The sequence below is a fragment of the Perissodus microlepis genome, chromosome 23, assembly GCF_051167445.1.
Source record: "Perissodus microlepis isolate ML-2025 ecotype Zambia chromosome 23, ASM5116744v1, whole genome shotgun sequence".
Lineage (NCBI taxonomy): Eukaryota > Metazoa > Chordata > Actinopteri > Cichliformes > Cichlidae > Perissodus > Perissodus microlepis.
This window is the reverse complement of record NC_140482.1, coordinates 28,506,691-28,640,852: the sequence shown is the minus strand read 5'-3', so window position 1 is coordinate 28,640,852 and position 134,162 is coordinate 28,506,691. Positions and strand designations below refer to the sequence as shown.

The following is a 134,162-nucleotide window of genomic DNA, read 5'->3' as shown; positions in this document are numbered from 1 at the left end:
AGGGAAACACTGATGATCACACAAGCTTTGTTCGGGGTGAGATGGCAATTAACATTTGTTAAGTTTAAATTTGTTAGTTTAACATATTTGTTAGTTAAACATATAAATAAAACTTAACTGTAGTTTGTTCCCCTTAAGTGCAAATAGTGTTAGGATAATTCTTTTTACAATTTATGTTTTTAAAATATAAATCCTGTTTAATTTTACTAGTGCGATTTACAGATTCGCCTAGGATCCGGTTTGATCCAAGAGGAGAATCAAAGCCCTTGGAGGGTTTCCTCAGAAGTGGCATAAGGTGTAACAAATCTACCAAATCAAATATGTGGAGCTTTCCGCTGTAGCGACCCCTTGTGAATAGCTGGGGAAAGGATTTCTTCATTTTGCCATGGTTGGGCCTCCATATATTCGCGTGAGCGTACAGAGGTCTTTATCGATATCCAGCCACGTGAGGGGTTAAGCTAATCCAAAGTCGGTTAACTGGCCTCTGATGTGTGTTATCCGGTCCCCGCTTCGGTTTTCTAACGGAATAATTGACCTGCTCGTGTCCGTGTGTGATTTAGTAGACTTGACAGCCACACACCTGTGACACCGCATCTCATTAACATATCAATGCGCAGTCACAGCCTACCTGCTAATTAAACCGGGAAACCGCCACTTATTGTTCATGAAGCGCTTGGTGAGATAATTTAAAATAACGGTGATTATTTCACTGATGATGAGCTGAAGTCACGCAGACCTTTTTTTTTTTTTTTTTAATCGCAGCTTTGTTGCCATAACAGCGTGAAGCCGTGGTGCTTTGCAGTGATTTTTTTTTCCTCCGGAGGTTTTGCTGCCTAACAGCGCCTCTTAGCTGTTCAATGTAAATCAACGTAAAGCTCCGCATCGAGACGCTTATTGCTCGATTTCGGACTTGCCTTGTATAGTCAACAACACGGTCTCCTGCCAAACAGCCACGGCTGCCACACGCACGCGTGAAATCTGACGTGATGCTCTTGCCACCGTCCCATTCAGCCGCTTGTTGGGATCCTCCCTTCAGACAGTCGTGCGTATGCGCTGGTAAAGAAACGACGGCATTGTCAGAGCGGTGTTTAAACAGAAACGACCAGTTAACAGAAATCAATCAATAGGTAACGTGATCCGGGCTGATTTCCTGCGGCAATGTAAAGATGGCGAGAGTGCTCCATAACTTGCTGATATTTTTAATCAGTCTTGCGCTGAAAATCAGAGTTTTGGGGTATTGGTCATTGATATACGGTTATTGTGCTCTTTGCGCCATCGTAGCCCTGCTGAAACTTTGGTGGAACATCGTTTTAAGGCCGACAACAACCTTCCAATGGGTGATTCGTGAAACTCCCCCGGCTTGTCTGAATGACACGTCCTTGGGAACCCACTGTTATGTTAGGATCAAGGTAAGAGACACGCACGCACTTGGACATGAAAGGTGTCTGTAAGGGTAACAGCCTTTGTGTGTGTATGTGTGTGTGTACGGTGCCAGGGTGTTCACGTGTAAAAAAAGAAAAAAAAAACGCCTCAACACCTTTCCGCCGTGTCGCGTCATGAAAATCCAAACGGGGCCCGATGTTTTAGCACAATCTCGAAGCGTCTGTTTGTTTTTGCGAAGCGCTTCTATTTATTTATTTGTGATGTTTTTGGTGGAGTCAAGGCTTGCTGGCGTGGAGCTCAGGTGGTGCTGAAAGAACAGCTCCTCCGCCTCACGTCTCTGCATGCAGCGTGCTGCCAGCCTCTAACTACCAACCTACAGTATGTGTTCAGGATTATGTAATTAAAATACCAAAGCATGTCCCGATGTGAGGGATGGAAGAATTATTCACATCCTAGACTTCGCAATGACTACCAACACAAGATGTACTTAAAGCATGACAAGTACAGCAGCATGTACCTGTCATTCTTATATTATGGGATTGTCATTAGTAACGTATTAATATAAGAAGGAATTCTGATCTACTTCATGATCTGTTGGAGAGTAGCAATGAGTTTAAAAATAAATGACAGTTTTTCTAAATGCATCTTAATTCAGGCTTGACTTCTACCAGATAGATGCACTGCAGTCAAAAGAAAATTTTCCACAAAAGTAGCAGAGAATGACAAATACCTTAAACAAGTACTAGAATACATGTACACTGTTTTAGCGCAAGAACACTCATCTGTGCCTGTTAAAGCATGCGCTTCTTAGTCATAAATCAAAGTTTTCCACGAGCAAATGAATCTGATCTGCAGCGAGCACAGTGCATGAAGGGTTTGGTTGAAAACAGAATAAATCTGCTGACGTGTAACCATACAAGAAAGAAAAAAGTACTGCAAGTATATGTCCATGGAAGCAGATTACTTTACAGAACCATAAAATTGCAAATACAATTTTATCAAATATTAAAATGAATTGGGATGAACAACTAAATAACCATCCATAATACCATTCATCCACTCCATCCATTGTTTCCACTTATCCAATTCAGGGTTGTGCCGGAGCCTATCCCAGCTGTCATAGGGCAGGAGGTAGGGTACACCCGGGACCTGTCACTAGTCCGTCAAAGGGCTGATACAGAGAGACAGACAACCTTTCACAGCCTCAGATCCTCCAAAGCACCTAATCCCCACTAAATAAAAACAGAGAAGCTTTTCTATCTGACACCTAATAACACCTCAAGGTGGGGATTGGGGGGGATTGTCTTTCTCTTTAAATAGCCCAATAATATTGCTTTCTTTGTATTTGATTTGTTTTATAATAGACTCTAGTCCAAGCAGTAGTATTTTGAAGTGCGCTGACACCCATTTCATTTCAACATGTGACATAAAATTCATCAACAGAATTATAAAACTATACGTATTAGAACAAAATCATTCAATATACAAGTACCTGTCTGATACTCTGTTTTCTTAATATAATGATTACTGCGGATGTTATTTTGCATCACCTGCAATTTGATCCTAAGTGTAGCCGCAAAGCCTCTAAACCAAGCAGAGCAAGCACAATAAAGTGACCCTGAAGTTTCTTGTTACAATGCTTCATTTTGCCAAATAGGAACTAAATCTGCCCCCCCCCCCCCACTGCCTAAAAACAGAAACACTTTTGGCTTCTTATTATCTCACTTGAACTATTGAACTTTATCAAGAACAATCAATTCAACTTTATCAGCTGACTTTGACTCTTGAATATGCCCAACCTAAATCCATCTTAGCAACATGTCTGTACAAGCAGGAGTTTGGTGATACCACAACCTGCATGTAGCTTACACAAGTGTAGTGCAGGAACCTGAAGCTTCAGGTGGGTTAAGGACTTTACAGTAAAGTAGGAGACTTTTTGTGTCAGCCCGCTAATGCGCAGCTTTCCTCTTTGCTTCTGTTTAATGCTGAAATCTATTCCAGCTGCTGTAGGGTGAGAGGAAGGTTACGCCCAGAGCAGGTCACCAGTTTATTGCAAATTTGTTGTTCTTTCTCAGAACCCCAAACAGTGATATATGAGAAAGAAAAGCAAAAAGCAAAATCCCCACATTTCTGAGGCACAGCTTTGATATGTTTCTTAAAAATATTAAAAAAATTCAAACCCTGTTAAATCTAATGAACTTCCAACTATTTAAACACAAGCATTTACATTAACTTTTTCTTCTTCTCTACTCTCACTTTTTCCATCAGGAACTCACTCTTTCTGCCATCAGATGGAAATATTGTAGGTGTCTTCTGCATAATTGTATTTATCTTTCATGAGCCTTTAGTTTGACATATTGGGGACACTGCTTGTCTTGTCTTTAAACTTTCAAAATGAAACATTTGCATATTAAAGCACTTTAGATTCTTCAGGAAGATTAAATGTGGATGTAAGAAATGTGGGCAGGTGTTGTCATAATTTTCTTTTGTGTTAAACTTACACATGTACATTTAAACGTCTACAAACATTTCCTGAAGGAGTCTTAAAGTTTGTTAGAGCACTTAGTATTCTGCAGAAACAAATTCACGAGAGTGTTTCAGGTCCAGTAAACATGATATTACAAGCTTGTGATACACTGATTCTTATTTAATGGCTCAAAAGAAAACGAGCTATTCCTGTCTTGTTTCCCCGTAGTAATTTTCCCTGCAGCTCCCCTCAGTAACAGTCACTTAGGAGCGCTGGCTTGTTCCGTTGTGTTCACTAAATGGCTTTGGATAAAAGTGACGGCTGAAGTGTTCATGTGCAAATGTGTCTTTGTGTGTCTTGTTTCTGCGCAGGAGTCTGGCCTCAGGTTCCACTATGTTGCTGCTGGTGAGAGAGGAAAGCCCCTCATGTTGTTTCTGCACGGCTTCCCTGAGTTCTGGTAGGTCAGAGACAAATCAGGGTCAGAGTAACAGTAAAAGCTTCTCTAAACCACACTGTAAGATGTTGTGTTGTGCAGTTGTATTTGGTATTTGCTGCATTGGTCATCTCTCTAAAAATTTCCACTATGAGGATTCCTCCCTTGCTCAGCAGCAGTGTTAAATCTCTGCGATCTGGCTGTGGGCCTGCAAAAACAAATCCAAGCCAGCAGAGAGGAGTCCTCATTCACAGACATGATTTGCCATCGGGGGAAAGGGGTCCAAAGCATTCAAGCTCTCTTCCTCCTGATATGAAATGAAAAATGATGTTGAGTGTTGCGTCTGGATCAGGGCCAAAGAGCTTGTCAAGAACTGTAAGCCCGTCCATATCTCTCGCATGCTATCTAAGCTGCGGACAGGACAGGGATTAATTAACGGTAGACGGGAGCTCTTTCTGCTTCACTTGACATATCCTTCAAAGGAACGATGAAACTGTACTGAGGTGCTTGGAAAGAGTGCTTTTTAAAATGTGCTAATTCCCTTTCAGAAATAAGAAAGATGAGACTTTGTGTTCAGAAGGGGGATGGAGGGCTGCAAGGGGCTTATTTTGCTTCAGCCCTCTTCTATATTCAAAGATCTAAAGGTTCAGAGCCGGGATCTTATCCTGACTCATCAGAATCACAGGCAGGGCTCTGCATTTTGCTTTTCCCCCGTTACTCGGCTGAGGAGGAAGAGGACAAGGAGGAGGGGGGCTGACAAGATCTTCAATTAGGAAGTCATCCCAGTCCACATCAGTGGGCGGATTAGAATCTAAAACAGCTTCTATTATCCAGAGGTGACCTTCACTCAGCTGGAAAGAAAGCTGAGTGCTAGTTTCTAAAAGAGAGTTTGCAAAGTTGGTTTGTAAGAATCGTAATTGCGGGGAAAGGCCTGTGAACACACTTGCGTAATGTGCTGTTTGGACTTAGAAACTCCAGATGTTTAACAGAAAGAGTCTGTGTCATAGACTCTGGGACTGGAGATAAAAAGACAAACAAGAGGCTTTCCATTTTGTTAACTTATCCTTCCTTGCATCTTCTCACCTTCTGTGGCCTGGAAATTATATTCCTTCAGCTATCAGTTCCTTAATTGCTCCTGAAGGAGAAAGAAAGCTTGTGGAGGAGCTAGGAGTGAGGAAGCACAGGTGTGTCCTAAGCAAAAGTCATTTATCAAGAGGCATGATGGATAAATGCCATACGTCACCATAGAAAACATAGAGTGTTTACTTTGTTGTGTTTCTCATGCTAATCCTGAGAAGAGATGCGAGTTCAGAAAACAAGGGAAGTTGCTAGCATTGTGAAAAACACACAGATTTACCCTGAAGAGAGAAAATAATTTATTACGCAAATCATCCATATGTCCATACCTTTATTGCTACTTATTCAGGTCTCTGTCAGACAGCAGTTTAATCAGAGATACTCAGATCTCGCTCTTCTTGGCCACCTCTTTCAGGGGGACACTGTCTTAAGCCAGCTAAGAGATATAATCTCTCTGCCCTGGGGTTTTCTCCTAGTGGGACATGCCTAAAACATCTCTAGGAATTAAGGAGGCATGCTAGTCAGGTGCCCGAAGCACCTCAACTGCCTTGTTTTGAAGTGCTATGTTGCTATCTAACTACATTAGGAGAAATGTAAGAACCCCATAAAGAGGAGAATGGGCTTTAAATCCACTGTAGTAGAAACTGAATGAATGTTTGAGCAAAAGCAAGACTGTAGAAGGGGTTCATAAAGTGTTTTGGGCACAAATTCCTTTCTTGTTCCTTAGCTGTGTAAATGACACATTATCTTCACGCTTTTAAAGACATTAAACACTGTCCCGTTAAAAGGTTTCTATGAAGGTTTGAAGTCTAATTTTAGATCAGTTTTGAAAGCTTTTGATAATTTGTTACATAACTGTGATTTTGTTTTTACCTACTTATGTATTATATGTAATATAAATGCCAATAAACTTAAATTAAAAAATCTCTATTTCCATGAGAAACAGGCATTAACCTGCATTGTCTTGTCAATAATATTCGTCAAATGTGTGTGTGCCTCAGGTTTTCCTGGCGTTACCAGCTGCGTGAGTTCAAGAGTGAATTTCGTGTGGTGGCCATCGATATGCGGGGCTACGGGGAGTCCGACCTGCCGCTCTCCACTGAGAGTTACCGCTTCGAATACCTGGTCACGGATGTCAAAGATATTGTGGAGTACTTAGGTGAGGAAACACGGGAGAACTGCGTGCCTGTAATCTCGGAATCAGTCCGAGGAGCGGAGAGTGTTTTGACAGCTACTTGGGTCAAAAATAAACTTGTTTATCAATGTTACGCCGTGGACAGCCTTCAGGCCTGCAGCACGGCAAGACAAACTTCCTGTGACTCATTCTAAGTGAACATGGGACACTGCAGATACAGAGCCCAAAGCCTGCTGACTGCGTGCTAACACTGGCAGGGAGCTAGCCTGAGGTGGTGTGCACATACCAGCTAATGATTATCTGGCCAGAATGACAGTTTTTGCTCTTTAACTGGCCAACGTATCTCAGTGTTTTTCCTGTCATTTCAGCACGGCTTACACACTCTATCAGGTAATCTGTCTCAGCCCTGAAATGTCGCTGAAGATTGTATTCAGTGGACATGAGCCCTTTCATTCTCCTTCACACCTGTCACCTCACATCTAAATGTGTTAACACGGCTGTTTCAGTGTCAATTACAAGGAAGCCGAAAAGGTCGTTCTTGATTTTCCTGCATAGTCTTTGAGGTGCTTTCTTCACTCTTTTCAGTATCAAAGAAAATTTCTGTTTTATTACAGCAATATTTTACTGTAGGAGTTCTGTAGATCTGGAAACGCAGACACACGGCTAAAATGAACCAAAACGTGGGCATGAAACCTGAGCGCTCAGTCGGTCGCACTCCTCCATGGTAGCCAAACACAAATGGAAGGCACACGAAAGGCAGAGGAACTGTTAGCAGCATTTTCATTTCAAATGCAGTTTGAACTTAAAATATAGGGCTTCAAATAATCTCTCTAAACTGCTGCCTACAACCTTTCTGGTTATCTGACGCTCTTGTTCTTGTCCATTTATGTTTCCTTGTAGCACTGTTGAAATTTCCAGGACTCAGCAAGTACCTAATAATCAAAGATGAATCAGTTAAATGTGACAGAAGAAGGCGTAAACATTGTTAAACACTGACGTAATTCTGCCTTTTAAACTTTTCTGAGGTAAACAAATGAGGTGTGATCATAAAATTTTGCAACCCAAACCATAAAAATTGCTGAGGAAAAGCTATTTCCTCAGCAGTGATACAACTTTACCAGCCCTACTTTCATTTTCAGATCACTTTCCTTTTTTAACACCTGGAGTTGGTGAACTTTGTGATCACATCATGTGTTACATTTACATTTTCATTACTTCAAAGTCATTCATAGGTAATATCTGGCTCTTCAGTTTAGTGTTATGTTTCACATTTTCTTTTATCCTTCAGGTAGTGACTGGATGATCAAGGATTGGAAAAGCAGTCAGGAAAATGGAAGGATTAAACAAAGCCTTCTGCAGCTGCCTGTTGCAGCTATAAATTGAATCAATTAGAGGTGAAACTCAACCACAACAGTCAAGCTGTGGCCTGTAACATCAAAACATTAAGCTGAGAGGTTGTGCATCTTTGAAATGCTGGAAAGAACTGCAATCAGTCTGTAACGCTCTGTGCACTGCACAAATTAAATTGAACCATTGATTTTTTTTTATATTGTAGCTTTTTAAAAAGCCACAAGTGTTCTATCACGATGTTTTGCATCTCGTTACATTGTTCTGGCTGTCCCGGTCAATTACCTAACAGGTTTTTGGGAGCTAAGCACTCAGTCATGCACATTGCTGAGCAAATCACTTAATGGTCATTTCAGTGGAAGAAGGAAAGCACTGATTGTTTGATAACCGCTCTTCTCTAATCTGTGATCAACTCGTAGAGCCAATGAGATCCACCCAGCTGCCTGCATTCACAGAACACATGTTATGCTAGTTATCATGTCGGTAGCAGATTTCAGCGTTTTCAGTAAACTGCTAACAGCCCAAAAGGCGGACAGCCGAAAGAGCCGTGGTGCTCTGTTATTTTCCAGATGTAGTTCCCCGTCTACGATTATAGACTGTTCCTCTGTAGCATAAGCAACATCAGTGGGGCCTGCTGGGGTGATTCATATTAGTAGGTGTAAATGGTGCGACCTCCGGTAAGGGGATTAGTTTGTAGCAACTGCAACAGTAATGTGATCAGACTGAAGCCTTGACTTTGGTCAGCATTTGGCTGAATGTCATGAAATCCATCCTTTGATGAGTGTAAATGTCCTCTGAGAAAGTCAACAGTGATTTTCAGGCAGTGGCATTTTTTTTTATTTATTTTTTTACACAATGGACTGTATCAGTGTAACAAAGTGGCTAGACCCTGTGGCATCACCCACTGTGTCGATTTGGGGCTTTTTATCCTCTTTTTTTTAACCGTAAGGGACCATTTACGAACCAAAGGGCCAGTTGCATGAATCGTATTTACCATTATGCAGCTATAGCACAAGCATAGCAGACAGCTATGAAATTACACTGATGTAATTTCGCTGGGTGAATTTTTGGTATATATATTCTTTTTTATTTTTCGGATTTGAATGAAGACATCTGACAAAATGACCATTGCATTTGCCAACAAGTGTTCTGTAGCTCAAAACGCACTCTGGTACTGGAAAAATGTCAGTCTTAGTTTTACTGGATCTCAGTGCAGCATTTGATACAGTTGACCACAACATATTACTCAAACGACTGGAGGACTGGGCAGGTCTCTCAGGAACTGTACTAAACTGGTTCAAAACATACTTAGAAAACAGGAAATACTTTGTATCAATAGGTAACTTCACATCTGAGCAGACAAGTATCACATGTGGAGTTCCCCAAGGTTCCATCTTGGGACCCCCTCTGTTTAACATTTACATGCTCCCACTGGCACAGATTATAAAGAACAACAAAATAAACTATCATAGCTATGCAGATGACACACAAATATATATCACAATGTCACCAGGAGACCGAGGCCCTGTACAGGCTCTTGGTAAATGCATTGAGGAAATTAATGACTGGTTGTGCCACAATTTTCTCCAGCTAAACAAAAACAAAACTGAAGTAATAGTCTTTGGCGCCAAAGAAAAACGATTACAGGTCACCAGAGAACATCTATACACCTAAAAACCACAAACCAGGCGAGAAATTTGGGTGTAGTGATGGATGCAGACCTAAACTTAGAAAAACACATTAAGACAATAACAAAATCAGCTTACTATCACCTCAAGAATATATCAAGGATAAAAGATCTGATGTCTCAACAGGACCTGGAAAAACTAGTCCATGCATTCATCTTTAGCAGGCTTGATTACTGTAACAGCATCTTTACAGGTCTACCTAAAAAATCAGTCAGACAACTACAGCTCATTCAGAACTCTGCTGCTCGAGTCCTCACTAAGACCAAAAAAGTGGACCACATCAGTCCAGCTCTGAGGTCTTTACACTGGCTGCCTGTCCGTCAGAGGATAGACTTTAAAGTTCTGATGCTGGTCTATAAAGCTCTGAATGGTTTAGGACCAAAATACATCAGTGACCTCCTGACCCAGTATGAACCTTCCAGATCCCTCAGGTCATCTGGATCCGGTCTTTTATCAGTTCCCAGAGTCAGAACCAGACACGGAGAAGCTGCATTCAGCTTTTATGCTCCTTATATCTGGAACAAACTCCCAGAAAGCCTCAGATCAGCTGAAACACTCAGTTTATTTAAATCCAGGTTGAAGACTCACCTGTTCTCAGCTGCATTTGAATAAAGCACCAAATCCACACTTTTAAGCTTAAATTTCAAAACTAACATTTTAACTACTGATTTTATCTATTGTTCTGATTTTATCTGCTTTGATTTTATATACTGTTTTGTTTGTTTGTTTGTTAATTAGTTAGTTTGTTTGTCTGCTTGTTTTAATCAATTTTAAATCATGCTTTTTATTTGTTTTTGTTTCTAATGTCTCTGTAAAGCACTTTGAATCACCTTGTTGTTGTGCTATACAAATAAACTTGCCTTGCCTTGCCTAAATATATTATGACTTAAACATAGTAAAATAATGCTGCAGACACATCCAGTTCAATCCAACAAGAGTTCAAAGTACCCCACTGACATCCTGAAATATGTAAGAAAGCAGTCGGTATACAGCTTCAACCAAAGCCATTAAATTCTCCCTGCTGCTGCTCACTATGTTGGCTTCACTTTTGAGCCACAGAGATTGTTGTTTAGTTTTAACGTTAGAATGGACTTCCAGCTTCCTTCATTCGTGTTTTATTTCTTCCAAGGTTACAACAGATGTTGCCTCGTTGGCCACGACTGGGGTGGGACCATAGCGTGGCTGTTTGCGATTCACTACCCCGAGATGGTGACAAAACTCATTGTTCTCAACTGTCCGCATCCGTCTGTGTTCACAGGTATGATTTCAGGACAGTGTGCTGGAAAATCAGTATTCTCCACGCTAATTAGAGAAGCTCTGGTTTGACTCTTGGGTTATTACTGTAATTATTAATGATAATTAGGAAGTGTTATTACTTCAGTTGCATGTTTGCATCCATCTGGCAAATCCTCCTCTGCATTAAGAGCAAGTTGATGAGACACTAATTAGAGGAGGCTAATATGAAGCTGGAACAGCTGGTTTAAATGGTGCAGACAGAGAGGCACTGAGTTATCATGTCCACAAGAAACCTGCCCTTTAATTATGTCGAGAAACTAAATGTTCCCTTTCTTCTCCTTTCCTCTCCTCCAGATTATACCCTGCGTCACCCGAGCCAGCTGCTGAAATCCAGTCATTACTTTTTCTTCCAGCTGCCCCGCTTCCCGGAGCTCATGCTCTCCATCAATGATTTCAAGGTGGTCTGTTGTGTGTGGACTTTCAATGTCAAGGTCGTGTGTGGATGTGCATGTGCAATAGTGTACCTCGCACATTATGAGCAGTGTCTATTTTTGGTGTTTACATCAGGTCAGACTGCAGGAAATGTGTGGATTACAGATTATTACAAAATAATATCTGGATTTTTTAAATATTGTTAGTAATTAATCATTTAATTTCTTATTTTCTCAATTTTATTATCTTCTTCTTCCCATTGTTTAAAAGTAATTGTACTTAATATTATCTTGTCTCCGTGTTAGAAGATTTACAAATACACACAGTTTGTATTTTATCTTCCAGTGATCAGATTCTAGTTGTTCTCTCGGTATTTCCGGTGCTTGATTATTCCCAGAGTTTGATGTGAGGTTGCCACTGTTCTCATGTCTGTTCATTAAATATTAAGCAACAGCTGGGAGCTTAGCTTACCTTAGTTAGCATGTAGACTGAAAATAAAGACTAACCTGACTCGGTTCATCAACAGCTAATTAACACATAGCGCGTAGAGCAGTGCCTCGGGTTATTTTTTGTAGCTACAATTTACAGACTACTAAACACCTCATACGCAGTTAATCAGTTGTTGTGAAAGCAAAGACACAGAGAAAATGCTGATGTGCTGAAACGAGGACAGCTTGCTGTGTCTGTGTGTGTATTGCTGTTAGTTTAAAACAATGATAAACACCTCAAACCAAGTCTTTCCTTTTTGTAACTGCCCAGATTTCCCTGCAGTTTTCACCACAGGCTGAGAATTTCTACAGTATACCATCATTGATTTGCACACCACACATGCAGGAAATAGAGAAAAGGTGAAAGGTTAGCCAAAATATGAGAAACACTCATCCAAACCACCTCAAATCTCCGCTTATTGTGAGTTTAATGTTACTGTAAAACTAAAAACTACTTTCTATTTAAATTCCTTGCTTTATAATTATTTAAGCATTTCTAAGACACTGGTGTTATATCACCTAGTATAATCAGTATGTCAGAGTTTTGCTAATTAAATGAAAGAATGCTGCCATATGCTCGCGCTGGTGCACAGCATGCAGTGTCGTCGAGCCAGCAGAGAGTCAGAGAGCCAGAGCTGTGACTGAAGGTCATCAGAGCTGATTTCACCACAGAAGTACCTTTTTTGACTCGCGTTACAGCGACATGGACGTCCTTCAGTGAATGCTGTCTAGATCAGAACGTACCGCCCATGCAAACCTCGCTCAGTGTTTGCTGCTGTGTCTCTGCTGCAGGCTCTGAAGGCTTTGTTCACCAGCCGCAGCACAGGGATCGGCAGGAAAGGCCGATGGCTCACCGCAGAGGATCTGGAAGCCTACCTGTACGCACTCTCACAACCGGGAGCTCTAACAGGAGCCCTCAACTATTACAGGAATGTCTTCAGGTGGGGAATTCACTCAGCCAAGGATGGATTATGTGAAAGGATCTCTATATAACAGTGATATGTCATATGTGTTAAGCAAAATCTGTATGATTTATAAGAGATCAAAGAATAATATTAAAGTTAAAAAGCTGTTAAAAACACACCAAACAAAAGTTTGCTCTCTTACATTAAAATAGGAATACTGAAGATCAGCAGTATGCACAGTTCAGGTCTAAACATTCAGAGAAAGCGCTCCACGATGAGCTGCAAGGACAGGCCCAGTGTTTTGGCACCACAGTCTCAGCTGTGACTGCCACGGTCATATCAGCTGCAAAATAAATGAGCAGTAAACTGCCAGACACAAAATAGCAGAAAATAGCTGTTTTAAATGTTTTTTACTTGTTGAGTTTTTGTTTATGCTTGAAAAGTAATTTTCAGATGTGTCAGTTTAAGAAACTTTATGTTCCACGCTCCAAAGATAAACGAGGTTTTTGTTGTGTAGTTTGCATTTAGTATAGTATATCTGGGACTCTCCACCATTTGACCTTAGAACTGAAGAAGCTTCTCGGATGAGAGGTGAAACGTCTTCAAGTAACTTAAAGAAGTCCAGACGCTTTTCTTTGCAAGATCCTTTGACTACGATGACCTGGATGACTGAGAACCTTCACAGACATATTTGCATTTAGTAGCACCATCTACTGTCAGAACTCTGGGGGAACAGAAAACTGAGCCTCTACTTCTGTCAGTGCTACAATACTGTCACATTCACATCTTTCCTACATGTTTACTGGCAAACAATGGTCCGCATAAACGAGATCAAAGAAAATCTCAGTGCATGCAATTTTGACATGTGACCTATACATGCATGGCTGAGCGTGCCATCTGCTCCCTTCTCAAGCAATGAGTTGTCTCAGAGTAGCTTTTGTATGCTTACGTAAAAGAAATCTCAGTGACCCATGCCCACTTAGTCTGTCTGTTAGTGGATAGCGTACCTAAATGTAGAGGGGACAAAAATAGGTGAATGCACAGTCAACATTCAGCCATCCTTTTAAATGTATATCTGCTTTCTGGTCTGAGACAGGATGGAGGCTGGAAGACATCTCGGCAGAAGCGTGCCGTACTGCATGTGATGTTTAACAACTGTGATACTACAGAACAGGATGTTAAATTAAGACCCAGGTGCTGCGGGTCCATCGGAAATCTGGTATAAAACTTTTCATGCTCAGCTGAGTGAGAAAAGCTGGAAAATGACAAAAATAGGAATCTGCACTGTGGGTTAGAGTTACAAAACCGGGCAAAGTAGTCTGGAGCGCAATCCCTAAATAACGCTCACAGGTGTGGTTAGTTTGATTTACGCAAGTTGTGCTGTTTCCTTAAAAACAAGTGCAGACATCCCATTTCAATGTCAAACACAAAAAAATAAGACATGAATCCCTCCATCCATCCATTCTCTTCCACTTATCCTTAACATGGTTGTGAGGAGCCCAGAGCCAATCCTAGCTACATTAAATATAGTTTAATGTTGCTGGGATAAATATAGTTTTGTGAAGTTTTTGTGCAGTCTGAGAGAGAAGTACTCTGTCAGGATAATAAGGTACTCTGAGGTCATGTGAGATACGATGAGGCCTGATTGTTCTGAACTTTGTATGTAAGGAGAAGGATTTTAAATTAAATTCTGGATTTAAACGGGAGCCTGTGAAGAGAATATGGGACAAATGTGATCAACTGAAGGCTTTTCATGTTTTCGTGTCCTTTCTTTCTGTAGCTCCCTCCCTCTGAGCCATAACCACGTCAGGTCTCCGGTGCTGCTGCTGTGGGGAGAGCGGGATGCCTTCTTGGAACAGGAAATGGCCGAGGCTTGCCGCCTCTACATCAGGAATCATTTCCGTCTTAACATCATTTCCGGGGCCAGTCACTGGCTGCAGCAGGACCAGCCCGATATCGTAAACACCCTCATATGGACCTTCCTCAAGGAGGGCGAGGGACGTAAAAGCTACAGGAACTAAATCCACAGCGAGGCCTCCTCCAGCACCTCTCCTCTCCCCACTCACTCCCTGGAAGCCTGGAATGTGCCTGTGACACCAAGCAACATAGTGATAATGCAATCATTCTTTAAATCTTTCACATGTTTCAGACATTTTTTAAAGAAGTCAGCTGTAAAGGAAGAAATCAAAGCACACTTCACCAGAGAGGACACCGAACAGTATGCGTGACACATATTCAAGATGTTTTTTGCACACGACATCCGCCTTAAAGTTTGTCGGTTTCAGCATTACAAATGTGTGGCAGAATCTCCTTTGTGACTTGTATTGTGTGGTGCCTTTTTAACTTTCGAGCTGTCGCAGTGTAACGATGTCCTGCGAGACTGGGGATGTGGCGTCGCCTGCTATACTTGTGTGTTTCAACGGGTCGCTCCACTCCACTTTGGGCACAGTCCTTTGGGAGGCGTAACCCTCCCACTCCCTTTATCAGGTAGTGTTGCTGAAAGGAGCTTTTTTTCCCTCAAAGATTAATGCTCAAATGTAGAGAATGTTATCTTCCTGTATAGAAATGTCAGTGATGGTTGACTATTGTACTATTTTGTATCTCTTCCTACACACTGCATTTTGAAATTCACTGAGCCAGGTCTACACCATTTGATTTTATAAATAAACTAAGTGTCAAACTGTCAGACTTCACTGCTTTTTAAAAAAAAGATAATAACGGATTTGAAGTTAAAAGCAGAAAACCTCCAGATGCCCCTCTGTGTGTCTGTTACTGTCTCAGATTAAAAATGAAACTACCAGAAATAGCAATGGATGCTCTGTTAAATATAGCACAGAGCTGAGTGGCACTGCATATTTATACCTCCACTGTGTGCAAACAGAAATGTTCATGCGGAAATAAGGTGAGATGTGTTCATCAGACAGATATTTACAACCCCGATTCCAAAAAAAGTTGGGACGCTGTATAAATGAAAGCAGAATGCAATGATCTGCAAATCTCGTAAACCCATATTTTTTTCGCAATATAACACAGAAAACATATTGTGTAAACTGAGACATTTTACTGTTCCATGACAAGGATTGGCTCATTTTGAATTTGATGACGGAAACATTTCCTTAAAATGTTGAGAGAAAGACAACAAAAGGCAGCGAGCGTAAGCGGTACTAAAAAGACAACTGAAGGAACAAACTGTAACATTACGGGCGATCGTGGCTCAAGAGTTGGTAGTTCGCCTTGTAATCGGAAGGTTGCCGGTTCGAGCCCCGGCTTGGACAGTCTCGGTCGTTGTGTCCTTGGGCAAGATACTTCACCTGTTGCCTACTGGTGGTGGTCAGAGGGCTCGGTGGTGCCAGTGTCCAGTGCGCCCCAGGGTGGCTGTGGCTACAATGTAGCTTGCCATCACCAATGTGTGTGTGAATGGGTGGATGACTGGATGTGTAAAGTGCTTGGGGGTCCTTAGGGACTAGTAAAGCGCTATACATATACAGGCCATTTACCATTTACCATTAACTCGTAGCAGGTCAGTCACATGACTGGGTATAAAATGAGCATCTTAGAGGGGAAGAGTGTCTCAGAAGTGCTTGGGTAGAGGTTGACTAACCTACAAAAAATTGTGGAACATTTTCAGAATAATATTCCTCAGCATAAACTTACAAAGACTGAATATCTCATCACTGACAGTACATAAAGTTTTCATAAGATTCGAAGTATCTGGAGTAGTCTCTGTGCACAAGGGACAAAAGTGAAAATCAGCATTAGACGCCCATGATCTTCGAGCTCTCAGAGAGCACTGCTTTAAAATCATGATTCTGTCATGGAACTCACTGCATGGGCTCAGGAACACTTCCAGAAATCACTGTCTGTGAGTACAGTTTACTGTGCCGTCCACAAATACAGGTTAAAACAGTTTTTTCTAGTCAGACGATTCTAAATTTGAAATTTTTGTTGGAAAACATCAAGGTGCCATCAGTCCTGTAAGGTATATACAAGTTTGAAAACAACATAGGCTCCCATTCACAGAATGTCTTTAAAGCAAAGTCTATGTATATTTCAGTAAGATGATGATAAGCTGGATACTTCGTAGTAGAAGAGTCGGGTGCTGAACTGGCCTACTTGCTTCCAACTCAGAACTTTTTGAACCTCATGAAATGAAAAATTGCAAATCATTGCATTTTGTTATGGTTTACTTTTTATACAGGTCTTATCGCTTTGCCAACACACACTCACTCACTGCTGTTCAGGTGAACAGCATGTTTCACACCACGGGACACAATATTTTTTTTCATGGTTTTTATATATATTTATATAAAAATCTCAATAATTGCAATTTAGGTTATAGACTTAGCAGATATGGCTGCAGTTTTTTACATTCTGAATCAAATGTTGCCCTCATGAATGACTTACGTTTTGAGAATACAATAAACATTATATATTCCTATATAACAAGTATCTACACAAATAATATGTAAAACAGCACTATAGTTATTAGAAGGTTTACCGTTTACTTTCATTCTCACATATATAGTGATTATACCGAGTCTATGCCCAGTGCTACATTATTCGTATTTATCAATTTTTCTCATGCACAGTACAGTGGCATCATAAACTGGAACCGGGATGGAACAATGACGTAAATGCTAGTAAGGCGAGCTAGTTCATTTGCTGCCTTCACTGACTCCGGTAACTCAGTAGAAAACAGGTTTATATTTTCAGGTTTCTATTAACTGGATATTATAATGTATGCATATTTGAAACAAAAACAAAAAAGCCTTTAGCTTTTTCAAAAGCAACAATTTTTATATGACACTGTGAACCACAATAAAATATGAAATATTTATCGGTGGGTTTTCACTCTAACTTTTCATAATTATGTTTTTTTGTCTGAATGTGTTGACCACCACCATTTGACCTTAGAACTGAAGAAGCTTCTCGGATGAGAGGTGAAACGTCTTCAAGCAACTTAAAGAAGTCCAGACGCTTTTCTCTGCAAGCTCCTTTGACTACGATGACCTGGATGACTGAGAACCTTCACAGACATAAATGTGTTGAACTCTTCATATTCCTGCCATATATGCCCGCTCCAGTACGCGACCCTCCTCCTTCTAGTTGTTTGATAATTCTAGGTTTTTCTCTTGCTAATGTCACTTTAGCATGCTTTCATTCTTTCTGTATTCCATGTCTCTCATCTCTAAAGTATTCACCCAAACAAACCAAACAGAAGAGGCTGTACGTGAATGCATCGTTTTCTTTAGCTAGGTAGCTTTTTGGTGTACTGCGCATGTTCCGAAGCTTCCGGCTTGTCCACTCCTTTTTCGTTTGACAAACCGCGTCGTAGTGGGTGGCGAACAGCGTGTAGCAGTGATGTCAACAACATTGGTCAGTGGGTCAGCATATTCATTTATTTTATCCTTAACGAGCAGTTACCGAGCCTCGTGCTCGCAGGCAGCTATCGACTGGAGTTAATTTGTGCAGGTGTATTTTTTGACGAGGGTAATTAAAGGTTAAAGAGGGTAACTTACTGTTAACGGTAGCTCCTCATAGCTAGCATGCTAGCAGCCAGAGGAAAATGAGATTGATTTGCTTACAGTACCAACTGGAGCCCACAGAGAACGAGGAAACACCTGAGCTAGAGCAGGTGAATTTGGGCTCCGTGTATTTAATTTTGTAAAAGGATTGCTTTATTGAGTATTAAACTTCACACAAACAGACACTGGTTAATATTTGCGGTGCTGGGTGTGTTTTCTGTTGGAAACACACGAAAGCAGGTATTTTACCATGGATAACATCATCATCCTTTTTAGTGGTACGGCTAAATAAATTCCTCGGTCACGTAACGTGGTGAATTTCTGTCGTTATTGCGGTCACCTCTTCCAGGTTTCATTGATTTCGCTAAACTAGGCTAACAGCGCCTCTTTGGATAGAAAAGGAAAGCGAATATGAGTCAGCGACTGTGGAGAAAGATGGTATTGCAGCATATGATTACGGGAAAAAAGGTGAATGCAGTAGCCTTTTGTTGTCCTGGACTATGTGACAGCACTTGTCAGGTGATCCTTGTTGGTGTAGTTGTCACAGTTTGTGATGATCTGCCTCACTTTGTCATAGTGTGCACACAGCATGCCACTGAAAGATGTGGTTCCCATTCCACCAGAACACCTTTGAGTTCACAAGCTGAAGTGTGTCTTCCCTCTTGTCTCACTTTTAGAGAACATAACACACCATGATCACCAGTGAGGCAGCGAGACTCGAATTCCAGGTCAAAGAGCGCAAACACAAGGATCAGCTGAAGAGATGTTTATCTTCTGCTTTGTCTGCAGACCTGAACAGGTAAGGTGTCTGACACTGACTCATAAAGCTCAGTGTTAAAGGCTGGGCTTTGACACATGTGCCACAAGTTTTCATCCAGCTGTCCAAGGCAGTTCCAAGCTGTCAAAGGATAAAAATTGACCAGTTCTTGTGTCCAGTAATGTGAACTTGTAGAAAGAGCTGATTAAATCAAACAAAAAAAGACCACTTTTAGCTTAATTAATTCAATATCAGATTTTGCAAAGAGAATCTTCAATTTAAGATTGAGAAAAACAGGGAAAGAAAATGTCACTGCGGTACTTCACTTTTCAGGTAAACTGCAAACCTATCCCAGCTGCCATAGCGCGAGAGGCTGGGTACACATTAGACAGTTCATCAGTCTGTCACTGGGCTATCACAGAGGCATTCAGCGATTCATACTAGGGCTGCCACAAACGATTATTTTGATAGTCGACTAGTCACCGATTATTTTTGCGATTAGTCGACTAATCAGATCATCATCCATTGGACGTAAAACGTACAGCTTATTGCACCAGCAGCATCTGCTCTTATGTAACCATCATTAGCTTACAGCTTTAAGTGTTTAAGGTGTGTGCTAACTAAAAATAAAGACAAGATGATAGTTTATTAAATTTTAATGAAATTTGCAGATTGTTTCGGTGAAGTTTAATAAACTCCTTGCTATCTAAAATATAACAGGACACCGGAGTAAATTCTCGAGCATCTCACACTGCTGATAATCAGCTGTCTGCTTGACGTTTATTCAGCTGTGTAAAAACTATAACTTTAATCTCAGCCAAACCGATTTACTCAGGAACAAATAAAATACTAAAAAAAGCCAAACAATAACATTTTAAGTTATCTAAGTGACTTATGTATATTTAACCTGAGTAGCGAAAGACGGCGGTGGGTTTGAAAACAATTTGCCGGGAGTCCGGTGTTCTCACGGCTCTAGTGAGCCTTGCCCCCGGCTAGCTATCGAGCTAGTGGGTAACAGACGTCTCCGAAAACGTCGGAGCGCTTTTGAAAATATGTGGTGTCCTGATAAACTGAGCAGATATTTGAGGTTTACACAGCTACATTCTCACCTGAAAATGTGTTAAACATTTATTTTGTGACCCAGAAAGAATAATAAGAGTAACATTAAAACTAACTAGCTGCCGCCATTGTTGGAAACTGAGCTGGGCTGTGCTATGAATTCTGGGACACAGCTTCTTCTTCGGGGTCTAACGGCAGCTGGCATCCTTGTACATGCAGTGCTGACATCTTCTGTTTCAGTCCGTTATTACACTCTTAAATCCTACTACTTATTCCTGCGTCTTTTGTGATCTTACAAAGCTTCAAACGACGCGTCGACTATTAAATCAGTCGTCGACGATTTTGATAGTCGACGTAATCGTGACTAGTCGACTAATCGTGGCAGCCCTAATTCATACTCAAGTTCACACCTGCATCCCGTTTATAATCACCAATTAATCTGATCCCACTGCCTGCCTTTGGACTGTGGGAGGAAGCTGGAGTATCTGGGGAGAGCTAGGGCTGTGCGATATGACCAAAATCTCATATCCCGATATAAGAATTCTATCGTCCAGATAACGATATAAATCACAAAAATGTAACATTTTCTGTCAATTCTGTGACTCTCGGGCAGCTCGACTGGCGAGAAGTGTTTCCAGCTGGGCATCATGTACCTGGAGTCCAGTGTTTTAACGATGCATGAAACTATACATTTTTAGACATAAGTTGTAACAGCCGCCGTTTTCTTTGTGAGTATTTAATACACAGCATGCTGCGGGGAAAAGCCTGTTCTAACGTTTGAGTCTAAGGTTTATTTTTTAGCACCTGACGTCTTTTTTTTTTTCTTTTTTTTTTTACTTCTCATCCGTAAATAATCTGCTCTTTCACGTGATTCAGTTTATTTTGAAAAGTCTCAACAGGATCTTGAGCTTTATTGTGAAAGGTTTATGTGGAACATAAACAAGCGGACACGCGATGCTGTTACCGTCATTGTTGCTAACCACACGCATAAAAACAGGTGCTTGTCCGTCAGTAGTGCGGTTATATTAAATATAAGAGAAAGAGAGAACTTTTAGAAATTAATATAGCCACTACAGTGACCATCAAAACGGTGAAAAAATATTGCCGTAAACAGTTTATTTTGCGACACCACGAAACAAACGATAGCGTAAAATGAAACGATAGACGTTTTTATATCATCATCCGATATATATCGTTATATCCAACAGCCCTAGGGAGAACCCATGCAGACATGAGGAAAACATGCAAACTCCACACAGAAGGGCCCTGTCCATATTCTAGATTTGAACCCAGGACCTTCCTTTAATGTGAAGCAACAGTGCTAACCACTATGCCACCTTTGTATGCTACTTAAAAAAATATTTCTAAGATTTAATTAAAAGCTTCTAAAAAAGCAGCAAAATGTGGTTATAGAAAGTAAAGCTGGAGTTAAAATCTAGTGTCTGCACCTTAATAACCCAGGCTAGATTTTCTGAATGTTCAGTAACACACACACACTTATAGCATTTAAACCGATTGCACAGCCTGTCAGACAACTTTATTGATTAAAGATTTGGTGTCACACTGAGATATTCATCACTATAACTGAGAAAAAAAACTTTTTAGCAGTAACTCCAGTGCTGTTCAAATGTTAAGAGTATAGAGTTGGTTTTCAGTCCTGTATTCATTCTTTCTTTGTGAAATAGTAACCCATGTCATCTGACATATTGTCAGTATTTCTTTGTCTGTTGGATGAAGGCGCCTGACATTTTCTTGTCTTTTTAAGAAGCTTCATTGGCATATACGTTACGTACATGTACTTATCGACCATTTTGACACAGTCTAATAAATTATGTTGTTTCACAGCCAGTGCTCTTTTGAATCAGGCCAAGTTTTCCTTTGGGGAAAAAAGATTGCTTTCCAAATGTCTCTTAAACGTGCTTGGCTCCATATTAGAGTTATAATAATAAGAAATGACAGAAGTGTATTATTGAAAACCATAATTATTCATGATGTGTTAAAAGAACACGAAAGAACACAGAAGTTTGAAAGTAACTATATTTAGTTGTTTATGTCTAAATGTAACTATATTTAGTCAAACTTGCATTTAAGAAATGCCGTGGGTGGAGCTTTTCCTCAGATAATAGGGTCAGTGGATCTGGAATATAAAACTTGGTGCAAGCAAAGTTGCACTAGGTTTCACAGATAAATGGAAACTCTGGGATGTGGATCTCCTTGGTGCACGGGCAGCATTTCTAATCAAAGGGTAATACAAGTGGACACAGCACCAGAGTTTGAAGTCATAGTGTCCAGTTGGCCATCAGCTGACTGGTTTCTGGGTCATTGGTTATTGAGGCTGGATGAGATGATAAGACCGCCTCAGGACTCTGCTTGTGTTGTTCTCAAGTGGAAAAATGGGCCATCAGATGAATCTTCAGAGCCTTGGGCCTTTTCTTCATTGTCTCCTTTCTGTGTTTGTTCTTAAAGATCAATGAAATATGAAACTGTCTCCCAACTTTTGTTGTTTTATTTATTTTGTTAAACACCGCTGTTAAAGTGTTGTGATGTGTTTCCCCAGGCTACTGCAGGAGGAGCTGGAGGCTGATGTTTCTCTGTATGCTGGCTCTGGCTCGATCCGAGCACACAGAGCTGTATTGTTGGCCAGAGCTCCTGATGTTCTTCAGGGACAGACGCACAAAGATCCCATCATCATCCATCTGCCAGACTATGAGCTGTCTGGGCTCAAAGATTTCCTTAGGTAGGTCATTTCCCTGAGTATACATGAAACCTTTGCTCTACATCTGCTTCCTAGCAGGGGTGTTATGAGACAGTAGTTGTTCCCTGATGTGTTATCTTTGCTGCTTCAGTGTCTGTCTGACAGGGGGCGCCAAGTGCTCCATATTTATTCTGAAGCGCTGGTAATCTTGATTCAGTGAGCTCTGCAAATGCTGCAGCTATTGAATAATAAATTACACTGCTCATTTTCAAGTTCTTGCTGAGACGCACAAATACCAAACTGAGTTTTAATCAAAGCCTTGCAGCGCAGGCTTTGATCCAATGAATGGAGTCTCATTAGCAAATTAAAATTAGGACAAGAAGCCTTCCTCTTACGACTGCACTGCCACAGAAATGAGAAGTCGCTTTAAAACTTCTTTCCCAGCAGCACTACTTATTCTATTACCTAGTTCTGGAAGACGTTCTTAATAGTTAGACATTGCACTCTAAATAAGGTCATATAGAAACTGCTGCTACTGAAAGGGTTCAGCTTTTTTTTCCTGCTGTATGTGGTAGGTGGGAAGCAAAAGAGTGATGTTTTGTGGATGGTGAAATTTAAATGAAACCTCACACAAAACCTTATTACTAAAATGAAAAAACTGCTCAGAAATCCTTATGAAAATGGTGCAGGAAAAAGTGATCTGTGCAGCAATGTCTCCAAATTTGTTCAAATTTTAATTAAACTTAAACTCATCCTGTGTGTCAGTGTCATTTACAGTGTAGCTAAGCATGCTAGTTAAACAAAGAACTCTAAATTTTATATATTAATTCAGGAGATTAAGGGAAAGAAAGAGGTGGGGAGAAGCAGTATTTCTGGATGTTTATTTCAATTAGAAGACTCGTCAGAAGTCTTTTAAAATGTTTCGGTTACTTAAACAAGAAACAAGGACACAGTGGCTGAAAAAACACAAAAGAAACGCAGAAAGAGAGAGAGAGATCACTATTCAACATGCTAAAAACATGAAAGAAAGAAAAATGTTTCCTAGGCCAACATTAAAATAAAGAATAACTCTTAATCACATCTATGATAAAAAATTATGCAACAACAACAACAGAAAGTTGACGCATACATAAACTGATAAAGTACAGAGGATATCTTGTAGTACTGAACTGCACCTCAGTCTTCTTATAGAGTGAGGATACGCAGCGAGGAGGGAGTCTCTCGTGATAGTCAGCTCCCTGTTTCTGCATCTGTTTGCACTAACTTAAAACAGTTAAAAACAAGTAAGGACAGTTGGTTGTTAGATTTGAGTAGTGGAGATTACTAAAGCCTCATTCATTACACCAGCAAAAATGATACATGTTTTCGATCTTTAAATGGCCACTGGGAGCAGCAGCAGTGAGCAAAAAACGAATATACTTTCAAGCATGTAGCTAAAAATTTGCATTTAGCTGGTAACACCTAGGCAAGGTTATTATAGTGAAATAAAACAAAATGAGGTGTGAAAAAACATTTTACTCACTGATATTATATTGTTTATACACTAAAATAAGTATATATAGGAATTAGGGCTGCCACGATTAGTCGACTAGTCACGATTACGTCGACTATCAAAATCGTCGACGACTAATTTAATAGTCGACGCATCGTTTGAAGCTTTGTAAGATCACAAAAGACGCAGGAATAAGTAGTAGGATTTAAGAGTGTAATAACGGACTGAAACAGAAGATGGCAGCACTGCATCTACAAGGATGCCAGCTGCCGTTAGACCCCGAAGAAGAAGAAGTAGCTGTGTCCCAGAATTCATAGCGCAGCCCAGCTCAGTTTCCAACAATGGCGGCAGCTAGTTAGTTTTAATGTTACTCTTATTATTCTTTCTGGGTCACAAAATAAACGTTTAACATATTTTCAGGCGAGAATGTAGCTGTGTAAACCTCAAATATCTGCTCAGTTTATCAAGACACCACATATTTTCAAAAGCGCTCCGACGTTTTCAGAGACGTCTGTTACCCACTAGCTCGATAGCTAGCCGGGGCAAGGCTCACTAGAGTCGTGAGAACACCGGACTCCCGGCTTCAAACCCACCTCCGTCTTTCGCTACTCAGGTTAAACATATATAAGTCACTTAGATAACTTAAATATTTTATTGTTTGGCTTTTTTTTAGTATTTTATTTGTTCCTGAGTAAATCGGTTTGGCTGAGATCAAAGTTATAGTTTTTACACAACTGAATAAACATCAGGCAGACAACTGATTATCAGCAGTGTGAGATGCTCCAGAATTTACTCCGGTGTCCCGTTATATGTTAGATATCAAGGAGCAGACGGCTGAGTTTATTAAACTTCACCTAAACAATCTGCAAATTTCATTAAAATTTAATAAACTATCATCTTGTCTTTATTTTTAGTTAGCACCTTAAACACTTAAAGCTGTAAGCTAATGATAGTTATATAAGAGCAGATGCTGCTGGTGCAATAAGCTGTAGTTTTACGTCCAATGGATGATGATCTGATTAGTCGACTAATCGCAAAATTAATCGGTGACTAGTCGACTATCAAAATAATCGTTTGTGGCAGCCCTAATAGGAATGTCTTAAGTTGTTGTGTTTTATAGTTTGTCTAAATTTGTTATAACCTGTTTGCTTTGTTGCTTTTCTTTGAGACTCACATGTCCATATGACAAGCAGTGTTGTGTCTGTATTATATTTCTGAACTTCAATTAAAAAAAAATTGAACCAAAATGAGCATATCTCATTTAAGTGATTAAGTGATTACACCATCCAGCTGACTTGGTAAGACGTAAAGAGTTTTTGTTTTTGTTTGTTTGTTTTCTTTCTGGGGGAAACCACTCAGAAAATGTCTGCTTGGTTCGTTTTTCTTCCTCTTTTGTTGTTTTGACTATGACCGTGACTCAAATTGATACAATAACACAATACCCAGAGCAGAGCAATCACCTTTCAGAAGGTGTTAGGGCAGAGGTCTGGCCTGCTAGCCTCTTTATTAAATGCTTCACTGAGCAGGAACAGCAAATTCGGCACACTTTAGATCGCCTAGCTGCGTCAGATGAGACTGTCATTTTAATATGTATGAAAGATTCTTAATTAAATTTAGTCTTTCTCCCCTGCAGGCGAGTGTACACAGCAGACCAGAGCATGCGCTCGGCTCCAATAATCCCAGATGTTGAGGGCTCCGTGCCAGAAAGTACTCTGCCTGCTCCCGACACAGCAGACCTCCATAGATCCACTGAATCAGGTAAACAGATCCAGCCTCTTTTCCATGAAGGGTTTATTTCAGGTTATGTGACGGCTCAGCTGCTCAGCAACTCTCCCGCCTCCACTTTCTTCCCATCATGTTATCTCAGCCATAATCCACTTAAGGGCTAATCGCTTTGAGATCCCTGTTGTTGTTGGTAATTACAGGATTGCCACGCTGTGGATAGTTCATGATTTTACTCTGCTTTTATATTTTACAGTATTTTTAACTTGGTTTACTGAGAGCTATCTCATATACACACATTCTGTGTGTGGTCTCAGCAGATTAATATAAGCCTAAAGCTTTCCTCTTTTTTTTTTCCACCCTCCACTTCCTGTCCTTCCTCATTATCCTCCTCAACTCGTGTGCAGATGCTGTTGTTCTCGAGCCAGCCTCTGGCCTCGGAGCTGACCTGCTGGATCTGTACCAAAGGGGAGAGCAGTGTGACATTACTATCCAAGTAGCAGATCAGGTCTTCTCCTGCCACAGGTAGATCTATTCATGGCAACATTTTCAGCCATCTGTATCCAAACACTGGGAATAAAAAACGTTTTTTTGCAGCTCAATTTACAATTATTTCTGTGCTTATATGATCATATACAGAAATTACCCTTTTTTCACCGTAACTCAAAATGTGTAAAATTATATGCAGTTTGAATGAAAACAAGCAAAGATTAAACCACTGGGATGTGTTATATGAATGAGAAAGTGAGGTGACACTGTAAGACACAGTTAAGTTAATTCAGGTCATTTCACTGAATTAGAGTTGGCCATAAATCGGTGCAGTATTTGGATCGGATATTGTTTGATTCTGACTCAGAAGGCTGAATTGGGCTGAGCTACGTAGTGTCTGTTTTATTCTTTGTTCATTACACCACAGTTCAGCAGCAGCAGCAGCAGTGCACTAATGGCTAACATAGTATGGAAGAAGGTAATACAATTTAGAGGTATTTCACATCTGCTACCCCAGCAGCTTTGCTTTGTCTCTTCGCAGCTGACTTAACTGCAAACTCCAACCAAGTGACTGAAAGCTCTGACCATGGTGCTTTCTTTGTCAGCTCCTCTCTTTCTCCATATGTTTGGTTTCAAATTTTTTGGGAAGCTTAATGTTATTACACGTCACCTGTTTCTTGTCAGCTGTTCCCCACAGGTGAGGCTGGAAAGGAAACAACTAGGATGACCATAAAATAGTATGCAGTAAAGACTCACTGAGCTCAAATAAAACTCGAGCAAATATTTTTGTTGAATAACATAAATTAGTTCATGTTGTCTTTCATCTTTGTCTGATGTAATTTGTTCTTTTAATAATAATTAATCCATCAATATTGAAGTCAAGCCTGATGTTACCTCACACATAAAGGAACAATTTATAGTTTCTTGATCAGAGTGAGGAACGCAGCTTATGGACTTACTACAAGTATTTGATAGGTAGTCAGTATTAGCAGTATCCAAAAACCAAAGTATAGGTATTGTTTTGAGGCTGAAAAAATTGGCTTGGTATATCTTTATTTGCCTTATTATGTTCCTTGTTTCCTCTGATAAATTTCCCATAGATTCTCTAAATGTTATGTGTTGATGGGATTGAATTTAAAGCGCCTACGTGTGATTTCCATTTAATCTTGGTTATTTTTTGGTTCACAAAACATCAGAGGCAGCGCCTCACCTCAGCACATCACAGCCACATTTATCAGATGTTAAACAATAAAGCGCTTGTGCGTATGCTGTTGACTCATGCAAATGTGAAGCAGCGGTGGTGGGCGGTCATTCAGCAGTGCAGAGGTTGTAGTAGCTATGGAGACAGGATTTTCCCAGCTCCTGCTCAGGGGACCCATTAGCCAGAAAAAGCTCAGCAGAGAGGAGAAGCTGGGCTCTTTTTCTTTTTGTTGTTCTTTTTTTGGGGCGGGGGGCTTTCTGTGTGGAGTTTGCCCGCTTGGTGTTCTCTGGATACTCCAGCTTCTTATGGCATGTCCAAAAACATGCATGCTCAGTCAGCTGGTGATTCTTAATTGGCTAAAGGTGTAAATCTGAAAGTGAATGGGTGTCTGTTTCTGTCTGTTAGCCTTGTGATGGACTGGGGACCTGACCAGGGTGTACCCTGCCTCTTGCCTAATGAACACATGGGATAAGCTCACCATGACCCTGGATTTAATAAGTGGTAAAGAAAATGGATTGACTGTTAGAGTTCAGCTGTAGTCAACCAAAAATATTTGAACCCCTCAAACTGTACCTACTGTTAAACCAATTGAGTGATGACGTATCTTTACCTTAACAAAATCTGCCAGAAGCATTTGTGAAACAAACTGCCTGCTATCCTATTTAGCCTAAGAAAATCAAAGTCATTAATTAAATGTGTGGTTTACCACATTTAGACTTTATTTTACATGCCACTAATATTTGATAAACGCTGCCATAAGACAAGAAAGAAAGCAATGTGGACTCAAGGGTGTACAGTAAAAAAGGAATTTATAGAAAAATCTCTCATGTCTTTAATGCCTTTTATAAATATTCTAGTCTCGTGTATTTTTACACCAGTGATGGTACGGTGAGGTCAGTGAGAATAAAAATAGCCTTTAAAGATTCAAGAAAACTCAGTTTCTTTTATTTAATTTTTTTCTTCTTGCTTGTCAGTTCAAAGCTGCTTCAGTGCAAACAATTTCAGTTGCAAATGATGTGAAGAATAAATGGTAGGTGGCTCTCTGACATGCAGCTGTCTGCTTTATTGGGTTTCTAGGGCAATCCTGTGTGCACGATCTCAGTACTTCCGAGCAATGCTTAGCGGGAGCTGGATGGAGAGCTCCAGACAGTGCATCACTCTGCAAGGGTAAGACCAGTACATCAGCATCACGTAGCATCAGGACATAGGGATCAATAGTACACCTCCACTTCTGGTCTAACGTAATTCCTGAACTGTGCAGTTGCATATAGAGCATTAATTATTCATGCATTGCTACAGAGGTGGCTCTGCACTGTATGTGGTTTCACTCACAATGCCATGTTTAACTCCACACTTCAAAAACAGACACAGCCGGTGTGCTGTCAGTGAAATCTCATATAGTTGGCTCAGATTTCAACCAAGCAAAGTTGGAATGTTTCCTCTGCGAGGCACATAAATGTCTTCTCATCCTTTTCCTCCTGAAGAACCCCCGCTACCACCCACCCACTCAGCATCACCATCACCACACGCATTCTCCTTCTTTCAGAATGGCAGAGGCAAATGAAGCCCATTTTTCCCTCCAGGGAGAGACGTGTCACACACCTCAGCATTACTGATCTAAGGGTAACGGGGAAGACAGAAATCAGAATAGAGTGCCTGCACATGTAGGGGAACCTGTGAGGCCCGTATATTGCACATGGACTGAGTGCTGCATGATAAATTGATTTTTATTTACTGGCTTATTCGACTTTATAGCCAAAGAAATGTGCATAGATTGAGAATATTAGAGTGAGATCTGGGGCAGTTTCGTTTGTTAACCTCCAATTCAAGGCTTATAGAGTTTGTTTTAATCTTTTTAGCTTGGGGCCAGATGAGATGGAAATCTTGCTTCAGTTCATGTACGGAGCCATTGTGGATCTGCCCAGAAGAGCCAGTGCCAGGTATTGTATGTACACGAAACTGGCAAAAATAAAACTCAGAACCAAGAAAAGATGCTGACCTGGATGTGGTGTCTGTTGTTCCACAGTCAGGTGGTGCTGGCTGCAGACATGCTGGGTTTGGAGGGGCTGAAAGATGTAGTGGAAATGGTTCTGACCCGAGACTACTGCCGCTTCTTCCCTAAGGTGAGCTATTGACAAGCTTGATGGATGGCTTTCATGGACTTGAATGAAAATGTCATTAAAACCAGCAAGTCGTTGAAGTTTGATTTTTCCGATATGTTGAATTTATGATCACACAGCAAAAAATAGTTTCAGCCTTCACACACAATCTTCACACAGTCATGTGTCTTCAGTGGCCTCAGAAAAGTCCCTAGTTCTAATGCAGGATGTGTCCTTTTTTGTAATGTACATAATAGTATGTGGCATCATGGATTTAGAAAAAGAAAAAAGTTTTTGTGGTTACTGCCTCCACACATTTAGCTTTACGTGTCCTTAGAAAATCTCTTTAAAAAGGCAATCATCTCTTTAAAAAGGCAATCATCTCTTGTTTTCTTTAGTCTCTCAGTACTGAATGCTACTGCATCCTAAATGAAACGGTTTGAAAGCATTTTATATACTTGTATTGCTGTTTTTTTTCTTGTCTGTGTGCGGTTGCAGCCAGCTGATGGAGTTCAGAGAACAGTCCTTGAGTGCCTCTCTTTCACACATGCCTTAGGTCTTCAAAACCTCCATATGCAGTGTAAGCGGTAAGTGTCTGCACTCAGCACTGTTTGGGCAATTTAACAAGACTCCCACACTTTTGGAAGCTTTCTTACGGCTTACAAATGCATATACTCACAAGGTTTCAGAACCCAGAGGGTGAAGCATCTCTCCAAAGAATGGACTGCTGTGTCTTCTTAGCCTGGGCCTGGCTTGAGTCTATTCAGTGCAGATGTCCAACTCCAGAGTAGCAAATCACACGTATAGACTCTAAGGTTCCCGCAATGGTGTTTCAGTGTTGATCCATCGTGGTGTCTGTTAATGCCAAAACTCTCAAACTTAGAATCAGTCAATATGAGATTTTGTTTGTGGCTTAGCTTACGCCTTTGGCTTTGTTTCTCGTCCTGAGATTTGTTTGAGACTACAACTACACAGCATTCATTTGACAGATCTTTTGCTGATTGGAGTTATTCTAAATAAAGTAGTTCTTTGTAACAAATAAAGAATGTGCTAAATAAAGTTTATTTTCAGTTTTGATTCATTGTTTACTTTTGATGCTTCTGATTGAGCTATGGCTTCGAGTGATCCAGAGTAGGGCTGCCACAAACAATTATTTTGATAGTCGACTAGTCACCGATTATTTTTGCGATTAGTCAACTAATCACATCATGCATCCATTGGACGTACAGCGTACAGCTTATTGCACCAGCAGCATCTGCTCTTATATAACTATCATTAGCTTACAGCTTTAAGTGTTTATGGTATGTGCTAACTAAAAATAAAGACAAGATGATAGTTTATTAAATTTTAATGAAATTTGCAGATTGTTTCGGTGAAGTTTAATAAACTCCTTGCTATCTAAAATATAACGGGACACCGGAGTAAATTCTGGAGCATCTCACACTGCTGATAATCAGTTGTCTGCTTGACGTTTATTCAGCTGTGTAAAAACTATAACTTTAATCTCAGCCAAACCGATTTACTCAGGAGCAAATAAAATACTAAAAAAAAGCCAAACAATAACATTTTGAAGTTATCTAAGTGACTTATGTATATTTAACCTGAGAAAGACGGCGGTGGGTTTGAAAACTATTTGCCGGGAGTCCGGTGTTCTCACGGGCTCTGGTGAGCCGTGCCCCCGGCTAGCTATCGAGCTAGTGGGTAACAGACGTCACCGAAAACGTCGGAGCGCTTTTGAAAATATGTGGTGTCTTGATAAACTGAGCAGATATTTGAGGTTTACACAGCTACATTCGCGCCTAAAAATATGTTAAACGTTTATTTTGTGACCCAGAAAGAATAATAAGAGTAATATTAAAACTAACTAGCTGCCGCCATTGTTGGAAACTGAGCTGGGCTGCGCTATGAATTCTGGGACACAGCTTCTTCTTCTTCTTCGGGTTTTAACGGCAGCTGGCATCCTTGTACATGCAGTGCTGCCATCTTCTGTTTCAGTCCGTTATTACACTCTTAAATCCTACTACTTATTCCTGCGCCTTTTGTGATCTTACAAAGCTTCAAACGACGCGTCGACTATTAAATCAATCGTCGACGATTTTGATAGTCGACGTAATCGTGACTAGTCGACTAATCGTGGCAGCCCTAATCCAGAGCACTGCCTTCTTAGGACCTTCACCCAGCTGTGCTTGACGCCAAGAAAACAGGAATTTGACTTGTGACTTTTTCACAAATTTATCTCATAATTTATCTTATAATTGCCAATGCATCATTCATAACTCTCATAGGAGTTAGACCTATGCACAGGATGCGTAATACCAGGGGACCTGGGATAATTTTTAATTATTGCAAACAAATATGTGATATTTGTCCCATGTTAGGCTTGTGTATTTATAATTTCAGTGTAAGTTACCAACCTCTAAATATTAATGCTGTGTGAATTGATGTCTGGGTGTCTACATTTTTTGTTCTGATTCTGTGTTTCCCATTACAGAGCCTTTCATGGCGTGTTTCAAACTACCACAGTGCTCAGTAAAGACGTTTACTTTGGCAACCAATGAAGCAATCACATGAGAGTAAATGAATTTTGCTTCAGTGGAACAATGAAGCTCAAAGAAATCTGGTGTTTTGCACCAAAACAAAACACCAGTTTTACAGCAGATATTGCATATTTTCATTCTGCTCTCGGATTTTATACACTTCACATGTGATGCGCATCTAAGTCTTTTTTTTTTTTTCAGTTTCGCATCTGATACTACTGCACACTGTGGTGTTGCACTCTGCAGTGAGTGGGCAAGAATCGTGTGAATGTAGGTCAGAGGAATCGGATGTGTTGAGGGAGGCTGTGAGCTGGCTGTGATGGGTCTTATTTGAAGTGGTGTGTGTAGATGTAAGTTGTGGGGAGGAGGGGCTGCCCTTACCCCGTTGTGTCTATTGAGTCTGATGAGTCACGCGACTGGGATGGTGAACCGAACAGTGCTGTTCTCTGCAGCAGTGTATTACCAAGCCTCTCATGCTCACTCAGTCATTCATTGTTTTTTTTTTTCTTCCCTCAAGCAACACGCTGCTGGCTGATACTCAGAGCCTCAGGGTTACGGTGCAGAGAAATTATTTAGGAATAAGTGATAGAATTGCTGAAATGAAAATTAGCCATCCTATTAATCTCTAATATGTCATTTTAGGTGGGTTGCAGAGCATTTTGTGAAAGTCTGGTGTGAGAGGAACTTCTCCCTGTTGCCACCTGAACTCCACAGAGCCTGCCTAACAGCTGTAACTGAAACAATGGTAAGTCTGTCCCTGCCAGAGTCTGCAGCTGTAATTATTCATATAATAGATGGTCATAAAGTATCATCAAGCAGTGTTGTTTGGGGGTTTTTTCACAGGAAGGAAATTTGAACATGACCTTTATTAAATTCTTGGTTATTAATGGGTGGGTGATTGAAGAATATGATGCAGACAGATGGGGAGTGAGCCAGCCTTTTTATTGATAATTGAGTCGTAGCCTGTCTTACATCACTGGGGGGAATATATTGCTCATGCTTGCCAAGTACTGGGATTCTGTGCTGGCCAAGAGTGGTTGCACAATGCGGGGGGATCCCTCAATTGATCAATAGGTCCTGGGCAGGAGTAAAAGAGCTCATTCAGCTTTAATTTGTTTTGTCACGTAGCAAGAGTTTCTTTAGCTTATAGATATTTCCATGCAGACTGTGCAGAACGCCGTGACCATGCTCTGTAGAACTGAGCAGCTGATTGGCTCTCTCCCTGAAGTCAAGTGGGCCCAACAGGTGAGAAGCCTGGCCACAGAGCTGCAGGAGGAGAGCTTGCGTGTCATTGTGCAGCACTTCCCCAAAGTCACCGACACTCAGGCTTTCAAGGACCTTTGCATAGTGAGTTGGTGAAGTAGCCATCCAAATACACTTTGATTTATTATGATGGTCTGGAAATGTAACAAGAAGCAGCCCCCATATTTATCTCTGTCTGATTGCGTTACAGAGAGAAGAGTTTACCAGAGAGCCCACGCTGTTAAGGAAGCTTTGTTCAGCCATCAGGGAAGGTGTGACTGTGGATAACTGCTGTGACCTTTTCACTGCTGTGCACTCGCTTTGCGGAGATGACTTTGAGGAGGATTTTTGCATGGAGAGGCGATTGCAACAACTAGAGGAGGTGAAATGAGTCACAATTCTATTCTATTACTGTATCACATCTGTGTAGTGCAGTTCAAATGAAACTTCCTTGCTTAGTTCAGTCCATGTAGATCTGTAACATTAATTACAATCAAAAGTGGGTAATAGTAAGTCACCTAGACCACCTGAAAAAGCAAGCAAGCAAATTTTAGTTTGCCCAGGACATGTTACGCCAATATTTTTGTTGACAAGTTATTAAGCAAACATTATTTTACCCTCGTATTTAATAATCTGTTAAATCAGCAACATTATAGGAGGACTAAATATTCTAACATTGTGTTTTATTAATGTACGACACCACTTAACTGTTGGTTCTTAGATTTTTCGCAGCCACTTTAAGTGGTAGGTAATGGGGGAGCACATAGAAACAACCCTCATAAAAAGGCAAGGTGGAAAATGAGAGACAGACAGATGATGTTACAGGATTTTAACGTGCAACATGGATGTTGCATGTAGCCTGTGTCAGCAAAAACTTATACAAACATACTTTACCACTTTCTGTACAATCAGCTGGATGTGACCTGCAGGCAAAGCACTGCTAATGTTAGCTATGTTCAGCAAACTAACCTGTGTGGAGTGTTTCACATGCCACAAAATGTGGGTTATTGGTTAAATATTTGTTGACACATGTGAGTCATGAGTTGAAATAGTTTTCAAATATACACACAATATTTAATCTTGTCAGTGAAAATGTTCTCAGTTTTGAGAGTCTTCCTTTTTAGGAAATTAGTCGCCGGAAGCATCCTTCATATTCTCTGCTTCTGTCGGAGTGTAAATGCTTGCACACAGATGCTACCACCACATGGAGAACTACACGTGTGACAGTTTCTGCTTGGTTGAGTGTTGGTGAACTTACATGTACTCCTAGTAATCTCCTAGCATCTTTCACCAAGGACAGAAGGCTTGTAATATTCATCCTGTGCATCCAGTGTTTATTTATTTATTATAATTTGCAGTTTGTTTGGTTTTTTGTACTCACTACTCACCTTTTCTCTTTATTTTTACCCTGCACAAGAGGTGTGGGGCTACAATGAAAGTTGCATGCGAAAGTTTACACAGCCTTTTTGGATTTAAATCAAGAGGACTAATGATATTACACAAAATACAATGCAAAGACTGAAACATCTAAGATGTAAGGAGGAAAATATTCATTAAAAGCATTTGGCCTGGAATACTTTGATGTCTTTAAACGGACTCAACAGTTATTAAAATTAACCTAAGGTCTGTAGATAGAGAGCACTGATGTCTGAGCAAAGCACTGACTTTGCTTATCCTGTGCAAATGCACTGTACAAAACACACTCTTAATCCTGTGACTTTTGGACATTTGGTGAAATATTTTACAGTTGTATTTTTAATTAAAAAAAATTACAGACATGACAGATTAAACATTTCTAGAGGCCCCTTGTAATATGTTTTCTATACAAAAGGAACTAAAATGGAAAAAATGTGGATTCTAATTCTGAGTTATTGGATGAACAAGTATAGAAATAGTGGCATGCAATGTGTCACTGTTTTGTTAAAGGGACTAATAAAACCATTCAAACAGGAGCGTTAAGCTTGTGAGAGGACTTTCAGGAGAAAGTGACCTGGCTGAACATGTCAAAGCACATAACCCCTCTAAATACTGTACAGTACGGCACAATGGATTAAGCAGAGGGAGACTGTGACGTGTAACCCTCACTAATCTGCGTAGCCTGTGTATCTGCCAGAGAAGGGTATGTGTTGTGGGTAAGGCGGAAGAGGTGGAGATCGCTCCTCCCTACTTGTCCAGCCTTGTTTTTTTAGAATCAAGCGAGGAAAAAGGAGTGTCCGCATCAGCCCGTGACATCACAGATTTCTCTCAAGGGAGCCCAAGTTGATTCTGCAACAGAGACGGGGAAGGAGAGGGAGGGGGCAGATTCAGCGAGCAAAGGGAGAAGGGAGGGGGTATTTGTTGCCATGGAGAAGGGTTCTTGAAGCAGCTGCTGATTCGCTTGTGCTTTAGCGCACCCCTTCCATTCTTCTCCTCCCTCTCTCCTCTGTATTACCGCCAGCCGTTCAGGCAAGAGATTTGTGCGCTACGCGGCCGGCTCTGGACCTTCCTGCTTCAGACGTTTTACGCGGTTCGCCACACGCAGGGATGGGAGACTCTATCATCCAAACACAGAGAGAGGATACTGGCAGGTAAAGAATTTTATTCCATTTATGGGACCTATTATATCCAGGCACACAGAAGGTTCTTAATGCGGTGTGTGGATGTAAGTGGGTTTTTTTTCTTTTCTTTTTTTCACTCTCCCTAACCCAGCCTAGTGCTGAGGCAGTGGTTCTGCATCATGAGAGAGGAACCAAAGCTCCGAAGCATATGCTGTTGGCTTCTTTCTGCACTGTAACCTGGCCACTGCTAACCAATTTATTGTCTAGCCAGGGCTCTTTTCTACACATTTAAGCTATATTTTAACAGTGTTTGGCAGATGTGTGCACAGCAGTATGGTAAAGGCACCAGATACGCCATGCTTGTTTTTTAATGGGTGTGAATGAAAGGCTGGATTCCTGTTTTTTTTTGTCGGTCTGCACTGCTTTGCACGTACTAATAATACACTGCTTTCTTAGAAGTGTGTTGAAATGTACTGCATGAATAATATATTTGGCTGGTATCGGTGTGTGATTATTACTGCTACATTTCTTGCCTGTTGCAATCAGAATTCACTCTTGCATGCAAACATAACAAATGCACTTTTGGCAAATAGAGTAAATTTCACTTCGCTTTAATTTTTTAGCAATATTAGATATGAAGTATAGAAATGGCCATCCTCTGTCTGGACGAATGCTTACCAGACACAGGTGACCCCATCAGTCCACTGATTTAATGTTTGTTTCTTTAGTGGTAAACATAGGGTGTGGAAACAGGAATTTGTGAATGAACAGAATGGCTGCTTTAGCTCAGATAACGAACGGGACATCAGGACGGCGTCATTTACAGAAAAAAAAGAAAGAAAGAAAATGGTTCCACCTTTTCATCTGTGTTATGCTCAGATTTGAATATTGGCAGAATCCTGATTGGCTTATTGAAATGAACTTGATTTCATCCTTTTTTTTGACAGATGCGATTGATAAAGGGGACAGTCGAAGACTTGGAAAAAAGCCTGTATTCACTAGTTCACAGGTAATAATTTTAAATGGTTTGTTTCCTCATTTAAGGTCCTTTTTTATTTATTGTGGTTGTTATTAAGGACTCTGAGTTTTATGATTGCAAGGCTGCTTTAGCTCAGAGAAAAGTTGTGACCTGTCTGTTGCATGCCATATGTCATCATGGCTTTACCCTCACAGGAGAAGGATACCGTATGAAAAGAACAGCAGATGCGTCGATAAGATAAGCTGATTGAGGCATTTCAGATAGACATTGCCAAGAATGGTTAGGAGCAGTGGAGCTGCTAAAGATTTTTCAGGAGGTGGTTTGAAGCAGTGAGAAGAGGAATGTTCAGCTGATAGATTCTGAGTGAAAAAAGACAAAGGGATACACAATAGAATTCATAGCTTAGCTCTAACTATAGAGTGCTCAGGCGGCTGTCTAGATCTCAGTTGATAGATGGCATTGTTTCTAATGGTATGCTCTAGTGTTCCGTAGGAAACTCTAATATGATTTACTTTCTTAAGGCAGTGCTCTGTTTTGTGGCTTATTAATTCACTTCAGTAATACTGTTACATAACTAATGTGCTTTTTTTCCCTGCAGTCAAGGGCTATAAAATGCCCTTCATCTGCACCTGAGAGTCCTCCTGTTCATAGGACCCAGCGGGTGTCTGTAAACAGAAATCCTTCCTCTCGCAGTGCTGCATCAGTCATGAAGTCTGATGGACTTGGGGCAGCTAACAAACCAGGGGATGGTCAAACATCCAAGGCAAAGAATGTGAAGAAACCAGCAGACAGAGGTGTAGCAGCAAAAGCAAAGACAGCATCAGCTGGGGTGCCAGTTGTCAATGGCACGGGAGCTGCGGGAGCTAGACGTGATATAGCCAGTGCCAATGGCCCCAGAAGCTCTCCTGGGGCTAAAGAGCATGAAAAGAAGCCAAATCCAGGTGCAAGGCCTAAAACCTCTCCCACAGGCGGCACATCTGCAAGCCAAACAGCAGGAACGAAAGCTCAAAAGAGCTCAGCAGGAAAGGCTGACAACACTGCTGGCACCACCCAAGCCCAGCCCAACACTTCATCTACATCAGGCAGTGCATCTCCAGAGAACTGTGCCAGCAGCCCTCGCAATGACACCCACTCTGTTCCAGGTTCGCATTCTTTATTGACTTCTTTACATTCTGACTGACACCAATTACTGTATAGTACATCACAGCAGCCAGGCTGAAGTGTTAGTGAGTCAGCTCACTGACACTTCAGGGATAAAACTGTAGCTGAAATATGAAGGGGCCTCCAGACTAATTAGTATGATCAAAGTGGCGTTGTGGCCAGGAGGGAATTTGTGGAAGACAAGGGCAGTGTCATGTACGAATGTTGATTCATGAGGAAACAAAGTGCATGTGCCTGTCCTTGGAAACAAAACAGCAGAGGTCAAAGCCCTTTACAGCTGTCACACAGGGTGGTGTGACTGATTACTTTGAGCTTTTTTTTACTGAGTGAAGCTTTAAAGAGGTTCGGCAATCCCAAATGGTATCAGTGTTCACAGCTCAACTGGGCCTCAGCTGGTACAAATGCAGCATGTGTCCCCCCGTACTCCACCCTGAAAGCAACTGCCTGTAATGTGAGCTTAAGCGCTAAGAGCACCTACATTAGGCCACCTTTCTATTATTTCCTTCTACTCTCTTGTTTTTTTTAAATATAGTTGGAGGGATGAAATTAGTGCACTCACAAACTTCTGCTTGCAGCACTTCTGCATGTGATCCATGTTCTTTGTTTTAGGCGCAAAGCCCAAACACCAGGCCAAGGCAGTAACCAAATCCCCAATGACAAAAGCTCCTCAGAGATCAGATGCAACAAAGACTAGCAGGTGAGTTTAACTCTAGCATTGCAGCACTTAACATGTTAATATATTCAGTCAAATGCTAATGGTTACATTCACCCCTTAGATGTTCCCATTTGGGGGCTTAGTATCAAATGACATTCAAGTAAAGTTTTAATATGTTAAATGGACTGTTACTTGTATCTTTTTTCTCCTCTAACTGAGCACTCAAAGCACTTTTTACTCACTCACTCAATCATGGTCAAACAATCATGCAATGCTTTATTCTTTATCTTTAAGTGCATACACCAACACATGCACTGATGGAAGCATAGGGAGCAATTTGGTCCCAAGGACCCTTACATAAGATGACCCACTCCACCTCCCAAGCCACAGCCAGCTGTTCACTTCAAGGGTTTGGGAAACAGACAGTCACTTCCTTTTGTATTTTGGTTGCTAATAACTTTCTGTAAATAAGCAGCTTTAAAAGAAAAGTGTAATAGACAACACTCCTCTATAACTCAAATTTCTGTGACCAAAAAACAAACAAACAAAAAACCCACTTCTGCCACCTGCAGTACTGGAAATATGTCAGAAGGTCAAAAACAACTCAGTCACCCAAATAGAGATGTGAGAGTGCAGAGAATTTTGTGTTCATGTATATTAAACGTACATTGTAAAATAAGCACATCCAGCAGACACTCGCTCAGTCTCATTGGTTTCAAGCAGTCAGTATGTAGAAAACCAAACATGCGTGAGACCGCATGTTTAGCAATGTAAATCTAGGGCAATTAAGATGTGCACTGCAGCACGCTATTGCCTGATTTATTTCTTTTTTTTAGGTCACATGTGGCTGTCAGGAGGATAAAAGCAACTGTGTAGTGTGTTCTGACAAGCCTGTTATGGGTCTTTCAAAGGTGTTAAAAATATCTGTTTCACAGTCAGCATCACCTGACGTCTGCATCACAAGGGAGCACATTAATATTTCATTGGCTCCCCAGAAAGAAACCAACAAATCTTTTTTTTTTTTTTCTTCCTTAGCCTGCAAATACTTGAAAAATATCTTTGTTGCATTTTTGGGTCAGTTTTGAGTTTTCATCTGAGTGTGGTGTGGGTGGTGGATTTTGGTAAATGGTTATCGCTAAATTGTCTTTTCACATAAATTTTTGTGAGAAAACTGATCATGTTTTTTCTGTTTTTGCTGTTAGCAATCACAGCTATCGGAGGAAGCTTCTGTACACCTCTGCTGTGTAAATTCTCTCCTAATATCTCAGCTAAAAAAGACATTTTGACCTTGAGCCCACAGCATGTCTCAGACTGTAAAAATGTCCTCTGTGTTTGTGTTCCTGAAGTCTGACTTAGTTAAAAAGCCAAGAAAAACATCCTTCACAAGGACACGAAGTAACCACTAAAAGTTCCTTGGATTTATAGTCTGCTCATGTCTCAGAAGCTTGCCCTTGACCAAATTGGAGAAATAACATTGCTGCCCCCCACTGGTGTTAAATATTAATTCATGATTTGTTTTTTTTGCAGCTCTTCCTGTAAATATTTTTATGATGATATTGTCCCGGAGTGTTAATTAAATATTTGTTAAATAAAAATAATTTTCTCACGTGGTTGTTTTTATTGCTTTGTCTGCCTGTTTCATCAGTCCATCCAAAAAAACTGGTGGGAGAGAAACTAGCAAATTAAAGACTGGTCCAGAAGAGAAAGTGGCCACTGCAGTGACAGCAGCAAGAGCAGATACCAAGGGAAGGAGCACACCAGATCACCATGGTGAAGTTTTAAAATCTTCTTAATTTGTCTGTCTTTACACCATTTGCATAGTATTAATGTTCTGTCCTTTTTTTTTTTTTTTTTCTTTAAGGCTCCAAACATGGATCCTCCATAAGAAAAACGGCTTCTCCCAGGAAAGAAGATGGCAAAGATCCTTCAAAACCATCAGCAACAGATAAAACAGTCAGTGAAACTCCTAAAAAGAAGATCACAAAACCCGTTTCAGCCACTGGAGTCTCTGCGAAGTCCAGTACTAAACCAGCAAAAGCCTCCTCAGCTCCTTCCAGGCAATCCTCAGTAGCAGCTGCCAAGTCTGGATCAAAGCCAAAAAGTACTACAGAGTTCTCTACAGAGAAATCTTCACCAAAAGCTGCAAGAACCTCTAAAACCTCCGCTACAGCTGCTGCTGCCTCCAAGCAATCAGAACCTAAAGGAAAAGAGGCAGTGAATAGTAAAAAGGCAGACTGCGAAACAGAGCTGGGTCCAAACGAAGGCTCTGGAGATGCTGTTGAGCAAAAAGATGTTGCACAGTTAGTACCCTCTGCTCAGCTTGCAGCATCTAGTACGCAGCCATCAAACCAGGATGGAGAAGAGTCACGTCATCTAGAGTCAAGCCCCAAGCAGAGTCTCCAGAAGTCTCAAGTACAGCTGGAAAACACTGCTGGTGGAGGAGACAAGACCAGTGATGCACCAGCAGCTAAAAACGCCACCCGTGTCAGTTCTCCAAAAGCAGACGTTTGTAAAAAAACTGAAGGCAGCAAAGTGAAACAGCCTCAAAGCAATGCCATCCCAGCTCACATCAGCGAAGACGTTCATGAGATCAGCTCGCCAAATCCCCCAAGAGACACTCAACAGCCCGTAGATACCCCCTGCAGCGTGGGAAGCACTGAAACCCCTGTAGAGGATTCTTGGAGCGGCATCCACCATCAGGTCAGCCCAGAATCCGAGACCGGCAGCACACACACCACTTCTTCTGACGACATCAAGCCCCGCTCAGAGGACTACGATGCAGGAGGTTCACAGGATGATGATTGTTCCAACGATAGAGGCGTGTCCAAGTGCGGCACCATGCGTTGTCACGACTTCTTGGGTCGCAGCAGCAGTGACACCAGCACGCCGGAAGAATTGAAGATGTATGAAGGTGGGGCTGGGTTGAGAGTGGAGGTCCGCCTGCGTGGGAGAGAAGCGGAGACCACCAGCGAGGAAGAGGGAGTAAGGCGACGCCCTCGTTCGTGGTTGCAAAGAGATGAGGTGCCAGTGGAGGAGGAGCACTCAGAAGTTGAGGCCACTGTGACTGTAAAAAGTGTCCCTGACCACCAGCTCTTCTCTTCTGAGGAAGAGGAAGATGAGGAGGAGGAGGAAACAGAAGATGAGCGATCAGAAGTTGAAGTGATTCCAGGTCAGGGTCTGCCGCTGCCAACTGAACCCTCACCACACTTTCAGGGGATAGTCAACCTGGCTTTTGACGACGAAGGTGTGGACCAGGAGAACGAGCAACCAGACTATCAGTCATCTAACTTCCGTCGGTCAGTGTTGCTGTCTGTTGATGAGTGCGAGGAGTTGGGCTCAGAGGAGGGCGGTGTCCAAACTCCACCTCAGCAGCAAGATGTGACTCCCTGTGATGTTTTTGATAATGACTCTTCTGCTCCTCAGTTCAGTAGCGCCCCTTTCAGTGACCAACAGAACCACCAGCCACATCATGTTGAAAACACAGGTATGAAGCACAAAAAACCTGAGGAGGACCAGGAAGAAAAATCTGTATTCCTTACAGAGATCCAGGATACCACGCAGGAGGAAAATCACATCCAGGTAGACAGAGTGAAGTCCAGCTGTCCTCCCCTGGGCTCTGACACCAGAGATACGCCTCCCCAAGAACGCCCATGCCATCTGGATCTGCGTCACACTGAACAGTACAATGGAGGGATGAGCAAAAATTACTCCAATCCTTCAGAAAGCAAGAAAGCTGATTTACATCTAGACTTAAATGAGTCTCAGTTGACAGGGGACTCTCCTGTACATGCTGCACAATCTCCAGCAGGTAATGTATGATCTCCGGATCCTTCCTAGACCCCAAATCCAAACCCATCTTATCCCCCCAATCTCCATCAGTGAAGGTATATTTTATCCCCACAGGATTCATTTACTTTTACTTTAATTCCTTTACCTTACTTACTTCCAGTATATACCTTACCCCACCTTCAGAAAAAAGGATATTACAAAGTGTACTAGTTTAGTAACTAGTAACAAATAGAAGTTCAAATTCAAATAAAATCTATAGTCATAATTCTTTAATAGCTAAAAACGTTCTCTCATCTCAGCCCTCTCATGTAGCTGGTGTGAATTTGAATTTGCAACATCAATATCCTTTTACAGATGGAAATTGGTCCCATCAAAACTGTACATCTTTTAACAACTGAACTACCTTTAGTTTGAGGCATGTAGGCCCAAACTCAGTTTACTCATCAAAGAGAAAAACAGTGTACATTTCATTAAAAATGATCATAAAATTGTATTTGCCTAAAATAATCTGCCTTGTTTCTGACAAGGCTTGTGACATAGGTTTTTCAATGCACTTTTATGTACATAAAAAATAAATTTTTTTATCATTTTTTTTTTCATTTCTTTTATGCAGTGGAAGAATCTTTGGCCGTTTTGAGCCACAGATCATTTGAAATAGCTGAAGGTGCTACATAAAGCATTTTAATACCAGTTTATCGATTCATTTTCGTTCGCTTGTATGATTCCTCGCACTATAAGACTATAGTTTAGTTGATCATTTTGTTATGCCAGTAATCAAGATATTTTTCATAAATCTCACTGGCTGCTGTATGAGAACATGCTGCTACAGCACCTGTTTTCTTTCTGACACTCTATTTGTGTTTGTTTTTCTGTTGGTGTCTTCTTAGGGATAAATTGCACTGTAGCATGTAGCTTTGCTTTCCCCCCCCCCACATGGACACTTGTACTCCAATTCTAATTGTATTAAAAGCTCAAAAATGATAGAATCCAAATTATAAACCACAAAGGTTAAAATAAACATTTTGTCTTGTTTAACTAAATTACTTTCTAGCTGTATCCTTCCCGTTTTGACGGATATCAAGCAGCAACCTTCAGGGCTGAAAAATGTAGCCAGAGCGGAAGTGTTAAAAACAGTTCCTCTGATAATAACCACCTGAGGCTGACTCCAAAGTCAGACCAGATCAGCTCCACTGTTGAATTGAAAATAGTTTCTGTCTGTGTGAGTGAAATTTTAGTAATTTATTAGCCTGTTACTCAGCACTACCTAACAGGTGCAGTTTATTGATACAGCTTGCTAACCAAGCATACAAACATCAGCGGATAACTTGGCACTCCAAGTCTAAATATGTTCATCTCTTGCTCAAGAATCGATGATGAGCTTTCCAAGTGCAATGAGTCCATTAACCAGTAGGTGGCATCACAGTGGCTACATCCAGCTTTTATTAGAGTATGGTTTAGTTAGTGTAACAGCGGTTTCTGAGCTCCACTGTTCCCCTGCAGGGTTTTTTTTTTTTTTTTTTTTTTTTTAAATAAAAGTACAAGTACTTAAAAAGAGGGAGAGGATTTAGCACAACATTATAACAATGACTGCTGCACTGAACAGTAGATATCCATCTTCTGAGCAAAAACATGGCAAAGAGACGCATTAAGAAAAACTAATGCATGGCGCATTGATTCACTTTCATGGTTGTCACAATGTTGCACTTAAGTGCTTCTACGCATGGAAACACCAGACTGTAATAAAATATGTTCAATGTCTTATTACATGGAAACAGATTACCTCAAATCTTCAATAAGACTGATAATCACGTGTGAGTGAAACTGCAGCGGAGTGATGTTTTATTTTATTTTGTTGTTCATAGATGATTTTATTTTTATTTTTTTTGGTGTTAAAATGTTATATGTAGCACCTTTTCAAAATTGTAATCAGGTAAATTACTTGTTAGGGTTTTTTTCTTTTTCTTCCAAATCTTTGGAGAGTAACTACCTGACTTAAGTCCAAATATACAAACTGTTTGTACAAAGTAGATGACACCAAACTGCCACTGCTGCTCAGAAAAGATTGTTATGCTAGGAAACGTTTCCCTGGCTTTTCTGTTTCTTTTTATTTGTATTCAAGATTGTACCTCTTTCTGATTTTTGTTTACCTTTTTTTTTAAAAATTTTTGCACAGCACACATGCATGTCGTTGTTGAAATTGCTTTATCATTATCAGCACCATCCTTTATTTATGTTTTATATTTTGATTTTTCCATCATCTTCCATCATACCCAGTAGACCTGTGTCTAGACACGTAGAGGTCCATCTTTTAAGGAAAGTGTTTTGTTGTCTATACACTTCTGTTCAGTAGGTTTTGTGCCTCCTCTGTAACGTACGTACCGTGTGTCTAGAGCAGTCTTCATAGTCCTGCCATGTCTCTCTTTTTTCACTATCATATTCCTAAAAAAGAAGTCCTGCTGCACCACTTCCAAGGGTTTATCCCTATGCAACCATGAAATATTTTGTAATTATCAGTCTTTTGCCATTTTTGTAATTTGTTAAAAGTAGAGAAGACAGAGAATGTCTAAAGAAACATGGTGGTATGCCATCTTTTGTGCAACTAAGTAAAAGCATTGTTGCTCGCATTTCGGTTTCTGTGACAGTATTTAAGTCTGTTTCTTACGTCTGCCTGCACGTGAATATCAAAACATATCACTGTTACTTTCTGGCAAATGCAAAGCTCACTGGTGCTGTTAGTGCATGGCTTACTTTGTTTGAACAGGTGGATAAAGAGATGCATCCTGCAAAGCAAACCTCTGTACATTACCTTCAAAGCAACTGTTTGCCTTTTGACGTGCATATCTAAAGTGATGAGTGAGTTTTGAACTGATGAACTTGAAATTTGTGGTGATAATCATATGTGATCATCAGAATCACTGCTCGCTTACTGTGTTGTCGTCACCTGACATCACTACGGGGTTTTGTGGGGTTTGTTTGTTTGTTTTTTTGTTGTTGTGTGTTTTAAAGGGAACAGTTGCATTAAGGGTAAATTTTCTGTCATGTTTTTTTATATTTTTTTTTTAGTTTAGTTTGCAGCGATTAGTCTCTGAAATGAGTAAAAGACCTGTGCAGGAATGATTCAGTTTGTCATTGTGCAGTATTGTCAATTGTTTTTAGGGGACATTGGTTGTGACAGATTGGATCAAAGCTGCAAACATGACCGCCGACCATCCAAAGCCCTGTCCCCCATTTACGAGATGGATGTGGGGGAAGCTATTGAGCACTTTTCGGACAAGGACAGGAATGTTAAATGGCAAGCAGAGGAAGAAAAGCAAACAGGGGATGGGAATAAAAGCAGCGATTTTGCCGAGCGGGACTGGAGCCTGCTCAAGCAGCTCCTAACAGACCACGCGTCCAATTTGGGTGTCATAAACCCCGTACCTGAGGAGCTCAACCTGGCCCAGTATCTTATCAAGCAGACTCTGTCTCTGTCACGTGACTGTCTGGACTCGCAGGCTTTCCTGTCCCCAGAGAAGGAGACCTTCAAACGTTGGGCGGAGCTCATCTCACCCATGGAGGACTCCTCCACTAGCATTACTGTAACCAGCTTCTCCCCAGAAGATGCTGCTTCTCCACAGGGAGAGTGGACCATCGTGGAGCTAGAAACACATCACTGACTTCAGAGGAGAGCCCTGCCGGACAGTTGACGCCTTCTGTTTGAACTGAATGTCGTTACGTTGATTTTTGTCCTATTTTATTATAATTTAAAATATCATTTTGTCTCTGTTCTTATGACTGGTGTCTTTTGTTGGACTCTACGGAACTCTGGATTCTGTTTATTTGCATTCCTCATAGTGCCCTTATTGGGCTGTTTCTCAACACAAACAGGCTTGTTATGCATGCTGACATTTTTGTATGTTTGACTGTTTCATTGGTGTTGCTTCAGAAGCTCTAGAAAAGAATAAGGGTCAGAACTATATTTCCTTTTCAGAAATATCCTTTGTTGACAGTCTTCTAATTATAATAAGAACTGAATTTCTTAAAGAAGAATAAAATTAGCCTCATGGCTTGCATTTAGTGTCATACTGAAAATAAAAGTTTGTGTTTCTGAAAGAAATGAGCAGTGTGATTAATAACTTTGGGTCAAGTTGACTACTTTGTGCATTTTTTTTTTCAGACCACGGCTAGAAATATAAATATGCATTGGCACTTGCACGTCCCAAACTTTACTTTTAATTGCATGACAGCAAAATACGACCAGCATTTGTCTAATTTTAATATTTTAAGTTTTGAAGTCTACAGATTGGTCCATATTTAAACTTAACAGTTTTTAACTTCAGCTTTAAAAAAGTTGGTATTTGGAATGGCAGATAATTACAGGAACTTTTTATTTCATGCCCCATTTAGGAGGAAAAGGAAATTAAACAAAACAAACGCTTTTGTCGACGAACAGGACGTTACGTTTTACCGCAGCGCCCTCTGGTGGCGTCCTGGTGGCATGACATAACAGACGGCTGAATCCGCTGCAGGAACAGCTTTGGACCAAAAACGGTAACCGGGTTGAGAGTGTCGTCATCGGAACCGTGTCGTTCACTTGTTAATAACTAGCAGGCAATGGCGACATGCGGAGAAGGGACTCCTCAGTGGAAAACAACGATTATTGTCAGCACATCGCTTCAGGTAATGTTAGAAAGTTTAACCTGAACCGTCAAAATGTTTTGCTTGGTCGGTTTCTGGTGGCAGTTACAAAAAAATAAGTTAACATAAAGAGCTTTAGCCATGAAGCCAAGGCACTAGCACCGACAAAATACGTGAAATATTAGTTATTTGCCCACCTCTGACTTTGAATAAAGAACTGTACCAGCTAACCATGCTAGCAGTTAACTTATCTTCATTTTGTTTCCACAGAGCCACGAAATCATTAGGATGCTAAACGCTCAGCAGCACCGCATCAGGTTTTCAGACAGTGTTCATCCCGGAGCTTTCATTTTTCCTCTATCGGGTAAACCCGAGTCCCCCAGTACACCTGCCGTGTATTTTATAAACCACTATAAGACACTCAGTGGATTTTAATAATGCAATGTAAAGTTTTCATTGTTCACAGTAAATGACCTCATACTTTGGTTTAGTGTGATGGTAGTGTGGGGTCGGGGTTTATATCAACTGGGAAAGCTCTAAAACTTATGAAAATGCAGTCAAAAGTTCTAAATCTTTGCAGTCTTTCACATTTTCTAAAGCTGTCCAAAAGCCCCTGGGCCTTATGTTTAACACCCCTGATTTAGACTCTTTACTTAAGTCATAATCCTATTTAAGTAGCCTAGTGGGAATGTTTTAGCATCAAAATATGTTTCAAGTGATTAAGTAAAAGTACTCCTACATATACATTAATTTACCACCAGAGGAGAGGGTGTGAGTGTAACTCGTTTGGTCTGATCCCTGATTGTGGCAGAATTAAAGCCCATACTTACAGATATATATATGTGTGTGTGTGTGTTTGTTGTTGTTGTTGTTGTTTTTTTTTTTTTATTGCAGGTACTGCATTCCTGATGGTTGACCCGCAAGACCTCCCAGAGCCCTCTGAAGAATCGGGAGTCTTTGAGAGGATAAAGAAATTTTTGCAAGTCCACCGCAACTGCTTTTTACTCCTTCATTCATCATTTAAAGGAAAAAAGGAGCTGGAAACGCTGACTGTGATTCAAAACCGGTAGATTAATAGTCATGTTGTGTCATTTTTGCTTTACTTAACTGATTCTAATGCTCTGGTTACAAGGCTTTGTGACAGCAGCTTGAGGATATAATAATGATGATGTCGGAGTCGGTTCTTTATTATTTAGTTTGTGATGTCTATATTGATTATACGGTTGGCTATCTACATATTCAAACCAATAAGCAGGCTACAGGAGAATAAATAGCCTCTGAAAAATCAACCATAGATATTTATGACTCTATAAGAATTTCAGAGTAATTGTTTTTTTAATTGTCATTATTGCAATTGGTATCTTTTTTGTATTTTATCTCCCCTAACTTTGCTTTTTTTCTTGTCTGTCAAAGAATTTGTGGATTTTGTTTTTAAAGGTTCTATATTGAAAACAGAATAACTATATCGTACTAAGGACGTCTTTATCTCTTGCAGATTCTTTGGCAGCAATCTCAAGATCCTGCCTGTGCAAAACGCTGATGAAATTGTTAAAGGGATGTTAACAATTGCCAAGGTAACCATGGAGGCACAGCTATTTGGTATATTTTAAATATAAATGAGATAAACTGATGTGTCCTCGTGAAACCTTGAATTAAATTAAGCCACACCTTCCTGCAGGCCACCAGTAAACCCCATGTAGACAGCATCCGGGACCGGATTTCTCTGGCTCGGGCTCACATCATTGAAAGCAGTCCTGTGTGGGAAATGTTAAGAGACATGCTGCAAAACCAGGCAGGTGATTCGACATGTTTTATTTAATGCTAACCAGCACGAGCCCAATGTGCTGAAAATAGAAAAGCAGACATTTCAGTATATAGTATCATCTTGTATACATTCTTGTATATAAGCACACACTTTATTCAGTCAAACAAAGCAAACCAAATAAAGATATATTTAGAAAAATATTGAAGGGTCTGAATTCAGAGCCTCAGTTTAATTTGTTCCGTTTTTCCTCTGTGATCTCTTCGATTCGGACTATAAGACTCTCCATGAGGTCAAATGTCACCAAAGCACTCTGCAGCACCTGAGAAACATGACAAAAGTCAGCTTTGCTAGTCGTAGAGTCCAAAACATAAATGAAAATTATTAAATTAGAAGAGTTTTCCTGACCTGATGCTGGACCTCCGGGGACATGTTGGACACTTTCTCCTTCCTTACTGTGATGGTTTTGACTAATTTAGTGGGTCGAGCAGCATCTCTGGCTTCTGGGTGTGGACAATAGGAAGTGTTGACAGTATAAAAATAGACTCTTAAACTATTTGTGTAAAGCTTATTTCACTGGAATTTTGTCACACAGATTAGTAGCTAATTCCTACCTTTTGCTTTTAGCTTTTGGTCCTCCCTCAGTGCTTTCAGTTCAGAGGAATAATACGCTCTTGATATGCTGATACATACACGCAGCATTTTTAGGTATTCCTCTTTGATCCTGCACAACTCTTCCCACACATCTTCCTAAAGGTAGGCAGAACAGATGATCAGCGTCCTGCCCTAACCAGGCATTAACTGAAAGCTTTGTATTAGACTTACTTACATTGGTTCTCAGCTCTTCGTCTCTGATAAGAACATAGCGTAGCAGATTTAGGCTCTCCATTACCCTAGATAAACAAAGAGTGTTACTTAATGGCTCAATCTGGATGAAGCTTCCCAGTTCACACAATGACAGACTTTTGTCTTTGAATCTCTGCAGGATAGTTTTTAACTTGATTAGATCTGAAGTTGAAAATTGCTTTAATTTAGTTCCATTAACTCCATTTATTTTGGTAGCAGATACGGTTTTCTGTATTTCTTTCAAAGGTCAAAATATTCTAAGGATGCCTTTGAGCCTATATTCCTTTTATATTAATTAGTTATTATAATAACTCTGGCCTAGGGCTGTGCAGTGACGTCAATTTTAATTTCAGTGATAATTTGGCTTTAAAACCAGATATTTTTTAGATGATTTTTTTAGGAATTATTTCAATTTCCAGGTGTTCCAAAGTCTAGGTTATAATTATAATGACAGTTAAATGGAATTTGCTTCATTAAAAAAAGTTTTTTTCTTTTTAAAGTATAATAAAGCTACTATTATGCTCTCAGCACATGCCAAAGTATCCATGTTTACGATTTTGCCATAATCAAGAATTATAATTACGTCTCACTCCACTGACTTTGTGCTTCAGGTAACCAGGTTCCACCTCCTCCAGTCTGCTGTAATAATGCTTGTTAATGCATCGTATGGATAAATGAGCAGGCTTGTGTCTACTTCAAACTTTTCTCGCTACTCACTTGTCCATACTGCTGAGCAAATCTGTCTGAGCACCTTGTGGCAAGCACAGCACCAGTCTCATCAGTGAAATAAACTCCGTTCCCAAGAACCACTCATTGGCGTTACCCCACTGTAAAAGAGTTGTAGTACATTTAACATGTAGAGAAAAAAATAATGAGATAAAAAATGCAGGCTATGGCGTGACTCTCATGTTTTTCTCACCTTCATAGAAAGTTCAAATTGATTCCTGATGTTCTTGATTATGTAACTTTCTATTCCTGCGTGATTGCTGGTTTTTAACATGCACCTACAACAGCAGGAAAAAAACAAAAACAAAGATTTTAGCTGGTCAGCAAGCGTTATGCTAAAGTGTTAGAAGACTAAGAGAATACTGTAAACATTTGTCAGCTGGAGTGTAACTGGAAACACTAGATGGAGAGAAGCAGCAGTAAATTAATAGAGGGACAAGTTAAGAATATGCTGTGGGCCATTTGTTTTTAATAAAGTGTTAAAGTAGTCTATATATAGCTGTATAATGGGCGTTAATTTCACACCTGGAAAAAAATTGCAACTGCAATTGAAACTGTTTTTCTCACCTGAAGAATTTGTGCTTTGCTTCTGCATCTAATTTATTGATGAATACCTGGAAAACCTGCAGGCCCGATTCTCTCTGGGGGAGCAATGATCAGACGGAAGAGCGAACAGATGTATGCCTTTTATAGTGTAGCAAAAGTCAAACATTTTCCCCATATTGACCACTAATGAAGCACTCACCAAGTGCTGTATTGGGCAGTCGGTAAGAAGTCGCCGCAGGTTCTGAGAATTTAAGCACAAAACAGCTCACTGAGCTTTTGGTGTTATGGTTGAGTCATTTAAGTCAGTTACAGCTGTGAATCGCAGTAAATGTTACAACTATAATATTATAGTTTACAGCCACTTCACAGGCTGAGTCTCAAAGTCTCATCACGTTAAAAACAAACAAAAAACAGCTTACTCACTGATGCTTATTTTGTAGTTTTGAATAACATTTTTAGGCCACTAGAGGGGAGCAGAGAGCTGTATCATGTTAAAGACACGGATCCATCCTGCAGTTTAGAGTGCAAGCAAGCATTCTTCAGCTTCATTTGGAGCTCCCTTTGTTTTTGCCAATTGGGTTGTTTAAGTTACTTGACTAGCTTGTTTTGATTTCTTAAGCGCCTTTCACTGAAAGCAGCTGCCTGCTGAGGATAAAAGCACTGAGAGCAGTGAGTGCGAACAACAAATGGTTTATGTGTGACAGCTAAACAATGAAACATAAAACCCTATGAAACTGAGGTAGGCTGCAGATTGACAGTTCACTGTCAGTTCTTTACCTAAAGCAGCTTGGCCTCGAGAATGAGGATTTTGAAATTTGCTTGCTTGGAAATTGCTTCTACTAAAAGTATCCGATGAGTTTGATTTTCAGTGATCTTGAACTCAAGGAAAGGTCAAGTTTCTAAAAATCTTGTAAATAATAGCTCAAGAATGAGCCAACTTAGGATTTTTAAATTCATACCATAGAAGCAACCACGAAAAATCTCGGACAGGTTTTGAATCTCAGTGACCTTGACCTTAAAGGTGAAGGTCACAGAGTGACATGCATGCACTGACAGTGATCTCAATGAATATGCAAACAGACTTAAGACATCTCGGGCTTTTTTGTAATTCTGCTGCTCCGGCCTGTGTGTGTATGCAGCCTGAGAAATAGAAATGAGTCTGGCACGGCTGCTTGTCTTACCTGTGTCACACTGTAGACGCTCTTCAGATCCAGCAGACTCACTGGGAGGCTGTTGTCCTGCACACGCTCCAAGCTTTTTGTGAACAGCGCCTAATAATAGATAATTATGGGCAATTAAAATGAACTCAGTCTTCTGCTTTCAGATGTTTTTCATACTGATGGGCTCTTACCAATCCTTTGAGCAAATGTGATTCTTTTTTGCTGTCAGAGAAACACAAATATGATTCTGATTGTAAGTTTGTTCTAAAACAGAAAACATGTTCACTTAATGTTGTGTTAACAGCATACCTGCTGAGCAGCTGACTGATGTATTCCATGTTGCACTGGAGAATAAACACATGGCTAGAAAGGCAGGAAAAGTTCAACATTAATAGTTTTTAGTAAAAGTAAATTTAAGTAAGTAAAATGTGGCTGCTCACGTCACCTGAACACTGCTGGAAAGTTGTCAATGGTTATGAGCTGAACAAACAGCAGATAAGCCAGACATGCTCTCGCCTCCTTGAACTGATTATTGTCCATCAGGATGTTTTTCCTCAGTGAGCTGAAGAATAAGAGCCCCGGAAGAGGCTCTTTGATTGCAGAAAGTGTGACCTGCAATGCACACATGTGACTTGGGACTAAATAACTAAAACATGTTGTGTTATAAATAAAAAAAATAGAAGTGAAGACTTTGCCCGTACCATTATCTCTACTGCAAAGAGCCACAATGGTGATCTTTTGTCGTGCTTCAGTTCAGCCTCAAGCAAAGGCTCTCTCAAACTCCTCATGCAGCTAAACAGAGAATGCAATCAGTTATTCAATTCTAAGGAATTTTGCTTTTCCATTTGTATTTAATATCATTAATAATAATAACTACAAATAAACAGAGTTGCAGAGAGAAACATACAACTTCAGAAGCTCAATCTTTAGCTCCTCATCTTCAGCTGTAGCAGCACAATTTCCGTCTGTCATCTTCACCTCCTCCACAAAAGGTTCTGTGAACACAGTCAAGGCAGCGCTGCAGCGGCACAGGCCGTACTCATCAGTCTCCTCCTGCTGCTCCGTGTAAGGCACAGGCAGCCGGGACAGCTGCTTCTGCAGGGCCGACAGAGTCGAGCCCACACAGGCTGCCTTCCCCTCATCCAGCCGGAGAAGTACTGTTTAAAAACACAGTTTGTTAGTTTACAGTAAGCGTACAGCAGGGGGAGCCCTTTAAAAAAAAAGAAAAGAAAAAGAAAAAGCAGCATTTACTTGTTCACCATAACCCACCAATGCATGGAGAAGCAGTAACTGCACTCAGTAAACCAGGCTACATGTGATGCACATAATCTACATGTTGTCTAATACAAGAACCCTGCAAAAAAAAAAAAAGGTGCTATGACGGTAAAGGTGTTCAATGTTTGTCAAAACTGCTGAAACTGTCGATTCAAACGTATTGTTATTTTGGCCGATTAGTTTGAGGTGTTTTTGGATCGTGTTAAATTTTTCTTATTTTATCCACTGCATTTATGTCAGCTTAGACAACAGCAATAACAACTCTCCCCACTCACCTAATAAACTAGCAAGTGACTCCACTGACCTGAGCACGTCCACCGAGCTGTTCGATTGATAATGCTAACAGGCCTAACGGGGATCATTTGATTATTGGTCATGGCTGTGCAGTTTAATGCGATAAAAGCAATTCTACCATAAATTCATTTTTACTATTGCAAATCTAAAAATGTTGTCAAAAAAAGTTGTTAATTGTAGTTTAATATTGCCGTTGTAGTGGATGGTGGTGAATCAGGCTGAATCTGCAGCTATTCCTAAAAGCTGTGTTTATTTCTATGGTAGAGGTAGAATTTATGGCCGAGACTGTTGTGTTGATTTGCATTCGATTTCACTGTTATGCCTAAATAATCAAATGAATATTTAAAAAAAAGATGTTGCTGCAATTTGTGTCTGCAGGTTGATGATTTTTGGGTTGGTAGTACTGTTGCATGATTAGTTGTGTTACCTGATTGAAGATGCGGAAGAAGGGCTAGGATTGTCTCGGAAATGGCACCTGGATCAATGCCTTCAATTATTTCAAGCATGCAATCCAGGAGTTCATTTGGCCTGCAAGTCTTAACGAACAGATACAACGTTTCAGGTGATGCAAGGGGAGCATGTTTCACTATGTAGAAGAAGTGCTTGCACCTACCCTGGTCAGATGTGTGATGGCAGCTTGGTATTGATCCAGACCCTTAGCTTTTTTTACAACTTCGTTTAGAAGAGGTGCCAATATAACACAGCCCATAGATTTCACAATAACCTGCAAGTGCAACAATAGGCAATCAGTACACGTCACCGGGAACCTTAAAAGCGACCCTGTCGGCATATGAATTTGATAGTCCCTTCCTTTCCATTTGCATGCATCGCTGCATAAACTGATGCATGCAAAAGAAGTGCAGTTTCATCTTCACAACTGCTGGTTAAAGTGTGATCTACCAGATCTCACACACACACGAAAAAGGAGTGGAAGAAGGTGCAGGTTTCACTTTCTGAAAATATTTTTAAAAAAGGCATTAGACTATATAGATAATCTGTGGAAAAATATTCTTATCAAAATCATTTGTTGCAGAGCTGCAATCCCATGACTGTCAGTTCACCTATTTGTTCTTCTCCGCGCGGCTTCTTTTTCAAGCATGTCCTCTGCAATGGTTTTGAAAGTCAAAATCCAGGGATTTCTCATTTTATAATCAATCATTTGCAGCCCTTGAGATTGTTTTAGCTCAGAAAGAGGAAGGAGCGGGAGATGACACATGCTTTAAATGTAGGCTACAAATAACTGCACTGAGCGTGGAGAGATGGGACAACCAAGGGCACTTAGAGAAGCGCTGTATTGAAGAGGGTTATCAGTGGAGCGAGAAATCTGACTGAATATCTGCTTGTTTTCCCAGCACACCTCCAGGTCAAGAGGCTAGGAGGCACAGAGTGGTAGCTGCATGTTAATGTTTAGCATAGTTGTGTAGCAGGCAAGAGGCTGCTCGCTTCAGTAGGTACGATCCTGCAGTGTAGCCGTGCTTTTAGAGCTGTATGGCAGATTAACGCTGCCAATCTGCTGTCACTTCATATCTGTGAGGTGTAACTGCTACGGAGGAAACAGCTGCCCTGATCTGCTGTGTTGGCAACGACGAGGAATACCTGGTTTTTCTCATCTTGTATGAATTTTAAGAGCTGTTGACTTTCACCCTCACTGAGACTGGCAGATCCCAAAGTCTTGAACTGCTGGTAGTCCTCAGGCTTCAGATCGTCTTCTTGAGTATTTCTCTAAATACAGGACACAGTATATCACGTCATAATGTTTTCTTTTACTATTGCTGATAAACACTGTTGAGCTTAGTCATGAGTTTCCTCTCGGAAGCAGTAGATAGTGCTAGTATAGTGTGAGTAGATGTCAGGATATCCTGCATAAACCCTAAGAAACAAATATATTTATTTAACATGGACTTCCTCTTGTAATGTTACTGAGTGAGGAGGATCAAACGAGATATAATGAAGGCAGCGTCACCCAACCCACCAGTTCTTCTATACTCTAATGCTAGCAGCTAATCTGTCAGCTGTTATGTTATTTTTCCCCACACTTGAAGGTCATACTTCATTGCAGCATCAGGAGAGGAGATCCTGAGTACGATAGCCTCAGCTAAAATGTGTTGCCATGGCGAAATATTGTTGACTTACCCATCTCTGGATTATCTCTTTCACCTGATCTTCATTCATCATCAGTTTCTCTTCAGCCCTCACAGACAATCTTATTAACAGTTGGCCTTTATTTTGACAGATGCTGCGACAGCACAGAATCAAAATGATCAAATATATAGCTCTCCCGGTGTCTTGAAAGAGAGACAGAGACAGGGAAAGAGGGAGAGATTCACTCTGTAAGGAAGCGAAACATAAACCTCTTAGGTCTCTTTGTGCTTGACATGTAATAGGATTAAACCAGAGCAGTTCAGTGTGGTCACAGAAAGTGCAGACATGTCTGGTAGGATCCAGTCACATAAAAACTGTACAGAGGTTGTCACTGTTTAGAAAGAGTCCAAAATAGGAATTTAAATATGACAAAACTGAAACTTCGGTGTCAAAACTTGTGCTCATGATCTATTTACACCTGCCCTACCACTGAGATATTTACCTAATTTCCTGCAGTGTAGGTGGGGATATGCCACTTTAGCATAGTCTGCAACTAAAATAGAAATTAATATGCATTCTAACAGTGTAGTTTGTGAAAATACATTTTTAGTAGATTATATTTTAAAGTTCTGCTACCTTAAAATTAGGTCATTTGCATAGAGGGAAATATAATTTGTGTATTAGCACAAATTTAGTAACCTTCATCGTAGTTTGGGTTTTTTTTTCTTCACCTTGTGAAGTACACCTAGTTTAGTACACGTACGTTTAAATTTATTTGGGATTTTTTCTTATCCCCAGAGTTAAAAGTATACACAATGTACCAAATACATACATACACCTCCACTAATATTTAGTTAAATTCCCCTTGTTTCAAAAATTTTCAGTAGGGTTGAAGTCGAGGCTTTGGGAAAGCTGTTCCAGAAACTTAATGTTAGCTTGATTTATTCCAAAACAAGTTTTAATGTCTGTTTGGGATCATTGTCCTGTTGGAACCGACACGTTTCAGCTGTCTAGCTGCTGATTTGAGGTAACATTGGTAATTTAGGTATAGTCCTCCTGGTTCATTTTTCCATCCACTTTGTGCAGTGTACCAGTAACACCAGCAGAATAACAGCATAACAGCATCAGACCGTGATGCTACCACCACTTATGCTTGACCTTTGGTGCAGTGTTTTCAGGTTTGAAAGCCTCGGCTTTACTCCTGACCCGAAAACCTTTCTTCAAAGGGCGTATGGTTTGTCCATGTGGGGAGCAGCAAATTTCAGTTGAGCCTGAAGGAGTCGGTTTTGGAGCAGGGGCTTTTTTCTTGGTCAGCCCCCTCTTAGTCCATGGCAATGTAAGACCTGCTTCAGTGTGGACAGTGTGAGCTGTTTTTAGTTCATGGCAGGCTTGAGCCTTGGTGTTTCCTGAGTTGTTCCTCAGTAACCTAACCTCCTAACCCATTTCCTCTCATCTGAGGGTGAAGTTGTTTGTTTTTTCCAGACCTTGTCAAAGTGGTAACATGGCAGGGGTTAAAGTTCATTTTATATGCATTGCAGATATTGTTTATAGTGTAAATTATATTGGAATGAGATCATATACATATGATTTGTAGTGTACTAAAACATCAGCTATACTTCTTTTCAAATAGATTTAAGGAGAGAACAATGGTGTAGGACCCATTGTGATGTGGCAGTATCTATAGAAAAAATAAATCCTGTGACACACGCTGGCTGCAGCAGACTTCTCAATGTAATTAAAAGGAAGTGCCTGCTGTACACAGATGCACAGGGATTACGAATGCCTTTCCATGATTGCTTGATGACAACATATTGCTCTTCTGTGCAAACACAAAGGCCTCAAAGGCTTTGATCGCCTCTCCCCCCTCAGCATTTACGTGCGTGTATAATATAATACAAGCACAATCACTGACTTCCTGCTCCTGCTTCAGCAGAGGAGAAGCTCATGTCCTGATTTTAGATGAATAGGTGTAGAAGCGTGTTTGAACGGTCGGATTTAGCCGACATCTGCCGCCCAGGTTTGCTCTGTGTATTGCGCTGTGATGAAAGCCTTAGACAAAAGCCACAAAGCAAATACAGTACACAGACTGCTGCTCAGTCCGTGTTTGTCCCTGATTTCGCTGTCATTAATTGCAGGCTGATGAGGTTTTGTTTTGGCAGTGCTCCTGGGTACACAAAATATTAAAGTGCACAAGGTCTAGGCTTAGGATAAACAAACACAGAGTTAAGATTTAAAATAAGCTTAACAGTATTTGAGTCTAAAGAACCATTATGTCACAGAATAAGTTGTTTTAACTGGTATGTAATTCCTAGTTTTAAATCTCTTCAGTTTTGTTTGAACAGTTGATGCTCCACAGTCGTGAAAACATCGTGTCTCTGATTAACAGATTCTCGTTTTAAAGCGCAAGAAATCGGAGGACAGAGTCAGAGCAGTGATCACTTTCCAACTCAGGAGGGCACTGTTTGTCTTGAGGGCTTAACTCTGATGGCAGAATCAGTCTGTGGATTCAGCACCTCATTGTTAAATTCACACATAGGTGAAAAAGATGTTTTAATTTTAGACCCATGCTAAAGTTCAAATTTAACAATATAGCAACACAGGTAAGAGACTTGGCATGTCTTCCGAATGTCTGAATAAGCAATAATCAAAGAAAAAACATTTGGCTTAACATTCTTAACATTTGGCTGGAAGGTAAATATGGTAATAAAACATGCATCACTATCAAAGCAACAGGGATTCCAGAGCATCGTCAACAAATGTCAATTCGAGGTTCACAGTCAGGGTACTGAGGCTGGTGTCAGAGCATCAAGAGCCGTCAAACACAGATGTCTTTAGGAAAGGAGCTGCCACGGTCTTATTCTGAGAGGTGTCTTAGCTGGTCTATGGAGGAAAAGAGCTCAAATTTCAGAGCAAAGTCAAATTTTGCACTTCATTTGGAAGTCAAGGTTCTGAAGTCTGCGGTGTTTGAAGTCCAGTGTGAAGTTTGTGAGGATTTTGGTTGCCATGTCATCTGCTGATCTTGGTGATAGTTGGTCCTCTGTATTTTATCAAATCTACTCAGGGATTTTTAGAGCACTCCATGCTGAGAAGCTTTATAGATATGTTTGCTGACTGTGTTATTACTGGTTAAACTTTGGGGTAATGTCAAGAGGAGGATGAGAAACACCCAGCTCAAAAAATACAGAGGAGCTGAAGGCCGCTATGAAAGCAACCTGAGGTTCAGTAACACCTCAGCAGTCCCACAAGCTGATGCCATGCTGCACTGATGCAGTAACTTACAGTAAATGAGCCCTGGTAAAGTACTGAGTGTATTTTCAGAAATATGATGTTTCTGTTTATTAAGTCATTTTTTGATCAGTCATATGGAATATTCCAACTGTGTGACATCTTGAGTAGCCATAATCATCAAATTTAACACAAAAAAGGCTTAAAAAAATATCACTTTATTTTAGTTTGTTTTCTTTAAATTCAAAGCGAAAATCTCACCAGCAAAATTGCATATATTCTTTTATAATGTCAAACAAGACATTTCATGACATTACTTTGGATCCAGTAGAGAGGCCATTTGGCAAATATCAATAACTAATAAAAAAATATTTTAAAGAAACAAATATCCTTATTTGTACCCTTAATATACATAGTGTAGCCATTAATACTGCTACTTGTATCGCTGTGAAATGTGACACTTAGTCTTCATGATGCAGGATGTTTTACACCGGTATCATGTCTTTGATTAACAAGTGAATTCATTTGGGAGTCAAAGAAGTATCCGTTTTCATGAGTGCGCATTCTGAGCAATCATTGGAGTGGTGGAGATGCTGTCTGGCAGTCTGTAGGCATGTGGAGAGCAGTTTGCAGTGTTCAGAGCCATATCTCAGGTCACTGATATCAAATATCCATTTATATTTAATAGATCTGTGTTGCTACAGCAACCAGTATCCACCTCCAACAGATTCATTCAGGATTTGGTTTAAGGTTATATTCAATGGGCACTTTTAAGACCTTGACCGTAGTTTCTTAGATTGAACGAATGAGTAAGATGGACCGTATCATTTCAGTTGCGGAGCAGATGTGTGCAGTATTCATAGAGCAGTCTAATATGCAAACATTCAGCAGTCCTGTGAGAGTGGGATAAAGCCTCTCCATTTTCCTTCCCTTCCATATTTCCTTGGTGACCTCTTAGAGAGCAAGAGAGTCTAAGTGAACTATTATCCAGTCGGCTTCCCCCCGGAGGCCTCTGCAGACTGCTTCAAGCTCTCCTGTCTGCCTGAAACCTCCCCAGGCCCTGCAGTGCTTGTCAGGAAAAACTGCCATGTTTAGGGCCTCTCCCCCGGGTCCTGCATCAGCTACACTGCTGCTTTCTGAGGCACGAAGATGAATTTGATTTTGAGATATTTCCTTTATACCGTCCAGATTTGCTTTTGTGATTGCTGCATTACTATTGGAAGTGTTTTTAAATGTCTCTTAATTTGTGAAATCCCAAAACTGTTTCCTCATTTACCCAAATTCCTTTGATGCATGCAAGGTGCTGATGAAAAAAATCAATCAAATTTTTATTTTTATTTTATTTATTTAAGTAACAAGTGTTAAAGAACAAATAAACACAAATCCATGTAAGGATCATAATCACATGGGGAAAAAACAAAAAATCTAAATGTTTAATTTCCTTTTTGACAGGAGAAAGCAAATGCTTATGAATTCCTGCCCTTTTCTAAAAGAAAAATCTATAGATAGAAAACTGCTGGTATGCTGAGCAGTTATGGAAACATTTCAGAAGAAAAAATTGCAATGCTTCACAGCAGATGACCGCCCGTCCCTGAGCCTGGTTCCTGTTAAAAGGGAGTTTTTCCTTCCCACTGTCCGAAAAAGTGCTTGCTCACAGGGGGTCATATGATTGTTTGGTTTTTCTCTGCATGTATTATTGTAGGGTCTGCCTTACTGTTGTTGTGATTTGGCGCTGCATAAATAAAAATGAATCTCTCAGGCATGTATATTTATGTATTATATTAGTATATTAATGTTGCATTGTTTTTACTATGACCAACACTGTTAGGCATGACGCTGGTTCCTTGTTCTTAATGGCAAGCTTTTATTTGCAGAATAATTATTTAATACCAAGTAACTGAGTAGTATAGTAGAGTAATAAATACAATATTTGTCTTTAAACTGTAATGCAGTTCTCATGCAAAGTGTTAATTGAAGGAAATACAAATGCCTTAAAACTGCACTGTACAGAACTACGCTGCATTCTCCTGAGCAGCTTGTCTGTAGTTAACAGTTTAGTGAGATCTTGGGGGACTGTATTTGTTCTTTGTATTGTATTGTAAATGCTTTCATTTGTACACTTTTTTTGTCCTGGCTTTAAGAAAAACATTGTTTTGTAGTTTTTTGCATGAAAAATCAAAAAGAAATCTCATTTAAAATCTTTAAATTTTTATCTTATGTGAACATGGGAACATTGCTATGTGTGCACGTCCTACATATATTCACATGTGAGTCAGCTGGACTCTACAGAGATATTTATAGCATGTCTAAATATCTCTGCGTCCATGTCTATGCTCTTCCTTTTCTGATGGGTAGATTTTGATTGATATGCCGGTTACCACAAGTGACGCAACTTTTAAACTTGCACAACACATTTCTGCCAGTTTAAGGGTACAGACGTGCCCTGTTAATGCATTATCAGGGAGTAAAAAATAAAAGTATGTGTGATTTATTTATTTATTTTTCCTTTAATAAAACATGCTATGGTTCCTCAGGATAATCTGCTTGTCACGACTGTTTCTTTGGTGGAAATCATTTTCAGTAAGACTGTCTACACTTTGTGGATTTTCTAGAGCAGTGGAAAATGCATACAAAACAGCATGAGGTCTGTGTCTGATAACGTGATTCCAGAAAAGTTGGGGTGCTGTTCAGAAGATATTCCAAAGGAAAAAAACTGCAGATGTGCCATTTGTTCCATATGTCACAAAGTGCCTTCATCTGACAAAACAATCAAAAAATATACTGAGAACATATAACATGGGATTAAGTGTATTTTGCACTCAGTGTGTGCACAAAATATTTGAGGCAGGGCAGGGAAAATGAGTTTCTCCGTGTTTTTAGCACTGCAGCCGTGCACTTTCACGTTTTTAGTGACTGTAACTCAAACATAGGGACATTGTACATTACTCAGAGACTATATTCAACCACTGATTAATACATATTTGGATTTTTGGCAGCTGGACTTAACTGTGGGATTGAATAAATTTAAAAAAAAACTGTGTTGTGCATGTTTGTGGATACAAATGAAGGATCAGTCAGTGTAAGACTACTCATGTGTTTTTTAGATGAATAAAATAATTGAACTCTGTGGCATCGGATCATCTTTGGAATCAACGGTACTTGTGATACCTGATCAGGTCGTTGTTAAAATTGGTAGCTACATGCTTTAAGCACTACTAAAGATCTGTCGAAGCCCATTTTATTTTTGTGACTGATGTCTCAAACCTATGAAGAACTTGATATATTTGTGTTGGTATGGTTAATTAAATGAAATCTTGATATTGTTTTGGTCAGTACAGTGATACACGCTGGCACTTTTGTTCTTGTTTTTTCTTCCATGAATGGTGCTGTGGATGTCTGGAAGTTGAATATCTTTAGGGAGAAACGGATACCCCAGTGAACTAAGAGCTAATGGAGGTGGTGGTCTCACTAGGGAAAATCTGACCTTGGCCCCTTTTTGTAAAAGCTTTGCCTCTGTGGCAAACAATTGCAGGGAGGGGCTGTGCAGGCGCGGTCCGAGTGTGTTTAGTGAACATCTGTTTGCGCTTTGGCAAAGACTGTTGCTATAATGTCGTCCTGTCTTTTGCACATCATTCAACATGCCATAAAGCAGCTCTGTCTACCAGTGTACTATGAGTTGAAAGCTCCCAGGGTGAGACAAAGGCCCAGGCTGGACACCTCAGTGTTTCCTGACCTGCAGTGCCTGACTGGTATGGATCGACGCTCGGGAACTGCAACAAATCCATATCTAGTGGACCACGCATGCAGACTTCATCACCGCCTGCTCAACCTTTTGTCAATCGGCATTTTGATGATAATTCCCAGTGTCGAGTTGTTCCCAATCAATACACACAGAGCGGACACCTTCATACACGCAGATAAATGCTGCTTGCCGGCTGTATCTCTGGGCTGTGGAGACTGACACCCTGTCTGACTCTGATCGATAAGCGGCGCGCGGTGCGGCGCACAAGCTCGGCCCTGCCCGCTCTGCTTTAACACACGGGGCTTGGTTTCCCCCGGCAGCTGGGTAAAACTGCCCAGCAACTCCCCAAGGTGGATGAATCGGAGATGTTACATGTGAACTGGCTGTCAAAATGATTTTGTCATCTCCTCTTCTCTCCGGTGTTTAAAGATGCTGACACACTGTTTTTTGGGTTCCAACGTCTTGTTGAAAGTGATGGAAGCTTTTAGCCTTTTTTTTTTTCCTCCAAACTCCCTTTATCCATTTAAGTGTTCGCTCAAGTGTTAGAATTTCTGTTTCACCTGCCGCAGATGTCTCCTGGCACTTCCTGCCCGCTCACAGCTCCCTTTCAGGTCATCTGATTTGAACCCTTCTTTGAATTTACAGACTTTACAACTTCATTTAGAATATTTCCTCTTGTTACTTGATGAAGTCTTTTAGACGCTGCTGTTATACTACTTTTAGTTTAGTTTCCCAATTTATTGATTTGCTGAAGCTTTTACTTTCTGCCATTTAATTTCGTTAGATTACATTAGCTTAGCCTAAAAATGAAAGTAAATGTTACCACAACTAATCAATACTCCTTTTTTATATACGTGAGAGTGGCTAACATTAGTGGGTAGATATATCAGAGTAAGAATAAAACAGTGAGTAAAAAAGGCCAGATCAGATTCAGCTTGGGGTCATTAATGTTTCAGAGGATGCCAGAGGGAGAATGGGAGAGTCACTGCACCGCCGGGATCCATTTCCTTTGACTGTGGCTTTGTCATTTTGGATCAATCCCACCATAACCAGGCCTATTGTAAAGTGACTTGGCTCTAATGGAGTGATAGGCAACATAATGGCATCTGATTAATAATAAGGTACTGTGTTTTAAAGGCAAGTGAGACGATCATTTCTAACGGATAAATAGAACTTGTAATGGGGGACTGCAAAAACATGTTCTTGTGCAGGATTTGGCAGCTGCAGCTTGTGTTAATATAGTTACAGTGACCTCTCTTTCTCACTTCGTGTTCCCTAGCAGTGGCCCAGTGGAGATCTCAGGGGTTGTGGAAGTACTTACCGTTTCCTCCTCTAAGCTGTGATCGTCACAGTGGCGTTACTCCCGCTTTGATCCTGCTGCAGTCTGACACATGACCACACAGACCCCTGAATGAGCATTAGTGCAGGCTTCAGCAAACCCAACATCTGTGCCTCCCAGCACTGCCACTGCTCAAATCATTCATTAAATCAGAACACAAAAAGTAACTTTACTTGAATGCCTCAGCATAAATATTTGATCATGGCTGAGAATAAATCTTTGTCATTTTGTTCTCCTTCCTCTGGCTGCGGGCTCCTCTTATAGATCTTCCTCGCCTCGCTCTCATTTTGCTGTTTAGATACAGGCACGTGCTTGGCTTGGTCATTTGTGAAATGGATCTTATGAATTTTTTAGAAAGATTCATAGCTACAATCAGCCCTGGTTAAAGGGACGACTGTATCACAAAGTAACATCTTGTGTTACCGTTCTCGCTCACAAATCGTCCTCTGCTTGCGTAGATGATATAAGCTAATAGTTTCTGTGTTACTTTGACAGAGATGCTAAACTTTTATCTATTATAACAGATTTTAACACCTTGTTAGCATTTGGCTTACACACTAGTAATCTGTGATTTGTTTATTTTTACATATAACACAGTCATTCTAACAGTATTTGCTTAGTCAAGCTCTGGTTTTATTGCTTTGCATCAGTATAAACACAACAGGAAAACATCTCAGTTATTACTAATAGATTACATGTTTGCATTTATATTTACCTAATAGTCCTACTGTGCATTGTTTTTGTTCCAGATAGCAACTCAAAGCATATAGAGTGTCGAATCATTACTTGTTGGATGCATCTCTGTCACCTTTACACATCAGGGCACGGCCAATTTTTTCATTCTTCTTCCCAAAAATGCTTAAGATCTGGCAGGTCACATGGGGAACCTGAGGGTTTCTTAAAATTCCATTTCGTGACATTCATGTCGTTTTTAAGTCATCTTCATGCAGTTTTTGAGTACAGCCTCCACAACGGAGATTTGTAGTCTTGCTCCCATTTTCACTCCCTTTTTCCTTTTCCCTAATTCTACTGGGATAGTCAGAGACTAGAAAATGCTTTGACATTTAACAACCTCAGCCTACTATGCTGTGTTTTGCGGTGTTACCAAAACAGCTCATACCCGCTAAGGTGTAAACGCTACAGGGCCATCAAAGGTGACATTGGACATCGTACTCCAACCAGTCACCAGTTTTTCCGTTCATTGCTGACTGTAAGATCCAGATAATCTTTGCTTTTTCAGAGATGCTCCAGCTTAGTCGTCTGTCCGTAATAATGAGCCACCACTAAAACTACTTGGGTCTTATACATGCCTTTTCCCCCCCCACGTCAATAACGTTGTCTAAGACAGCATATGTCCCAGAATATGAGGCATTTTTACAAGATTATTAACATTAATGTGTCATCAGTCACTGGCTACACCCAGTTGTTCTACATTCAACTAATTAATTTACTTCTAAAAACTAGCTGCACCAGTGCTGACGTAGTTGTGTTTGATTAAAGGGTTAAATATTTACACAAACCTGTATATTATAATAACTGAGAGAGAGCATTTGATTTATGATTTAGCAATATGTAGGTGGTATCCAAAACGTTATGGGACTCATAATGCGGTTCATATGGTACCTTTCTATAAACAGCTTAAAACAAGCAAGCCTGTGTTGTAAACAGTTGAAAAATATATCTGAGAGTATCTTGTGACTGTGCATCATGGGAAATCTTCATAGTCACTAGTGGGAACTTGGACAAATTTGACACTGGGGTAAGAGACTGTTGTCTGTTGATGTTATACTAAAGAAATCCATCAAGATTTTCGAAATGATAATCAGTGGATAAAGGGAGAACTAAAAGCATCACAGGGGAAGAGGAAGCTAGCTTGCAGGTTAGCAATCAGGTTAGACTGATGCAGAAAAAAGAAATCAGGCTGTTTCTCAGCAGGTGTAAAAATATGTTTAAGCAGAAAATGTCCACGTAAGGTCCTGTGAAAATGTTCTTTTTGGCATGACTGTGAACTGATCTTGGTCACAGTGCAACATATTGTACTGTTGTATAGTAACTGATGAACAGTCTTGTATTCAGCATTAGCAACACTGTGGTTTAATCAAAGCTTCCCAGATTGACATGGTGTGAAAGACTCTACTTACTCTACTTTTAATTCTTTAACCAATTAAAATTACAGTTTTGTGGTCCAACATTGATAATTGACAGTTTTTTTAATACTCTGTCATATGAACATATTTCAATCAGCACTAATATAAGATACTGAGGTTCGTTCTCTAGTCTTAAAAACATTTTTTTCGCACAATTTAACGCACATCTTAAACTGTGTAACATGCAAGGATTTGTTGCAAGTTCCTCACAGCTTTACCTTCCACCCTCCATCTCAAATTCTCAGCCACGTAAAACCTTTTACGACTGAACACGAATATCGTGCGCACATTAAAAGGCTGCACAGCTCTGTTTCTTGTCACTTGTGTTCAGAAGATTTCTTTTTCATGCGTTTTCTTTCCCCCCAAAGACAAGAGGATCTTTTGTTATCAGAACCTTTTAACCAAAGTGGATCCTTTTAACGTCACCTTCAGGATTCATACGTTATTAGACATGACTTCAGATGAAAGACAAAACCAGGCCAATGAGGTAAAAGTGTGGTGTAGCAGCAGATACAGTACAAGGACTGAACACAGCTTCGTTTTAGTACCGGTGCGGAATATGAGATCAGTTGTGTAAATCTGCCCAGAGAGGAGGGGGCTTGTGACCGAGCTGCAGCAGAGCAGCTTTTTTGTTTCTGAGTGACAGCTCACATCCAAGTAGTCTAGTGATATGCAATGCTAAATGAGCCGGATAAACATGTCTTTAAATGAGCGAACAGCTTTCCCAACCCTCCTGCCCTTTTATCAAACCAGCGGGTCCCCAACCCTCCACCCATGCACACACACCCGTCCCTTCCTGACCAGCCCCCCCTTCCTCACCATCACGGCCTCACGCTGTTCAGGGCCCCAGACCTTCAACAGAGCCCGGCTAATGGAAAGCTTTCAAGGCGGCGGGAGAAAAACGTCGGCTTTCATTTGGCCTCCACCATTTTCTGATGCGAGGAGTGTGTAGGGTTTTTTTTTTGTGTTTATGTGGTCGTGGCTCAGGCATCACGTAAACACACAATCACCTAGGGACGTGCCTTTATAAACAGGCCTGGAAACTGAAAACAACAACACCGTCCACGCCCTCCACCCCCCATCCACACGCATGCATGCACGTAAACACACACACCTGCATAAAAAAAAATGCTGGTTGCCTATTTTTATTAATTTAACACTGGTGTTAGAAATGCATGTCGTAAACTCAATTTATAAACAGCTGGATAAAGTGTCTTGAAACTTAAATGATTCAATTTCTGTAATATTTCTAAAATGAACAAAGAGCTAGTGTAAAGAAGCTGGAAGAGGTGTAAAATGATCCAATCATCTATTTCTAGTTTTGAACAGCATGTAGTGAAGGTAAGGCCAAAGATTAATCACAGTAATCAAGACAAAACTAAATGAAGACATTTCAGTAATTTGACCAGATTGTTTTGGAGTATTACACAGTACTGTGCAAGTTTTGAGCTACCCCTTATTTCTTTATATTTGCCACCAGTGAAAATGTGACTGTCAAGAAGGTAAAGAAACAGGGAGAAAATCCCGAGATATGCCAGATTACACTGGACTGAACTGGACTGAAAATCAGTGGCAGCAGGTCTTATGGAGCGATAAATCAAAACGTGATATGTTCGGCTCAAATCGTTATCAGTATGTACAGAGGAGGTCAGGAGAGAGATGTGAAAGCTTCTCTTTACCACTATTTACCATAGCAAAAGAAAAACAAGATAATCCCTGCTTATTAACCATAAAATAACAACACTGCTGATCTCGCCCTGTAAAGCTACTCTCTGGTTGTAGTTTCTGACTCTCAGTCACACCAACGCCACTGACTTGAGGTGCATTCCCAGGAATTCCATGCATTTTCCAATTTTTTTCAATTACATTTTTAATATTCACAATATTTATTAATTAATCAATTTTCTTTGGTTGTTTTTTTCCCTTTCCTCTCCTATCTATCAATTCCAGTGAACCAGACCGAACGAAAAGAGCATACTCACCATACTCCACATTCACACACGGACACTTCTTCTAACCTCTTCTACCAGTTATTGATGACCAGTATTCTACCAGTATTTTTTCTTATTTCTGGAAATGAAAGTCTTAAAAAAGATTGCTGTAGGTTCTGTCATGGTCAGGTCTCTTCTCAAAGATGTGGGGGTTCTTTGGGTGCTGGGGATTTGGGGACGTTTGCGCATGCTTCAGCACATCACTGCACCTATTTTAGATGTTCCTAGACATGTATAAAGGAATGAAGGGTGGATCAAAGCTTGTGTACTTTATAAAATTGGATAAAATTACATTCAAATGTTGCACAATATGAGTCCTGTGTCTGATATAGCCGTCTTCTTCGACCTATAGACTTCACTACACCAAATTTTGCATGTCTTCCCTTTATCTGCTGGCTTCTTTCTGAGGGCTGTGATTTCCTCCCACAGTTCAAAGATGTGCATGTTAGATTGATTAGATTAGTTGTGGGTCTAAATGTAAAACCAAACCACCATATAAATGTGGCTTTGAGAGTGATTGCGTCTTGTAGCGTAGAGCGCTTTGACTGGTCAGTAAGACTAACTGAGCGTTATACACAGTCTCAGTCCATTTCCATTCTCAGAAACTGTAAGTAAGCGTGTCTCCTTGTTCACTAACACACTGCAAAAGTCTGGAAGTGTGCCTCAGCCACGGCTGGCCTTCCACGAGGAGGAAGCTTGTTAGCCCGAAGAGGCCTGCTCTCCCTGCACATGTTCGGCCTGTCAGCTGCCTCACTGATGTCTCTTGTTATTATTTTCCTCTCATTCTGCTGCCTTTTCTTTGCACAGTCATGAATAATTTGTGTCTACGCCTTGTTGCTTGATGACAGCTGTGCAGTTGGTTTGCAGTCTGTTTTTCAGATCAGGTGAATAATGAATAAGCCTATGCAACAAAAGAGCTGTGTTCTATATGAGCCCTGCCTCTCTTCATCTGCCCCAGCTTACTTGGCGTGTCAACCACAGGTAAGCAGGAATGTGTCTCTGATGTTGAAACTTTCCCAAATTAAAAGTGTAAACAGAAGAAAACGGTTTAATTTGATATCTTTTAATCTCCCGTGAATTTTTCCGTGTGCGAACATCTTAATCACTGCTTTTTCACCAAAGCTTGCTGTCAGAAATCCTGCATCGCTGTCAGCTTATCTCACCTTCGAACTCGTCAAACCTGTGTGAAATCTGCTGAACAGCGTATGAAAGCAAATACCGCATTATTATGACAATATACACAACAGGTCTGCTCACCCTCAGGGAAATAATCACGTTTGTTCTCTCTCTCTCTCTCTGTCTTCTCCCTCATAAAAAGTAAAACACCGTTCGGCAGATGTTTTCCAGATATTGTCAGCTGCGTGGGTGTGAGCTTTATATTTCTTAATCTGTGAGGCGCTTTATATAATGCTTTAATCGTTTCTTTTCTTCAGTCCCTCAGGTGACATATCACAGTTGTAAATCAAAAGTGGTTCCAGCTTGCTGACCTGGGGCAATGTCTCCTATATCTTTTCTTAAGCTTTATTTCAAGAGTTTTCTGCCTTTATATGGTACAAAATTAAAAGAGTGGTTACATCGAGCAGTGGTTCCCAAACCTTTTCATCTGATCAGCTCCAAAGGCCTTTCAGTACTTAAGAATCCATCAACGGCAATGTAGCCCCTCAAATATGCTCATTTTAACCCATCGTAAGCATGATCTGGACCACTTTCTGCTTACCATTGGTCAATTATGGCTAGTGAACTCTCTCAGACATTTTTCTATAGTTATTGACTTACTATGTCAACCGTTTGTTCCCTGTTTGTAGTTACTCCTGCATTTGACAGCTGTTCATACCGTTTAAAGCCCACAATCATTTATCCATGCTTTCAATTAGTAATGTAAACTTTTCTTGACATTTCTAGACTTTTTAAGCAGTTTGAATAAATTTTATGTTCATTTTTAACTCTTTTAGAAAGTACTTCATCATTTGATCGATGCAATGCAATACAATGCATTCATAACATATTCTCATTTTTGCATTTCTTTCAGTTCAGGTCAGTTACATTTTGCTAATATAGGACAAACTCACAACACCAGTCAATTCAAAGGTCGTTATAACATAATGCGAAGATCCTACAATAACACAGAGCAAACCGCAACAATCAGACGACCCCCTGTGAGCAAGCACTATGAACAAGAAACAGCGGGAAGGAAAAACTCTCTTTTAACAGGAAGAAACTTCCGACAGAGCCAGGCTCAGGGAGGGGCGGCTATTTGCTGTGACTGGTTGGGTTTGACGGGAGGAATAAAGGACAAAAAGACACACTGTGAAAGAGAGCCAGAGATTAATAATGACTTAAGATTAAATGCAAAGTTGTGCATACAGACAGGCTGTGAAAAGAGGTGAGTGAAGAAGAAATAGTCAGTGAGAGTCATGGGAAGCCCCAGCAGCTTAGACCTATTAGCAAACGGCGAGTTCAGGGTCACCTGATTCAGCCCTAACATTATTCCTTATCAAAAAGGAAAGCTTTAATTCTAATCTTAAAGGTAGAGAGGGTGTCTGTCTCCCATATCCAAACTGGTAGCTCGTTCCACAGATGAGGGGCCTGAAAGCTTCGCCCTCTATTCTACTTTAAGAAACTCTAGGAACCACAAGTAAGCCTGCAGACTGAGAGTGAAGTGCTCTAATCGTGTGATATGGCACTATGAAGTCTTTAAGATAATATAGGGCCTGATTATTCAAGACTTTGGATGTGAGGTGAAGAATTTTAAGGACTTGATTCTGGATTTAACAAGGAGACAATGAAAATTAGAAGAAAAGAAGCTTATATAGGAGAAATATGCGCTTCTTTTCTAGTCCCTGTCAGTACTCTTGCGGCAGCATTCTGGATCAACTGAAGCATTTTAGAACAACATAGTCTACAGCCTACAATTAAGAACTAGTTTTTCAGCATCACTCTGAGACAGGATGCTTCTGATTTTAGCGATAATATGTAAATGTAGGAAAGCAGTCCTGCATATTTGTATAAAATGAGCATTGAAGGACATATCCTGGCCAAGGTAATGCCATCCACAGTATCTTGTTAGACACCATGTTTCTAAGATTTTGGGGGCCGAGTTCAATAACCTCAGATTATCTGAAATTAGAAGCAGGAAATTAGAGTTCATCCAGGACTTTATATCGTTAAGACATTCCTGCAATTTAACTCATTAGTGTGTGTCATCCGGCATCTACATAGCAGTGAAAATGTATGCTATGCCTTCGAATGATACTGACTAAAGGAAGCATGTATAATGTGAACAGAATAGGTCCTAGCACGGAACTCTGTGGAACTCCATAATTAGCCTTAGTGTGTGAAGAGGCCTCTCCAGTTATTTTAACAAATTAGAAACTAGATATAATTCAAACTGCAGCAGCGCAGTACCTTTAATACCTACAGTGTGTTCTAATCTCTGTAGTAAGATATTGTGGTAAACAGTATCAAACGCTGCACTGCAGTCTAGCACTATAAGAACAGAAAGGAGTCCACTGTCAGAGGTCATGAAAAGATCATTTGTAACCTTCACTAAAAGCTGTTTCTGTACTGTGATGAATTCTGAAACCTCACTAAAACTCTTCAAATAAATCATTCCTCTGCAGACAATCCATTAGCTGTTTCACAACTACTTTTTCAAGAATTTTAGAAATAAAAGGACGGTTGGAGATTGGCCAGTAATTATCTAAAACAGTTGAGTCAGTTGATGGTCAGTTTTTGAGTAATGGTTTATGGTAACTTCACCTTAAAGGCCTGTTGTACGTACATTAATATTAATCTTAAATTGATCATATTTAAGATTGCCGCATTATTAGATGGTAAGACCTTTTTGTGCAAGCCTGTAGGAATGGAGTCTATTAGACACATTGATGGTTTAGAGGAAGTACAGCTATATTTCCTCAGTGTACCCAGCGGTTCACATTTTGTTTATTCAGACATGTAGAGAAACTTCCTGTCAACCACCGCACTCAGTTTGGGTAAATCAGAGCTTCCATTATGAAGTTATGGGAGTTCGGGTGTAGCATGTCCCATACAACTTGGCTTTATTTTGAAGTTTTTTCATGTATTGATTGTGCAATAATATCTATATACTTGACCTCTTTTCAGTAGATTATTTTTATACAAAAATAATTTTTGTATAATGGGGGGGTGGGGGGTGTCATCTATCCCATAATACCCCAAATATCCCATAATACTAGCTAATAATTTGATTACATTTTTAATGTCTGTTTTTTCAGACATTAAAAATCGAAAAAAGAAAAAAAAAAATCAAACACCCGAGTCTCTCTCCCATCTTTTATTATTCATGTATAATCTCAGATTAATAATAGATCATCCAAGACCACACAAACCCAGACCTTGAACTTTCTAATTGCACAACTATGTCTGTCAGAAAAAATTAATCCAGCCATACCTCTGCATGCTGTGTGGCTGCGTGCACAGATGAGTGCATGTTTATCCACCGTGTGCACTTATGGGCCAAAATGCAGGCCTCAGACTGCAATGCTCTGATTATTCGCCCACTCAAATCAATCGAGCCGTCTCCTATTCATATTTGATATGCCTTTAGGCAGTGGGATAAAGTTTAAAAGAAAAATCTAGCCATGCACTTGGAGGAAATCTGGTCAGCCTATTGGCTCGTTTGAAGATTTTTACTTGAGAAGCTTCACTCTGAGATTGTGCTTGAAGAGCATCTCTCAAAGGGACTCATCATACAGCACTCTATGAGGTAAAAAAACAAACAAAACATCCATCATAAGCGATCTAGGTTGTTCAGTTGCTTAAACAGTTATGAGAGGAGCTCAATGTCACAAGTTCAGCTGAAGTCGACCTGCTCTGCCCAGCAGTGAAACGTCCCACCTGAGAGAACCTGCTTGCTTGCTTACTTCAAAGGTGAGGTTGGCGGCTCAGGGCTCTCTGAGTGTTAAAGGCACTGGCATCAGGCATCAGGAAATTCCCCTGTCACCAGATTCAACCTCATTCAGTCTGAACAAAAAGTGCACTCCTTTCAAGCAGCGTAACCTCTTATTTCCTTTATAGACTTATTTTAAAGGAGCTTCAGTTTTGAAGTCTTTTCAAAACTGAAGCTTTTTATTCGCCTTGAAATGTGTGGTTGCTGCATATAAAATGCATTTTCGTTTGAAAGGAATAAACGGCGTGAGTCTCTCTGCCATGTAGCTGTAAGGTGCACAGCTCCACTAAATCTTGCTTTAAATGAGCATGCCTGTTCCTGTTCTCCTTTAGTCTGTTCATCCCGGGGTTTAAAATATTCAGTATTTTCGCAGGCCTGGATGTTGTACGATTTTGAGGCAAGTGAGGCATAGAAAATCCTTGTGAGTCAGTGATTTCAATCAATGTTGAGTGAAAACGACAAAGTGATTGTTCCTCTTTCCGCCTCTTTTGTGTTGGAGGTTAAAAGATAAGAGTTTGGAAGAATCGGTAGATTAATAAGCCGACTGTTTATAAGCTCACCTAACCAGTTATGAGAGGTATTTTCACAGTATTAAACTGATTCTATCTATGGAAATAGTCTCTATGACAGGGATACCACCTGTTTCTTAAATGCGCCGTAATATTTCCAGGGAGCGTTTTTGTTTATCAGATTAAACCCTTTAATCTATTGTTTATGTAGCAGTACAGAAACTTTGACAGGGTGCTTCCCGACTCTCATTTTTCCCAGGATCACAGCTGCCACATGTGATATCTTTTCTGCCAAAGCTCGTTTTTTTCCTCCCCCCCAAATAACAGCCATGAGGGTAAAACGCATTTGGTTAACGGTTAAATCAGCTCATACTGTTTGAGGTCCAAACAAATGTCTGCAGTGGTCAAAACAAACAGTAGCCTCTGGGCAATCACACAATCACGGCAGCAAGATGGCTCAACGTCCTGGCGCCTTTGTTTTAAAGTTTACACTCTGGAACGTAAAGCTCTTATTCGATTAGATCATAGTTTTATTTCTCTCTCTCCCTGTGTGTGTGTGTGTGTGTGTGTGTGTGTGTGTGTGTGTGTGTGTGTGTGTGTGTTCGATCGAGAAAAAATCTGAAATAACTGTTGCTAATGACCTTAAATCTACCGACGCGTCTGCTGACAACAGTGACAAAAAGACGCACTGTGGAATTTTTTTAAACTTGGGTGATGAAACCCGACCTTTACTTTAATGTAATCTGTTTTATTTTTATGCACGCTTTTTCCGTTCCGTCTCTGTTTTCGTTTGGAAAAACTTAACTCATCCATATTTTTAACTGCATTGAAATTTTGATAATAATAATAATCATTTTAAAACATCAACAAGAAACTGGAATACATATTTGAAGAGAAGTAATATTTATTTGTAAACGATAGAAGTTTAAATTTGACAAGAAAATGTGCAAAATAGACCAAAGATACCAGCTTGGTAATGGAAGCGATTATTAAATCAGACAGTGTAAGGAGGCTGTTTTGCCAGCATTGCTGTAGCTGACAACAAAATCCTACGTCTGTTCTTTTGGAGAAGCGCAGATTTGCATCTGTTTCTTTATGGCTCTGCCAATCCTGTCATTGAAGTGTGACTGCTAATATTTTGGGCTTAAGACACAGACAATTTTATTATTATTGTTATTATTATCGCGCTTACATGTCATGTATTTTAAAGTCCACAGCTTATCTCTGGTTTTTTGAGCATGTAACATTCTGCAGCAGGCTGGTCTCGTTAGTGTTGCTCGTCTTCGCACTGCAAAAAGTCGCCCGTTAAACGTTTTTTTCCCTTATAAAATAAATTAAAAAACACCATCTGTCGTTGTTAAATATAGGTTCAATGCACGTTTAACAAGCTAAATGAGAGTCAGAGTCGATCTTGATCCGAAAAATGTCCTCAAGGTGGATGGCAGAAGGAGGAAAAGTCGAAAATACCGGATGTCTAAAAACGACTTCCTAGGAATGAGCAAATGATTGCTCTGAAGTCAGATTAGATTGACTCCATGGTGCCGTGTCAGTTCATTTCAGCCCGTGCTGCGTCTCCTTGTGTCTCCTCAAATCCACCTTTCTCTGGAAACCTTTGCCGCAGAGGTCGCAGCCGAAAGGTTTGTATCCGGTGTGTTTCCTGCTGTGCGTAATGAGGTTGGAGCTCTGGCTGAACGCCTTCCCGCACACCTGGCATTTATGTGGCTTTTCACCTGAAAGAGAAAAAAAGGAAAAAACATTTGATATAGGGTTTAAAAAACAAATATAATAAAAATGAACGAGAGGTATACATTTTGCTGCTTAAAAATTGGATTTTGCGCACAGATCTTTTACCTCGGTTACAGAACAATCAAAACAACAAATGTAGTTTCGTCCCTTTCTTCGCTCACCTGTGTGGATGAAGGTGTGTTTCTTCATGTCCGACTTCTGATGGAACCTTTTGCCGCAGTACTGGCATGGGTACGGCCGCGTGTCGGAGTGGATAAGCAGGTGAGTCGACAGAGTTGACGACCGCTTGAAACTTTTACCGCATATTTTGCAGTCGAAACTTCTTTCCTGAAACGTGAGCAGAGGCCTGTTTTAGTCACATTTTCGAGTCAGCGCATCCACGCTTGACAGGAAGGCGGGTTGAAAGCAAGATGTGAATCCAAAAAAAGAAAAGGGTGCAAACTGCATCTTGTGGTTTGAGGTGTGAAGATACCTGAGAGTGCACGGCCTTGTGTTGTTCCAGGCTCACTGCGTGTCCGAAAGTTTTGCCGCAGATTTCGCACGCAAATGGCCGGGTGCCGCTGTGTGATCTGCGGACGTGCACTTCTAAACCGTGGGGAGTGGAAAACACCTGAGAACAACAATGAATTGACGATAAGAACGTTTTAAAATTTGCAATAAACCATCGAAGAAAAAAAACAAATTCGATTCTGTGTAACTGGAGAGTCAATTGTTTGTGTTTTGTTCCACCTATAGAGAGGTCAGAGGTCAGCCAAAAGACAGCAGCTGCAGTGAGTCTTTGCTTGGGGCCAAGTTGAGCGGAAATCAAATTATCCCAAGTTTTTAAATTATTGGTGTTTTCTTACAAACATGCATGCATTTTATAGAAGACACTATATTAGACTGGACTATATGAAATCACAGCTCTCTTCGTTGCTCTCTGTCCTCACCTTACTGCACTTGACGCACTTGTAAGCCCCATTGATGATGAGGCTAGAGCACAGCAGATCAGACTGCGCGTTCACGTCGTGGGTTTTTCCGTGCAGGCCTGCCTCAGGAAACAGCAGAGCAGCAGCGTGCCTCCTGTAGTTACCATAGGTCTCCTCTCCCAGAGCTCGGTCTGCATACAGGGCAGGATGGGTGCTTCTGTCTCCGTAGAAACCCATCGCAGCCGGGCCTCTTTCTACCTCCATTCCCGTATGGAGGCTTGGCTGCACCAGCGGCCTCAGCTCCGGCCTGGGATAGCTGCTGCTCCAGGCGTACGGCCGGAATGGAACGGTGAAGGGCTGAGTCTCGTCCACCAGGGGAGAAAGAGATTTCTCCGAATCAGCTGGAGAGGGGAACAGATAAAAATTTAATGAAAGCAGTGAAGTGACCGAAGAGGAGCACTTCCAGGGATCTACGGGGCCTCAGAGGAATCATTGAGGGGAAAACTTATTTCAGATTCCCCAAGTGATGATTTGTGGTTGAGTCCGATTAAAATTAAATTAGATTAGATGATATCTGCTCTGATTTATTATAAAAACTGAAAACGTATTTGTGTGAAGAATAACTTCAATAGATCATTTAAAACAATCTCAGAAAATGATTAAAACAGCAAAATATGTAAACTATCACAAAGGCCTGCTTTGCTTATTTAGTTTGCCGAAACGAACATTGTATTGTATGTTTTCTAAACCATGGTGGAAAAAAATACAAATCAAAGTCTGCATTGGATCTGTGCGTCCTGGACGCTTTACAGTTTCCGCTCTGGGTCTTTCATGTGTACATGAAATGTAATCTATTGCAGGATCATCAGTATGTGTGTGTCTTTGTCTACCTGGCGAGACGGAGGGAGATGGAGGCCTCCAGAAGTCCTCATAGTCCGGGGAGCGAGGGCACAGGCTGTCGGCACAGCTCAGCGGAGACTTGGGGGAGAAATCTGCAGCGTCGCCCAGGTGGGAGTCCGGAGACAGGTCGTACCTGTCCACCGACATATCCGTGTCTTCTTCTGGGAGTTTATCTCCCTCTGAGAAGCACAAAACAAATGACAGTCAGCATCGTAATGACCGGTGACTCAATTAAAGCCATTCTTATGTTGTTTTTAAAGGGCTGATAAATGACGTCGATGGTCGCCAGTTCGGTAATTTGTCAAAACAAAACTGGATTTTTGGTGGACAAAATTAGTCAGAGATAACGTAAATTTTTCTTGTTGTAATAGTGTTAATATATGATATGGTATAACAATAAAAAATAGCGTTGTAATATGTAATAAAACTCAGTTCTGTGAATAACCCGAGATATTTAAATACATGCATTTAACCAAAAGAACAGTTTCATAATTGAATACAAAACACTACAATGACTCTTAACTGTAAAGTGCTTTTCTTTTAAAGTATTATTCATCCTACAAATTAATGGCAAGTGTTGCGATCAAAAATGTATTTTACTTTTGAAAAATACCCCTCATCCCGTCAGATTATATCAATATCAAATACAGCATTGAAAGTGTCATCTGACAAAGAGGGGAATATTGAAGAAAAGCCTCCTTTTGCATACCCGAGCATATGTGCGCCAGTATCGTGTCCAGCTTGTTGTAGTCATCCTCAAAACTTCGGGGTTGGTGATAACTGTGCGCCTTCTTACTCTTCACCAAGAAGGAGCGGGGCATCTCTGAAGCGGAACAGAACAAATCAGTGACAATAATCCAGCTGTAGAGAGCAGTCCTCCTGCGCCCGAGGCCGCTCGCTCCAAGATTTGACATCTACTGGTGTGGTGATGTTGCTCCCGAGTGCTTTAAGAGGTTTCAACCTGACAAGGGAGCATGCGCGGACTGTCGGTCACGCCTGCCAGGTGTCGTCGGACAGGTGTCGAGGCTGCTCGCCACAGCTCAGTGCGCTGTAAAAAATATCCGCCTGCAGTGTTTTAGTCAGAGCAGTGCGGGGCAGGCTGTAGGAAAACTGTCTGCAGCGGGGGCGACGTCGTCTTGCATCTTTAGAGCAAACGGACTCATTTCAGAACCCGACAGTGGTTTCCTTTCTTACAAGAAACGCAGGTGGAATGAAGAAGAGAAAAGTTTATTTATTGTTTAAAAGTACAACTTGGGACGATAAGTCTATGAGACACTTTTTGCAGTGTTTAACTTTTCCACAGCTTGGGGCTGCCGAAGTTCTCGCAGACTGCAGCTCGTGTCTCCCATGGAGCCCGTGGCAGTCGGGAGAGGTGATACAGGCTTTATCGGCGCCGTTCTCAATCTTTAAAGGGGGCAGGGGGAGAGGAAACGGGGAGACACACCCCAGGGTGCCTTGCTGGGGAGCTTGAAGTAGCACGTCGTGGTAAAATAAAGGGGTGGGAGAAACTTTGAACCGGCGGGGTAGTCTTATTATTCTTATAGGCTGCAATTAAAATTTGACCAAACGCTGCGGGTTTGCCAAGAGTGTCTCTGGTTGAGTTCAGCCAATAAAACGCTAGAGGAAAAATAATTCATTGAGAATAAATCCTCACATAAAAACGCACCGCGGTGTCTCTCTGATCAAAACTCACTGCCGGCTCCACACAGGACAAAGTGTTGTCCAGGTCTGGTGGTCACTTGAGCCCATAAACTGTTATTATGTGACAGACACTCTCCGTCCTAACGCCTGCGGTGACCGTTTCACATTACCCCGAGAGGAAGAAGCAAATAACGGAGACAGTTTGTTTTCTGTTCCCACAGGTCGAAGATTAGAGCGTCATTACGCGCTGATCAGTAAGACGGAGTCGTGCGTCCTGGTGCCTTTCATCCACTGCAGGTGTAATAAAACAGTTTTGAGACGGCATTGAAGTGAAAGTGTGATCAAAAACCTGCATTCGTTTGCAGTAAATACAGGTGGCTATCAGGCCATGTTTGCGCTTTAAAGTTTTATTGTTCGTGGCTTGAGACGCTTGAATTGCCACGGAGCCGAAGTTCACACATGCGCATTTTGGATGACTTTTCATTTCATTTCGTTTCTTCACTTATTATTTTAATATATCATCAGGTAACCGCTAGCAAATCCGCTCCGGTCAAATCCTCCACGCCTGTGAAGGTGTGAAGTTTCCTCCAAATCAGACAACTGGACGCCCAAAAAGGTTTCAGACCGTTTACACGGCTTTGGCACCAACATGTCAGTGAATGCATTTATAATGTCGGCTACATGCAAACCGTTATCAGTAAATAAAGGACAGGAAATTAAAGGACCACATGTCCCAGCTCGATTAGACGCATCACGGCATCCGGATACAGTTTTTTGGAGAAGATATGAAGCTCGAACCGATAAAAGCAGCTGCAGCAGGGCCTGCTGCCCGATAGGCAGACGGTTTCTTAACTGTAGCATCATGCCATCACGATTAAATACACGCACATAATAATAATATTAATGATATTAATAATATAATAAATACATTTAGGGATTTGATGCCGCTTTTACGCAGGATGTTAGAACTTCGCGGTTTGAAACTAGATTTGATTTGATATGCGGTTGTTTATAACCGCACAATTAATTAACTCCGTCATTATTTCTGCAGTATTCAAATATTTTCTTCTCTCCGTTGAAATTCAGCTTTAAAACGCCTCTACATGTGAACTCACCAAATGATTCACGCCTCCCACACTGCGCCACTGTATCGCGCTCTCCTTATAGTAAACATTTCAGGACGCACGTTTAAATCTGATCGAATATTTGCAAAGGTCAATCAAAGAAAAAGAAATCAATGAAATACATAAAATCAGCTGTATTCATACACCCGTGTCTGCGCAGGAGTACTGCTGTTTAGGTTGTGCTAAACTCGGGTATTATTAATAATAAATCCGAATTTTGAGATTAAAATTGAAATGATTAAAATAGAATTGATGTGGCTGTAACATCTGGCACCCGCTATAGAAATAAGCGACCTTCCACTGCGCCATGTCAAAAAAAAGGATCGCAAACCTTACTAGTCAACGCAAGTTCTAAAAATCTGAGCTTACATCACTAACAGACTGGCCTCAGTGTCCAACACAAACTCATCATCAGCATTTTGTGGGGGGGAAAAAGTCAAAAAACCAAACACAAACCTGGTAAATGTTTCAGTGCCCGAAGAGAGATGCTCTTTTTAAAATGCGGTTTTCTGCATGAAATGATTAGTAGTTGAGGCTCAACTTTGAAAACCGCGAGAAAAATCACTTCCTGAAACAGTCAATCTAAGCTAAGAATCTTCAGGGGAAGGCAGCGCTGAGACTAAACATCCCACATGTGCTGTTCAGCCTGCACGAGGAGACTCTGGTTAGAGGTTTGCAGCCACCATTACAAGACAGACCAGGCCAGGAGTTTATCAAACAATTTTATTGTGAATTCATCCCTTTCGCTCACTCTCTCTCTCTCTCTCACACACACACACACACACACACACACACACACATATATATATATATATATAACAATCTCATTTAGTTTGCAGAGTGTGCTTGACTGCATCATAGTGTGTCCATACTGCACTGCAGACTCAAAAAAAAGTGCCATTAGCTGTTCCTCTTCTATTCCATCATCAAAGAGACATTAACATCATCATCACCTGCTCAAAGTCAGAATCTTTGCTGGTTCCTGGAGACTGCGGCTGCCTCGATTCATACAGAAGTTAGTGTTCAGACATTCAGAGAAATTCACTTTTACACATCCAGGTCATGAAATGGAGTGGCTTGTAGATCCAGAACATAGGCCTCGCTTTGGTAACACTTTGCCGGTCCCGATTAGTTTCCATGTTGTGTTGTTAAGTGTTGCTTTATCTCGGCTTCATCTCCTGACCAAAGTTCTCTCAGACTGTCATCAATTCCGTGCAAATTAGTGACACTCAGAACATATGAGAGGCATCATTCAGCTTTGAGTCATCGGTAGATGCATTATGCGCTGAAGTGATTCGCCTTTTACCTCATCGTGAAAGTGAGATCGTGATGCTTTCAGAGAACTTGGTAAAACAGCAACAGTAGCTAAGAAATAAACCTGTCCCCATCTGCACTTATTAACATGCTGGCTGCTTTAAGAACGGAGAGTTCAAAAGCATCTGAAGAGGGGTGACTAGTTATTCTACCAGGAATTCACCTCCCTCGTCTCAAAAGCAGGATTTGTTATTTGTGTTAAACTACATTATATGTCCCTTTACTCTCAAATGTACAGCATATTCTAAACACCAGATCTGCATTTTCAAGTTCAAAAGGAAGTGGGGGGAAACAAACAACATGATACACATTTACATATCTACATGTACGCAATGTCACTTTGACCTTGAAAGGCATGCGGCACGAGCTAAGGCCAAAGAAAGTCATCGAGTCGTCGCTGGCTGATACAAGCGAGTTTGATACCAGGCTCTGATGAAGCTCTTCAAGACATTAGAAATATAGATATTTATACATGCGCACGCACAGCACTCATACAAATCTGCCTCTGCATGATGGACACTTAGTAGTAACGGCATCAATGCATTTCTGATGTTCATTTATAAAAAGCTTTAAAATATAAAAACATGAAGTGTGTAATATAGAGTAAAACGTTTTTATTGCACAGTCTCTTTTTCTGTGTTGTACCTAGAAGAAGCGGTCAGGAGTGACAGACTGAGATCTCCCTTCTCCTCCTCTTTGTCAGGTCTCTGTGGCCCAGTAGAGTCTGAGACGCTCCACGTGATTTGAGCCTCTACTGAGGTTCAGGCTGAGCTTCTGGCTTTACTCACAAAAACCCCCCAAAACAACAACAAGAAAAAAACTGCAAAAGGAAGGTAAAACAAACTAAATCCACGTGTGATTCTCAGGATATCAAATGATGATGATGATGCATTTCTTTCTTCAAGTCCAGGAGTCTCCTCTGAAATGGTTTGCTGGATGACCCTCTCTTCCACAGTTAGTGCTGACAGCCTCCGTCTCCACTTCAGCAGCCGGCGGGCGCCGCTCACACGGAGGTGGTCTTGTGGCTGCTGCTCTGAGGAACAGAGATCCGCAGGGCCTCTCCGTCCTCCTCCTCCTCATCGCTGTCGGTGTCCTCGAGTTTGGGGTGTAGTTTGATACGGCTCCTCTGCTGGGGGACCTGCAGGGGGGAGACCTTGACCCCATCGTCGTCCGAAGACTGGTAAGACTCATCATCCGCCCTGTAGTGGTTAACAATATGGATCCCATCAAAAGTGGGCTGATTGGCCAAGCGCCCCCTCTGTCCTTTTAAGCAGCGAATCTGTGAAAGCAAACAGTGAGAGTCAGGAGCCACACAATCCCCTACAGATCAGACTTCTGTGCCTGAAGGCAGCTGCATGAACACCAAACCTCTTGAAAATATTACAGCTAACATATTATGCTTTTCCTTATTTTCTGTCATAAATACACTGTTACAGTGGTGGATGCACACATTAAATATAGCCAAAGTTTCAAAAATTAGGTCAGCAAACATGCAAGTTATCCCAGTAAGCCAAAAGCTCCAGACTCTACACACCTGGTTTGTGACCAGGGGGCTCTACAGGACGTCAGAGACAGTGGATATCCTGACATTGTCACATGTGTGAGCACGCTCAGAAGAAAACTGGCTTAAAGGAATCGCAAACTGCTTGTTACAGATGCTATATGACCTGAGGTGCTGTGCTAAGGCCTGGATCACCTCCCTGAGATCCCCTGCTCCAATATCGTCGTGGACCAGCTCTATGTTTGCTTCACTGTCTTGTGTCTCTGAAGCAGGTTTAAGTGTGAATGATTAAAATGGGTATAGTTGTATAGACAGCTCACTAATTTATTTATTTTTTTGGTTGCTGTTATTGTACTCAGAAGGAAAGAGGGAGGAAGAAAGTCTTGGTCAAACCTTCTTTTAGCCAGGTGCAGGAAATATAGAGAGCGGATATCTAGTTCAGCACTTCCTGTCCTGTCCGCTGTTCATTGTTTACTAATAAAGAGAAATTTAAGACAGTTTTCGGATTGAATTTCAACAAATGTGTTTCCTGTGGCCAGTTTTACGTAAAATATCATATTTTTACTTAAAATATGACTCTTGCACAGCTTCCTGGACAACATGTGACTGCTAGCAACTCAGTGAGATAACAAAAACTTGACACGTGATAAGAACAAACTGTCAGTGGGAGCTGGTGACATTTTACCAGAAACACTGAAACAAATAAGATGAGATGTCCTCTAGAATTTCAACATGCAGGCACCAGTTCAACCAAAAATAAAAACAAAAGGGAACAACGCAATAAAATCAGAGCCATACTACACACCAAGAGTATACAACTGGTGAGTGTCGTGTTTGTATAATTAGTAGACATGAAATAAATATTTTTACAGCACTCACACGGAGGAAGACAAGTTGTCTCTTTTAAATTTGTAGTAAAAGCTTTTATTCACACATCTCAATATAAAATTATATAGAGATTTAGAAATGTCACCGTCCAATTCACAAAGCCTATATGCTGTCTTTGCTTCAATCTTTGATGAGTTTATTGAATGTGTGCACGAATGTGCTTTATAATCTCAACACTTAAGGTCAATGTGTAGTATGGATTTGGGACAAAGAGTCATATAATTATGTTCCATTTAAGACTGCATGGTAGCAGGAAGCACCTTAAACCACGTTAACAGTTTAAGGTGCTTCCAGAGCTTCAAGGCAAAGGAAAGGTGTCTGAGACTGGAGGATTTGTTTTCTCTCGGAAAACAAAATACCTGGTAAGGAACTTTTTGCATTGACTGTATATAAAAGATGGCTATAGCCAATCTGGCTTTCATCCATTAATTTTTTAGACTTGCATTGCTGCACTTTTTTTTAAAAGTCAGAAATATATTTAGATGATAGAGAGCGATGTTATAAGCTAATGCTATCCAGGTTAGTTAGAAATAGGGCTGCCACGATTAGTCGACTAGTCACGATTACGTCGACTATTAAAATCGTCGACGACTAATTTAATAGTCGACGCGTCGTTTGAAGCTTTGTTAGATCCCAAAAGGCGCAGGAATAAGTACTAGTATTTAAGAGTGTAATAACGGACTGAAACAGAAGATGGCAGCACTGCATGTACAAGGATGCCAGCTGCCGTTGTCGCTACCCGATCCGTACCGGAAACCCGATCGGTACCCCGCATGCGCAAATCTTACGTCACTTCCTCTCTTTGCCAACATTGCGACATTCAATATATTTGAATGACACGGTTAGCGCCCAGTTAGCTCTTAGCATTTCTCAACAGCTCTGCCTCCTTTTCGACTACCGGGACATTTAAACAATGGAAAATCCGTATCCGCAACAAATTTTTGCTTTTCTCCTCAACAGAGCGCGTCCCCCGATTGAACAACAGCGGCGTAAAATAAGAAGAATGGTGCCTAATGACAGAGTTAATAATACAGACTTTGTAATGTGTTATTTGAAGATTCATCAGCCAGATGAAGTGTTTACTGGCAACTGACAGTGATAGCGGACATCATCATCACTATTCCAACAATCCTCTCCACACAGACAAGCATAAACACACTCGACTATCACTAAATCAAATTTAACACACGTTTTGTAATGACGCTAATTCAGTTTACAATAGGGTTCATTCGCTCAGTCAGCAGGTGGCGGTATCCTCGTACACTGGGGAGTAAACTTCCATTAAACGAACAGAAGAAGAAGAAAACCCCTGTACATGCGCGGTACGGATCGGGTAGACCCGATTTGTACGGTCCGACTTTGCACATGCGCAGTAAGGATCGGGAGTCCTGATCTGTCACTATCTTTTTATTTTTTTGTTTTTGTCTACATTATATTAAATGTTTCATTATCGGAAACATTTTAAGAGATACTTGTTATTCTTAACATCTTAACAGATACTCTGACCTGTAACTATCGTAAAATGCTTCGACCGGAAGTAGACACCTTTCGCGCATGCGGGGTACCGATCGGGTTTCCGGTACGGATCGGGTAGTGACAGCCGTTAAACCCCGAAGAAGAAGAAGCTGTGTCCCAGAATTCATAGCGCAGCGCAGCTCAGTTTCCAACAATGGCGGCAGCTACTTAGTTTTAATATTACTCTTATTATTCTTTCTGGGTCACAAAATAAACGTTTAACATATTTTCAGGCGAGAATGTAGCTGTGTAAACCTCAAATATCTGCTCAGTTTATCAAGACACCACATATTTTCAAAAGCGCTCCGACGTTTTCGGAGACGTCTGTTACCCACTAGCTCGATAGCTAGCCGGGGGCAAGGCTCACTAGAGCCCGTGAGAACACCGGACTCCCGGCAAATCGTTTTCAAACCCACCGCCATCTTTCGCTACTCAGGTTAAACGTGATATATAAGTCACTTAGATAACTTAAAAATGTTATTGTTTGGCTTTTTTTTAGTATTTTATTTGTTCCTGAGTAAATCGGTTTGGCTGAGATAAAGTTATAGTTTTTACACAGCTGAATAAACGTCAAGCAGACAACTGATTATCAGAAGTGTGAGATGCTCGAGAATAAACTCCAGTGTCCCGTTATATTTTAGATAGCAAGGAGCAGACGGCTCCTTTATTAAACTCCACTGAAACAATCTGCAAATGTCATTAAAATTTAATAAACTATCATCTTGTCGTTATTTTTAGTTAGCACATACCTTAAAACACTTAAAGCTGTAAGCTAATGATAGTTATATAAGAGCAGATGCATGCTGGTGCAATAAGCTGTACGCTGTACGTCCAATGGATGATGATCTGATTAGTCGACTAATCGCAAAAATAATCGTTTTATTGTTTTTAATGAAGTGCTGTCCGAGGATCAAAGATCACAGCATCCAGTTCTTGGCCTTTTCTGCACACAGAGATTTCTCTAGACTCTCTGACATTATGTACTTTAGATGATGAGATATTCAAAGCAATCAAAAGCATACATTATTTTGAAACTGTTGCTGAATTTGTAGACTCCGTTTATAAACCTTGCCACTCTAAGATGCTCTTTTTATACTAATTCGCGTTACTGACCTTAATTAACCTAATTAGTTCCAAGATATTCTTTTGTTTCTCCTGTCCCAACTTTTCTCTTACATCCAATTCAAAATCAGCTAATAATTTTCATGTCTCAGTTGAGATTTGCAAATCACTGCATTCTGTTTTTATTCACACTTTGCAGCGTCCCAACTATTTTGGAATTGGGTTTGTATTTCCTCCGATTATCTTTCAGTTATAAGTTCAAAAAGGGCCTACATATGCACTAATTTTAAATTTGTTTTGAACAGTGTATTTTCAGTTAACGTCCCCACCTCCAGTTTACAGCCGTGCACGGCCGCTTTCTTGAGCTTTACCTTGAAGCACTTGGGATGGTCTCCTACACCATGAATTAACCAGACTCAAAAAGGGCTTGGGTAAAGATCAACACATGGTCAGGCTTGAAAAGCTGGGGGTGTTACACAGAACATCTGAAAACACTCACCTGGGTTGGCCTGCCATGCAACAGACAGTCATGTAGAAAGAGATGCATTCAGAGGCCAGTTTAGAGCACAGTACATAAAAACGATAACAACAACCCAAAACCCGAACAACCCTACATTTACCTGGGTCTCTCTAAACTTGGCACACTGCCTTCCTGTTGCTGTCATGTGAAAGGAAACGGTGATCTAATCAACATCTGAGATGCTGCACATAAAATTTCAAGATGTATGATGTTAATTGAAACTGTGCAGGAGGTGCATGACGGGACTTAAACCAGTTTCAGTTTTGCTCATTGTGCATGCTTAAAATAATAAGAATCATTGTCGGGCAATCTAAAACTCAAAGACAACTGGCAGGGAAGGGAAACGACTGAGACAGCACTCTTTAAAACATCTTTGTGAATGTGAATGTGTCACTTCTGACGTCATATGTGACATTTTACTCACTCTCAAATATCTATCATTTGAATGTGCATCCATCTTTGCATCGTGCCTCAATGTTCTCCAAGTTCTGCCATATAAACCTCTGTAAGTCATGTTTGTGAATACATCTCTAAGAGGTTCGCAACTTCAGCACCACACAGGAAGTCTCTGGGTGTAGTTAACACTTCAACTAATCTGTTCAAGTCAAAGTAAAACCATATCTGAGGGATTGTTGTGAAATTTTGATCAAAGCGTTTACACCAACAACAAAAAAATGGTAGTGTGACTGAGGTGAACATGTAGCTTGTTTTTAGGAGTCTCACCTCATGTTGTAGCTCTGCTATCTGGTCTTTGAGGTCGCGGATGTACTGGCTCGAATCTGTGTGGTTCAGCTGGCCTTGGACCTTTCCTTCTTCTTTCTGTTGGGACAAAATACACAACTTTCAAACATGTTCCACAGCTTTTGGAAAAAAAAGGATTGTGTTAATCATCTACAGGGTCAAAATATTTTAGATTTCTGGTATATTATACATACACTTAAATAAAAAAGGGTCTGTGGAAATTACACTTATGTCTTCTTGTTTATGGTTGAAAACTCCTGCACAGGCAGGAGAAATAACGGCAGCTTCGAGAGCCCCGCTGCAAAAAAAAGCGGCATCGTGCGGTACCCTGCATGTATGGCGGGCGACCAAGGTGACAGATGTCTGGTGAAACACAAAACAGTGTCATTTGTGCTTGATTTCCTCCTGGGGCCCTGGGGATGAGGCTGGTTGTTGCCTCTAACAGTTAAACAGCCCATGCGATGTTTACCTTCCTAAGTGAAGACATCTGCAGGCACTGGAGACAAACACATATTCTATTTCAAACCTCAATCACACCCCTGAACCTGCCAGTTCCACACTGTAAGTTCAAAACACAGGCAGCAGCACTGAGGCAAAAAAAGGGAAGACGCGCGCTCGGTAAGGGGTGGGGTGTCGAGGTAAAGCGGTGACACCGAGTCTTCACCGCCTGAACAACACCCCAAAATACAGATAGGGTTTTAGATTCCTGTGGTGAGGTGGGGTTCAATATGGCGGGTCCCAATAGGCCTTTTTTTTCACATGGAGAGGTCTAAACAAGAGAGATTATTCCAAGAACCTGTTGTTTTTGAGGTTTTGCTGCTCCAAAACACTGCAACGACAAGGACAGGCAGTTAATAGAGACTTCCTGGTGTTCAGCTGTGTGAATCGCCAGGTGTCAGGCTGTGGCCAGGGACAGCAAACGTCTCACAGAAACATCTTTCCATTGTATCTTCAAGTCCCAGTGTGTTGTGGTTTTGTTTAGTTCAAATAGTGCAGTGTAGGGGCTTTCTGCGTTCTAAAAAGTACACTACTAAATTTGTTCAGTCTCCTGGCAGATCTGAACTGAGCATCAGATAATCTGAGATCATCCTTTAATCATCCGCCCATTTCATCACATCCTGGGCAAGTGGGCAAAATCACAGCTCATAAAAAAAGTGCACATGAAATGCCGATTGCATGCGACGTTTCAGTCGGCTTTACGCGCATCTCCAACATTGTGGTAATGACGTAAAGGTTATTTTGAATGTTCAAAGACGTCTATGAAAGATGTGTGAAAATTAAGTGCTAAAATATTTTTTGTTCCTCTATCAAGTTTTCAACAGAATTTAGCCTTCTGCTGAAATAAGACAAAACTGTGACTAGGATAAAGATATGGCCACTGCAATGATACTCATCATACAGATTTGTTTCCAGCATTAGCGTGACACGTATGCAGTACACATCTGAGAAGTCAGGGTTTTGTTTTTTGTTTTTTTTAAACACACTAAAACCTTTAGTATAAATCTCTGAGTATGTCATAGAAACCTCAAAATAAACCATGCATGTCACCTTTGGCAGAGTTGCTGCTTCAAGATGAAAAACCACTTCCTTTAAAGCCCAAAGACAACAGACGCCATGGTTGCGATAGTGAAAGAGTCCTACACACAAACCCTTCTAGACATCTTGGTTTCACTGAAATGTGTTTTCAGTGAAACACTGTATATTATCATTATTGTTCATCTCTTTGTTAAATCTCTGCAGCATTTTCTGACTTGATACTCAAGCATTTGATCTTCAAAGTAATGTCCTACATCGATATTTGCTACAGTTCTAAGAACTAAGAGTCGCAACATTAATCTGATTCCAGTCTGACCTCTTGTACGAAAACCGAGGTGCAAACTGTCACCAACATGTGTCACCATCTCTGACGACAAAGCTATGAAACTTCTGCTCTTTTTTACCTTTTCTTCTAAATCAAACCAAAATTTTACCCACAGGGTATAGAGACGGTAACCAAACCACAGACCAAGAAGCCCAAAAGGCACAGTGATTTCATACTGTGGCACTGACAAAAAACAAAACAACGAAAAAAATCTGCAATTTGAACTCTAGACACAATTTAAAAAAAGAAAGCGGTAAAGGTCTAAAAATGCGCGACCCTTGTTGCTAACGTATTTGAGTCAGAGTTCATTAGGCAGATTAAGAAAGCACGAGGGCGGCAGCAGTAAAATTTTTGGTGTTGCGTGTTTTTGCTCCATCACTTAGTAACCAAACCTCAGACCACACTCTGCTTCTGAAGGGGAAGAGGGGGAGGTTTTTTGTAGGTGTCAAACTTATAAATAGCATGGCCCTCCAGCTAAGATGATCAAAAACACCTTAAAACTCATGAATACAGAGGTTATTTAAAAAGCACTAAGTCACAACAGTTTCCATCAGGACTCATCGGATAACCAAAGTTTCCAATTTGACACTGAAAGGAAATTATATTTACCATAAATCCATAAAACATAGGAAGTATAATCATCAAACAGAACCAGAGAAATGCATTAACTGACTAATTCACTCAGTGTAGAAACTTATTTGTTACAGTGCTTCAGTATTACTCACGCTGCATGCGTGATTGCCAGTTAAGGTGACAACACTAAACTTTTCATCTACCCACATATCTGCAAATCCAGAAGATCTTTCTTTTGGTAATCTATTTAAGTATCACCACAAGGTCGATGGCCAAGTGAGTGAAAAGCAGTCCTTGCAGCACTTCACAGAAACATTTTGTGGTGAGAGTGACTCCACTGTAGGAAGGAGTTCAGACAAAACGTGAGACTCTACAGCTCTGGTTGTCTCTGCTTATGCTACGCGTTGAAAATCAAGCTGTGCTGTGCTTGGGATCACTGTCCTGTTTCATGATCTAAGCTTTAGCTGGTGGACAGATGGCCTCAAATTTGACTCTGAAATACTTTGGTATACAAAGGAACTCACATGGTTGACTCTATGACTGCAAGGTCCCCAGGCGTGGCTGCAAAACAAGCCAGAATCGTCACCCCTCCACCGCCGTGCTGACAGTTGGTACGAGGTGTTTGTGCCGATATGCCGTGTCTGGTTATTGCAAAAATGTTGCTGTGCAATTTGGCCAAACATCTCCAAGTCTGCTGTGCTGCCACATTCTTTTAAGAGAGAAGAGGCTTTGTCCTGTCGTCCAGTCTTATTCTAATCATACTGTCATTATTTCTTATATTTAACATGTTCACTGAGTTCTGTAGAGTCACAGATGCTGAGTACTTCAAACTCTCTCAGTTGTGCATCAAGCACATTTGATTGATTGATTTGCTACTAGTGGAACTATTAAGCGTGTATTTTTCTTTTTCCACACGGCTGTATGCAGAACTGGGAAAACTCTTTTTCACATGACTGTTTAATCCCAAGTAACCCAAGTCCTCCACTGATTGTTAGGCTACGTCCACACTAATGCGTTTTCGTTTGAAACCGGATCGTTTTCTCTCCATTTTGGCCTCCCGTCCACACTGAGACGGTGTTTTGAAAACGCTCTCGAAAACAAATACATTTGAAGACAGTGCGTTTGCGTCGCAGTGTGGACAGAGAAAACGCAGACGTTCTAAAACGATGACGCATTTTAGTCATGTGATGCAGTCATGTGACCAATTAGCCAATTAAACTAAGATAGCGGAGGGCATTATACAGCAGTTGTTTTGTTTGCTCTCAATTTTGACAGCCCTATTAAAGATTAATATCAGTTTGTACATGCTCCAGATGGCTTTTCTTCAAATTCTTTAATTCTCACTCGCTTTTGCAACGTTGTACTTTTGTGTTACTCGCAGCAACAACTCCACCTCATTGTTAGTCCATTTAAAAAACTTGGTGCTTTTCCTCGACCTTTTGCCGCGATGTTTCAACGAACCGGAAAGTAAATAAATGGCAGACAGAAATGAAGCAGGCTGAATCTTCTTGTGCTTCACGCATGCGCAGTATTGGAACGTAAGCGCAGAGGCAAAAGTGGACGAAAGAGAGGCAAACTTGCGGCTCCACAGATATAATTATAACACAACATAGACTATATCGATATAAATGATATTGTCATACCTTATATCTTGTATAAAAGTATAACAATATATTTAAAAACTGGATATATCGCCTTATCGTCTTAATGCATTAGTATTTGCTTCTTGTCAACACAAAGTTCTTTATTTGGAGCACATTTCTACAACAAAGATAAGTTACCATATTTTTTGGGCCATAAGGCGCATTTAGCGAAACCAAATAGTCAGATAAGTCACACTTTACTCAACTAATTCTTCTTGCTTCCTCCACTTCTGTACAATTGATTCATTAATGTTGAATTCTCTCGCAGCTGCTCTATTCCCGTGTTCTACTGCTGACTGATAGAGTTTGAAATCTGCTTCATAAGCATGTCTCTCAACAGTTGTCATTTTGGGGTCTGTATACACAATATGGTGGTATTATGTTGAAGCACGATATGTATTACTCTGCGACGCTCCTGACTACGGTAGCCATAATGGTCCAACAATCCATCAAGCAGTGTGGCTTCATAGCTTACCAAAGTCGTACTAAAACATTTTGACAGATTTTTTAAGCGCTGCGTACAACATAAAATCAGTTCGCGGTAGGGCTGCTCAATTAATCGAATTTTAATCTCGATTACGATCATTAAAAATGACTGAGCCGATTATTAGCCCCTCCCTCGTGCTTTACTCTCGCGCTGCTCCGTGTGGCAAATCGAGCGCACCTCTCTGCATTTTGAACACGCATCACAACAATTAAGAGCAGCGGTCCCCAACCTTTTTTGCGCCACGGACCGGTTTATGCCCGACAATATTTTCATGGACCGTCCTTTAAGGTGTCGCGGATAAATACAACAAAATAAAACTAGTACCGGTACCAAAAAAAAAAAGATTTATTCATAACACACGTGAAAAGACCAAGGAAAACCGAGTAAACGATAAAAACGATAACAAAATAACGCTGAAAACCGATAAAAACCCTGAAAACTATACATTTCACACCTGAGCCTCAACTCTCGCGGCCCGGTACCAAACGACTCACGGACCGGTACCGGTCCGAGGCCCGGGGGTTGGGGACCGCTGATTAAGAGGACCCAAGGGAAGCTCGGAAAGCTAAGCAGAAGTTATCTGGAGAGGAGAGTGACTGCTGTTGGTTGAAAAGAGAGGTAAAAAAAACTTCAGTGGTGTGGAAACATTATGGGTTCGCGGAGTCAGACGTGGATCAAGTAGACATAGTGTGTAAACTTTGCTACAGTGTCGTAGCTGCACCACAGCAACACTGCAAAGTTCACTAAACATAGATGTTTACATTTTTCATTTATTTTTTATATTGCAAACATTTGCACTGTTATCAGTATTTGCACACTATTTTATATTATTTTTTGACAATCTTTAAAGTCATTATTCAATACATTGTTATTGTTAAATAAATATCGTGAAATAATCGAGATCTCAATTTCAGTGAAAATAATCGTGATTAGCATTTTTGCCATAATCGAGCAGCCCTAGTTCGCGGTCAGTAAGCAAAACCAGAATTCATACATAAGGCGCACTTTTGAGGATTTTAAAGGATTTTAAGTGTGCTCTATAGTCTGAAAAATACGGTACTGAAAAAGTTCTTGTGCTTAACGTGCTTCACTGAGCTGAAATTTAAATGTAAAATATCTTACGATATATATACAAAGAAAGACAAAATTAAAAGTGCCTTAAAGGCTTTGAACTGAACATCTCAGTATCTGAACATCTTACCTTGGGCCCTTGACTATCTCTTATTGGTTTAGACCACAATATGGGCATAATGTGTGTCTATTGTTGACCACATGGAGACTTTCAGAATTGCAGAGACCTTTTTTTTTGGTTTCTTTTACGCGAACAGCTGGTCGCACCGGTGCGATCTAGGATTTTTTTTGCGGAACATTGGCACATTGGCGGAATGTGCAGGTGCGCCGTGTGCTATTGGATTATTGTGGGAATTCCCTATGTCATTTCCCCTTCCTGCGCGTCTGTGCAGAGACACGCGTGTGACACACAAGTCAATCGAACAGCTACTCTAAGCAGCACCTTCATGATCAGTTAAGGCCACGATATCGGCATAATGTTGTGTGCTGTTGGCTACACAGAGAATTTCAGAGTTGCGGAGACCTTTATTTATTTATTTATTTATTTTATTTTTACTCGAACGGCTGGTCCGTTGCGCCGGTGCGGCCTAGGATTTTTTTTTTGTCACACCATTGAGAAATTGGGTCGCACTCCAAAGCCCTGACAGTAGTTCCAGCGTGTGCAAAAGTCTGAGAAACCTTTTAGTTAAACCAAGTGAAAAGTCAATAGAAACAGTCACCTGACTGAGAAACTGAAAATGAAGATGTGCCTATTACGCACAGGAAAGTAAAAAACAAAAAACACAAAGTGCTTTCAGAATTCAATTTCCATCATCTGAAATGTCGTTCAAACAACAGTTAAAGGAAACTTCTAAAGAAAACTGGGCAAAAGGGTACAGCATAAAATAACTTCACAATAGCTGCAGTGAGGTTTATGTGACATAAGAGCCTTGCTGCATTGTTCCACTGACGTGCAACCAGTTTAAAGGGAAGAATTATAAGTAAACTATCTGCCAACTCATCTCAAACCATTAGATACATGTAAAACAATATCCGGATAAACCGAGCAGCTTTTGTAACAGGTTTTAGATAGATCAAAATAACTGAGAGCTCTATTCCAAAATCATGACAAATATATTTCATGGATTACAGAAAAGTTGAGATAACATTTTAGCACAAATGAAACAATCCAAACATAGAACTTTACTGGAGTTTTGAAAGTCTTTTTAATCTAAATTTAGGAAAATTGTTAGAGCACAAAGAGCAAATCACCATATGACTAAAAAAAAGAAAAAAAGTAGACAATCAGAGCACTGGGACTGCATTTGCATTTACCACAGTTCCTGTAACACCCTCGTCATTTACCTGACACTAAATTAATCACTGTCTGCCACAAATGTTTGCACATTAAGTACGAATTAAAAAGAATGTCATATTGCTCACTGTGCACCAATACCTTCTTATACAAGTTTGCCCTTTTGATGCCCTGACCTTGAAAATTTAGAGGGGGAATTTGAACATGCTGCATGTGTAGGAGCCAAAAAAACCCCAAACCAAAGCAAACAGTAAGTAAATATTAAAAAAAAAAATTTCAGTATCCATTTCCTGAAAAATTAACAGTTATGGTAGCTTTGTTTGCTCCCAGCACCTCTTACAACACATATACAATTCCAGTTCTAAAAAAAGATGTAAAATGTAAAAAACAGAATGCAAATCTCATAAACCCATATTCTATTAATAAAGCACAGAAAGCATACAAACTGAGTCATTTTTGTATTTCATAAATAAACTGAATTGAATGACAGAAACACATACCACATGGAAGAATTTCCAACTGGAAGAGGTTCACTAATCTGAAAAAAATGATCTATAAAATACGGAAAGATTTCTTTTGTAAGACGGAATATTTCATAATCCACAGTGCATGATATCATCAACTAGGGCTGGGCGATATGGCCTAAAATCCATATCGCGATATAATTTGAAGCACGTGCGGTAACGATATATATCGCGATATATTCTTTTCTTCTGTATAACGTATTTTCCACACTATAAGGCACACTTAAAATCCCTTAGTTTTCTCAAAAATCGAGAGTGTGCCTTATGTATGAATTCTGGTTGTGCTTACTGACCTCGAACCGATATGGGCGTGCAGAAATCTGTTAAAAAATGTTTTGATGGATTGTCAGAGCATTACGGCTGCCGTAGTAAGGAGCTTCGCAGAGTAATCTGGGTCCAAAACTCCGTCCATTTCAGGTCCCAAAGTCAAACGAACACTAAGAGTTAAAAACGGTCTAAATTCTTTCATCTTTAATAAAATCATCAGCGTTGCTGCTTTAGCAGGTGTAACAATTAAGTTTAACATCCATGCATTCATGAAAACAGAATTTATTAAATTTAACGCAGTTAGAAGTTAGCAGGAAGTTAGCTCGCTAGTTTCCACCTAAACATGACATACCATGTTCTGACTAAGAGATTTTTGAAACTAATTAAAACGTACAGCTCTGCTACCACTTCCAACATAAATGAAGACAGAAAACTAAACAGCAGTGACGTTTGCAGGGTTACTGAAGTTGGACTACCTGGTATACAATGTTGTGCTACGTGATTGCTAGCGACACAGCTATGTTAGCATAACATTAGCACAGTGAAGCTGGAGGATGAACGCCAACTTTTTTTCCACTCGATAAAAGTTAACCTGAGGGATTCTGGTGGTCAGGGACAAATGCAATCGCATAGCAGGATGCTATACACGGGGCAAACTTCAGTCAGGAGAACAACTGAGATTATTCATCCACAATACGAGGTTAGTTATTAATATACTGCAACAACATGGGAATAGAGCAGCTGCGAGAGAATTCAACATTAATGAATCAATGTTACGGAAGTGGAGGAAGCGCAGTTTTTGGCTTTCCCCATATTTCAAAAGTGCTTCATCTCTTTGCTACGACTGTCGCCCGGAATAATTTGCAGATGATAATGGTTGTAGCCGCTGCGATACTTTCGACCAAAACAGGCGCAGCTTGATGACATCATCAACATGCGCTATCGCAATAGAGCGGTATAGTCAAAATCTCTATCGTTGGCCAAATTTATATCGTTTCTATCGTATATCGTTTATATCGCCCACCCCTATCATCAACGGATTCAGAGAATTTGAAGAAATCTGAAGAATATTAAAAACAAGTATAATTTTCTGTCAGGGAAATTCCTGCATGCACTCAGGAATGCCTTCAGAAATCTCCATCTGTGAACTCAATTGTGTCAGTGCCACCAACATATACAGGTTAAATCTCTATCAGGGAAAGAAGAAGCCACACGTGAATATAATCCAGGAAAGATTTTGTCCTCTCTGGGCTAAAGATCATTTAAAATGAGCTGAGGCAAAAAAGAAAACTGTTCTATGGCTTTTGGAAAAGCTGGACACTGTGTCCTCCAGACTAAAGAGAAGATGGACCATCCGGATTGTTATCATCTATGATGATGCTTATGTAATTGACAGCTCGTGCACCTGGAAAGGTACTATCAGGTTTTGGAGTAAAACATGCTCCTATCCAGATGAAGATGCTAAACTCCACATTGCATCTATTACAACACCATGGCTTTTTACTAGTAGTAGCAGTAGTAGTAGCAGCAAGAACTACATTTGGAAACCCAAGAAAGCACAAAACACTACACAGGAAACGTCTGTTTTGTGTAACTGCAAAGCTGCAAGAAGAGATTGCAGTTTTTGAGAATTAAAACGAGCATAAATCACCAGCTGCAACATCAAATATGTGACCAAGGGTAGAAAACAACTATTCCATCCATCCATCCATCCATCCATTCGCTTATCCTTTTCAGGGTCGCCGGGGGGTGCTGGAGCCTATCCCAGCTGTCATAGGGCGAGAGGCAGGGTACACCCTGGACAGGTCGCCAGTCTGTCGCAGGGCTAACACACAGCGACAGACACACATTCACTCGCGTATTCACACCTATGTGCACTTTGGATTAATCAATTAACCTATTCCCACAAGCTGTGTGCCTTTGGACGGTGGGAGGAAGCCGGAGTACCCGGAGGGAACCCACGCAAACACAGGGAGAACATGCAAACTCCACACAGAAAGACCCCGGCCTGATGGTGGAATTGAACTCAGGACCTTCCTGCTAGAAAGTTTCATTGTTTAATGAAAAATAATTCTTCCCTCACCCCAACCCACAGTTTTTAGTGCTTAAACCTAACCGGCAAGTGAAAGTGAAACCAAGTAGATCATACAAACATCCTAAGGAGACCCTGACCACCGTTTCCTGACTGATAAACCTGTTCCTGCCACCCCTCCAACATCCTGAACTTTGCGTTTTTTTGCATCAAGCCACTTGTCCCAAAGCACGCCTTTGTGCATAAATGTGAAACCAAGGGACAAGCTGACAAAACTATGGTATTTGACACAGTGGGATGGAAAAGCATTGATCTGTTTTATGCGTGTAACTACAGTGGTCCCTCGTTTATTGCGGGAGTTACATTCTAAAAATAACCCGCGATAGGTGGAATCCGCGAAGTAGCGAACTTTATTTTTTACAATAATTATAGATGTTTTAAGGCTGTAAAACCCCTCACTACACACTTTATACACTTTTCTCAGACAGACATGAACATTTTCACACGTTTCTCTGTTGTTTGAACACTCTCGAAGTTCAAACCTTCGAAGAAAAGTCCAGTGTTATAGAATGAAACCAAAGACACCCGCGGTTGCTTTTGAATAACGCTTTGACTAAGAACTCTTTTTGTTCTTACCTTATGGCTTTAAAAATATATATCGAGATATATATCGTATATCGCCATCCAGCTAAAAAAAATATTGAGATATGAATTTTGGGTCATATCGCCCAGTCCTACTGAAAACATAAAACTTTCAGCTGACAAATTTTGAAGAAGCGGCTTGATAATGTCACCAGCTCACTGATATTTATAGCAGATGTGACAGAAGTGCCTTCTTCTTGTAGGGCTGTATGTCCTGCTACCCTGAGAAATTCCTGAGCAATATTCCAGGTACACGCAACAGGAAAAAAAAAAAAAAAGCACATAGTTGAGCATCCGCAGAGTTGCTTCAAGTGTTTCAGTACAAGGCATCACTGGACATCCCCCAGTTTCTATAACCGAAGACGTCAGAAGTGTTCTATGAAGGTGTTTGTGACTTATCTCTGTGTGTGGGTTCAGTGCAGCCACACAAAGAAAACAGGAAAATAGATATTATACTGGTGGCTCCCACAGCCAGCTTCCAAATAAGTGGATTGAAAAATCCCCCAAAATCTGTCCCAAAAATGACAGAAGACTTTAACCTTATTCGAATCAGGTGGGGATATTTTCCTAAGTTTTCCTTCCTCATATGGAAACACTTTGGCTTGGAGACCATAAGACACACATGACACAAACTCACTAGCGGTGAAAGCACTGGACTCTGTACTAAGGATCTAGCAAGTTAAGGACTGGTTAATGTCAAAATGCTCAGGGCTGTATTGCGTGTTTTTTCTAGAAGGGTGCTTGTACAAGCCAAGTGTTTAAAATCATAACGGAAACCATCTTCACAGGTATTTAAATTCCATTTTCACACCCATGCCCAATAGCCAGTTTACACACAACAAGATTATCTGCTTGTTGCAACACTCACTATTCATCGAGTATCTTTACTTGTATGAAAGTGGCATGGTGTGAGAAGTGTTGAACCCATAAACACCTTCAACAATATCAAGTCTTTTTAGATCACTTTCTCTCTTTAGTATTGTTGAGTGTTGTCACTGGGAGAACAGGCCTGTATTTGTTTTTGGTTAAGCTTGTGGATTATGTTGAATTCATTAGTGGGATAAATGCTACTACTTCCTTCTCTCCTGCTTGTTAAGACTTGTAATTCCCATTTACGCTGGGAATAAATATAGATGAAGGGGATATGCTTTAATATTTCTGATTTGTGCAAAAAAGCCTCCCCCCCCCCCCCCCAAGTTTTCCACATCAACTAAAATCAATTAAAGTGCATTTTTTCAGAATTTCCAACAGATCTGCATACGTATTTGGGTTATGTAATAACAGTTTAAAAAGTTAAAATGCGCTTCATTGGAACCGGAAGAGGTTGCGGCTTTACCAGATTTGATTGACACTGGTGTCTCCTAGGCAACATAAAGAAACAACACATGAGATTCATATCATCAAAGCTTTGAAATGCTGATTGATTAATGGAAATTCAGACATTTTCTTTCCCTTCTGCATATCTTAAACCAGTAAAGAAGCTCAGACTGAAAACCACAAATCTGCCAGGTCAAACAGTCACTATTATGGTTATAACTTTGGATGATGTGTTCATAGGGCCCAAAAAAATATAACTTGGGTTTGTCACCACATCCCTGTATGGGACATTTCCTTTTATGGCTGAAGGAAGCTGACATGTAATGTGGTTTGTGAGGGAGTTGAGGAAATCCAAAGCTTGGTGCAGTGGGTGAAGTGTGAGTCAAAACCTTACCTGAATCTCGAGCTCAGAGATCTGTTGCTGGAGTTCAGCCATAGCAGCAATGTTGTCAGCTTCCCTCAGCCTCACTGCCATTACTTCTTCCTTGCTCTGCAGAAAACAAACCAGAGAACTCTCAGGCGACAACCTCTCTAAGAAATCAATTCTTTTTTTTTTTTAACTTTACAGATTTAAACCACAATAGCGCAGCAACGGTTTGCCCCAGAGGTGCAAAGTGTGGAGTGCAGCAGCAGTTTGTACCTTGCATTCAATCTCAGCTTGTCTCCTCTTGATTTCTTGCAGTTGCACGTTCAGATCTTTGTTTTGTGTTGTCAGTTTCTGCACGCGCTCCTGCAGAGAGCGACTCTCCTGCTCCGCTCGACGCAGCTGGTTGTTGTGAATCTGATTCTGAATAAGCACATTTAAAAAACAAAAAGCAAAAGCGGATTATTTCACGTTATTGACTGATAGGTTCAGGATAAAGAAACTGAAACCTAATGTGACTTTCAGCACTACTTCACTGTTCCAGTTTCTGTGTTGCATACAAAGATAAATGCTGCCCCCTGAAGGCTGCTGTGTGAAATTCAGGGAGGGAATTCCCTTATTTTCCAGCATATTTACTACTTATCACACTTAATGTACATTCACTTTTCTTACTGATGTTTTCATATTACAATGTACCTTTAATTGTCTGTAATTAACTGCACTGCAAGTACATAAAAACTCTGAAAACAAAAGTCTCTTCCTAAAGACTGCATACTTCTGCCAAGTATGCAGTATACAGTATGAACTGTATCTCTGGACTGAGAAGGATATCTGAATCACATATTTGTGAACATGTGATGAGGAATTTGAATAATGCTTTTAAAGATCTAGATCAGGTTATAATCCAGATAACAAACCAAATCATAAATTATATTAGTGCTGTTAGACTGATTCAACCTCTGACCTGTGTCTCCAGCTCCAACATCCTTTGCCGCATCTCTCGAAGCTCTGCTTGAGCCTCGGCCTCACGTAGCCTGACGCTCATCAATTCGTCCTGCAGCTCGCTCATGGTGTTCTTCTTAGGACTGTCCTTCCAGCGGCTAGCGGTGCGTGCCAAGTGACGCTGGAGAGGGCGTGGACAGTCAGTCCTGTTTACCATCACTTACCAAATAAACACTTGACTTTTACCATTTGTGTGTCATACTAGATCTGTGCTCTGTAACTAGCAGGAATTACAGGGTACCTGCAAATTCTCTTAATACGACTTAAAATGGAAATACACATCAAAAGGGAAAATGTACCCTCTTCAAATAAACACACAGATGTATCTAATTAGAGCAAGAATTTTTTCAAAATGTTTTTTAATAAATGTGAGAAGAAAACAAAAATATTATTTTTATTCTAAATGATAAGCCATTGTTCAAGGTTTGAAACAGCTCCTTTAACTAGCTTAAACTTGCATCTTCATCTTTCTTTAAACTAAGTACTACAGCTGAGTTAACCAACCTATCTGTTCAAGTTTTCACATGTTTCATGTTTTCAATCAGCCTGAATGGATTAATTAAACGGCAATTAAGCCAAATCAAATGTTCTGAATTAAACCCATTCTATCTTAAATAATTACTGTAGTCAAACTCATGAATCACTGTTTGAACACAAGTTTAATGTACCGTTAAAACTTCACAGCCTTAATTATGCAGTTGCATTTAAGTGTGCAGAGGGAGAAAAAACAGAAGCACTGCATATGAGCGTTTCTCACAATGGCATGACTAAAAGCAATCTAAATTTAGAATATTTAAATACTTTTTGAAAACCAAAATCCACTCTGATTTTAAACAGCGTAGTTTGGTGTGTGTTTGTGTGTGTGTGTACAACATTTGCATTATGATTTGTTGGGGTTTTGATCAGCCATCTCAAGTTGTCCTGCGTGCTGAAATGTTGGTGCTCACCTGCCAGTGGTCCTCCAGATCTCTAACCTGCTGTCTCAGCTCTTTCAGTCCAGTCAGCGCCTCCGCTTCTCTCAACTTCACCCCGATCAGCTCTTCTTGCAGCCGCGCCACATTGGTGTCATCTGGTAGCGATGTGTTCCTCTGAAAAAGGTGGAAAAATCAAATTTTTCTTAAACCTTTAAAAAACAAATGACAGAGTAGGGCTAGATCACAGTAATACTCTGTGCCGGCTGAGGTTTAGGCAGTACAGTCCCACTGCAGTTGCATTAAAATGACACAACTCACTTTTTCCATATCGAGAATCTTGTCTTGCATTTCCTTGAGTGCACACTGGGACTCTGCCTCCTTTAGTCGGGCCTGCACGAGCTCTCTCTCCAGCTGCAGGACGGACTCCTCAGAGAAGCGTGGGGGTCCTTTCTACAAGGAAAAAAAGAAAGAAAAGAAAAGAAAAAAACAGAACAAATGAGCAAGCAGAAAAAAAGCAGGAAGGACAGCAGACATAGCTGTGTGCACTCACCTCAAACTAAATTCAATCTCCAGTAATGTCCACAATACTTACACTTATCCAAGTACTTTCAATTCCTCTTTACATTAATTTCAGCTGACATCAACCATTTTTCCTTTCACTTCCACATAAATAATTCATGAACAATCTTTGTGCAGCAAGATAGCAAATTATGTAAAACACAGTAAAGCCTGCACATTATCATGTGGAATCCAACCATTAATAATTAAGGAGATGTGTTGTGCAAGGTGAGGATTCAATGAACAGGGGGCCATGTGTGAAATCTACCAGCCTGAGATACAACCTGCTTACAAATTCATGAAAGCATTTCTGGGAATGCAGAAGAACATAAATTGAACTTTGTAGCAAGCTGTGTCTCAAAATGAATTCATGCATGCCAAAACAGATCATTACCTAAAGTGAGAAAAGCCCTGCTCTGCCATTGCAGATGGCCCGCCATGTATCCAAAATCAGGTGAAAACACATGTTTACAGGCCCAAAAGTAATCTGTAGCACACCTAATAATAATAAAATAGTCATCCTGAGGTTGTACGTACTGCACATCACACACAGACCTGGGCAATACCCCAGTCTCAGTGTCACAGCTCCAGTCACACTCAGGTCAGCCAGATGAGCCAGTGCAACCTGCCTGCCTCAGACTGTCTGTGGCTCTTCTTACCCCTTGTGGCTGCTGCTGCTGCTGCTGGAGCTGCCTGATGGTTTTCTTGGCCTGCTCCAGCTGAGCACCGGCCTCCTCGCTCTGCTGTTTGACTGTAGCCAGCTCCCGTTTGACCAGGTAGTTTTCCTCTGCCTCTTGAGCTCGAGTCACTTGTCCCTTTGGACATAACCAACCGATGAGGGGTGGAGTGAGCACGACAGGAAGTGAAACGAAAGGACGGAATGGGTGGGCAAATCAGAGAAGATGAAGGATTGGATTTTCTAAGGACATGCTTGTTTTTAACTCTAAGCAGCGGGTGATTTAGTTTTAATTCCTTAGATGTATTTAGCATCTTTTGTGCTTCTCTTACTTTGTCTAACATGCCACCATGTGGTTTTCCATGCAGTTATTTAATGATGTAATCAGCTGTCATAATCTGGATTAGCACTGTCACTGCCCTGTACTAATCATAGGCATGCATTGCTAAAGAGAGACAAAAAGATGGAAGAAGGAAAGTCCAGCATAAGTTCTAAGGGTAAAAAGAAAATGAGGAGTATACCTGGATCAATCTATCTGCCAAGGAAGCGCTTTCCTACAAAACAGAAATATCAACAAGAGACAGCAGAGAGAGAGAGAATCCAGAGGACAGTTTAAAGCACACAAAAGAACAACTGATTCTTTAAAAGAAGAAGTGCAATGTTCATTTTTCCTCCAAATTTTTTTTGTTTACGCAATGAGGTAGAAAAGGAACATTGCAAAGCAGGTGTGGTGAAAAAGGTGCAAAAATAAGCTGGTGACAGAGTGAAGAATTGGGCGGTGCAGATAACAAAGAGAGGTTTCAGACAGGAAAAAGCACAAGGCAGCCCGAGAGTGAAGTTTGCTACAATAGCAGCATGACGACAGTGTTAAAGAGCGGTGTTTTACTTAACAGAGGCGCTGGGGCTCTGTGGTTTATCCAAGCTTTTAGCGGTTTCAGTTAGTGGAGAGTTAAAAGATCCTGAGAGTTACGTGACGAGGAGCAGCAGCCTCGAGTTTGGTTTAAACTAACGGACTCGTTTCCGCCCTGCAGGCAAACACAGCGTAGCAGACACCCTTAATATCCTCAACAGACCTCATGCATGGTGCCTTTACCAGGCAGTAGAAGTGCCCATTCAGAGAGACTCAGTATTGTGCACAGTGACACAAACAGTGCACCCTGACATGCAGTGCTTTGTATCGACGTCAAGTATCAAGCAGCTCCGTTCACATTTCAAACAGGCTTCTCTGCTTCTGTTAGTGGCGTCAGCTGGGTTTTTAAATTCTCCACATGACCTAAAGCCCAAATCCATCAATGTTTCTGACTTTATCTACAATCAGAACATTCACCATGCCAGTCCATGATGGCGTACCAGCAACTTTCAACTAACACAGCCCAGTTAGTGAAAGACAAGACTCTGTCATTAGGAAATACACATGATATATGGACATAAACAGCAGAATGGGTTAATGTAAAGTTGATGAGGAGAGCGCAGTATCTGACTGTGACAAACACTGATTCACTCACTTTCTCTAGTGTGTCTATCCTTTGCTTCAGAAGCCTGTTTTCTGTCCGCAACCTCTGAAAAAGACAGAATTGCAAAAAGACATGAGAAAAAAAATACTACAAATTGTTTACATGGGATGCTCTGGGACTTTAAAGTATGTCCACACACCTTTATCTCCACCTGTTCCTCCATCTCTTTTGTTTTGATTGTAGTGTACTCTTTTTCTAACCTAAAAAGAAAAAGCACAGAGCATCTGTTAAAACAAATCAAGCACAGAATGATTAGAATGAAGTCGGCTGATACAAAGATAGCAGCCCAAAGAAAAAAAACACCTAAATTTCTATCATTTTTGATTTTCTATTTAATGTTACAGTAAAAGCATAAGACAGTGATTGTCTTTTAACAGTTTGTAACTTAAAATCATAACAGGGAGTTTCTAAAGTTAAGACATATGCTACTTTGTGTTGTTTAGAGGGAAATGGAACAGTATTCACTAAATCTTTAAATTAATTTATTGCATTTTGATGGTGAGCTTTTATCTTTTTGAGAAGAGTTTGTTGGAAATTGATTTCCATGTATCAATTTGGGATACAATCCCCTTTCCTTTTGTCTTCTATATTTTATTGCTTCTAAAAAGATATACGTTTCTTTAAAGAGACATCATTACAAATGGAAACTCTGGAATTTCCCTGGCCCCTATACTGAACAGGTACACAGAACGTTTAAATGTGTTGCTTCCTCCGCTTGGAATGGGTATCAACCAAGTTTTGAATTTGCAGCATTCAAAAATTAGCAGTCAATTTGCTGCAGTGCTGACGGAAAAATCTTGTCTAAAGTTATGCAACAGTTTAAAAACAAAAAAACAAAAAGGGGGTTCAACTGTAAAAGAGGAACAATGAAAAAACAATCACAGCAAAAAAAAAAAAAAAATCTCTGAAAAAGGAAGTTATGAAATGCCTGCTGTGCTTACTTTTTCATCTTCTTGGCGTTGTATTTAACTTGATAAGCAGCCTGGATGACCTTATCTGGTCCACTGTCCAACTGGTGTGGGATGACCTTCTGAAAGTGCTGAAGCACATAAAGAAAGCGGGGACAAGTGTCACACCAGAATGCATGTTTTAGTCACAAGCTTCTCTGACCTCAAAGGACCGCACTAAACATCAGCATGCCCACAAACTGGGACGAGATGAGAGGTTGCACATAAACAGAGTGTGATGGAGGCTTCTCCCCTGGAAGCGCTGCTGGTGATTCACCTGTAACATTCCCTCCATGTCGAGCTGAATGAGTTCCGCCTGGTTCATCTGCAAGATGGCGAGCCCCACGCGGAAAACAATCTCCAGGCCCTGAAAAAACCCCACCAATAATGAGCATGAAATAATACTCAGTGTGCTGTCAAATTTATTGGACAGAGGACTGAGAATAAACAGCCCGAGTGATTGTGATTTAGAGAAAAAGAAAAAGGCCACACTGCTAAAGGTGACTGTAACTGTAGTGCTTAATTTTGTCCAACAGGTGGCACTAATGGATAACTTTTTTTGATAGCTGATTTTACCTAACTGTTCTTAAAGCTGTAGAATAAGTGTTCTGGCCTGAAATCATCTCTAAATAAATACTCTTAAAAGTTTAAGCACAGACTCTGTTTTTCTGAGGTGGGGCTATTAGTTCACAGTGACTTACAATAACAGCAGCTTAAGATATAACCCCCAAACCCTTTTCAGATTAGACACTTTGATATAATGGTGGCTCATTTCCAAGTGGACCTATTGCACTCATTTCCAGCTCAACGTTTTTATTCACAGGCTTTACTATAGTAGCCTTGCATGAGTCACAGTTCAAAATCAATCCTGGGCCTTGGTGCACCCCCTCAGTTCATACACTGGCAGAAACCAGCAGTTTTAGTTCCTCTTTTAGATCGCAAAAACTACAAGCAAACAGAAGTTAAAAGAAAAAAGAAAACAGAAGAGGCCAGTGTTGTAAGAATGTGAACACAGGTGTAAATTGCAAGCTCAGTAAAGAGAATGACAGAAAGATAACATTTTCAACATACTGGTTCATACAAGTTTACAGAGCTTATCATTCAGCCACAGTTTGCTTTAACTGACCTCACACATGAAGATGTCAAAGATCCTCGTGGCAACGGGCAAAGGGAAGGAGGTGAGGAAGATGGTGAGGAACCAAGAAGAGGCATACATGGAGGTATGAAAGCTTTGAGCTTGGAAATGTATATGAAGCTCTGGGAGTTGCTCCTGTGAAAAAAATAACAATCAGACTCACTATTGTTGAAGCTTACGTGTTGGCAAAGCGTTACTCCCCAAGCTATGGGGTGTCTACCTGGATCATGTACTCAAACTGATACATGCAGAGTCCCAGCTCAGCCATGCTGGGTTTGAAGAGTTCTCGTAATCTGTAGTCCTGCATCAGCTTCACAAACACGCAGAATGCTTCCTCTTCGGGCATCTAGAAAAATATTATGATAGTGATCAAATTACTAGCTGGAAGTTTGTGTTACAGTGTGTGAGAGTATGTGTGGAGAATACAATCATTACCTGCATGAGCAGCAGACCCACAATGAACGCACTTCCCTGACAATAGCCGACCTCACGGTCCACCAGAGAATATGCCTAAGGTAATAGAGATTATCTTTACAGGAGTCTCACTGAAGATCAGATTTCTCTCTTTTTCTTTATTAAACCACCTTAAAACCAAATACCAGTTTTTGTTACTGGAACACAAGACTTATCTCTTTATCTGCATGCAAACAGGTTTCTTAGACACCGCAGAAGACACACCTTCATGACATTGAAGAGCACTTCCTGACCCAAGCTGTCTTTCTCCTTGAAGAACTCGTGTTCGGGATAAGTGCGAGCGATGTCTCTGCGTATGAGCTTCTCGCAGGGTGACGTCATCTTTAATAATTCTGAGTACTGATCCTTGATGGGCATATTCTGGGCATTACACAACAGCTGCCACACTATAGCTCGAAAATGATGAGGAATCCCTTTCCTAACAAGATCCTGTAGAGAAAAAAAAGAGCAGATATTTTCTTGATGTTCTGAAAGTTTTCTGCAGGGTGTAGGCAACAACTTTTTAAAATGAAACACAGTTTTGTTCTTCGTTCAGGTTTTATGATAGTGTCAGATTTAATATCCAGTCACACAAACGTGGCAGTGAATGCACATCAAATAACCATTCACCAGAAAATCATATCATTTAGAAGTTTAATTCCTTATTCCAAGAAACGTCGATCAATACCAGCAGGAGAGCACGCTATCATGTTTAGCCTTGTTCTCATCCTCTCATGCAGGACTTGCACTACCTTGTTTGGCCCAGGTAAGTGTATGGATACTAGTTAAACAGGTAAAATAGTACCAACTTATAGCACCTTGTTTTTCCAATCCTTTTTTAACTTCTTTATGATCTGCATGGGTCAGGGATAGCTCAGTAGGTAGAGTGATAGCCCCATGATCGGAAGGTTGGGGGTTCGATTCGCCTGAACAGCTACCCTGAGGCACCCCTGAGCAAGGTACCGTCCCTACACACTGCTCCCCGGGCGCCCAGTGGCTGCCCACTGCTTCACTGAGTGAATGTTTTAAATGCAGAGAGGAATTTCCCCACGAGGATCAATAAAGTATACATTTAAATTAGGTTTTTTGTGTGTGTCAAAAATGTTTACATGGGAACCGCAGTCTAATAACGCAAATGTATCCATTGCAGGTTAAAATAGTTAAAATCTTTAGTGCACAGGTCTGTCAGAGGGTCAGCTCAGGCTCATCAGGCCAATGAGTTTCTAATTCATTAGTGGAAATCCAGCATTCGGGTACACAGGCATACACGTGGTAGTGTAAAAAAAAATAAACATAGTGTTGCTCACTAGTTGAAAATACCATGGAGAAAAAACAACAATGGTGAAAAGTAACCCAGTAATTTCTTTGCTTGGACCAACAAGATGAAACTGTTCCTCTGATTGCCAGAGGACGCCATGGAGAAGGAAGGGCGACCACTTCTCCTCATCTAAGTTAATTAAGACTTTCTGAAGTCTGTTTTTGGTGCCCTCAATGCAGCAGTAGCGTGGACAGTTGGTATACAAAGAGTAAAAGTTCAAATAAATAGCATCACTGTGGATGTCTCTTAAATAGTGTAGTCATGCAGCTAGAGCATGTAGCTGATCTTAATAAATAACTTTTTTTTCTAAAAAGTCTGCACTTCCTCACTTTTTGTAATGTGAAAAAAAGCTTTTCATATTACATCGGCCAGAGTATAAGTGAAAAAAATACTAAGAGCTCCGCAACTCTATTCATTCATTTGAAACACCTTTATACCGCTGCACTGTATTAGCAGTGCAGAAAAATGATGACTTACTTATTTCCACTCAACTTGGAGGAATCCTTATCAGTACTGGTTTCCCCTTCGGTGGACGCTTCGAACCACAAATGGATCGCAAAAGGTTGTTTTTTCCCCCCACACTGAACAGTTTATCATAAAAACATCTCCCCAGAGAGGCAGTGGACTAGCTTCATGAGTTTAATGGTAGGGGAAACCATGACAATGTAAAATGAATCCATGGGAACCTAAATGCACATTTGGGATTCTTTTTTCAGCTCTGAATGTGAACGGCAGAAAGAAAAACACCAAACCCTTCCGTGGAGAAAAACATCAGAGACCTGCACCTGCATCTTAAACAGGATTAAACCATGGGTATGCCTCAAAGCCTAATATTTCTTTTTCCACTTCAGCACACTGTGCATCTTTTATAATAATACAGTTTCCACTGCCAAACATAATCTTGTCAGTGATACATTCTGTAGAGTGATTTATTTCCATATACTACTGCTGATACAATTTGATTAAGCAATTTCCTGTGCTGACAGTGAACAGTCATTTTTCCTGCTATGCGGCCATGTGAGTGAGTGTGTGGTTGTGTATGTCTGTCTGTGTGCGGTGTCTGCGTGCATCTGGTCAGTCCAGGGTGCATCTGGAGCAGAGGTCCACCCACACATGCTTTCAGCAGGGGACCCCTCTCCCCTCTTAGAGGTTAGATAAGACAAACCAAGCTTTGTTCTGGACTGAAACAATGCACCACAGTCTCAAACCTTGACTGTTGAACGAAAGCTGCCTTATGAGTCACAAGAACTACTCAAGAGCAGAGGGTCTTAGAAGATTACATATGAAATATAAAGTATTAGAAAGACGAACAAATCGGGGATTTTGCTGACAAGTGTAGAAAAAATTTACGTTTCTTCCTTCGTGCAACAGAAACTGTGTTTCTTGTAAGCAGAGCGGAAGAAAACAGCAATTTTGCAGAGGCCTCAGCAACTGTCATTAATATCCTAGGCTAGTTGCAGCCATGCAATGATGACTACTTCTGTTAAATTACATAATAACACTGTGTATGTTCACAGCTCCTTCCCAGCACTTCCCCATTTAAACATCCAGCAACAAGAACAACAGAAACTCCGTCCCTACAGAAGACATTAGTCTTTTGCATGATTATTTTAATTAACAGAAACTTTACAGTAAAATATTTCTCTGTGTCAGTCATCTAAGTAACAAAAAGAAATGGGCTTGAAGTCTCTATGGTTATAACAAATGTCTGACTATAAATGCTGAGCACCTGGCTGTTCTGGCACAGCTACTGGTTGTCAGTTTTCCTAAATGACCCAAAGAAGGCTTCAGTTTGAGTAGAATTCAACAAAACTTCCATTAACAACAGTCAGTGCATAAAGATAAAAAGCACCAACTGTAGATCCCCAGTAACTTTCAAACTGTTGCAGCTGCACTGAGTCGTTTAACATCAAGACACATCAGGCTTTCTGCTGAGTCACCACTATCCCAGACTTGTGGCTACAATCAGGTGGTCCAACACACACCTGGCACGGTTTTACACAACAAACAACAATCACTGAGTATGTCCACAGTCTTTGTGCAGTTTAAATCAGACTGCCACTGCCACTGTCTGGGCACAGGATTATTACGGGGCTTAACAGAGTAACTGTAGAAACAAGCAAGCTAAAATTAGCGTCAAATATCTACGTCTGAAATAACAAGTTCAAGGGCAACCCCACAGGGTCACTGAGGACAGAGATAGCTTTTAAATTATCACTGGACCAAGTAAACAGTCACATGAACTGGGCCTTTGTTACATTTGAGCCAGGGAGATTCAAATGGCAGCAAAAAAATATAAATACAATTATAATAACAATAAAACAAATAAGCCATGATTTGAAATATGTTAAGTTAAACAATCTTAATGCAGAAACAGCAGCATCATTGGACCCTTTTTTGCAACCTAGAATAACTGTCATGGAGTTTTATTGTTTTTAAGTGTAAGTGTGAAGAGGTTTATACAGGTTTGAGACTAGGAGGAGACACAAATCCCTTTGGTGTTTTGCGAGGAATGGCATCAAATTCTGCTAAATCAAATATGCACAGCTATCTGTTTTGCTGACCCCGTGTGAGTAAAGGAGCAGCTGAGAGAAGGCTCTTTACCTCATCTTCAAGGCGTCAAATGTCTATTTGTAAGCTAGTAAAACAGCCCAGGCTGAATAAGCTCTTAAGCAGGTCTGCACATGATCAACCGTCACCTCACAGGTAGTCATGTGCACGAGTCTCACCTTAAGCTGCTTCTCTTTCTTCTTGCGCACTTCCTCCCATTCATTGACAATTCGCCCCCACAAGATCCATGAGTCCTCCTCCAGGTGGGAGAGGTTGGATGAGGCGGAGGAACTGGACACCAGGGATGAGCCACTGTTTCGCCTGGAGCCATTCATGGAGCGCAGCGACTTGCTGTCTGTCTCCAGTAGCCTTTAGAGAAGGTGAGAGGCGAGATATACTGTGAACATTTAAGAAACTGTGCAGAGACGCAACTACATTATACTGTGACTTTGTCAATGTCTGTCCATCAGACATCCCATTTACCAGGCAAAGTACAATTTCACATCTTCAGGGAAACCCAGACCATAGTGAGATCATTTTGCAAAACACTATGCAAATGCAAAACACAGTTTGAATGAAAGCTGTGTAGATATAGATAGAACTTTCAACATGACAGGTGCATGAGATATTATATGAAAGCTAAAAACAAAAATAAAAAATAAAAACTAAAAAAAGAAGAAAGAGAAAGGACTGTAAAACTATAGCAAATTGAAATATTTACTTAGCTAGTTTAAATCTTATGCATTCTTTTGAGGATTATTATTTACACTAGTGCATCTAAACAGCTACTGTTTTGACACATAATAACCGTCTTCCCTTTATTCAGATCTGGGTCAAAGGCCAGTGGAGTGGAGTGAGTAGAGATGCATAGACTTTCTTCTTTCTAGGGATGCACCAAGGCATTGAAAGCCTGTCTTCTTCTGAGTGGACGTGTCCCAAACACTCGAGCTAGGGGGAAATCCTATGCAGCTGGATCTTTTTGATGTGGACAAGCAGTGGCTCTACTTTGAGCCCCTCAACCTCTTTCTAAGGATGGACACTCTTTGGAGGAAGCTACTTCTGCCACTTCTATCCTCAGTCTAATTCTTCTAGTCCCTACCCACAGCTTGTGGCCACATAAGAGAATCAGGTAAATGCTGTGTCCTAACATTTATATTCTTTAACCATATGAGCCAAATCTCACAGTTTAATACTGAATCAGACTGAAAGCTGACCAAAAAAGGGTTTAAAACATTTCTGTTGAGTGAGAGAGAGAGAGAGATGACATTTATTTAAAATCTAATGGCTGCAACTGTAAGTGGTTGAAAATAAGCTGTAAAGGTCAGTAAAATATTTTCTGACTCATTTTGTTAATATCATTCATTTCTTTCATGTGTGCTCAGCATGTCAAGTAGCAGAAAAAGCCTGTGTGCCACGTTTATCACACACACTTCATCAGTCTTATCAGTCTTTCACTCACAAAGTGACCTGATCAAAGATTAGAATGTGGGGAAAAAACGCGGTGACTCCCAACCTGCGTGGCACTGAAGAGCTTATGTCACACAAACAAAGGCTCAGACACCTGATCTCGGAAAAAGGACGGGGCCTCTCCAGTGGAGCCTGTGATGTCACTGAGTGCGCTACCCGAATGGCTAGGGTTACAGCCAAATTTGGGTTGTGTGGGAGGGAGTGAAACGGACGGCCCCGACAGAACAGCCTGCAAGAGAGCCTCTCTTTACTTGTATTCAGCTTCGACACCGAGCTAAAGAGAGCGCTAAAGTTTCACAGGAACTACCCGTTTTTCAAGCAATTCAGTCAAATGATCGAAAACAGTGACTCAGATAAATTACAATACGTGTTACACATGAGCCTAAACATACTTACAGCTCTGCTAGTAACTCACTAACAGCCAAATACAAAACCAAAGCCTTCTGAATATAACAAACTTGTAGCTAATATTTTAGTGACAAAAACAAATTCCAGATAAAGTGACAGGTGGGAAAAAAGTGCGTCATGCCCACAATTTTCAAGAAAATAAGCAATGAAATACTGCAAACTTACCAAGATAAACTCATGATGTACTCTACATGTCTCAGTTTTCTAAGAATTCAGGAATTCTGGCAAGTCTCATTAACAAATTGAAGGCAACAGTGCAGGATTTCCTCGACTGTGTGACACCACTGAACCAACGCTTCGGACTTTTATCTGCTCTGAAGGGTACAAAGGGCTCCCCAAACACACATGCACCTGATAAACAACTACAGGCCGCGTCACAGAATCTGTAACTAAGTCCTCCTGCCTGCCATTGCACCTATCTTATTAACACCTAAGTGACAAAATGAAAAGATTTGTGTATTAGGGTTGCGTTAGGATTTTGCGGCAAAATAAAGACACTAAACGGGCGTTGTGAAGTCAAGGAAGGGTCAAAGGTTAGACGAACTTGAGCTCTGTGATACAAAAAATGTTATTCAATAGATATGGATGTGGTTTGAGCTTTATAAAGGACATTATGAAGAACATGTCTCTGATTATTTTTGATCTTGCCTAATCAAATGTCACTTGGCATTACGGGGCAGGAGCTGTGGTAGGCGTTACCGATGAGTCAACGACCGCTGCGTTCAACAGAGCTTTGCTGTGACCCAGTCTGAGTGGCACACTTGGTTTCTATGCTGACACAGAGTGTCCTATCCATGGGAGAGATCTACAGCAGGGAAAGAATTCACAAAGCTGGCTTTAGAGAATAGTTGCGTCATCCTCTAACAGTACTTTTATGTGACGTGAACAATTGAGAACCTCTGGGACTGCACACTATAGTCTTCTCTCACTGATCCAATATTTAAATAAACCCATCCACAGCCAGACATGCTCTGTTGTGGCTTTGAGAGTCCTTATCAAATTCTGGATCTTGTTGCAAGAACCGTTTATCTGATCAAATCTAAATTAGGAACCAGCACAGGAAAAAAACACTCCCAAAGAGACCATAGTCTTCATTTTAATGTTTAATGGACATTGCTTCAGCCATGTGAGCTGTTTACTGTTTACCTAGCAGTACAGTGTGCACAAATATGGGTACAATATGCGAGTCAACCTGAGGGAAACTTTCCATTCGGAGTCTACATGCAGGGAACCTTCACCCCGGAAATATATTCCACACCCTGAAACAACAAAACGGTCAACAACAAACTAAGAAACCTTCGAGATGATCTGAATATAATTTTTGTGAGTTGTTTGGTGGGTTCAATCGAAGCTTTACCCAGTGAGCTGAGTCAAAATCAAGTACAGGAATTAAAGCTTGTGAGGTTGGTTACATTTCCATATAAAATGATGATGTAGAGAGAAAGAAGCAACAGACGGTCTCTTACTTTCTTCACTTCACTCTCTTTAGAACACATGGTGCCTGCACCATGAGAGCAAGCTGTTCTTTGCAAAGCAGTACGATACTATTCAAAGTAGACTGGAGCCTTTCCCAGGGGGAGGGGCAGGGCACGATCTGAATGGTTAAATATTTGATTGCATTTAAGTTGAATATTTAGGCCCTAACAAACGTATCAGACCCAATCTTCTGATAATGTAGCTTCAGAGGAACAGTGTTTCGGCTTCTGGTGCAGTCAGCTGATATCCTGAAAAGACTTCTGGAAATGTTTACAGTTCTGACTATAAATAATAACAGGAACAATAACAATAACCTAATTATCTTATATGGATAAGGGAAGGTTTCAATGCATTCCTCGTTTGTTCTCCCCATGTACCTTTAACCTCCCACCTTCAACTACCCCAAATTCCAAGAGTAAAAATGAAAATAGAAATCTTGCCTATTCCTAAAGAATCTTTATACTCCTATTCAGATATATTATATCAAAAGCAACACACCATCTTGCATTTATCGGAGAAGAAGGCATTATTAAAGCACCTAAATGTTAATGATTGTGACTTATCTTAGATAGTATTTGCACCAATAAGAATAAAGAATTTTTTCACTTGCAATTTAGAGTATATTATTGTAAACACCAGCAGAACAAAACCAGACCAGAAACAACTGTACTTCCTGAGGAAGTTCAACTTGTTTGGGGTGTACAGGAAGCTGATGCCCTACAACATTTGCACATTTTAGTGTGCCTGCTGCTGACAAGGACAAACTGCATAGAATAATGAGTTCCTTTTCACATCATCCATCATAACCTGCTTCCCATTTTTAAGCAGGAGGATGAATATTCCCTCAATGCAGTTGTCACAGTCTGAGTTTAGTCCATTAGCACTTACATTTAGAACATCATGAGCTAGACTGGGTCACACTGAGGTTCTATTCCATCAACTAGAGCTCTGAAATGTGGACCAAAAAGCTCATATTCATGTATTTTCAGACTGAATAGTGGCATACAATACTGGTATTTTCTACTCAGCTGAATACATGATCAGATGGTACTGAAAGCCATGTGTGATTTATCACACTATTAAAATAAACTGTGACCAGAACACACAAAAAAAAAAAAATTTCATAGGTCATATTAAGCCGCAAGTTTCTCAGTCACGAGCTACTGGAAAATCCCTGAAGCTTAGTAAGACTTTCTGGTATATCTATTTAAGATAAATAAAATAACAATACTCAGTAAATGTGATTCCAGTCAATGTTTCACTGTCTCCATGCGACTATACCATAAATACATGATGACATGCACAACTAAATCCAAACAGTGTATGCTGACTCTGCCGTACTTTTTGCTTGTGTTGTTTCTTTTTTTTTTTTGCCTGTCCCGTTTGGCTCTTTTGCCATCAGAATTATTGTCTAAAGGCAAAGAAAGATGCCCAACGGATTTACTTTACCAAATTGACCATCCCAGCCTTGCCGTAATGGTCCATTTGATTCACCTTTTATTGTTTATTTTATTTTCACTTGCTGAATACGGGACAGACTTGACTGGGGGAAAGAAGGGGAGAAAGAAAGAGGGAAAGAGAAACAGCTGAGAAGAGGGACAAGGGCAAAAAACAAAAACCAACAGAATGGGCAGAAAAAAAAAAAAATGCATCTATCGATCACCTGGATCACCTGTTGAGAAAGAAAAAAGAAAACAAGCAGAAGAGAACAAGAGTAATAGAATAAACAACATCACAATGATATATGGGAATATGACAGTAAATACTAAATATTAAACATTATTGTGCAGCACATAAGATCAACAGAACACAGTGTGCTTTGAGGTAGGAGCCAAAAAGGGTGTAGTTTGTGTGTGTGAGCACCCGTGTGTTCACCTGTGAGCATGGACGCGCTTGTTTTTTTAAAAGGTTCCTTCATGTAATGATCTGCTAGAGGGTGTGGGGAGCCACTGCCCCGTCCTCCAGGGCATGAAGCAGGTATGGAGGAGATCAAAACTCCAGACATCCAGAGGCCCCCAGAACACAAGAGACCAAGGAAGACCAACAGAGGGGCAGCCGCGCCACTGTCCCAGAAAGAGCTGAGGAGAGTCCCAGATGAGGGCTCACCCAGCAGCCGCGGAGCAGAAGCCAGGGGGGGTTGCAGTGACGCGCCCGTGAGCTCCGCCGGCAGCCAGCTGTGCCTGAGTGACCGAGCCCCAGGCTGAGAGGCCGAGGGCACCCCACCCCCGAAGTGGCCCGAGCGAGCCCCAGGCTCCAGGCCCCGACAAGCAGCCACCAAGGAGTGAGCCGGTGTGTACCTGGACGCCCACCCCCGGACACAAAGAACCACCAATGCACCGATGTCTGAGGGCGTCTGCCACTGGCAGGGGAAGTGGTGGGGGGAGATAGGCCTCCAAACCTTGGAGGGCCTGAGATGTCCCCAGAGAGGTGGCGTCTGATACCCAACCTGACATATAGACACAGACATACAGGCACACACAGATACAAACATCCATTCCCACCCTCATGCTCTCATATGCACTTACTCCACACTCAACCAACGTGGAGACAAACATAAAGAGACGCTGTACACACGATCACACTCCCCAAGCGTACTCTACGAACCGGGTCTAGGTACCCTTGCCCCTGGAGGGGGGAACTGCACCCAGACCCAGGTGGTGTAACCCTTTTCCCTGCTTGTGTTGTTTCAACAAATCAACAAACCATCGTTCACAGGTGCAATCTGGGCTTGCACATGGCCCGTTCTGGGCTTGCACATGGCCCGTTCTGGGTTAGAATGGGCATTTAACCGTACAGCTATGAATTAATGTCATTAAAAAGCTCCAAATGATAATACTGAAGTGGTGGACATGAACCATGACAGACAGGCAGGCCCATGTCCACCTATGACACCCATGCTTAAGTGGTAAGCCTCACAGCCTGCCAGTTTAAAAAAAAAAAAAAAAAAAAAAAAGGTCATTCCAACGCCGGTGATTTTCTTTTTGGCTCTGGCTAAAATAGCTTTGGGAAGGCTCCAATGAGGTTCTTGCCAGGTTTGCTTGCAGAGCACAGAAAGAAAGTGTATGGGCAAGCACTACGGAGAGTAAAAGAAGCAAAATATAAATGCTGGCACAGCTTTACACAAGGTAACGTTTCTCAAAACGCCATAACATTAAATTCAGCATACTGTAAAGTGTATTATCAGACCCCTTTTAAATTTTAAATCACTTTGTGACTTTTGTTCTTGAACAGCACTATATGAAGGAATTTTATCTATTTACCCTATGCCTAATTTTAATACATATCAATATACTTATAATGTACTCCCCAGCCCTACTATCAACTTTCTAAAATCTTACTTCATAGTTAATACTACTATTAGCAAAGTTTACCTTAAATGGTCAGTGAGTATTGCTCACATGTCACATGCCATCATAATCATGGTAAATGGTAAATAGTATGGTTCTTATACTGTGGTTTTCTACTCCAGCACTCGAGTGTTGTACAGTACTGCAAAACAGGCCTCATTCACACCATTCAGTCATACAAGCACTTTTTTCTCTTTTACACCGACATTCACACATTCTTATTTTGACAGAAGCATTGGTGAGCAACTTTGGGTGCAGAATCTTGACAAAGGATTGTGCTTCATGACTAGCAAACGGAGGTTATAGTCTACATTGTCCAGAGGAAATTAACTTTGTGTCTCTGTAAGGTCTCAATGTCAAAAAACCAGTTCTTCCAACTGTCTCCAAACCAGTCAGACTGTATTCTCCACCCCTCTATAACTACATCACAAACTGTCTCAAAGAATGGTTCAATACAGTCCATCCTGTGCCACGCAACCTGAAATCAAACATGAGTCAGTTCGCACGAGAAGCTTACCTGTTCTGCTCTTCGAGCTTGGCAAGTAGCTCCACATCATCAGGACTGAGCTGGGCCGGCGAGGATGGGGAGAGGCCAGGCGAGGACAAAGAGGTGGAGGAGGAGGTAGCAGTGGTCTGCAAGGATGTGGGCGTGGCCACCTGGCTAGCCATCTGACTGACCGTGTGGGACACCGAGTTCTTCACCCATGAGAGAGTAGAACTCAGCTTACCAGCAACCTTGTCTGTCGCCACCTGCAGAAGATGAGAAGCATGAGCCCAAGCCTTCTGAAATCTCTCAGTTTCATCAAAATTAAACACTTTCACTAACCACATCCTAGTCTGAACTACACCACTTAACATCACTTCCAGTCACTTATATGAAGCCTACATTTACAAAGAATTAAATATTTATCAAAACATCTTCCTCCTGATAGAATATCAATACATCCCAGCAGCCTTTAGTGCTACATTATCAGCTTTGTTGGAAGCAGCACCAGGAGTCAGTGTCAGCTGGATCGATACACCTGCTTAGTTTACAAAGTCAGCATTGGCAAACAAATCTGTCTCTTTCTGATACCACAATCAATACTTTAAATGACTTGCTCGTATTCCAGTAAAGGCGCGTTGACCAAGGACGGGATTAAAAATAATTCTGTCACAATTCTGGAGGTTCTTAAAATGATGTTCTGTGGATTTTATTTACTTTCTAGGAGAAACATTATGCTTTTACTTGCATATTTGCAATATGTGCGTTACAATGGTTGATGCTCATATTAAAAAGGTCCAAGTTTTAAATAATGAGGTCAGTACATGTGCAAGTAATCCGTACGAGACCAATGTTCAGTTACAGACAGTTTGGCTGTGAACACAGAAGCTCACTCCAGTTTGTGGGGGATAGCCAAACACCATTTATCCATTTAAAGTGGAGGTAACCTTCAGGAGCGCATGAAAAGATTAATGATTATTTTGAAGTATAAATCAAGAAACCAGTCGGAGAATAAAAAGATATATGGTGTAGGAAATAGGAACAATAAATCCCTTTAAAATAAAGATACTGCTTTCTTTATCTGTAAACATTACTAATGCAGAAGTATCGTCCATTCTTTTTGGTCATAACTGACATTTCAGGATTACCGAGGAAGGGATTTTTGTGCACTACATGCCACACCACTATAATGGGTGACAATACTGTCTCTGTTTCACTGGACACTACTGACTGCAGCATGAAGAATGGCTCAAAGCAACACTTGGAAACTGATCATCTATTATCATAAAGAGAGACTATACTGGATAAAAATAAGAAAAAAAGAACAACCATCAAATAACAGCATAAAATGAATGCAGGTCATCTTAAATCCACTCCTACCTGCTACTCCAAACAATCCAAGCTACAGCTGCTTTCCATGAGGAAATCCAGCATGCCTTCGTTAAAAAGGACAGCTTAAATATTTCAAATCCAACGCAAAAAGTATTCCACTCTTATGAACCTTTGATCGACTCAACGACACACGGTCCTTTAGTCATATGATGATCAAACTCAGGAGGGGTCAAAGTGCTCCAAACGACCGGCTTCCTTCAAGTGAAACAAGATTACAGCAGGAAGCATATCACTGTGCTCAGCAGAAAGAAATTCACCTCACACCTGAGAAACACTTTTTAACTTCACCTTCACCCCGACAGGAAGTCTGGATATTGAGACCTGACAGGAAACCAATCATTTCAAAAACTACCCTGAAAAAGATGACTAATTTCTCTGTATCTAGTATCACATCATAGGAGGAGGGACAATTTGTGGTAAGTGTGGTGATAGGAATGAACTATGGTGCACACTGAAAGTGTCTTAGCTAAGCTTTTTTTCCTCCTGTCAAGAGAAACAGACAGACTTTGTGACAATATAAGAAACCGTCCTTTAATATAGTATCTTCACTATGAAATGATTTGATGTTATTGAGCTTTGGATACCACTGACGTGAAATGCAAATCTGAAGTAACAGATCTAAAAAGGAAACAGAACAGTTTTTTTTTCCAGACTCATTTCACCACAAACTTAATGTATATGACATCGAGCAGTCATCTCACAAACAGAAGCAAAACTGCAATGCAAAGATTACAAAAAACAAAAACAACTCACTATCTGAGAGACTAACTACAGCACTGACTGACAATAACACTTTCACTTTGAAACCCATTAATCGATCATTATTATAAACTCAATCATCCAAAAAACAAACAAAGACCATGAACAATATGCAGAGAAAACACATTAAAACTCAATCCATCACATATACAATGCAAAATTAAGGACACAACAGCCTGTACGTATTACACTATCGGGCTACTGGCTCAAACTGCCATCTCTAACACAACCGTGTCAGCTTAGAAATGCAATGCCCTCTCTGCAGCGCATCCTATGGCACTGTCTGCAATCTTATTATTTTGTTTGTTAATTTTCCCTCTTTGGGCAACAATGCACGCTGGCTCCCTAAAACTGCACAAACCCTTGCTCGTTCAGTATCATCTGTGTAGGTCCTCAGTCATCCAGGTCATGGTAGTCTAAGGAGCTTGAAAAGAAGGCGACTGGACTTTGGTGGTTCACTAAGCTGTTTACGCATAGTTTAGCATCTCTACTCTGAGTGGCTAAAAAAATATGATTTATCCCACTGAATATGAAAAACAAAGATGCTTTACTTTGTCATAAAAGACATAGCATCTAATATAAACAGGGGCCTGTGCCAAGTCTATTCTGGAACAGAGAGAAACAGGAAGTTGATACACCAACTTTACTATTTTCATAACACCACCCAGCTGCTGACCTGTCACCGTGGGGGACACGTTTACTGACCTTCATCAGCGATATGACGACAGAGCTAAACAAACAAATCCTCATTCTGCAGCTCTACAGTGTCTCTGCATTAAGTCAACATGGATGGAGAACAAAAAGACATCCGAACACACAGAGGGTAACATTAACCTTGCAGAAAAACAAGACAAAAGCAGCAAAGGTCTGTGTAATGAGCGCACTCCCACAAACACATGAAGGGTTATTTAAAAAGAGGAGCAGAAAACAAGGGAGGTAGAATATTAACCATTTACTATAAATAAACCACGAGTGCATCAACAAATTCAATTCCATTTGATTTGTGAAATCCTACTAAAAATGACCGTTTGCATGACCATAAAGACCACTGGCCTTTACATCTACCACTAAGCTTTTTCCAGTCAGTCCAGCACTCGCAGAACAACTTTCAACAGTTGTTGAGACCTGCATAGAACGAGTTACTAAAACCAGCACTAACTGATGTGAGCAGTGCAAGGTCTCTGTCAGATTTTACTCAGCCCATTTCAGCAATCAAACAAACAAACAATCAGCAAAATGAAGCTTAGAGTCCAATCAATTCATTCATAATAATAATAATAACAATGGATTGCATTTATATTTTTGGGACCCCTCAAAGCGCTTTACAATACCATTATTCATTCACTCTCACATTCATACACTGGTGAAGGCAAGCTACAGTTGTAGCCACAACTGCCCTGGGGCAGACTGACAGAGGCGAGGCTGCCATATCGCGCCATCGGCCCCTCTGGCCATAACCAGTAGGCGGTAGGTGAAGTGTCTTGCCCAAGGACACAACGACCGAGACTGTCCGAGCAGGGGCTCGAACCGGCAACTTTCCGATTACAAGACGAACACCCAACTCTTGAGCCACGCTTCCAAAACAAAGCATTGGCAGTACTGCTCCTTGATTGGAAAATCATGATAAATATTTGAATTACAGCCACGTGAATCAAATTAAAAAAATAACTACCATAAAGATGGACGTTATTAAAAGAACATCTTAACAAATTTATTCTTAAACTGTCAGGGAATCATTAACCGATCCTGAGAAATGGACCTCTCTAGGTTTTATCTTGCATGGAGGTCTCTTTTAACTCAAAGCTTTGTGCATCACTGAAATAGAATACACTAAATGTGTAAAGTGAACATCTAGCCTTTTCAAAACTGATGTAAAACCTGGCTGATGTCACACAATCGTCAGCCATTTACATTGGGTAAAACCCATGTTATTTCCTGACATGCACTGGTGGATTCCTATAACCCAGCCAAATTGTGAATCTCATTAATAATGAGAATCACTGAAAAAAGTAAAGCTCAAAAACAAATCCTAGTGTATTTTATATTAGATGTTTCTGTCAGGATATACAAGCATTCTGAGAGTAGCAACTAAAATGTAATCATCTCACGACAGGACATGCTTAGACAGATGCCAATGTCCAGGTGGCCTTAGGAGACATTCCTTCCAACAAGGCACGCCAACTGCAGCAAGGCCTCTCTATAAATCCTGGATACAGAGATTGTTGCTTCTTTTGTTTGCCAAAGAACTCAAAGGGGCCCTGAGATGCAGTGTGCATAGCTAATGAAACCCACAGAAAGGCCAGAAGAAGGCGTTAGGGAATAACTTCATGGGGAACTGAGAAAGACCACAAAGGCAGAAGCATTTACTGTCTTTACTCAAAATGAACAACACCTAACAGACAACTCTCTTAGCTCAATGTAAAGCTTGAAGTTTCAGTCAAGAAGATATTTACAGTCACTCGGCTTTCGTGTTCCCATTTCTAGGAGGGGAATTACATCAAATTTGTCTGGCTGAGCATGAGAGATCCTAGTCTCAGAGGAGAAAAAAGTCCATGTGCTTTGTGAGGGTGTTAAAACGCAGGCCTGACTTATAATAACACACACAGACACACACTCTGAGGTGGGAAGGCCTTTGACTTCACACACACAAGTGCAGATTTTCCCAGTGTACCATGAGCATTTCAATGGTCTTGCTGAAGGCTATTCTTCAACATGCACCCACATAATGAGAGCTACATTTGGCCCACAAAAATCTAGCATTACAGTAGTGTGGCAAATCATGTGTGCTGGCAGCAGCTCATTTTATATAATACCAGTACTTAAATTTCAGCAATGGATGGTTTATTCACTGGGAGAAACAGCTACAGCCAATCTAAAACATTAACTATAAGGCTTTTTTGTCTTTCTTTTTTATATAAATATACACTAAATATAATATAAATATAAGTCCAATCTGCCTGATCATACTTATTAAATAAATGAGGATAACATAAACACCAGTTAGTGAAATTGTGGGGAAGAAGAAAAAAACTCACAAGGGGGAAAATGGTGGCTGGGGGGGGATCAAAACACTGAAACTACACTGAAGTGACAGCATTACTGATTTGTGGCTTTTAGGATTCTCTTTCTGAGCTACACAAATAATGTAATGCATTACTGGTGATTGTATTTGTAGGTATTATCTTTGCTTTGATGCGCCACAGGGTGGAAATCACAGGCTTAACTGGATGCATTCAGTTAGGTACTGCAGTTATAAGATTTCTCACAGGCCACACGCTAATATAAACACACCTGACACATTGTTTACAGTAATAATTACAGCTTGGCTTTTTGTCTCATGACAAGTTAAATGTTACTTTTTGTTTTCAGTACTAGTTGTTGGCGATAAGTTCTCTGAGGGAGAAAACCACTGTAATCTGTGTAAAATCACCAAAAATAGATTCAAATGTACTTTTTTCTTGTTCAGCCACAGGCACATACATAGAGTGTAGGTGGCGAGTACATAACACGATCATCCTCTGCCTCGCTTAGTCACACACGATTTATTGTAACTCCTTGATCCATGATCTCCAAGGACTCTTAAATATGGGGGTCACAGGAAAGTACTTGAAGCTTCATGTCCCCTGGGTTCACAGATATGACTTACTGACATACAAAAAGAGTGAGAAGTTGTTATGTGTTTGTTGGGAATTTGGCAATTGACACCACATGAGCCAAAGTTGTTCACCGATGCACTGTGGCTCAAGTTAGGGCTGTTCGATATAACGATATATATCGGATGATTATATAAAAACGTCTATCGTTTCATTTTACGCTATCGTTTGTTTCGTGGTGTCGCAAAATAAACTGTTTACGGCAATATTTTTTTCATCGTTTTGATGGTCACTGTAGTGGCTATATTAATTTCTTAAAGTTCTCTCTTTCTCTTATATTTAATATAACCACACTACTGACGGACAAGCGCCTGTTTTTATGGGTTGTTGTTAGCAACAACTACGGTAAAACCATTGCATGTCCGCTTGTTTATTTTCCACATAAACCTTTCACAATAAAACTCAAGATCCTGTTGAGAATTTTCAAAATAAACGGAATCACGTGAAAAAGTATGCAGAGTATTGACGGATGAGAAGCAAAAAAAGAGTCGTCAGGTGCTAAAAAATAAACCTTAGATTCAAACGTTAGAACAGGCTTTTCCCCGCAGCACACCGTGTAATAAATACTCACAAAGAAAACGGCAGCCGTTACAACCTATGTCTAAAAATGTGTAGTTTCATGCATCGGTTAAAACACTGGACTCCAGGTACAAGACGCCCAGCTAGAAACAATTCACCTACCCGAGATTCACAGAATTTACAGAAAATATTAAATTTTTTGTGATTTATATCGTTATCGGATGATAGATGTTTTATATCGGGATATGAGATTTTGGTCATATCGCACAGCCCTAGCTCAAGCTACAACAAAAAAAATAAATGCTAATCTGAGGTAAATGTGTATTGAAACTGATTATTTCAGTGAAATGATGAGCTAAGTACAGGTAGAGGAAACGATTATTATACTGGCATATTGGCAAATAAAATGACATTGATAGCTGATATTTGTCCTTTGTGTCACATCAATTTCCACCTGGCCAAATGATCATAGTGATATTCGCAACTTTTCTCTTCTCTCTCACATAGTTTGTTTATCATCTCTCTTCTCCTTCTCTGAACAGGGCAGATAGCCCTTCCTCACTAAGTCTGGATCTGCTGGTAAATTCTTCCTGTTAACAGAGTTCTTCCTCCCCGCCATTTTCAAGCTCATAGGACATCTGTGATCGGTACGGTTTTTACTCTAATATTGCATGGTCTTCCCGTCACCAAATATAGAGGCCTAAGATGACTTTTGTGAATTGGCACACTCTATATTAAACTAAAAAACACAGTCTGTGCATCCCTCAATATAATGCACTGTATTAGGTTATTAATCTGGCAATATTATACATTTAGATCAGTTTAAATTCCTTTAGGAATTTAAAGTAGGAATGAAATGCACTTTAATTGAGTCTGGTGACGTTTCTTCCTGTTATAATAACTTCTGGTGGGTTAAAAGCCCGCTTGAGCTCTACTCTGAGAGCTGTTGCAACTTGCAAGTCACTTCTTTGCAGCTGGACTGACGCATATGCTTAGCTGCAACACAGCCAACACTACTGCTGACCAGTTTAAATCCTTTGCTTAGTCTACTGACACACACATAATATTGTTTACCTATCAAAAACACTTTAGGGGACGGGCAGTAAGCTGAGTACAGATGCATTAGACGCCGAGCTCCCGATTCCTTTTATGGCTTGTTGATGTTGTGAAATGACGAAATGGAGATCTAGCATCAAATGCAACAGTATGCACACTGTATGTCTTCCAGAAGGCTCTAAAGTCGACGCGTCGGACAACACTACAGGAGGTTACATGTTGAATAAATGTGACTTTAACAGACACTACCCTGCAAGATTAAATACAATGCTTATTAAAGGATGAAGTGTTTTTAGGTTTTTGTTTTTTGTTCCAGGCGATAGCCCGAGTCCTTTATAAAGTAGTTTGGAGATCAACAGCAAACATTTAACACAAGCAACAGCGCCAACATGCCGTGATACACGCTAATACTAAACCGCAGTTTTTGAGTTAAGTAAAGATAATCTGCTTTACTTTAAAGTAATGTCACACTGTTCACGTTAACAGTCACGGGTGAGAACTAAGATTTTACGAGTTACTGATCGTTCCAGTATTTAGACATAGCCCGAAAATAGCAAGAACATCATTTACCTTGAACCGTCTTTAGCCACACGCAGCAGACGTCGCCTGCTTCCCATGCACGAAAGTGTGCTAGTCCTGATACTATGAGAAAACGACAGGTTTTCACACGGTTCACCCAAGTACATATGTTACCCAAGATAGCCTAGATCGGTTTCCACTTGAAAGCTAGCCAGCGTTAAGTTAGCTCGTTCCCATTGACTCTTGGGTCCAACCCATGCAGCCGTAATACGTGTACACAAATGTCTGCGGAGCTGGGACAGACGGCGGCCTACCCGAGTGTTTACATCCCACAGAGCATGCCCGGTTTGGAACAATACTGACACCAAGCGTTCAAACTGCGCAACTGCACCTCCAATAAGTCATTTCTTTCATTCGTTTAAAAAAAGAAGAAGTATTTTTTTAAAAGGGAAAATCATGCATTTGTTATAGAAAATATTGGAATTAAGTTACGTTTTCTTCCCTATGCTCTTCCTTGTGAACAGCTTTAAGATCATCAGCTAGATTGATGATGACAGATGATTTAGCTGTGCTTCTGGCTGTACCCAAGGACGTCATTACTTTTGCTCTTTATGATCACTCTCCACAAACTGTACAAACACAACTAAAGTGACACCTTAAACCTGCTTGCCAGGACAGGTTTTTTCACATTATGTTAAATATCTTGTTCAAAAGCTGGTTAGTGAATTAATTAAGTTTCATTAACAATATTTATAAACTAAGAGTGAGAGTGAGTGAGAAGTTGTAACCTGTTTAAAAAAATATGGATAAGACATTTTAAGAAACAAAATACTAAAGAATCCTGTTATCAAAGACAGAAGCAGATACATATGAAAGATCTTTGAAAGGAATCAAAATTATAAGGCTGTATTAGGTTTGTCTAAGTACTTTTCAAATAATTATGCCTTTTTTCCTTATTTAAATTTAGCTCCAAAGTGTCATAACACGCTCCAGAATACACAAGGCATTCAGGGAACAGGATATAAAAAAGCGAACCATTCACACACATTCAATTTAGGCTTATTTGTCTTTTTGCCAACGATACGACAGACATCACCTCATGTCATGACTGTTTTTCAACAGCTTCTAATTTGCAACCAGTGTGTCTATACAATGTAAAATCTTCAAGTCAGAGAAAAGAGCTCCACACATATGTTGTAATGCTTACCTAATTTTCTTACCTGAAATTCATTGCTGAGAGAAAACTACCTGTGTTAGATGAAACCTGGAGGTACAAACACTTTGGTCTTTATAAATTTCAGTTAAATAATCTTATCTTCATTGAAAAAGCAGAAAAACACCAAAAATAAGTCCAGAAAAAACTCTGGTGTAAACCTTTAAAAACGACTTTAACGTATGAGGAAATATTAATTTGAAAAATATCTATAATATGACACCTCAATCAAAGTGCCTTCAGTAGCTATATGTAGCTCATAATGCAGCAATCACTTGCTCTGGTAAAAATATGACTCGACTGACTAGAATTACATACCATGCACTCATGAAACCTACTTTTCAGGTTTCACATGAGAGCAGTGACTCATTTCTTTTGTTGACAAGCTGGACACTCCTTCCTTCATGACAGTGGCTGGAAAGCAGCTCGAACTGTAGATGACACTTGGCAACACCACAGTGAATGTAGGCTTCTAACTCTGAGACACTGTCAACAATGACATCTCAGCCCGTCAACCATAAATATTTACATACTTATGGCTACGCACCCAAATTGTAACGCACACTATTGAGGTAGATTATGACGAAACAGTTGAGTCACAGAGACTTTAAAATAGATTAGAAAGTTGGCTGGCTTTTTATAAATAGATCTTTATAATGTTTTGTGCTAATATTGGCTGAGCCAGCAAAAAGCCAAATTATTGTGAAGGAGCATCATCAAACTGTGACTTGTGTTGTTTGCAGTCACACACTCCTAACTGATGTCTACAGTTATCGCTCAATTTTTGATGCAGACTTGATTAACATCCATACTACTGTACTATCTTGATTTTGACCACACCTCAAAGTGCACTGTCAAAGATCAGGACACGGAAAATGTATTTTTTATGTTACAAGATGGATTCCCATAATTGCATAGAAAATTCCAATTAATTCAGTTGCATTTATTTAGCACCACAGCATAAGACCAGTGTCCTCAATGCAGTCTATGACTCCTTTTCTGCTTTGGAACCACAAATGTGACTGCACTCAGAGAGAGATCTACTCTAATGGGATGCAATGAGGTCTTTATTTTCTCTTATATATGCTCGCCCACAACTTTATTAGTTTATTTGTTTATTTGTTTATTTATAAGGAACCCCATTAGCTTCCACAACAGTGGTTGCTAGTCTTCCTGGGGCCCAAACCATCAAATACCATCGAATAAAATGTTACACAATGAATTGGATGCAAAATATCCACATAATTTAGCTCTTACATCCACAATAAGGTTTTACAATTCTGAAAATATAAGCATGTAAATATTAAAAAAAAATATAAAAAACACTCAAAAAAAATACACAATTTCCATTACAAGTGACATTGCCCTCTTACAATATTTACAAATAAATTAAAAACTGCCTAAATAGGCTTTTAGGTGATTTTTAAAATTATGAATAGAAGCCAATTCTCTAATTGCATAAGGCAACTTATTCCACTGAAAAGATGCTCTAAATATAACAGAGTTTTTCAAAAAGTTACTTTTAACTCAAGGAGTTACTAAATAACACATCATCAACTGCTCATTAATGAAAAGCGAGCATCAGAATAGGAAAGAAAAGTCATTTAAGTGACTTTGAACAAGGCATATTTGTGGGTGCCACATAGGCTGGTCTGAGTATTTCAGAAACTGCCGAGCTACTGGGATTATCTAGGGTTTACAGATAATGGTCTGGGGGAAAAAATCCAGTGAGTGGCAGTTCTCTGGTAAAAATGCTTTGTTGATGCCAGAGGTCAGAAGAGAATGGCCAGACTGCTTTGAGCTGACAGGAAGGCAACAATAACTGAAATGACGACTTGTTACAACCAAAGTATTCAGAAGAGCATCTCTAAACCTTGCAGCAGATGAGCTACAGCAGCAGAAGACCACACCAGGTGCTGCTCCTGTCAGCTAAGAACAGGATACTGAGGCTACAGTCAGCATGGGCTTACCAAAACTGGAGAACAGATGACTGGGAAAATGTTGTCTGGTCTGTAGAAGTGGACTCGTGTACTGGTGTCCAGTTGATACTACCGTGATAAAATCGATACGTTGTTTCTACCCTCTGAGTTCAGTATGTAGCTCGGTGAATTTTTCTATTTTCTTTGGAAACAAAAAATATAGCTCAATGGCACTATGAAAACTGTCTGAACCTTTTGTGTTGATGGTCACATCTATTTTATTTATAGTCTATAATACAGTTAAACAACATAAGCTGACAAAAAGTGCTTTAAAGACAGACACATTTACATTCCACGTCTTCAAAAAACCCAGTTTCCAAATACATGAAAAGCTGAAAAGTGTGTCTTATTGTGTTAACTAATTAATGTGGAAAATAAAAATCACAGCGATGTAGTGGTCATTAAAATGTGTTCAGAGTTTGCAAATTTATGATGGTTTGATGAGCTGCTTTCATTAGTTAAAGGTATGGTATCAGCAACACTGACCCTCTATTTACTTGATATCTGATTGATACCAAATCAATCAGTGCAGTATCTGCAGTGCAGTGCAGTGCTATTGATCTGATTAGCATTGATTTCAGCTGCGACATAGATTGGGGGCAAACATCATGAAACAAAGGATCCATCATGACTTGTATCAATGGCTCAGTTAGGTTACAGTGCTGTAAGGATGAAGGTAAAGATTCCTTTATTTTTGCAACAGCCATGTTGTGGGTGTTATTGTATATTGTGCCATGTTATGCTGGTGTTTGTGTGAAAATTGTACTGAATATTAACAGGTAGGGGGTGGTGAGTGAGGCTCACTAAGTCCAATCACTGGCCTTATTGTTCAATGTTCTGATGGCCCAGGAAAAAAAAAGGTGACTTTAAACACCTGTACCTCCTACCAGAGGAGCTGCCCAGGATGGGACAGCATTGCCCTCCTGAGATATATATATATATATATATATATATATAAGTTCTGGGGGTTTTCAAAGGTATCCCTGATAACCTGATCATCCTCACTAACTTCTGATAGATACCCTTTTTGTTTTGTTCTGGAAGCAGACCTGTAGTCCGCCGCAGGGGAAAGAATTAAAGTTCTAAGGACCTTCAACCTAAATATGACCTTTATATTTAAGCCTGCTACTGTAGACTCAACACAATAAAAATTTATTTTTAGTTTTCTTTTTTAGTGTGTAACAACAACACCAAACTAAACTAGAAAAATTTGCATTTCCTGCGAAAATGCAGTGTGGATGCTTTAAAGCTGAAGCTGTATGCAAAAACTAGCTGAAAAAGCTAAAAAATTGCAGAAATTGTAAAAACTTTGCAGAATCAAAGGAACTTTGCTAAAATGGAATAACTTAGCAGAACTGCAATATCTTAGAGGAAACATAATACTTGGCAGAAATACAATAGCATAGCAGAACTTAGCAGAAATATTGTAACTTACCAGAAACATGATAACTTCTCAAAAATACAAGAATTTAGGAGAAATAGTATAAGATAACAGAAAGAATATATTCAGCCAAAAATACTTAAGCATTACAGAAACACTATGATTTAGAAAAATAGTACAACAGGGCAGAAATACTGTGATTTAACAGAGACACTGTGATGAACTATGAATATTGTAATTTTAAATCAATACTATGTTTTAGCACAAATACTATAATTTGACAGAAATACTATCATTTGGCAGAAATACTATGTTTCAGCACAAATACTCTGGTTTAGCACAAATATTATAAGATAGCAGAAATACAATTATATAGCAGAAATGCTATATTTAGAAAGAAAAATATAATATAGTAGAAATAGTATGATTTAGCAGAAATACTACAATATAGCATAATAACAATGATTTAGAACAAATACTATGATTGAGCAGAATAGTAATAACTTAAGTGAAAATACTGGAAAAGTAAGATGACAAGCTGAAAAAAAAAACGGAACATGGTTAAGTTCCCTCAAAACTAATTGTTGTTCACCTGTGAAAAAAAAATAAAGAAATAAAAATAAATTTAAAAAACAAGAAGGAACAGCCAACAGATACACACAAAATCAAATATGTATACACAAATGCACAGAGAGAGAGACACACGGAGGGTCTATGCCAGTCAACCAGTCTGAATATATTATATTTTTTTCCAACAATGAGATGCTGCCCTAAAGAGGGTCTCTCTCTCTCTCTCTCTCTCTCTCTCTCATGCACACACACACACACACACACACACACACACACACACACACACACACACACACACACACACACACACACAGGGAGAGAGAAGCATGTTTTCAGTCAAGCAGCCTGGGAGCTGCTGAATTTGAATCCACAGAGGCTGTGTACTTTTCCCGCCAAAACAGGTGCACACACGCAGCACAGAGACAGGATTTTTGTAGTCTATTTCTCATAGTCAGGATTCCCCTCAAACAAATGACCATAATTTCCTAACTGTATTGGCCAGAACGGTCATTCTTACACCGTTTTGTTCAGAAGAGATGGGGGAATCGTCAAGTGTTGACAATTTATCATTAAAATATGAATTTTTAGAGATATATGACATCGATGACTTGTTGGCTTAGAAGCCACGAAGGCCCCAATATGCAAATTTGAATGCCTCAGCCCACATATTTGATTGGCTGGCTGGGAAGCCGTCCAGGCCCTGATTTGTAAATTTGAATGCCTCAGCCCACATATATGATTGGCTGGGAAGCCGTGCAGGCCCTGATATGTAAATTTGAATGCCTCAGTCCTCACAGAGGATTGGCTGCCTGGGGACCTGGCAGAAATATATAGAAATACTATGATTAAGCATAAATACTAAATTTAGCAGAAATACTATATTAAGCACAAATCCTATAATAAGCAGAAGTACTATATTAAGCACAAATCCTATAAAAAGCAGAAATACTATATTAAGCAATATAAATATCCTATAAAAATCCTATAAAAAGCAAAAATACTGTACTATGATTTGGTAGAAAAACTATAATTAATCAGAAATACTATATTTAGCACAAATCTTATAAAACAGCAGAAATGCTATGATTTAGCGCAATAGTAATAACTTAAACAGAAAAATTGGAAAAGCAAAATGGACAGCTGAAAAAATGCTGAACATGCTGAGGGTCCCTCAAATATACTTGTTAAATGAAAAAAATCGGCAAAAAAAAAATATAACAGCCACACAATCAAAAAAATGGACACATATGGAAACACACACACACACACACACACACACACACAAGATCCAATTCAGTCAACCAGTCTAAATATATTGAATTTGAATCTTACAATGAGATTATCCCATAAAAAGGCTTTCTCTCTCCTCTCTCTCTCTCTCTCTTTCTGTCTGTCACACACACACACACACACACACACACACACACAAGATCCAATTCAGTCAACCAGTCTAAATATATTGAATTTAAATCTTACAATGAGATCATCCCATAAAAAGACTTTCTCTCTCTCTCTCTCGCTCTCTGTCACACACACACACACACACACACACACACACACACACACACACACACACACACACACACACAGGGAGAGAGAAGCAAGTTTCTAGCTCAGTCAAGCAGCCTGGGAGCTGCTGAATTTGAATCCACCAATCAGAGAGGCTGTGTACTTTTTCCCGCCAAAACAGGTGCACGCGGCACAGAGAGACACAGGATTATTGCAGTCTATTTCTCATAGTGACGACTCCCCTCAAACAAATGGCCATAATTTCCTAACCGTAGGGGCTAGAACGGTCATTCTTACACCGTTTTGTTCAGAAGAGATGGGGGAATCTTCAAGTGTTGACAATTTATCATTAAAATATGAATTATTGAAGATATTTGACTTGTAATGCACCATAACTGAGTAGAGCGAAGCGAAAACTGCCTTGACTTGCCCTCAAACAACGCTTTGTAACTCTAAATCTATTTGGAGTATCGATATCATTCTTTCACCGTAAGAGACAGCAGGCTTTGGTGAACAGTCATGGAAATTTTCAGGTCTCTGTGGAAATCCATTAAAAAGATATGACGAGAGAAAAAAGTGGTTCATTTCCAGAGTTTGAAATCTGAAGAAATCTGAGCGAAGGACGAATTTCCTACCCTCAAACAAGTCCAACTCATCTCAGAACGGTAATAGGTGAGAAAAAAATTCTTGAATTGTGAGCATCAGGAGTGTCTGAAGATATCCCGGGACAAGCCTCATGTCTTAACTTCGCTTCATTAAGGAGATATGACGATTCGAATATGCCTCTCATTACAGAAATCCAGCGGTGATTTTGAACAAACTCTCCATTGTCTTTATATGGAGAGTTTTGAGACTTTGTGTTGGTCTGAGGAGATTTGCCAAAATTCTATAAATCCCACAACAATGATAGTGACATTTTCGGAAAGCCAGCAAAAATACCTGCGTTTTCATGTATAATTTGTGGAAGTTGAGTGAAAATTGAGCAAGTAGCAAGAAGTTGTTCGGACATGAAGAGAAGACTGCAAAACCTTCAGTGGCACACTGGAAGCCAAGTGCATAGCAACCATAACAACGCATGTATTTTGTGAAAAATCACAATTTTGCAACTGAAAACTTTAAGAGGCATAAAAGCAAAACGGTAAAAGATTTGAAAAAGCTGATTTATACCTGAATAGCCCAATAATTTGAGAACATTTTAAAGTTTGAATGGTTGTTCTACGTGAAAATATGAGGAAGTAGTTAAGTTTCAAAAACAAGCAAATTTTAGCAGAATTGCAGAAGTTTCCCATTCATTTCAATGGGACAAATTAAGCTTAATATTTTAAAAAGTATAATAGTGAAAAATACCAAAAGACATAGCACACATTAGCAGAAATAGCAGAATAGTTTAAAATTTGAACGGTGAAAATCGGCTGAAAATTGTGGAAGTAGTTAAGTGCCAAAAAGTGTACGGAAGTCCCAAGAGGAACTCAATAGTGTGGATGCTTAAAGCATCCACACAATTATATTGTAGTTAATTAAACCTTAGGAACCAAATTATGTCCTGCTGAAGATGGAGAAATAATATAACAGAAAAAGCTTTTATAGTTTAACACAGGTGTGTGAGGAAAAAAGTTAAAGTAGATAAATGAAACTTTAAGCAGCAGAGCTTTTCCACAGCAGACATTACAACTTGCAAGTTAACTACGCTTGAAAATGACTCTATTCATT

General features: G+C 40.4%; 6 protein-coding genes across 15 annotated transcripts; 3 read left to right on the top strand and 3 right to left on the bottom strand.

The window, feature by feature from the left end:
- The first annotated feature begins 809 nt into the window (after positions 1–809).
- On the top strand, positions 810–15,277 carry ephx4 (epoxide hydrolase 4). The gene is made up of 7 exons (XM_084921987.1): positions 810–1,409; positions 4,222–4,307; positions 6,362–6,519; positions 10,660–10,788; positions 11,121–11,224; positions 12,479–12,627; positions 14,372–15,277. Exons 1-7 carry the CDS (start codon positions 1,167–1,169, stop codon positions 14,610–14,612), a joined length of 1,110 nt encoding a protein of 369 aa, XP_084778113.1. The 5' UTR covers positions 810–1,166; the 3' UTR covers positions 14,613–15,277.
- Positions 15,278–17,869: 2,592 nt separating this feature from the next.
- btbd8 (BTB domain containing 8) lies at positions 17,870–46,626 on the top strand. Of its 2 annotated transcripts, none has more exons than XM_084920815.1 (19): positions 17,870–17,967; positions 18,794–18,915; positions 22,490–22,669; positions 25,753–25,877; positions 26,249–26,366; positions 28,609–28,698; positions 29,391–29,471; positions 29,558–29,654; positions 30,129–30,217; positions 32,810–32,912; positions 33,332–33,514; positions 33,621–33,791; positions 35,847–35,976; positions 36,894–36,955; positions 37,524–38,067; positions 38,696–38,783; positions 40,387–40,511; positions 40,603–42,549; positions 45,687–46,626. In XM_084920815.1, the coding sequence occupies exons 2-19, from the start codon at positions 18,809–18,811 to the stop codon at positions 46,184–46,186; spliced, it is 4,740 nt and encodes a 1,579-aa protein (XP_084776941.1). In that variant the 5' UTR covers positions 17,870–17,967; positions 18,794–18,808; the 3' UTR covers positions 46,187–46,626. The 2 variants fall into 2 exon arrangements, with proteins under 2 accessions (XP_084776941.1, XP_084776942.1); XM_084920816.1 differs by lacking the exon at positions 17,870–17,967 and adding an exon at positions 17,994–18,226.
- Positions 46,627–46,723: 97 nt separating this feature from the next.
- c23h1orf146 (chromosome 23 C1orf146 homolog) lies at positions 46,724–62,087 on the top strand. The gene is made up of 5 exons (XM_084920822.1): positions 46,724–47,189; positions 47,418–47,511; positions 48,042–48,213; positions 48,643–48,721; positions 48,826–62,087. The coding sequence occupies exons 1-5, from the start codon at positions 47,124–47,126 to the stop codon at positions 48,964–48,966; spliced, it is 552 nt and encodes a 183-aa protein (XP_084776948.1). The 5' UTR covers positions 46,724–47,123; the 3' UTR covers positions 48,967–62,087.
- glmnb (glomulin, FKBP associated protein b) lies at positions 49,136–55,974 on the bottom strand. Of its 4 annotated transcripts, XM_084920820.1 has the most exons (18): positions 55,890–55,974; positions 55,353–55,478; positions 54,370–54,480; positions 54,184–54,292; positions 53,095–53,344; positions 52,889–52,979; positions 52,633–52,799; positions 52,497–52,550; positions 52,379–52,409; positions 52,209–52,298; positions 51,227–51,268; positions 51,049–51,122; positions 50,675–50,759; positions 50,473–50,582; positions 49,739–49,802; positions 49,524–49,659; positions 49,318–49,412; positions 49,136–49,231 (listed from the first exon to the last, which is right to left on the bottom strand). In XM_084920820.1, exons 1-18 carry the CDS (start codon positions 55,929–55,931, stop codon positions 49,136–49,138), a joined length of 1,773 nt encoding a protein of 590 aa, XP_084776946.1. In that variant the 5' UTR covers positions 55,932–55,974. The 4 variants fall into 4 exon arrangements, with proteins under 4 accessions (XP_084776946.1, XP_084776944.1, XP_084776945.1 ...); XM_084920818.1 differs by having other exon boundaries at positions 52,379–52,550; XM_084920819.1 differs by having other exon boundaries at positions 51,096–51,268.
- Positions 62,088–74,626: 12,539 nt separating the features above from the next.
- gfi1ab (growth factor independent 1A transcription repressor b) lies at positions 74,627–78,720 on the bottom strand. The gene is made up of 6 exons (XM_084920790.1): positions 77,982–78,720; positions 77,263–77,451; positions 76,394–76,773; positions 75,937–76,074; positions 75,626–75,791; positions 74,627–75,448 (listed from the first exon to the last, which is right to left on the bottom strand). The coding sequence occupies exons 1-6, from the start codon at positions 78,184–78,186 to the stop codon at positions 75,270–75,272; spliced, it is 1,257 nt and encodes a 418-aa protein (XP_084776916.1). The 5' UTR covers positions 78,187–78,720; the 3' UTR covers positions 74,627–75,269.
- Positions 78,721–80,743: 2,023 nt separating this feature from the next.
- Positions 80,744–127,144, bottom strand: evi5b (ecotropic viral integration site 5b). 6 transcript variants are annotated; one of them, XM_084920788.1, is made up of 21 exons: positions 125,852–126,142; positions 117,936–118,168; positions 110,900–111,089; positions 107,078–107,302; positions 106,835–106,909; positions 106,620–106,745; positions 106,391–106,534; positions 105,542–105,631; positions 105,259–105,356; positions 104,457–104,517; positions 104,309–104,362; positions 103,325–103,357; positions 102,787–102,942; positions 101,888–102,019; positions 101,603–101,743; positions 100,618–100,776; positions 99,930–100,076; positions 99,684–99,779; positions 87,561–87,656; positions 86,817–86,826; positions 82,468–82,630 (listed from the first exon to the last, which is right to left on the bottom strand). In XM_084920788.1, exons 2-21 carry the CDS (start codon positions 118,085–118,087, stop codon positions 82,578–82,580), a joined length of 2,238 nt encoding a protein of 745 aa, XP_084776914.1. In that variant the 5' UTR covers positions 118,088–118,168; positions 125,852–126,142; the 3' UTR covers positions 82,468–82,577. The 6 variants fall into 6 exon arrangements, with proteins under 6 accessions (XP_084776911.1, XP_084776910.1, XP_084776912.1 ...); XM_084920785.1 differs by lacking the exons at positions 86,817–86,826; positions 125,852–126,142 and adding an exon at positions 127,021–127,144 and having other exon boundaries at positions 80,744–82,630; XM_084920784.1 differs by lacking the exon at positions 86,817–86,826 and having other exon boundaries at positions 80,744–82,630; positions 125,852–126,141.
- Between the last annotated feature and the right edge of the window lie 7,018 nt (positions 127,145–134,162).

Bases quoted from the DNA above. Each gene is read 5' to 3' on its own strand.
- ephx4 (XM_084921987.1), top strand. From the start codon at position 1,167: ATGGCGAGAGTGCTCCATAACTTGCTGATATTTTTAATCAGTCTTGCG. The intron at 10,789-11,120 runs GTATGATTTCAG...CCTCTCCTCCAG, and splicing joins GCATCCGTCTGTGTTCACAG to ATTATACCCTGCGTCACCCG. The intron at 11,225-12,478 runs GTGGTCTGTTGT...TCTCTGCTGCAG, and splicing joins TCTCCATCAATGATTTCAAG to GCTCTGAAGGCTTTGTTCAC.
- btbd8 (XM_084920815.1), top strand. From the start codon at position 18,809: ATGATCACCAGTGAGGCAGCGAGACTCGAATTCCAGGTCAAAGAGCGC. The intron at 30,218-32,809 runs GTAAGTGTCTGC...ATGTCATTTTAG, and splicing joins CTCCATATGCAGTGTAAGCG to GTGGGTTGCAGAGCATTTTG. The intron at 33,792-35,846 runs GTGAAATGAGTC...TATTACCGCCAG, and splicing joins GATTGCAACAACTAGAGGAG to CCGTTCAGGCAAGAGATTTG.
- c23h1orf146 (XM_084920822.1), top strand. From the start codon at position 47,124: ATGGCGACATGCGGAGAAGGGACTCCTCAGTGGAAAACAACGATTATT. The intron at 47,512-48,041 runs GTAAACCCGAGT...TTTTTATTGCAG, and splicing joins TTTCATTTTTCCTCTATCGG to GTACTGCATTCCTGATGGTT. The intron at 48,214-48,642 runs GTAGATTAATAG...TATCTCTTGCAG, and splicing joins CTGACTGTGATTCAAAACCG to ATTCTTTGGCAGCAATCTCA.
- glmnb (XM_084920817.1), bottom strand. From the start codon at position 55,931: ATGATGAATGAAGATCAGGTGAAAGAGATAATCCAGAGATGG. The intron at 52,299-52,378 runs GTAAGAGCCCAT...ATCTATTATTAG, and splicing joins CACATTTGCTCAAAGGATTG to GCGCTGTTCACAAAAAGCTT. The intron at 51,269-52,208 runs GTAAGACAAGCA...TTAAATTCTCAG, and splicing joins GCGTCTACAGTGTGACACAG to AACCTGCGGCGACTTCTTAC.
- gfi1ab (XM_084920790.1), bottom strand. From the start codon at position 78,186: ATGTCAAATCTTGGAGCGAGCGGCCTCGGGCGCAGGAGGACTGCTCTC. The intron at 77,452-77,981 runs GTATGCAAAAGG...TGTGCTTCTCAG, and splicing joins ACTGGCGCACATATGCTCGG to AGGGAGATAAACTCCCAGAA. The intron at 75,792-75,936 runs GTATCTTCACAC...CTCACGTTTCAG, and splicing joins ACAAGGCCGTGCACTCTCAG to GAAAGAAGTTTCGACTGCAA.
- evi5b (XM_084920785.1), bottom strand. From the start codon at position 118,087: ATGGCTAGCCAGGTGGCCACGCCCACATCCTTGCAGACCACTGCTACC. The intron at 111,090-117,935 runs GTAAGCTTCTCG...CCTTCTCTAAAG, and splicing joins AAGCTCGAAGAGCAGAACAG to GCTACTGGAGACAGACAGCA. The intron at 100,777-101,602 runs GTGAGCACCAAC...CGCCCTCTCCAG, and splicing joins ATCTGGAGGACCACTGGCAG to CGTCACTTGGCACGCACCGC.